We start from the raw sequence: 144,179 nt of genomic DNA on the forward strand, positions 1-144,179 counted from the left end.
GGCACAGAGAGGAAACAAATTTTCACTGAGATTCTGGAAAATCTGCTGGAGAAACTCACAGGGTCCTTAAACATTTCCTCGGGAAGGGGAGTAAAGCCAAGGGCTCTCTAGGCTGCTCAGGGCTCATTCTCCTGGCCCCAAGTACATCTGCCTTAATCTGTCTCTTGCATTGGGCTCGTAGGCTCTGAATGTTCTCAGCAGCATGGTCATCAGAGGCCACGGTACCTGGGTGCTTCTCAGAGCCTTCCCGTCGGAAGCTGAGCCCCCGCCCTTCTGCCCTACCAGTGCTGGCACTTGCCCGAGCCACAGGGCGATGTGTTCCCCCAGAAGCTAGCTCTTCGTGGCTCAAGCCCAGGCCCTGCTTCTCCACAGAGCCCTGCTCACACCTGCTCTCTACTTCAGTCAGTCCTCTGCCAACACTTGCTTAGTTCTTGACCTCACTTCTCTTGCTTGGTTGGTTGGCTCTTGGCTCCTTTCCCCCCAGCCCCCACCCCCCACCAGGGGCCTGACCCTTCCTATCCTTATCATTTCCCACTTGTCTCTAGATCTCATGTCCCGCCATGTACAAGATAAGATGCTGGTGATACAAAAATGAATACGATTCAGCCCTTACTGCGAAGCACCTAAGGATAGGGGAGAGTTGCCAGAACCAATCTTGAATAGAGGGTTGGAACGTTCATTTCTACCCCCAGACCTCCTGGGAGGTAAGAACGGCTGGAGATTAAGTTCAACCACCAGTGGACAGTGATTTAGTCAGTCGTGCTTGTGTAATGAAGGCTCCATAAAAACCCAAAAGGAGAGAGTTCAGGGAGTTTCCATGTTGCTGGACATGGGGAGAGTTGGGTAGCGTGTTATGCTTGGAGAAGACAGGGAAGCTCCACGCCCTTCCCCCAAACCTTGCCCTACGCACCTCTTCCACCAGGCTGTTCCTGAGTCCAGTGAGTAAAAAGTTTCTCTGAGTTCTGTGAGCCGCTCTAGCAAATGAATGGAACCCGAGGAGGGGCTTGGAGGAACGTCCAATCTGTGGCTGGTGGGTCAGAAGCACAGTGGTAATTGGCATCTGAAGGGAGCGTAGTCATATAGGACTGAGCCGTTCACCTGTGGGGTCTGATGCTGTCTCCGGGAAGACAGTGTCAGAATTGAGTTAAATTGTAGGATGCCCAGCTGGTGTCCAAGAATTGCTTGCTTTTGCTTCCTCCTGCATTGGAATTTGGGCATAGAACTCCATTAGTATGTCTTAGAGTATTTGTTTAAAACACATCATCTTACTTTATAATGTTATTTAACCATATTATGCACATACCTTGACTCTCAATTGGATTATGAACTTCTGAAGGAAAGTGGACCATGTTACACTTCGCACGTGCTGTGGTTTCTAACATAGATGCTGGGCCCAAATGAAGAGTGCTCATAATTACCCGTGAAAGGAATAAGGAGACAATGTACTTGTTAGGAGAATAAATAGACAGTAAATGCTGTGTTGTCTGCACTTTTACCAACGGGAAATCTCCAGGAGTGGGCATTTTTTATATTCTCTCTTGCAAATCACTGAGCACAGTCATTGAAATTCAACTACAGGGCCAGCACATTTGAAAGAGGTCTGATCAAAATGCAAAGTCCATGTATGCTGTCTCCAGTGACTTCAGCTAAGTAAAAATAAGCCTAGAGGGGAAAATAAACCTTTTCCCGAAACGTCACACAGGGAGAAAGTAGAAAGTTTCCCAAGTTTCTGAGAAATGGCTAGTAGCTCCAAAGTGGAGTTTGATTAGGAATGCGGGAAGCCAAAGGTGGTTGTGAGCAATCATGGGCAATTGGGAAGCCCAGGTACCTGAAGCAGGCTTGGAGAGCGAGTGATAGAAATGCAAATCTGCAAATCTAATGCTGCTCCCGGATCCCCTGTGACATAGAAACACCTGGAGGCAGAATCAATTTCTCACCGCTAAATGATGCCTGCCTTTTCTACAGGTTGAAAGCACAGAGGTAGGTAACTTTCAAAGTTCTCAAAAAATGACAGGTAAATGGCTTAAAAATCATTGCTTTTGCCAAACCATTCTCCCTGGCCGCTTTCCTCCCCTGGAGACGGTTTACTGTTTCCACCCACCCTTCCTGTCCAGGCTACAGTTTTGCAAGCCCAGCTACTAACTGGTTTGTGATGGAGTCCTGGCTCAGGAGGGAGGGGGCTGCCAAGAGATCTAGGGCCAGTGGGGGGCAGACCTGAGTGTGGCTCACAGCATGAGGACCCAGGGACCTCTGGGAGGAGCATGAAAAAGCAGAGAAAGGGCATCAAGGATAAATTGCATCTGCTTCAGAATTTTGCTGAAGGCCTGCTCTGCATACACACTGTGTGTGTGAGGGTATGCATGCGTGCGTGCGTGTATTATTGATCCAATGGCTGTTTTCTGTTTACTTGTTTGTTTTTTTCCCTGCATTGGGGACTAAAGCATATTAAGGGAATGCTGTGCAAAACTGCTAAGACTGGAACTTTGCTGGGAACTCTGGGACGGCTGCCTCCAGGAGATGATTAGAGACAGGTAAACTATTCACAAAGACAGGGCTGCGCCTCTCAGGTCCAAGCTTGGAAAGCCTGGGGGTAGAAGGGCTCTCCAGCTCTCTGTCTCACTGCAGATGGGCTCCTAGCCTCAGCCTAGATTTGCGCTGAGCTGACCATTCCGAAAATCTGGGAAACTGGGAGTAGGGAGTGGATACAAAGAAAAAGGTACCCCACTCTTTCAGTGTGGCTGCATGTAGTGACTGCCTTCCAAAAAGGATGGCGTGGGGTTGGGGGGAAGAAAGCAGCTTCCCAGTGGGGAAAACTGATAACACTGCCTATGGGAGGGGGGTAGTCGCGGTGACCAGCCAGGAGGAGTCGCAGTGACCGTATAAACCCTCGATTTGATGTGAGGAGGATGGAGGATGGCACTTTACTTCTGTGATCTTCCTCCCCCAAACCATTAATCCTAGTCTAATCATAAAGGAAACATCAGACAAACCCCAGTAGAGGAACAGCATACGAAGTACGTATCCAGTATTCCTCAAAACTGTCAACAGCATCAAAAATAAGGAAAGTCTGAGAAACTATCTCAGCTTAGAGGGACTTAAGGAGACATGATGCCTAAATGTAATGATATCCTGAAGCAAAAAAAAGTATATTAGGCAAAAACTAGGAAAATCTGAATAAAATATGGGCTTTAATTAAGAAAAATGTGCCATTATTGATCCATTAACTGTAGCAAATGTACCACACTAATATAAGGGGTTAATAATAGTGGAAACTGGTTACGAGATATAGGGAAACTCTCAGGACAACCTTGGCAATTTTTCTGTGAATCTAAAACTGTTCTAAAAACATTAAGTTTATTTAAAAAATTAATGTCCACATGAGAAGATGCTCAACATTCTTAGTCATTAAGGAAATGCAAATCAAAACCAGAATGAGATGTGACTTCACATCCAGTAGGATGGCTATGATCAAAGAGACAGACAATAACAAATGTTGTTAAGAGTATTGAGAAATTGGAAGCTACACATGTTGATGGTGAGAATGTGAGCTAAGGCAGCTACCAGGACAGTTTATGGGGAAAGAATATTCTTTTCAACAAATGGTGCTGGAAGAATATGTAAAAGAATAAATCTAGACCCTTAACCTCACTCCACGTACAAAAATTAACTCAAAGTGGATCAAAGACCTGCACATAAGAGCTGAAATTATAAAACTTAGAAGAAGAAAACATAGGTGTAAATTCTCCATGACCTTGGTTTAGGGAATGGTTTCTTAGATATGACATCAAAACCACAATCAAAGAAGAGGATGTGTGACGTGGGGGGAGCAAGAATGAACTGGAACCCATGGGGTGAGCTGGAACCCACATCTGTCCCTCACTGTCTCCAGACCAACTTCCATGATGAAGATGTGGGAAAAGCAGATGCCCTTCACATGGAGCTTAGTCGCCTGCTGATTTAGAGCAGCCGAAGGAAGATGTGGAGGAGTGACAGGATGGGCAGCTGCCCCTACAAGCAAGGAGAGTCAGCAGTTTGGTGACCCCATGTTTGATCTGCAGCAGTGCTCTAGCCCTGTACCAACCTTCCTAGTGCTAGAAAAAAAGGTGTGGGGAGCACTGCTTTACTTCTGGCTTCCAGATCTTCTGCACAATATCTGTTATGGCTCAGGCTAACCCAGAATTAGGCAGGTAAGGAAATTCTGGGGAATAAAAATCTAAGTAGACACAGTTCTAATCTACCATAGGACTTTAGCATCCTCCCAAAGAGCTCTTCACCACCACCGAACCCCAGTTTCAGGAGCCCGCAATATCTTATCTGTGCATCCTCTCTTTTGAAGCTCTGTTTCTGCCACTGTACTTACAGTTCTGCCTTGCAGTTATTACTCTACATGCTCATTGGCTTAGTGATTTATTAAATATCTCCCCACTACCTGTCCATCAGCTCTCTAGAAGCAAGGACTTTGTCTTACTTCTGGATCTTCAGGATCTAATATTTCATGGTGATGAAGATGTTGATGAACAGTCATAATGGTAATCATTTATATAGCTTATATCATGTGCTAGGACCACTGTAGTGGTTTATGTGTATGAGTTTTTGCTTATTGAACATGGAGCTCAGTACCTGGCAGAGAGCAGGTGCTCTGCCTCTGACCTGGACTCCAATGGGATGCCCATCGGGATCTCTCGGGCTCAGTTCGGTTGCCTAAAGACACGTGGGAGTGGATGAAAAGGGATAGCCTAGTGGTTATCCCTTATTTTGAGGGGGAAAAACTCACTAGAAAGTGACTTGGAGTTTTTGCAAAACCCTTTTGCTGACCCGAAGGGGCTATTATTCTAAAGAAGATTTTGTCATTACCCACCTCTGAGAACATTTGGCCCTCAAAAGCACTGCTGTTGGGAGCATAATCCCCTCTTGGGGGCTCTCTGCTGTCTGGCGAGCCCCTCTGACCCCCCCAGACGGCTTCTGGGCTGCTTAGTCTCATCTGCCTGGTGACCAGAGCCCATTGTCCACCACTCACTAACTCTGCAGGAATGCACTTCAGCTTCAGGACATTGGGGATGGCCATCTTCAGTGTGGAATGTTTTTGAATCTTTAAAAGTTGCCTACTTTAAAGACTCGTTGCTCATATATCACTGATAGGCATCTGTTATTTGTGGTTATATCACTTTATTGATCCCCATGTCCCATGGGCAAGCTGAATGACTTAAGCAGGAGTACTATCATAGAGGAGCACCAACACCTTTCAGAAGAGTCTGGGGTCCGATGTGTTTCTGTTTCTCTAGATTGTTCCTCTTGATTTATAGTTGAAGCTGTTTTTGGAAAAAGGAAACACGCTGCAAGTTGAAATTATCTTAAAAGTTAAGAAAACAGGGGCACTACCTGGGTGGCTCAGTCGGTTAAGCGTCTGCCTTCGGCTCGGGTCATGATCTCGGGGTCCTGGGATCGAGCCCCGCGTCGGGCTCTCCGCTCAGCAGGGAGTCTGCTTCTCCCTCTCACTCTCCCTATGTACGCGCTTTCTCTCTCTCTCTCAAATAAATAAATAAAATCTTAAAAAAAAAAAGTTAAGAAAACAGGTTTAATAAAAGGAGATACCCCACAGCCCGCCAAAATGGATGGTAGCACGTTCATGAGTGAAGGAACTTCTCCTGGGGTGGAAGTCTAAGAAGACTCACATGCTGCTGGTGTGAGTGTAGACTGGGGTGGGCTTTCTGGAGAGCAGTCTATCCATACTTGTTCAAATGAACTATACACCTACCTTATACCCAGCAGTTCTACTCCTGGTATTGACCCCACAGTCATTCTCCTATGGACAGTAGGGGGCCATGCACAAGGATGTTCACTGCAGCAGTGTTTAAGGTGGCTGGGAGCGGAAGGCAAGGCGAATGGGTAAAATGAGGTGATACCCTCTGCGGGTAACCATGTAGCACTTAGAGCAATGGGTCAGAGTATACACAGCAACATAAATGGACCTTAAAAATCGGGTGATGAATGAAAATTATAAGAAACAGAATGAGAGCTCTAATATAATATCATTTCCATAAATTAAAAATGCATGCACCCAACAATACACATTTTATATGAACAACAACAAAAAAGATAGTGTTGCCACGGGAACAGAGCAGAGTGTCTCTCTCTTGACACTGCTGACGTCTGGGGCTGGAGGATTCTTCACTTTGCAAGGCTGCCTTGTACCTTGTAGGATGCGTAGCAGCTTCCCCAGCCTCCCCACTGGATGCCAGTAGTACCTCCTCCCCAGTTGTTTCTAGACATTTCCAAATGCCTCCTGGTGGGGAAAACCGCCCTGGCTGAGAACCACTGGTACAGGAAGCAAGGATAAAAGGGAAGGAATAAAAGTATATATGCTGGAGGTGGGCCTTATGGGAAAAGTCAATAAACAAAAATGAAGAGGCAAAGAAGGCAATATTTAACCCAAAAGGTGACACTGTGCATGGCGGGCGTCAGAGCGGTTAGCACCTGCCCTGTCACACACCATAGAGGCCGCTGTCCATTCCACTGTGCATGTAGAAGGGACAAACTTGATCTTTGCTTCTTAGACTCTAAGCATGACTTCCTCCTGAGTACTACAAGGCTAGATTTGTTCTGGAAGATACAGCTACTTCTCTGAGGGGAGAGCAGCTGTGCCTTTGGAACAGTGGGCCATGAGCTGTCCTTCCTCGGCTCACTGAGGGCAAGGCCTCTTGTCTTCTGCTCTGCTCTGCCCTGTGGGTGGAGTCGAAGCGCCCCAAGACCTACACTCTTGATCTCCTTTCCTCTCTGCTGGACTTGCTGTAGGATACTGCAAGCTGAGGTGCAGCCAGGAGAGAGGCAGCTGAGGGGTGGTGGCCAGTCATGAGTACTTTGGGCAGAAAATGGTTTTGGAAGCTGCCCATGGCTCTGGAATTGACCTCACAGCAGAACTTAGAGAACATTGGTATTTCACCATGGGCAATTTTTCTAGGAAAGAAATGTCTCTAATTGTAGATAGGCCAGTGTGTGTGGGGGGAGGGGCGGGGGGGGAGGACTCTGATGCTCCTGTACAGCCTTCCTTTGCCATAAAATCCACTGGAAGAGTGCTTTAGTTCTTGTGAAATTTAAGGCTTACAAACATACGTCATAAAATTTAATCCATATGGGTGATCTTGATCTCGGGTTTTGTGGTTGGAGTAATGTTGAAGACACATTTGGGGACACAGCCACCCTTGATACACTTCTGGCAAAAGAGGCTACAGAACCCAAGCCCTTACTTGCCAATTCCAGGCCCTACAGCATTATAATAAGTGACATACCGTCCTTCTCCTTCACTCTCTTCTCTTTTTCCCTTCCTCCTTCTCCTTCCCCACCCCCTGTTTCTCCTCTTATCTTTCTCTTTATCCTCTTTCCACAAAATGTTAAGAGCAAATTATAAGAGTATCTAAAATGAAGCAGAAAAAGTATAAATGACTAATTAATTAACCATAGAACCAAGAGGTCTTGATCAAGGTTCAAGTGTTAAATGACCAGGAACACTTTCTCATACTGACTGTTATGGGTTGAGTTGTATCCTCCAAAAATTCATATGTTGAAGTTCTAAGTGCTGGTACCTCCGAATGTGACCTTATAGGGAAATAGGGTCATTGCAGATGCAATTAGTTAAGATCAGTTCATACAGGAATAAGGGAGGCCCCTAAGGCAATATGCCTGGTGTCCTTATAAAAAGGGGAATTTTGGACCCATACACACAGAGAGAACATCCTGTGAACATGTGAAGGTAGGGATTGGAGCCATGTGTGTCTACACACCAAGGAAGGCAAAAGATTGCCAGCAAACCACCAGAAGCTAAGAGAGGAGCCTGGGACAGGTCCTTTCCTAGCACCTTCCAAGGGAGCATGGCCCTGCCAATACCTCTGGACTGCTGGCCTCGGGAACAGTGAGATAATAAATGATTGTTATTTTAAGCTGCTAAGTTTGCCCTAATTTGTTATGCAGCCATAGAATACTAATTCACACCCCAAATCTCCCCTCCCAGATGACCAGCCATATTCCAGCAGCAGGGTGGGGAGGGAGCTAGGCTAAGCAGGATAGGGTGGTCTGAGCCATTATAATTGGGGGCGTGAGCATATAAAACAAGGGGCTACCTCCTTTGATGGTGTTGTCTCTTGTTCCATCATTTGCTTTCACACTACTTTTAACATCTGTTCATTGTCATCATAACCATCATGTTAATGAAAAAATCCTTGGAAAAGATACTAGTTTTATAAGATACGCTTAAGAATAGCAATGATTTCCCAACTTTCTCTCTATCTTCAGTCGGTTCATACACTGTTTCTATCCCCAACACAAGCTGAGGATGGCTGTGTTCTTCTCCTGGGGGATGTCCTGGCCTCCGGCACTGCCTCCCACACTCCTGGGTGGCCTCGAACACCCAGGGCCTTCAGCCCTTCTTATGTCGCTGGGTCACAGTTTTAGTTCAGCTTACATCTTAGATATTTAAAGAGGATAGAGCCTCTTAATTTTCTATTTCTGATCTTCAAGAGCCCTATTCAGTTGTTTTGGGGAACAGGTCAGGAACTTAGTTTTATCATTTCATAATATCTCCTTCTCTTACTGTTCAAACAATCTGCTTTGGGAAATAGTTGAGTCTTTTAGATTTCCTCCTCTTTCCTTCCTCCTCCCCAAGTTAGTGTCTGGTTTTGTTAGGGGAGGGGAGAGTGGAATGGAGGAAGGCATATAAGTAGGTGTGTTGGGTTAGGTTCTCTGGGAGGGAGACCCTGAGACCCCAAGGTCCACATGCAGGAGGTTTACTGGGAAGTGCTCTTGGGAGCAGCCCCTGGGAGGAGCAAGGAAAGCAGGATGGAGAAGAGGGAAAAGTTGGCTGGCAGTTTGGGGGTAAAGTTCAATTCAGGAGGATTATATTAGGAAACCCCTTTGGTCACAAATCTGATGCATGTTCTCCAAGTCAGCTCTACCAATAAAACAGATTTAAAAAAAAAAAAAGGCTTTCATGTCTCATTTCTTAATTAGTTCTGAATTCAGGAGAAGACAGGAGGGTTTTTTATTCATCTGAAAATCCAGCCAGAGTGGTGAAGGTGAAGGTAATGATGACAGTAACAATGATGGCGATGGTGAGGGCCATTTAGAGCTCAGATGAGATTATTCAAAAATAGTTCTGTTAGGAGATGTATTTGTAGCCACTGCTTCATACCGATACCGGCTGCTTTCTTTGTGGTTTCAGTTTTGCAGCTCTATTAGTATCCTTTAAAGATTCACTCTTGGGGCACCTGGGTGGCTCGGTTGAACATCTGACTCTTGATTTCAGCTCAGGTCATGATCTCAGGGCCATGAGATTGAGCCCCACATCAATCTCTGCGCTCAACGGGGAGTCTGCTTGAGATTCTCCCTCTCTCTCTGCCCCTCTCCCCACTCACATGCATGCGCTCTTTCTTTCTCTCTCTTGAATAAATAAATCTTTAAAAACTAAAATTAAATTAAAAATCACTTTTGTGGGCACTTTGAGTACACACGGCCAACAGTGAACTCTTACTCCCACTCTGTATGCTTCTCTGTGGTTGGGAGGTCCCAAATCGTAGGTGTCAGCTCCCTGGAGTTCCAAGCACATGTGCTGGATGGAGTTCCCCAAGAGTGAAATGAAGACTCAGAAAAGGGAGCAAGTTCCAAGCAGCCATAAACTATGGCATCAAGCTGTGAACAGATTTTGTGGAGATGTTGGAAGGGCATTTGAACTGTTGACCTTCACTTCTACCCATGTCTACTCCTTAGCAATCAGGATTTCCTATTGAAAGAACACAGGAGTAGGAGTCCCCAGCTGTGAGAACTAGTCTAAGTTCTGCTAGTAACTGAAGGAAACTACAGAAATAAGAGATTAGCCCTGGAGTCAGGCTGCCTGGTGGTGACCTGCAGTAAGTTACTTCATCTCTAAGCACCAGTTCCTTCATCTGTAATGTGGAGATAATTTATAGTACTTGCCTCATGGTAGTTGGGAGAACAAGATGAGATAGACCGTGTAAAGTGTTTAGCACGATGTCCAGCACCTAGTAAATATTCACCCACCTAAGCTGTTATTAGATGAGTATGAAGAAGATGATTTAAACTCTTAGTACTTAATTATTCAATGGGAATAATAAGACCTGCACTATAGGTTGTAGAGAAAAATGAGATGAATAAAAGAACAAATGCTATGTAAAATATTGTTATTTATATTGAAATTAACATATGCTATTCAATCTTTTCTAACATAGGATGTGGATAAAACATGAACTTTTACTGTAATGACTGTGACTTTTTTTTTTAAGATTGCATTTATTTGGGAGAGAGAGAGAGATGGGGGGGTGGGGAGAAGCAGAGGGAGAGGGACAAGCAGACTCCGTGCTGAGCACAGAGTCCGACATGGGGCTCCATCTCATGACCCTGAGATCATAACCCGGGCTGAAATCAAGAGTCAGACGCCCAGCTGACGGAGCCACCCAGGCGTCCCGTGAATGTGACTTATTTTAACAGACATTAGCACAGATAGTTTGGTGTAATTTGTGTCAGTTTGTTTGTGCTTCCATCTGGGGGCAGTAAATTGTCTTAATCAGGGTGTGCAGCCTTGGATGGTCAGTGAACATCGTTTCTGAAGGGTCTCACTCCGGGGCAGCCACTGCTCACACCAGAACTTCAGCCATCGGCCTCTCAGGCAACACCCAGCTCTGCTAATTAGCATCCCGAATGCAAAAGTGAGTTTTAATGGTGAAAATAGTAGACTATCAATTATCATGAGAAATGTGACAAATGGACTTTGGTGTTAGGTAAGCTGAAAGGTATTTAAGATAGTGGGTTGGAGAGCCCCTCACACCCTCCCTTGCATGCATAGGGTGTGAGAATCCAGAGAAACCTTCAGCCTGCACAGCTATGGAATATACGGTAGGTCTGATCCCTAAGAGATCCCGTGTTCCAACCTTGGTTGTGGAAGTTGCTTCTTGTCTGATGCTGCCCAAGGGCTAACCAAAGCCTGCCTCTGGAGTATTGCTGGGTCTGTCTAGAGTATGTAGGTCCCTATAGGACAGAGAACTTGGACTTCGATGAGGTTATACAGCAGACAGTGTCCATAGGGTAGTGACTCATTTGCTCAATAGAATTTGTTAAATTTTAATACTGTATGTGGCAGGTTTGGTCTTAGACCCACTTTCTGTAAAATCTGACAGGGAGTTTTGGGGAAGTAGGTAAATTTTTCCCATCTCAAAGCCTTTCAGTTGCTATGATAAGCCACCAGAAAGAACCTAAATGTTGTGCATGACCAAATTGGATTAGTCAATTCATGACAATTTTTATGAATAATCCTTGTAGGGTAGAACAAGTGAGTTTATTCTTCTGCTAGTTACACTTCTAATGGCAGGGCTAATTGTTAATTAATGCCTCGTGACATGGTATGCATTGCTACAAGTACCACGGCGTGGCTCTCCTTTCACTTGGGGAATCCATGGTTCAGTAGGGACTTTCATGTGGGGTTTGAAACTGACAATCCTGGGCTCAAATCCTGGCTCCACTAGTGTTACCTAGGACAAATTACCTAACCTCTGTGAGCCTCAGACTTCTATTTTTTTGTGAAATGATAGCTATCTTTAATAGCTCACATCCATATATATTTCATTGCCTGATATTCCCAATAACCTTGTGAACTAGGCAGGGCAGTAACACACTGTTATATTCTTATTCCCCTTACATGGGAAAACTGAAGATCAGAGAATTTAAGTGACTTGCACATATTGGTAAGAGGTGGACCTAGGGAATGAGTTCAAGTCTTCTGACTCAAAATCCTGGTTTCCCTCCCAAATCAGAGCTAGAGGTAAAAATGGAAGCATGATTCAGAGATCTAAATATTAGTCATCTGAAGAGCATACTATATATTTGAGGTTAGTTATGTGGGGGGAGGCGTGTCATCTCTTCCCCCAAATCTAGATTACTTGGCCATGCTTGAGCTGTGCTCAGTTGAGCTTGTTAATAAAATGTAGTACTTAGAAATCTACAGGAGGTGAGAGAAGCCTTTTTTTTTGACCAACCCAGTTTGGAGTGGTCCACATTTCTTCTGAATTCTTGGCATTTTTTAAAAGTGTTTGTGCCACTTATTTGGAATCTAGCAGAGATGACTCTATAGTAGTAGTGATTTCATGGTGTATGTTTTATCACCCCAACCAGAGAAAGCATACCATACTAATCTCTTGGTCCTCGTGATGCAACACTGAATGACTAGGTACAAGGAGATTAACTCTGACGTCTGGGTCTGAATGCTGGTTTTACCGCTTACTCCTTACATTGTTACACGTCCCATTTTACTATTTGCAAGAGGCCACGATGAACCCTGCCCCAGCCTACTGCACAGGGTTGCTGTGCCGTGCAAGGGAGGATGGTTGTGGAGGTGAGGGCAGAGTGAGTGCTTCCAGTGTTGGCTACCACCATTAGTAGTACTTCCAGAAATAATTATTCTCCATGAACAGCTGTGGACTGGCCACTGTTTCCTTGTGTGTGATGGGTTTACAGGGATTTATTCCTGCTTTTTATTTTCCTTTTATAAGAACTTCCACGCTCTTAAAAATAGCCCCATTTAAGGAGGGAAGGGTCCAGGAGCAGATAAAAGTAAGAGAGGGGATTTGTAAGGACTGTGGCTAATAATTTTGGGTATTTTTACTTAAGGATACCTCATCCCATCAAATGGCTTTAACCAAAGGCTAGACAGATGCCCTCATGTCAACAAGCTTCCCAAATGAGACAGTATTTTCCTTGATGAGGCCCATTCAAAGGGTCATTCAAAGGGTTCACCTAGACTACGAATTTCTTTTACTTCTGCTATCCTGATAGGGCTAAAGTGAGACCAGAGGTCTCTTAGCCTTGAAATTTTCCAACTTTAGCTATTGTTTAACATTCTGAGTAACAGTGACGGTTTATTCGAGGCAGCAGATATCAGAGGTGGAAGAGGTTTTGGTGATCATCTACTTTAGACTTGGCCTAGCATGTTTATTCTCTAAGATGGTCTTCTCTGTACAGAAGCCTGAATAAAGGGTAAGTCATTTGGGGAAGAAAGATACCAATGGCAGATAAGAGGGATTCTATCTTAGAGCCAAAGGCCATGCTATTTCAAGATCTCCATGACTGGCCCAAAGGTCATGCTAGGCCCATGATGCCTGCATGTGGCTGGTGTAGCCAAGAATCCCTCCGGAGTATGCTAGCAGGAAGAACTCCATGCCTTCCCAGTGCTTCCCACCAGCTCTGCACATGGAATGAATGGCCTGGTGAGCAGGCACCAGTAGCTGAGGCTGAGAGTTCATCAGCCAACAAAACAAGTGTCTAAATCATTCAGTCTGTGGCAGATTTTTTTCAATTATATAAAGTCAGCCTATAGGTGATACCTACACTGCAAGTTTGGAAGTTGTCAATAGTTTCTTCATAAAATGAGTTCAAGCTATACAATGAAGGTATTTGAAAGAGCTGGCACAGGTTAGGGTTGGGGTTGTGGGAAAAAATGGAGAAATAGTAGGTTTTACAGTAGCGTTTTACAAATTTGCCTGGACATTAGAATCTTTAGGAGAACTTTAAAACATATAGATTATAGTAGATTGCAAAAAAAGGACTGCATTATTTCACTCCTCCTTTGGCAATGTGATTGTGCACCTCTTCCCATCAAGGGCTAGAGTCTCCTTCCATTCTTCTCCCTGGGAATCTGGGCTGGACCTATTATGGTTTTCTTCGGTCAGTAGGATACAGCATTGGAAGTATACCAATTCCATTCCCAGGCCACAAGGTGTCCAAACAAAGGCCATCCTAGACCATTCCCTCTGACAGGTGGATGCATGAGCCAGCCAAGACCAGAAGAACCACCCAGTTGAGACCAGTCCAAATTGACAACCAACAGAATTGTGACCCATAACATGGTTGTTTCTTTGTGTGTGTGTGTGTGTGTTTGAACATGGTTGTTTCTTTTAAGTCACTATGTTTTAGAGTGGTTTGTTATATAACAAAAGCTAACTGATACATAAATGTTTGGGGTCCACCCCTGTCAAATCCCAATGATCTATGATGAACCTAAGTATCAGCATACTTTAAAAGCTTTCTAGGTGATTCTAATGTATATCCAGAATTGAAAACCACTAGCCTAGTTAAAGGCACTTAGTGCTTCATGGGCTGGGTTTTAGGTGGGTCTTTCACTTAGACAAAAGGTTTACCTAATGGAACTCCTTTGCAGCTTGGGGGATATTTAAATTTAAAATGAATAAAAGAACTCTTTAACTCATTAACTTTAAAAAAATAATAAGCCAAGATATGACCTATAGCAAAATATAAATATCTTCAAAAATTTTTAACAGGAGATGTAAAGGACTTCAGATATAACCTATCCTAACCTTAACCTTGTTGGAGAAATTGAAGCCCAGAGAGTTTAAGGGACTTGCTGAATGCTACATAACTTATGGCAGGGCCTAAATTCCATATGAGATCCCTGGCTCCAAATGGGTTTGTTTGTTTTCATTCTTCCATATGGTGACACTAAAGTGATCCCCTTTTTGACTCACCACATGTAACCTCATATGGAATCTGTTCAAGGACAAGGTTGGGATAGGTCATCTCTAGTGTTTTAATGGGTTAAGAATAAGGCAGTCTTTACAGGGCATCCCTAGTCTTTTGTGGTTGATAACATGGTTGACAGATTGTTGATTATAAGATGTGCCTTGCATCCTGTGAGAGGTAATGAAGTTTCAATCTTACTAAGCCGAGCAACTTTATTGTTCTTTATGAAACTACAATGGGATGCAATAGGAGAAGGATGCTTAATCCTTTCCATGAAAAGAGAAAGAAGCCAACTGAGCCATGGTCAATGAATGAAAGCAGTTTATTTGACATTAATTGCAGAATTTACAGCACTACCATTTAATGATAGGAATAAAAATAGAAATAATCCAGTGTAAGCAATGTTGTGGACAAAACATCAGGGTGGGAAATGAGCAAAATTGAAAATGCAATTAACATTCAAAGAAATCTTCCAAAGGACTGGGAGCTTATCAAGGGGTGAGCAGCCCCTTGATAGTGGTGTGTGATCCTCATCCCCACCAGGATTTCAGGGCGGTCACTGAACATATACCCTGTTGACCATCCCTGGAACATCTTTCAGCACAGTCTGACTTAACATATCTGAGATGGGGTGAAATCTGTGTTATAATATGCTTTGGAAATACAGCTCGGGGTATAAAGAAAATAAGAATGTGGATTAACTAGTGTGTGGGTTTTCTCTTTCAAAACAGAAGGGAGTGGCAAATTTTAGGGGTGTGTTAGATTTTAAATATACTTGGTGATGTCAAAGGGATTGACTAAAAATAAAGTTTAAAGCTTTCCTCTGTGATCTTCTTGGAGATAATATCTGAAAAACCAAGGAAATAGAACAAGAGGTGTGCATATGACTCTTTGATCTCTTGTCATTTTGGAATCTGGATAGAGGCCTATGAAAGGTAGTTGGGTTTCTACTACAGGGCTGGGTTTCTGGAAGAGCTGACCTAGAAGCCACGTGCCAGAGCATGGGCTCTGAACGAGTATGGGGGAGTATAATTAACCACTCTAGAGCCATTTTCCCATGGCTTCATAAGTCTCTTCTTTACATTTTAAAACTTTAAATAGAGCTGGGGCAAATTCTTCTCTCTTTTCCTCTTCCTCCCTTCCCTCATCTTAGTCACCTTTAAAACCATAAGGCAACCAACAGATTGCAAGAAAGGATTCAAGCCCCACAGGCCAGCATGTGAAATTAAAATGTGTTTTAATACCCCAAATTGACACATTTGAGGTCAGGGCCTAAAGTGAGAAAATAGCCAGGACTCACTCAACCCTGAGAACAAAAACCCATGAAAGAAAAGCTATTAGAACTTGTTCTCACTCACTTTGGTGGAAGGATAGTTTCTCTACTAAGAATTCATTGACCAAGAAAGAATCTACTGTACCTGTACTAATAAAATGTTAATTTGGATAGAACTATTAGAATAGGAAAGATGGAAAAAAGCGGCCAGGCTCTTTCTCTGCAGTCCAGGAAAATCAAAGGATGGAGAAGAGAACATAATTGAAATGTTGGTCCATCTCTAGTGATCTTTGTCCATGAAACTGTTTGGCATCCTAGACTGGGGGAGAAAAGCCTGAACTGCCCTAGGATTGAGGGGGGGAAAATAAGATCTGGTGGTTGGAGATATGGATTAAAAGCAAAACCAGCACCAAGATTATGCCCACATCATCTCAGTCCCTGCCTGCCAAACTTAGATGTTCTTTATCATTTTTTTAGTGTGAAAGTTGTCTTCCTGTTTCAGGAATTCCAATTTGGCAGACGTCTTACAACCTTGCATGGTAAAAAGTTTGCTGGCACCATTTAGACATAAAATGACATAGCAAAGGAAGGAAATAATATTCTGCTTTCAAGGAAGTATCTGTTAATGGTAAGACTACCAACCCAATAGCTAGTCTTTGAATACTTCACCTCTCTTCCTAGGTAGCATAATCTGAAAAAACTTTCTTCCTAGGTAGTCATAATCCGAAAAAACCTTCACTTTCTTCCTAGGTAGTCATAATCTGAAAGTCACTTCACCTCCTTCCTAGGTAGTCATAATCTGAAAAAACTTTCCTAGAGAACAAACTGACTCTTAGGCTAAATGCCAAATTGAGTCGAAGCAAGGAAAATGGGGGAAACCCCAAGTTCTTTTTTTTAGTAGGACTTTCAAGAAGAGACAAAATAGGCATTACTAGGCCCTGTTCTTGGTTAACTAATAGCTGTGGTTCAGCCTGTCCAACATGAAAGATCAATAGCATGAGCGATGTGCATGGCCCCCTCCCTCAGAGAAGAGCAAGGCTCAGAGAGGCAGTGGGTCTCCTTTTCCCTCTGGTATCCTTCCCGATCAAAGAACTGGGAATAGCTAAAATACAGATTAGAAACAAGACGACAGAAAAACCTATTCATACTTTTCTTTGTTTTCTAAGTAATTGTCTATAAAAGTTATAGATGAAATAGCTAAACCAGGATGAAGAGGCAGAGTGGTAAGGGGGATTCTGGTTTGAAAGAGCCCCACTGGATTGTGGGGACCTGGATGCTTTGCCAGAGTCAAGATGGTAAAGCCAACCAGATGGTCCACCCATGGTCTTGGCTGGAAGAGCCCAGCTTGGGGAGAGATGAGTGCCTGGTGGTCCACCGAAGATTTGGAATTACTATTTTTTCTTCCTTGCCTTTCCTGTACAAATTGGGGTCTGCTTTCTGCTGGCATGTGCTCAAGGCCAAGGGATCTCAGAGAAGTGCTGGGGTCAAGAGAGAGAGAGAGGTTAGCAAGCTTGGGCCCAGCTCTCTTTAAAGTGACGCTCAGGGAGATCTCTTCCTAGTGCCCAAATCTACCTTCTGGCCCATGACCTTAATTTCCCAGGCTAGGCCCGTGTTCTCCCATGACAGCAGAAGCGAAATCCAGGCCAAGCTGAGGGAATTCCATAGTTCTTAGTGTCTCCAAGGAAAGGACATCCACTGGCACAAAGCATTGAGTAAAAACCCTTTAATAACAAAATAACATTCACGATGTAGCTACTTCAGTTATCTGGAAAACTCAGCTTACACTTGATTCAACATATCACTTTCCACAAAAGTTTTTTTTTTTTAAAAAAAAAGGACATAAAATGGCATAACAAAATATACCTTGAGTTTCATAAGACAAGTCTTCTTGGCAAATTCTAGTGAGCCAGACCCATGCGTTGCTTGTAATAAAAAGAGCTGGGCACGCTCATGTCTCAGACACTCCTCTGTTTACTTTGGATCGAAAATGCATTTGAACTTTGTAGGTATTACAGTATCTGCATCAGGAGGAATAGTTTGTGGGTTTGTGAATGTGAGGAGAACTTCACCGAAACAAATTATCTGTTTGGTTTATTGTGGAAGAACATACAAAGCTTTCTGGAAGATCGAACACTATTACAATCATTAACTGTCTTACAAAAGCCAACTTAAAATTCTGGTATCCATTCCCATCTTTGGCAAATTAATCAGGGGAAAAAATTAAAAATACTATATATTACAAAGCTTTCATGATCACAACCTACTTTATAAGGCCAAATAAAAAAAAATTTGTTTCTATTATTAATGAAAGTGCATTCCCCAAAATTCTCATTGACCGGTACTATGAATACTATACTGTCAGAGCTTTCTGATATTTTGCAGAGCAGACTGCTGCTTTCCCACCACTGTTTTCCAAACTGCACTCTCCTGTGCAGAAGAAGGGGTGCTGGGCAGTTGGTTTGGCTTTATGTCAAGCACATTGATGTGGGAAATTGGTATGAAACTTAAGAATGAGTTACAGACCCCAAATGTAAGAAAGAACAAATCTGCCCAATCCGCTGCAACTGTAAAATACTTTTTGAGATAGAGAGGCCTCAGATAATTGGGAAGTTTAAACCAAGTTGGTTTTCCAAACCTGGGGTTCAAAACTTCTTATGCTCCCTTTAGGATAGGCGAAATCTTGTTGGGTGGGAAACGGGGTCACCTCTGACTTTCAAGAGCATGAGGGGACTGCACAGGGGATGTTTTGGGGAATGGCCATCAATTTTTGCCTAAATCACTGGAACAGTTGGTGGGGTTATCCAGGAGAAGGGACAAGAAAGCCCAGAATAATTACTGATATTGGCGCCATTTGAGTTGCTATTTGAGAATTGACCTGTCCACCAAATACCGGAAGAAACTAAGCACAAGGTGGCCATTCCCAAGCAGAGATCTCGGAGAAGCTAGGGCCGGATGATTTCACATCTTCATATACATGGCCAGTTAGGTCTGAGATCATGAACATAAAGCCAAAGTGACTCCTTTTCGAGGAAATTAAAAATGCAGAGTTGAGCGGTTTTCTTCCATGCTTGTTTCCAAACCCCTCTCGAATACAGCGATACTGCTGGGCTCTGAGGATCCCAATTTGTGGAATGCACGTTGGTAACTCAAACTTGGAATGACCTTTCTCCTCAAATTTGAACTCGATTCAATTGGACTCATTTTGAAATCACAACAGACGTAAAGGTATTTTTTGAGGTGAGACATCTCCCAATAAAACCAATATTACCAATGTCTGAGGCTGACCTGTGTACATTTTCACAGTTTATACACGACTGTACCACAACGGCCAACAAACGCTCGGCACCCATGCATAAATAAAGTCCGTTGAACCAAAGGGGAAGATCTAGTTCCAAATGAAAAATGTTGCTATTAAGACCACAATGCATCACACTGCTAAAGTTTTAGCCTCATGCATAAAATTATAGCACTGATTGGCAGTTGCTAATTATAATACTACACTGTTAACACAGAACAATTAATTGTTCAGACCAAGTAGCACAAATGTAGAAAATAAATTTTTTTTTCAACAGAACAAATGAACACAGATTGTTTCTTCAGCAAAATATGAAACTGTAAACTTTGGGCTCATTCTGCAACTTTCCCCAATCCAGAATAAATAAAATCCAAAGGAGGGGGGGAGGAAAAGAACATACATTTTTTTTAAGCGCACCTTTTTGTCTATTACAAAAGCACAACCTAAAACGTATAAAGCTTTTTTTTCTTTTTTTCTTTTTTTAAATCACAGTTACCAAAAGAAACAGTGAATAATTTATTACATACGCTATAATAACATTACTCTAAACACTATTATCTATGAGGTATATCTGAGAAAATTCGGTAAGGATTTGCGCGGTCTGCATTGCCGACATGCCCAGGTTCATATTAAAGCTTTGGAACCGTGAAAAACTAGAAAAGGGACAAGAACGGGGGAAGCAGAAGGAGGAGACAGAGAGAAAGAACCTTTGGTATTAGTACAAATCTTGTTCTTTGCAGGGCTGCATTGCAAAGCACCACAGTACAGTAAGCCCACCAATTTACGGTATGGAGGCCCAGTTGAAGCTGAGGTATTCACAGGAAGGATTAAAAAAAGCACAGAGGTCCAGACTGGCTAAATCGTTGCTTTGGTTCAAGCAAGGCACTCGTCCCGTGGTTATGTCACACTTTGCAAGTGAAGCATGAGGCTGAGGGGGTTTGCTGAGGAGGGGTCTGCCAATCGGGGATGTTTTCTGTGTTCAGGCTGTAATCGCTCCCTCTAGGTTCCCTCTTGTGGAGGCTTGGTGGGGGGGGAAGGTGGGGTTTGTTTTGCTTCTAGGGGCGCATTCTGTTGCCCACCTAGCAGATCTTCTTTCTTATGTCTCCCAGGTATTCTGAAGATTCTATTTTTAATAGGAATTTGGGAAGAAAACCAAAGTCATTCGCTGTTTGGAAGGAAGGCCTTACAAGTTTGCCTTGTCTGGGGGGCGGGGGGAATGGAGCTTGGAGCTTGTCTGGACAAGACAGAACTTCCACCTATGTCTGTATTGGAAACTGCAGAAAGGGGTACGTGTCTCCTAGGCTGTCGATCTGGCTTCTAAATTCCTCTACTAGCTCGTCCTTTGATGCATGGGATGGTGTGTTGATTGGTCTTTTCCCTTCTTAGCTTCTTTTTCTAATGGTCTCTTAAAAAGCTCAAAGATGACTATAGTATGTGAAGTGAAAAATACTAGTGCTCAGTAAATACAGACTGGAGGTGGATCTTTGCATATGTCTAAAACCCATCTGGTCAAAAGCTGAGAATGATTCACTGGCTAACATACAAATCACTCTGATGAATGGATCTTAATAGTGATTTAATCATTTAATGGAATCAAAAGAAACTTACAGAAGACCAATTAATTTTATGAGTAAGAAGGGAAGAGAGAAGCAACTTTAAGTAATCATTTCTTAAAGTGGCCCATCCATTTCTCTGCAATTCTAGGGTCATCTTTCATTTACAACGAATAATCCTTAAGGACCCAAGGATGTAAGGCTTAAACTTCTCATAAATATAGAGCTGGCGTAGAAACAAAGTATCAACACCCACAAGTCAAGAGGAACAGGACAAAAGCTGAACAGCATCACTGTCCCATGTGCAGAGATCAAACTCCCTTTCTCTGATTAATATGACCTAAAAATATTCGTAATAATGAAACTCAACAGACCAAGAAGGAACTTTCTCTTCTCACTGAATTAAATGTTTATATATGCAACACTGTAATGCAGAGATTCAATGGTGGTCACACGGATCGAAGCATACTTCCAGGGTAAAAACCCCTCTATGGGCTTGAATATTTCACGACTGGCCACCTTTCCAAGCAACTGATCCTATGTGACTGTATGTTGAGCTTCTAACCAGACAGACTTGGAAATGCCCGTGGCTACTTCTACGGAGTGAAAATGTTAAGTGATAAGCCCCAGGCCCCACTCACTGCTAAAGGATGGCCAGCTTCCCCTCTGCCAGCATGTGGCCCATCTCATGCAGAGGTAGCTCTGAGCAATGGGTACAGCACTGGGGCTTGTCTGGGCTTTGCCTCTAAACAGTTGTTTGACTTGGATAACTGTTTCACTCCTCCGGGCCTCTGGGGGTTGGACTAAATGATTTCTAAGGTCCCTTCCAGCTTCCACTCCTTGATTAGAATCTCTATGGTTCAGTACATTAGAAATCTTTACTGTGATAGCTCCAAAGTGGGGACAGAGGTCATGGCTAAGACTGAAGGCCACTTCCAGCCAGTCTTCTTCACCAATTTGGAATTGGAATTTAAGGAGTCCCATTACAGCAGCATCTGAACTTGCATCCTGAACGTGTGCAGGGGACAGCGAACAAATGAGAGAAACACAGAAAATATCCCTTTCCACATTAGCAGCCCCCGTCACGTAGATAATTACTTTTGTGGGGTATCTGAGCTGTGGTTGTAAATAAATACCATATGTCAGAGAGAACAGTTAAAATTATAAAAGAGCACAAGCAAGATGCAGACCGCACAGAGAAAGAAATCTTTGGTATCTTTGGTGTCATCAACACGATTAAAATTACAAATGGAAAAAGTCAGTGAGGTAGCCTTCTTTGGTTCTCACTAGAAATAGAAAGTTTTTCCTTTTTTTCCGCTTTTTTTTTTTTCCCTTTTTTGTTTTGTTGTTTTACACACACACACAGAGTTCATTCTTGGAAGCAGCTAGTGTAAGGGTTCCTCTCTTTTTGCTGTTATGATCTTTGAAATTTTATTTTTTTTCCAGTTTCTGCAAAGAAGCCCCGACATCCGGGCTGGTGAAGCAGGGTCTCGACATGTGTTTTCTGAACACACAGGTTCGGGCTGAATAGTCTTTGCTCGTCCACAGACTTTGCTCTGTTGTTCTCACAGCAAACCAACTGCAGTGCTCTCTACTGTTTTAAATAAAAACTATAAACTATACAGTGCACCTTTCGTAGATGCTGAATAAGTTAAATAAATAAGTTACGATAGGAAGGCTCTGAGGGCCCCAATAATTAAAAGGTGACGTTTGCCTGGTACCAGGCGGGGCTGCAAACTTAAATTAAATAATTTAATAATCATTATTTAAACTATTTTCAAAGTTAATTCAAGAAGGAAAAATACCTTGACTTTTTTTTTTTTTTTTGGTAACCTGTACTTCTTCCCTGTCTGTAACAGAATTTCACTGCTTTATAAAGCAAACCATCTTTCAAGAGAATTCTAAAAGAAATTTTGCATCTCTGATGCACCACTGGTCTATGTTTCGATAAATAAGCATGAGGAGTAAAATCAACCTAAGATGACAAACTAATTACCAAAATCCTATACATTTGTGTGCTAGAAACTAATTTAAATAAATTAATTACATTAATGGTACATAGCCTGTTGGGTCATAACCCAAAGAGACAAGGGGAAAAAAAATGTTTCTGTTTGATGGTCTTCATTTTTTTTTTTTTTGATGGGCAAAATGTATAGCCACTTTCGATAGTCTAAATGAAAATAAAGCAGGAAATCATAACCTCTAAAACTTCCTCACGTTCATAAAGACCATTTCGATGTGACAAGCACAAAGAAAAAAAATCCCCGTTTCCCCCTCTAGCTGGTGCAGCCCCCACGACACCACATCCCATTGTCTCAACCCTGGAAACCAGAGCCCATTTTTCTCCTATGAGTTTGCACTTCGCTATTTTTTTCTTTTCTTTTTTTTTTTTTTTCTTTTTTCTTTCTTGTCCTTTTCCAGGTCTTTGGATTTAGCTGTAGTTATGAGAGATCCAGAATAAAGCTATTCAACCGAAGTCATCAACCATATGTGTCATTCTTACACAGATGATTAAACAAGAGCCAAGGTTTCTTGAAAGTTGAGTTTATCTTGGATGTGCCCAAATGAAAGTAATTCCAAGTGTACACCATGAAGATGCTGGGATACTTTTCTTTCCTGCACTTAATTTTCAGTGTTACAATAAAGAAAGCAATGTACATTGTAGAAGTCTCACATACATGTTAAGTGATCCCTTGAACTCATTTATTGTAACAGATGACAGTATATATGTATGGAAATGTCTGTGCACAATGTCTATGCACAGTCTGGACGCCCGTAAGTAATGTGTGTTGCTCTAAGGACAGCTATGAGGATACATGTCGAGAGATGCCTCTAAATCCATATACATCCACACTGACGGACTGTATAAGCTTTCGGCAAACTTATCTACCAAGGTGTATGCTCTGTGAAATGTCTGCTGCTGGAGATGGAGCAGAGTGGAAGGCTTCCATGGAATGAACAGACCTGTAGCGATGTGTTCTTTTCCTATACACATTTTCTCCACTAAAAAGGTCTTAGCTGGTTGACTCCAGTCAACCAGACTCAAAAACCTGTAAGGACAGCTTGGGCTCTAGCTTTAACCTGTCTCAGACTGTCAGAGTCCTTTTTGTATCTGAGAACAATGTGGGAGTCATGCAAAATAGCCCATCGGCCTCAATTATAGGCTTTGTGTCTACCTATATACGTAAGGCCTTATATTATTTTAATAATTATTTTGGTATTTTATAACACATTCTGAGACTTTCTAAAACAAAACCCCCCCCCCCCCCCCCCCGCCCTCTCGGGAAGAAACAAATCATGGACAGAAATGGCCATTGGGGACAGCCATATTTAAAGCCAATGTCATTAATTTATGAGACTTATACAACGAACCAACCCTTCTTCCTTTAGTAAGGATTTTGGGGCCTTATTTGAAAACTAGAATCTCCTGTTGTTTTAGAGGTGACTTGGTCTTAGCTAAATGTACAAAATTATTAAGCTATCCAGTCTTGCATGTGAATATTCGAAAGTTATAGACGCACCAGCTCTATCCCTTCCTTCTCTATCATTTCCTACTCACTCCTCCTGGTTAGGCTAACAAGTCCGAATCACCCAGCATCAGCAGCAACAACAAGAAAAAAATCACCTCTGATCTGTTAAGAATAATGACAGTTATTTCCATAGGACTTGTGTTTGGGCTTTGGGGTCAACCTTAACTACATGTATCACCTCTTTTTCTCAGCTTTTTAATATAGTTCATTCTTCGTCAACAACACTGGGACTCAGGCTGTTCTTTTTATATTTTTAAAAATTCCTACTATACAACCTGCAGAAAATCTGAGTTCACCATAAAGGTATATTGTCAGGACACTTCGGTAATGGTAATCAGACACTTCAATAATTCTACAAGCATTTTCAAAAGTGGGAAGGTGTCCCTGCCTGTACCAGGTGGTGGTGATTTTTTTTTTAATTTGTTCAATTTTAATTTACTGGCATTAAAAGATGTGTTCCCAGCACAGGTAAGATGAAATGACTGATCATCTAAAAGGTATTTATATTTAGCTTTCAAATACATTGTTTGAATTACAAAAATGCACATATATATGTATATATATGTATGTGTGTGTCAGATTTACCTTCCGAATTCTGATTTCATTTTAGCTAGAAATGAAAATTGGCTTAAATTTCCTAAGCCCACAATTGCCAAGAGCCTGTGGGAAAAGATGCAGAGGTGATGCTCTCATCTCTCCAGAGAAAGCGTCATGCTGAGTCCTTCATTCCTTTTTCTCTCCAGTACCTTTAAGTGGTATAACCTACCATTTTACATTTTGGGAAAGCCTTTGCATATCAGGGTTGAGTTTTATTGTTGTTGCTGTTTTCCTTTAAAAATGAAATAGACCGGCTCTTTTAAAAATCTTCCCCGAATGAAAGAATTATATCCCCAGTACCAAAATCACATTGAAAACAAAAATAAAGCAAGCCTATTTCCCTATAGGAATAGAGAAAAGTTATTTTTCCACTCAATAGCCTTTAGATTTCTGTTGCCTCAAGAATGTGAATTTTGGTTCAGAACTGTCCCTTCACGCTGTCCCCTTTGTTGCTAATGGCTGAGGCGTGTCTGGAATTTTTCTTGGATTGAAGAAACAGATCCTCAAGTATAACCCAAGTCCAAATGGTTATTTTCTCTGAAATTATTAACTTAAGTAAATTTTAAAAATGCTTGAGGAAACCCACTGGGTCAAATTTCATTACCTTTCAATTGGCAGGGTTTTTTTTTTTTTTCTTTCAGATTTTTCACAAATTGAAATTCTGTAGGGCTTACAATTTTGATAACATATATGAATACACACATGTATGTATTCATATGTGTTCATATATGTATGTAAATAGTTTTCTAAAAGCAAGCACCTCTCTCTGGTATGACATTATCCAGTAAGAGACATTTAACAAAAGTCCTTGGAAGGAAGTTCTTGCCTTTTTTACATTAGGACGTCCTCCTCGGGTCACCAGGACCACCGAGGGGGTGGATGTGGCTACAACAGGTTTTATCGGTATTGAAATCTCAGGCCACAAAGGCAGCCTCTTTTGGTTTTGACATCTTCAGAGGGTGCCCGAACCCAAATGGTGAGATTAGCGTGCCGAAGGATCACTAACCAAACCAAGCAGGCTTGCTCCCTCAATCCAATCTCCAGAACACTGGCCGCAAGTCACAAGGATCTCATGTAGAAATAGCCGGGCTGAAGTTCCTTTGCATCAACCCATAGGGAGCATTCCCCGGCTGAAGTATGCTCTTTTCTCAGTCGTTTGACAAAGGAGACAAGGGGTACGAGCAAGACACAAAAGGATACAGGGCAAAGTCCTGGGACATCCCGAGGTAGGATGAAATGCCAAAGCCACGGAGAGTCGCATTCCTTCACAGCTCTGTGGGTGCTGGCCCTGCAATGGGAGACCCCCATGGTGGGAGCCAGGAGGTGGCACCATGGACGACGGGGCTCTCGGGGGCAGGACGCTGGGATTCTCCCCAAATCCTGCTTTGTGTTTTCCCTCCAGGAGGGAGACAAGCCCCCAGTCGGTACCGCTGCCTCGTTCCAGCTCCGGTGTGGCTACTCACAGGCTTATGTACCTCGGGAATTAGCCCCCGGGGGACACCTGATCAGCCCATTGCGACAGGAGCTGGACTTCCCCTGTGAGAAGTCCCTTTGGTGGATCTGCTCCCTGAGGGGATCGGCAACACCCTGATGGGACAGGGTAGCTCCTGGAGGGCAGATTTCTGGGCTGGCCTCATTGCCACAGCTAGAGGGACTGGACCGCTGAGCCTTCCCAACAGTTACAGAAGACAAGCTCCCCACTGGTGGGCCAGGTCTCCTGCACAGACCTCACTCGCCACCTTGACGGTGGTTGAGGCCATTAGACTAGAGATGACCCCAAATACATATAAAACTCATTTGCACCACGAATCCATTTATCAACAGGTTAAATGTTGAAATGCTTGAATTTGACTTTCAACCTTTCCTGGGAATTTTCACAGAAATCTGAGTACTCCAAATCATCCACAGTGGAAAACGGACTCTGGGATGGCATGAGAAATGAGCGCGATTTGGAACTGAAAGCCTGATAGATGAAGCACTTGACCAAAACAAGACATGGATTTGGACAGCAAGAATTTGGGGTTATCACCAATGTCAAGTTGAATCTATATATGTATTCATATATTATATATATATCTCTTTCTTTAGAAATGCAACTTTACAGCTGATTTTTAAAAAGCTAATAGAAAAGTAGAAACTGGCAATTATTTTCACATGTTTCCCCCCACCCCCAAATGAAGCCGTTAGGATGTAGCAATCACATGAAAATGAGGCTGTTGATTCCTCTATAAACTCTTTGGTTCTGTGGTTCAGGAGACGCTGTGTCACCAAGACCGCTAACCCTGACCCTCACTCCCCTTCCCTCCCCTGATGCTGAGACTCTGAACATAGAAGGAACCAAGTCTACGGGATAAGCAAAGAACATTCAAGTGACATTATTCCCCATACTCTGAGGAGTAGAGAGAATAATACTTCAGTATCCCAACATCTTAAACTTGGAGTCCATGGAACCTTTTGAGAGATTCCATGTTGGGGCAGAAAGCCATAAAACAAAATTAAAGGGAAACAATAAAATCAAATCAATGACCCTTGCCTTTTGTTGCTCAGAAACAAAATTGATTACCTTTACACAGATCAATGACGCTATTAGTATTTTAGCCAGACAAGAGGAGATAATGAACTGAACAAAAGATGTGAGAAATCCTCATCTTTGGTATTGTAGCTGTTGAGGTTTCTGTTGCTCTGTTCCGTGTTCTTTTGAAAAACTGCATAGGCACAAATTAAAGACAATCTTCAACTTTAAGATTACCGCGTGAGTTGTCAAATGAGGCAGGAGCCGCCGAGGCTTTTCCTTCTATCTATTCCTGCCTCAACCCTTTCTTTAAAATCTGCTTCCAAAAAATGTCCCAAGAGGTCTGTTTAAACACAGTGTGTCTCGCTTTTTTGTTTTGTTTTGTTTTGTTTTTGTTTTTGTTTTTGTTTTTTTTCTGGCGTGCTTCCTTCTTGTTGGTGGTGATTTTCACTGATTTACGTATTTATTTATTTATTCATTTTAATGGAACAGTTTTGTTTGTTGCAGAAGTAGGTGCAGAAAAAGTTTCTTTGGTTTCGATTAAGTAATTCATAAAAAATTCAGTCTCAAGTGTCTGTAAAGAATCATTGCAGCGTTTGGCTTGCTTCGAACACCCCCATGGGGCCCACCTGGGGCCATTCACTGGTAAATATGCACATCGTGACCTTCGCAACCTCCCAGAGTTCTGTGGGCGCTCTTCTGCGTGCTGTGGGAAGGTGACAGCCAGGACCCAGAGCTGGCGTGGCAAAGCCACTCCCTGGGTGGCTTGGCTAGCCGGTCCGCTCAGCCCGATGGTGAGCCAAATGCAAGAGCTGAATGCCATTCGGAGTTGCAGAGGTTTTCTGATTTCTAAAAGTAATCACAGTATTTTTAGGCTAGAAAATGGCAAGTAATAAATGTCTTTGGTTTGCAGTATTCTGCTTCTTTGGTGTGCTGTGTTTTCTCCAGATTTACTCAGCTGTTTTGCAAGGATGATTCGACAATGGAAGAGATTGGGACTAGATGACCCTCATGAGTAACACGTATGGTGGTTTGAATTACTTCTTTTTTTTTTTCTTGCTAGAAAACACTGAAAAACGTCCCTACCGATGGGATGGATGAAGAAACAACTGAATCCGAAAGAATGAGAATGAATCATATGGTAGTTACAATGCACAATAGGAGGAGCCAGGTGACTAATAACTGAGAAGGATACATCGATGATCTAAAAAAAATCTAGATCTTTTAAAATGCTGCATTTGCTCCATGTACCGTAACAGTTAAATTGGCCTCCTGAGTGTGCGTCTGCATTATGTACAAACAGAATTTGTAGCAAACTGCAAAATGTGCTTGAAGCCATATTCCCAACGATTCCCTAATGACTTCACAATCAGCGTCTTGAAAATCCAGATGTGGTGAATCCAGAACCTTCCTTACTTCTCTGTTTATCTACGTTGTGCTTGATACATTGAGCTCAAGAGAACTGATTTTTTTTTTTTTTTTTGATGGATCCAAGACCACGTGAGATTTCCAGGAGGTAAGGAAAAGAAAATTGTAAACTGGATCAACTTAAAGCTTTCTAAACCATTCAATGAAACGATGCCTGAGTTGGAAAAACAGGTCCTTGGATTTTTTTTTTTTAATTTCTGTATTTAAAAGTTGTGCTCAGTAATTATTCTGATGTTTTTATGTTATGGCTGTGAGCTTTGGTGTACTGTGGTATGATGAGGCTAAGCACTTGGATGAGGTCATTCTTGTTGCTAGAAGAATCTCTCATGGTAGCATCTTGGTAGCCCAAACTCAGAATCCTTACACAGGCAAATTCCCACCATGACACGTGGGAACTCTGACTGCAACAGGGCCCAAAGTGGGACTGTTGACATCTGAAGGGATCCCAAGCTTGGCTGACACCACACTGAAATCAACTCGCTCCAGGAAGGCCCCTCATTTGGATTTCTGGGATGCTTAGCATGCTCAGAGGACGAGGTCCGGTTCAAAAAGATTAATTTTCAGCTTGCACTTGGACTCCATAGCCATTAAAAACAAAACAAAACAAGAACACCTGGCCTATGATTACAGCTAGAATAGAAGTTTCTTTTCAAGAGAATTGTGCTTTCAAATCACCAGTGAAGGGCCCCAGCTAAGAATCCGGTGTCTTTTTCCTTTGTGTTTTCTTTTGTGTCGGTTGTCCTCATCTGGAGGTGACCTGTGCCCAACCGAGAGTCCTTCCATCACGCTTTGGTACAAGTGCTGGAGGTGGACGAGGAGCCCGCTGTGCTCAGATCGTCCTGCCACTTCTCTAGGCTGCGGCGCCGGGCATTCATGAAGAAGTTGCTGACGGTCGTAAGCTCCAGGCCCAGCTGCTGGGAAATGGTGATCTGCATCTCTTTGGACGGCCGTTTGTTCTCCTTGAAGATGGCAAAGAGGGTTCGGCGTTGGAGGTCGGTGAACACCAGGCGGGATTTCTTCTGGGAATTGTTCCTGTCTTTGTTTGGTTCTTGCTCTTTGCGTTTGCACGCTTGAAGGGAAAGAGAAGAAGGAGCGAGTCAGTACGAGTGTGAGAAGCAGCCCCCCGAGAAAGTGAGCCTTGGAAAACATTGACAGAGTCATAGAAGGGGATGTAAACCGTTAAACTTTATTGTGCGAATTGCTCAGCTGTCAATAACCAGCCTTCCCAGTTCGGCTCCGGGTGATGGAAGGCACCAGTGAGTGGAGAAGGGAGGAAGGGTGAGAAAGGCCAGGCGGCTCTGCACCATCTGGTTTTAAACCAGTGGCAGCCCCCTGCCTCCCAGCACACCCTGAAAATTCTTCATCTCTGAAATCAGGCACCAGGAAGGGAGAGATGACTCTGGGTTCCCAGCGGGAGCCTGGGCAGGCAGTTCCTCTTTCATACTCAGCTTCTAGAAGTGTTTACAGCCGAGCTGAAATGACATTGTGGAGTCAAAACTTAAAAGTGCATCATTTTTTCCAAAATCAAAGCTTCTACCCATGTGATTCAAAAAATTGTTAACAGAATGAAATTAGAAGTGACAGGACGATGGTATCATCCCAACCCAAGTCCCCTTCTTCCAGACTTTTGAAAAATTAAGGAAAAAACGGAACAAAAACAAAACAAGGAGGGAAAGGCCGGAAGAAGCTGGTTGAGCCCACTCCAGCTTGGGTAGTCTGAAGCCAGTACAAGAGGACGAGGGCTGGGGGTGGCAGGAGCAGCCCGAACTAGGGGGGACTTTAATTTATGCACCACTACCTCTGCCTTACCCTGCAAGTTCCCAGAAGGCAGGGAGCAGGTCTGTGTAATATTCCCAACTGGCCTGTTTGGGAGCCGTGGACATAATGGAATACTTGGGATGCCGAGGTCACGTGATGCCTGGACTATTTCTGGGGGTCTGTACACTTCACAGACCGATTTGGGTCTCAGAAAAGAGACTCGTAGGGTGAAATAACACGGGGCATACAAATCAGGAATGGAAACATGAGAACCCCTGTTCAAGTCACTGGAAAGGAAGCCCAGCTCCCCCAGGGGCGTTGTGCAGCATCGACAGAGCTAACACGGGAAAGGCAAGGAGGGAGCAGAGACGCTCCTTCCCGAATCAAACCCTACTGGACATTCTGGGCCCAGGTTGGACATTCCTTTGTACTGGACTGACACTCCCTCCGAGTGAGCAGTTTGGGTGCTGCCTGGATGTCTTCCCACACTTCTCAAAGCCCCGGTTTGCCAGTTTCCCGTCTGAGCCGTGGGTCAGGGCGTGACCTTCTGCAGGGAGCATCTTGTGCAGGGGAGCTGTTACCCTTGGAGTATTGGGGGGGGGAGATAGCCTTCCAACTGATGGGTCTTACAATTTAACCTGAGGACCAGCATGCAGAGAGAAGATCTTGTGGATGCCGAACTGCCCCCCACCTAACTGGCTGTCCTCCCTGGTGGGTGCTCTCTGCCATAAAGGAGTCACTCCTGAAATACAGAAAAAGTGAGGACACTTTGCTTTGCTAAATGTTTTCTCCCTGATCTTTTCCTTCTTCCTTTTTAAAAGTAAAAGGAATCACAGTACCTTTGAAAATGAAATACACACACCCATCCCCATACTCATACGCCGATGAAAGCAATTTGTTTCCACCTGAAAACCCATTCTCTTGGAGGGTCGGACTTTCTCAGAGAAGGCGTGCTTCCAGGGCGACGGAAGCTCAGGCAGAAAGGCCGAGATGCTCCACACCTGTTCACTCCTCACGGTGCGTCCCACTAAAGGCGGTCTCCTTGCTCATCCCTGCGAGGATCTTCCATTTCTGTTGGATTCTGTACACTTACCACACCCTTATCTTCAGACTCTCTCTCTCGTCTGATCTCCTGTCTTCCTCAACAGTGCTTCTCAACTTTAAAAGGGCACAGGGATCCCTGGAGACTCTGGGGCAGGCAGCCTGGGCAGGGCCTGAGAACCTGCACTTCTAATGAGCTCCCAGGTGATACCAGTGCTGCTGGTCCATATGCCTCAGCTGACTCCCAAGCATACACCTGACTTCCAAATTCTCCGAGGAGCACTTTGATGGAAAGGAGAGCTCTGGAACCAGGCAAGCCTGCATTCACAGCCCGGCTCCTTTTCCTACAGGGCCTTGGGACCTCGGCAGATCGCTTCACCCCTCGGAGCCCGTGTTCCCCACACAATGGAAGTAACGGTGCTGACCTGCAGAGGTACAAGAGAGCATGGACAAGCGCTCCCTTCCCTCTCTCTGCATTTCCCCAGGAATCCTGAGGTAGATAAGCCGGCAGAATTGTTTTCATTTTAAAATGAAATAAATTGAGACCTAGATTGGGTAAGTCATCGACCTTGGAATGAGGTCCCATTCCAAGTCTGCTGTGGACCCAGGGTAAGAAGAATCCAGTCCTTCCCTCTCTCCATCTTCCCTCCTTCCTTCTTTCCTTTCTTAAGATTACTTATTTACTTGAGAGAGAGAGTGAGAGAGAGCACGAGTGGGGGGCGGGGAGAGGGAGAAGCAGGCTTTACGCTGAGCAGGGAGCCCGATGCGAGGCTTGATCCCAGAACCCAGGGATCATGACCTGAGCCGAAGGCATACGCTTAACCGACTGAGCCACCCAGGCGCCCCTCTCTCCATCTTTCTCATCTATAGAAACGGCATCCACGCTGTTGTCACATCTGAGGGGATCTGTTTGCAGGGCAGCCTCTAGGGCTTCACCCCCAGAGATTCTGGTTTTTTACAAACCTCCTTGGGCCCTCCTGAGACGTGGGAACCAGCATGCTTGCCTACATTGTCACTTCAGGTCCCAGACTATTGTCCCCACCGCAGCCTCCTGGGACACCTGGTGCCAAGCCTTCATCAGGAGGATTCTGTGTAAACAGTGGTGCATGGTAATCTCCTGATAACAAAATCTGGGCCAATATCCTCTACAAACATTGGCTTGCCTCCTGCCTTGTTTTCTCTTTTGGTCTTCCCTGGGAAGCCTGGTGTCCCAGGTGCGTGACCTCAACCGTGAGTGTGGGAGGGTGTAGAGAGGAAGGGGGACAACAGGAATGAGTAGGTTCTGTGAGGCAGATAGAGGCCGCGGTCATCCTGGAACCATACTTCCCCTTGACACCTGGTCCCTGCAAGGCACCTGCCCATCTCGCACCACAACTGCATCCTCATCACTGAGTCATAGAACGCAAGGGCTCTGGGCTGGCCCGGGGCTGTCACTGTTCACGTGGGGAGCCAGAGGCCCAGCGAGGTGAGCCGGAGCAGAAGCCGAAGGCTGAACCCCATCAGAACTTTCTTCCCAAGACGTCTGGGAGCGGAATGTGGGGTAGAGATGTAGATTCTCATCTTACAGTCGGTGAAGGCTCGGGGACTACTTACGTAGGGTGATACAACCAGCACTGAAGTGAGGACAGGCCTAGAGACCCCTTCCCAGCCTCCCTAGTGCCCGGGGAGCCCGCGAAGTAAAAGGAAGCCAACGCCGGGTCAGACTCCTCGGCACCCCCTGCTCTGGCCCTGAAGCTTCTCACGCTGGGGGGTTTTGTCCCGTGAGTTCAGGTCCCGGTTAGACAACCTCTTCTGTTTGGGCTGGACCACTCCCACTTGTTTCTGGAGAATTCAGGCCGACTGTTTGCTACAGAATTAGTGCTGGACGGTCCTTTGGGCTCCTGCCTAATGGCCTCAATTGACAGGAAAGGAAAATGTCTCATAGAAATGAGCTCTACTCCTAAGACTTGAAACGAAAGACTCTATAATTTTGCTTTTCTTGAGCAACTGACAGAAGGAGAAGGCTGAGGTGGATGAGGGCCTGGCAGTTCCCACCGACCCAAGTGCAAAGCCCAGCTCTGTGACCTGGGTGTGGTCACTGGGCCTCCCCGTGCCTTCCTTTCCCCAGTGGTCACTGCACGGGGCTCAGCTGCCCAGGGCCTTCCCACCTTGGGGATGGATTTGCCTTCATGGGCCTCTCCCTCTGTTTAGTACCATTTCACTTATTGTCCCAAACCAAAGGCAGATGCTGTCTTTCTCAGTGACACCTGTTCATCTCTCCTCAGGCAGGGAAGAAGAATGGAAATTTTGGCTGTTACCTGCAAGCTTAATATACACAACTGTGTTAATATACACAATACATTCTACCTGGAAAGTCCCACACTGGGCAGGTGCCTCTTTTGGGGATACTTCTCCCACCTACCTAGTGGAGAGTGGAATCAGGAGTTTCTTTTCCCTCCCAGACAAGACACTTCAGGGTTTGAGCTCTGGGACCACCACCTTGCAAGGATCCTAGGGGGCGCTCATGAGTTATGTGCTGGCGGAAGGTGGCCCGGGCACGCACTGAGTGTGAGTTAGCAGGGCAAGCATGGCCAGAGTTGGTCTCCAGGGGGGTGCAAACATCGGCCTCCCCTGGCTTGTCCTCTTATTCTGATCTTTCAGACTGGATTTGTAAACCCCTGTCTCTCCAGTTTCTTCTCAGCGTGTTGTTTCTTTTTTCATGAGCTTTCAGGCCTGTCCCTGTCCTCCAGGAATCCAGCAGCTCTTCCCACCTCTGCCCAGCCCTCGCTTTCCCTCTCCACTCCACCCCACTCAGCACCTCCCCGCTCCTCCCTCCAGCTTCCTGTGTAGGCCAGCTTGGCCCTGGAGTCCTGCAGAAATGGACTTGTCCTTGCCACCCTGCTCCCTGGAAACCACAAGCACACGGGCCAGAGAGGTCCTTGCAGAGACAGCTGGGAAGGTGAGCTGCCGAGCTCCTGGAGGGGAGGCGATGCTTGGGGCCAGGCAAGGGGGAGCCCATTCCAAAGGGGAATCCGCAAGAAGCACCAATCTCAGGTGTAGGCAGAGAAGGATCTATCTGTGTGTTTTCCAAGACCCCTGGCAGGCCCGCTGCCCCCACCCCACCCCAGGCTCCCCTCACGCCTGCTTTAGCTTCATCAGATGGGTGGAAGACCTAACCCCTGCCAGAAGGACTGCCCTTCTTCTCCTGGGGAACAGAGTCCTTTTAAATTCTCCGCAGCAGCGGTCCCACCCCTTCGTGTGAATGAGGACAGGCTCCTAGAGCAGGCTTTGAGGGGGGAGCAGAGGCTTACAGAAAGCAGGTGCCCCCAAGGGGGCAGAGCAGCCCCGCAGAGGGAACTGAGGCCGACTAATTGCAAAATTGGCCCCAATTCTTCCCTTCCCAATATCTATACCCCCTGCAATGTGACTCTATAGCTCCTCCCAGCACGAGATGGCATTTGCTTGCCTTTGCGGGGGTGCTGGGCCGGCCAGATGATTTGCTTTAGCCAAACGAATGTGGCAGAAGTGACGGCATGGCAGTTCTGAGCCCAGGCCTCAAGGAGCCATGTGCTTTGTTCATGCTCTTGGAACTCTGCCTGGCGGCCACGTGACAAGCCCACACCAGCCTGGGTCAGCCGGGCCTGGTGGCCCTGCAGCCGACGGCAGGTGCGGAGACCACCCACGCGGGAGAGGCAGAGCCGCCCAGATGACCCACAGACTCTGGAGCAAAAGTAAATGTTTCTGGCTTCATGCTATGGGTTTTGTGGTTCTGTGTTATGTAGCATCGCTGTGGTGATAGATACAGAAGCAGAGAAAAACCTTTGCCTTCCTGCCCGGGGAAAGTCAAATGTCGGACAGGAAGTCTCCACTTGAAACTGAGACCTGGTTATCAACTGCATGACCTTGAGCCTCAGTTCCCTCATTTACCTCATCTATAAAATGGGGATACTAATGCCCACCACTCCGGACATCACGAGGCCAACTGTGGGGCGCCTGGGTGGCTCAGTTGGTTAAACATCTGCCTTCGGCTCAGGTCATGATCCTGGGGTCCTGGGATTGAGCCCCACTTTGGGCTCCCTGCTCGGCGGGGGAGGCTGCTTCTCCCTCTGCTCCTCCCCCCCAGCTTGTGCTTGCTCTCTCTCTCTCACTCTGCTCTCTCTCTCTCAAATAAATAAAATTTTAAAAAAAGAGGCCAGCTGTAGCACTTGGCACGCAATAGGTGCTTAGTAAATGTAAATATTCTTTTCCCCTTCATAGAAAAAGAAGAAAAAAGGTTTATAAGAAGGTAAGGTTAGGGGTGCCTGGGTGGCGCAGTCAGTTAAGCATTCAACTCTTGATTTCGGTTCAGCTCATGATCTCAGGGTCGTGAGATCGAGCCCTGTGTCGGGCTCTGCCCTCAGTGCAGAATCTGCTTAAGACTCTTTCTCCCTCTGCCCCTCCCCACCCCATGCTCTCTCTCTCTTAAAAATAAATAAATCTCTAAAAAATAAGAAGGTAAGGTTAGGAATTCATAATTTGAAATGGTTTTCCAAGACTCACTCAATGGTAGATGAACTGCCCAGGGGGCTCATGGCAAATAAAAGGTTAAGGAGATTTGTTTTCATTGTGAAGTTGTCTCATAGTCAATTCCCAGCCTCGCAGAAAAGGTAAGACCGTGATGCGTTTTCATATATGTGTCAGAGATCCTAATAGGCTTGGGACCACTGGTGTTTCCTAACATCACTAATTTATGTCCAAATACATTCTACATATGATGGGTATTGTTAGCTCCTAATAAATAATGCAGAAGGGCCATATTCTCCTTGCATTCAGTAAATACTTTCCCTGAATAGTTCAATGTGATCTTGCCAGGGCACAGGGTGGGGGTGTGGGAGGCAGTCATGGGGGTGTGCCCTTGTCAGTGGTCACTTGACCTCCAAGGATATGGGTTTGGAAAATATGCTAAGGAGAATCAATGCTATCTTTCAGTTGGAGAGCCTGAAGCTGCCTGCTCACAAGGGCTTTTGCAAGGTGGGAGAGTGACTCTCTCTAGCAAGGAAGGCACACACACACCAGGGCTGGTGCTGTGCTGGAAAGATCAACTGGGTTGTACTGGAAAAACCAACTACAAACATAAATTCATATGTGTAGCTCCAACCCTGTTCCAAGAAACCTATGGGTTTTTCTTTTTAAGTGTTTATCTGAATTCCAGTTAGTTAATATACAGCATAATATTAGTTTCAGGTGTACAGCATAGTGATCCAACACTTCCATGCATCACCCTGTGCTCATCATGACCAGAGCACTCCTTCATCCCCATCACCTCTTTAACCCACCCCCCACCCACCTCCCCTCTGGTAACCATCTCTGTAGTTAAGAGTCTGTTTCTTGGTGTGCCCCTCTCTCTTTTTGTCCCTTTGCTCCTTTGTTTTGTTTCTTAAATTGCACATATGAGTGAAATCAGATGCATGAAAAGATGCTCAACATCACTCGGCATCAGGGAAATGCAAATCAAAACCACAGTGAGAGATCACCTCACACCTGTCAGGATGGCTAAAATCGACAACACAAGGAACAAGTGTTGGCGGGGATGTGGAGAAAGGGGAGCCCTCCTGCACTGTTGGTGGGAATGCAAGCTGGTGCAGCCACTCTGGAAAACGGTATGGAGGGTCCTCACAAATTTGAAAATAAAACTACCCTACGATCCAGCCATTGCACTACTGGGTATTTACCCAAAGGATACAACAGTACTCATTCAGAAGGACACACAGCCCAATGCTTATAGCAGAATTACCTACAACAGCTACACGGAAGCAGCCCAAGTGTCCACTAACTGATGAATGGATCAAGAAGATGTGGTGTATATATACAATGGAACGCTACTCAGCCATAAAAAAGGAATGAAGTGTTGCCATTTGCAATGACATGGATGGTGCTAGAGAGTATTATGCTAAGTGAGATAAGTCAGTCAGAGAAACCTATGGGGTGCAGGTAAGAAGAAGGAAATAAACTCCCTTTACTTCCCTGCTCTGCAGAGGTGACCCTTTGGTACTGACGGGAGAGCAAGCCCATGGAAGAGGTGCCGGTGTCCAGGAGGGTCCCCTGCCTTTAGAGCTAATCTGCATATCTAGGAGCTTTGAAAACAGTAACAGGATCCCCTGCACTCAAATAGGGAAGCAAGGATAGAGGCGTTACATACTCTGATAGTACATATTTAATGTTCTGAAAGCCATCAGTGCTGCTAAGTCTTAGCAGTGCAGGCTTCTCAGGCCGCGAAGGACTAGGTGCTGGCACGTGACTACAGGGACAGGGAGGGGAGGGGTGTGACGCACCAGCCTGAGGGCTCCAGCTCTGCGCGTTGGCCGCTGGGGGCCAGGGGTGGCAGGGGCACTGACTGATCACTACCCGTGAGGGGGGAGGCCTTGATGGAAGGGGAGGGGCTGCAGGGACACGAACTTTTCAAATCATTGAATTATCTTGTGCTGTCTAAAATTTGGAAACTATACATCATTTGCAGTTAAATGCGTTGCAGTTTTCCCTGCCTCCCTCTGCTTCCTGACCTCGGTCCAGATTACTATGGAGCCAGCAGTACGGTGAACTTGGCCCCTGAGAGCTAAACTCTAACTTCACTCCGGTTTCTGCAAATGTCCCTGGCCCGAATCAGATGGGAAACTTAATGGCTTTGTCTCCAGGTTGGGAGGTGGCTTTCTTCACGGATCAGCAGCCAAGCCACTCAGGCAGCGGAACCAGTGACATCCAGACCCACATCCATTTGAGAGGCCAAGAGCAGAGACAGGGAGGACGCACCTTGCAAATGGACTTGGAGTCATTCTCGGTTGTTGGGTTTTATCCTTCCTTCATTCCCTTCGAACTGTGAGTGCAGACAAAACCCTGGTGAGAAAATCCTCTAAACCATTTGGCAAATTTTCCTGGACAGCCCGGGCACTCCAGGTTGAAGGACTATGTGGCAGGGAGAGAGCTTCTGTCTGGCTTCTTAGAGCAAATATGGGCTGGGGATGGGGAGGTAGGGGGAAAGAGGAGAGAGAGAAAGGAGAGAGGAGGGAGAAGAATCGAGAGAGCATGGGGGCCGTGCACACATGAGCACACGCAGATGCCCCTCATTCAGGAGACTCTCTGGAAGGGGTCATGTCCAGAGTGCAGAGATGTCAGCAGCCCCAGGAAGTTTGGGGTTGCCCCTGTGTGCCTGAGCCACACCTCAGGCTTCACTTCTGACGTGGGGCAAATTTCTGCTCATCTGGGTATCCCTGCAGTACCCTCTTCTCATCTGGAAATGTGGATGAGAAATGATAAATGTCTGCTGCTCCTCTATATCCTGCCCCTGCCTTGGCTCGGGGGTTGGGAGGGTTATAGTGACAAATGTTAGAGCAACTCCCCGATGTCCATTTATTGTCAAATGAAAGGCAGCCCGCCAGCCCCCATTCTCAGTTCCCACGCCTCAAAGACATTCCCTGAAGAAAACAGGTTTTATTTCCTGTCTTTATTTTTACCTTCAATACAAAGGCACTGAAGGGGACTTAGGAAATGGGGGTCCTTGGGTGCCTGACCACTTTTGTAGGTAAAGCTAGACCCAGAAAAAGGCCCAGGTGGCCCCAGAAGGTGAATCTTCCAAAGGCGGGCACCTGCCCTGGGCACCTCCCGCACCTCTAGCTGCCCGTCCCTAGCAGGTTCTGCTGCCCATAGCTCAAGCGTGCACACCCAGTGCGCATGTGCCTTCAGCCCCTGCTTCCCTTTCAGCAGAAGCTCTGAGTGCAGAAGGGACAAGTTTCTAATAGCAGATGTTCCAGGGCAACTGGTAAAACCCCCAGGTCCCAGAACGGCAGGACGTTAGAGACCATGGGGTCCCATCCTTTACCCTGGATAGAGGAGTCTGAGGCTCTTAGAGGTGCCATGTGTAGCCCAAGACCACAGCTACTCTGTGCAGAGCCCCGAGAACCCAGATTCTCTCACTTCTACTCCAGTAGGACTTTTATTCCCATCTGGTTATTAGAATAAGTCTTTTGGGGACACTCGGCCTTTGAAATGACAATTTCTGGTTATTCATTCTGCTGATGATGAAGTCTGGCAAAGAAAGATCTTTCATCCTGTGGCATGGCTGCTTTCCTACAAGCTATCTAGGAAGTCGTGAGTTGCTAAGACAAATATTTCATTCTGGATAGAAACGTCTGGCTTAAAATGGCTAAGGGAGCCAGTGTAGCCGCCCCTAACTTCCCACTAAAATCATCTCAAAAACCTAGAGTAGGAGATAAAGCTCCCCAAACTGAAAGCCAGGACTGCAGTCAACCTGTGTGAGGCCATCTCTGAGGAATTTTCACCTCAACACAAGGCCAATGGAACTCGGTTAAAAAATAAGATCTGAACTGAAAAAAAAAAAAAAATACCTGCTTCCTCCAGCTGTTTGGAAATTCAAATTAAGCAGCCAGCCTATGTCTTGGTAGGTATCTTCTGAAACGGCCAGAGTGCTTTCCACTCCCTACCACCTGAGAACTGCAACCCTCAGAAAACAGATAGAAAAAAAAAATTGGGGGTGGGGGTTGGAAGAGAACACCAGCAGTGGTAGATCACAGCGTGGAAGGCTGAGTTTCTGAAAAGTGCTCTAGGCGAACATAGGACAAGAGGAGGTGTGCAGGATATGGGGACTGGGGTGCAGGGTATGGGGACTGATGCACATACGCCATTTGACTGGCTTACCAGCAACCGGAGCTGAATCCATGTCAGTCCAGCAGGGCCAAATGAAAAGAAACCTGGTCAGATGTTAGGAGCTGGGTTAGGTGTATCAGTTAGCAATTTAGTGCGGGTCTCAGAGGGTGAGTGCACGGACCCCCCAGAAAGGAAGTCATCAGGAAAACACACACCGTTTCTGTTAACCACATCAGGGCTGACTGGATTTTTCTCATTTGAGAATGAATCAGAGGAAATTCTTCAGAAAATATCTTACAGAAACTTAAAGAATATTTTAGACAATCATGTGGTATTTCAGTATGATGCAAAAGGAGATGATTTCTATAAAACAGAAACAGAAAATGATAAAACAGAACTCTGTAAGTAACAGTATGTAATAAAAAACAGTAAGACGAGATGAGAAAGATAAAAACTTGTCGAAGAATGAGAAATACACAGCATTGGAGGAAACCCAGGGCAACACTGACCGTGCAGTTGTAATGCTACAGTTTCTGTCGTGCGGGTGGTCTCGGCTGTAGGGAGTTATTCTCAGGCACATACTGACTCAGAAATGTGTGTCTACAGACTCTTTATGAAAAGAAAAATAACAGAAGACATACTCTAGCTTACTGGGTATACAATCAGAATTAAAAGCTCAAGAATGTTATATCATCCTAAAAAAAGAACTGGCTATCAGCCCCATGTGGCTAGGAATACCCCTGAACTCAACCCAAACATCCAAAGGAGTATCATTACATTAACAAACATTGCCTCTTTGAAAAGGCTAAAGCAATGAATCTGCAGGCAGGCAGAATGGTTGATGCCTCCTTTTGCGACAGGATCTCAGTAATGTTTACAAACAAATAATTTCATTAATGTTTCTCATCATTATGTGAAGTACATAGTTTGAAAAAAAATGCTTCTGGAGAAGTATCTCCCTCTTGCAGAGTGAAACACCAGATTCATAAGTCCAGTTAAAAATGATTTCATATATGTCAAACAGATGAAAAAGAAAACAACTATGCCTACAACAAGAAAAAAAACCAGAAGGAAATGCTTCAAAGTGTTCAGGTAAGGCCCGAGAGCACCACTATTATCCAATATTGTGCTGAGAAAGGGGTCAATGCAATGAAAATAAGAAAAGACAAATAAGTGAAAATTTAGACAGGAATGAAACTAGTTGGTAAAATGACAAAAGTCTACATAATTTGAGTGCTCATTATTTGATAGGCATTATTTGATAGGTATTAACTCATTTAATTTTTACAATCAACCTCTGAGGTAGTTTGCAACTAATGATACTGAGTCCCAGAAGATTAAGCAAATTACTTAAGGTTACAGAGTAAGTAATGGAGCTGGGATGCAAAGTCAGGTGGTCTGATTCCAGACTCCTTGCACCTAACAGCTACCCTATACTGCTTCTCCATGCAGAAACAGAACACTAATTATAAGTTAATATGATTTTTTTTTAAAACCTAGAAAACACAAGAGCCTCAATACTGAAATTACTAGAACCAATAAGATAATTCAGAAAGGTGGTCAGTTACAAGATGAACATACAAAAACCAATATTGACTGTATATACATAGAAAAGCCAAGATAATAAATAGATAAACTATTAAAACTAATATGAGAATTTAGCAAGGTTCCTAGACTCAGTATCAGTAGACAAAAATCCTCTATAACACAATAAACAGAAGATGAAAAAATACCACTTATAATAGGATCAAAATATCAAGTATATAGAAATAAATCTAACAATATGTATGCAATATTTTGACAGAGAAAACTATAAACTTTGTTGGAGAAATTAAAGAATATCTAAATAAAGGTATTGGAATACTCGATATTATAAAGAGTTTAATTCTCTCCATGTTGATCTATAGATCCAATCAAATCTCTAATGAAAGTCCCAGCAGATTTCTCTCCATTCCTCCTTTTCTTCTTTCTTGCCTTTCAGTTTTTGGGATTTGACAAGCTGATTCTAAAATCTTTATGAGAATGCAAAAAAATCAAAGAATAGTCAAGATATTCTTGATAAGAAGAAAAAGATAGGAAGACTTGTTGTATCAACCATCAAGACCTTTAATAAGACGATCATGGTGTAGTACTGGGATAAGGACAAATAACTAGACCAGAAGAAAGAAGACAAAGCCCACAAACAGACCCACACACACATACGGACACTTGATTTAATAACACAATCTAATGACACTCGATTTAATGACAAGTGCCATTTAATGACAATCGCATTGCAGAACATGAAGAAAGTGTGTTCTTTCTAATAATGGAGCTGGGGTAACTGGATAGGCATTGGCAGGGCTTAATTCTTAACCCCTACCTTCACGCTGCACACAAAAAAATAAGTTCTGCATGGATCACAGACCTTCATATTAATGGCAAAACAATAAAGCTTATAGAAGGTAATATAGGGTCCTATTTTCATAATCATGGGAAAGATTCCTTAAGACTCAAAAAGTACTAACCCAATGGAAAAAGATTTACAAATTAGAGCACATGAAAATTAAGAACTCTGCGTATCAAAAGACATGAATAAGAGAGTAAAAGGGAAAAAAGAGAGAGAGAGGGAGAGTAAACAGAGAGCCATGGATATTTGCAACACATACATAAGACAGACAAAGGGCCCAAATCTAGAATACATAAAATCTCTTGGAAAGCAATAAGAAATGCCAGATATCTCAATATGAAAACAGGCAAAGACTTGAACAGGCCCTCACAGAAGAAGAAATCCAAATTTCCAATAATTATAGAAAAAGACACAATTTTTCGTCATCCAGAAATTACAAATTAAAAACAACATTACACATCCATCAAAATGGCTTAAATGTAAAAGTCTCTAAATACTAAGTGCTGGCAAAGCTATGAGAACTCTCCTATGCTGCTGGTGGGAGTGTAAACTGGTACAACGGTTTCGGAAACTATTTGGCAGTATCTGATAAGGTTGACTATATGCACGCTCCATGACCCAGAAATTCTGCCTCCTACATAGACTTTCTTGTTGAAGATGCAATCATGTACTGGCACTCTCCCTTGGCTGTCACCATTGTAGTGCATGCCAGCCCAACTCCCAACCGCCAGCACCTTTATCTCTTTGCCTAATGGCTTTCTCTGGTTGCTAGACCCTGCTCTGTCCATAGGCAGGTCATGGCAGAAGGGCTGGGGAATCAATGCCCCCGTCCCAGGAGCTTCTCCCAATCTGTGAAAGATGAGTGCTGCCAGATAAATACCCCAACACCCTTGTTTTCCAGGTGTAAGAACTCTGAGGCATGTTTTCTATGAGCACACAGAGAGTTACTCAGTAGGATTAAGCTCCAGTTGCCGGCTGTGGGAATGTGCTTGATAAAACAACGCTTACTGTTTTTCTTTCCTTCTTGGTCTTACTTCTCCTCTCCCCTACCAGTGCTTTCTGGGATCATGTTTCAAATAAATGACCTGTACTAGAATCCTTGGTTCAGAGTCTGCTTCTGGGGGAACCCAAATGAAGAAAACCCTACAGAAATATATGTCATGTACATTAGGATAGATGTCTGAGAATGTTCAGAGCAGCTGTTTGTAATAAAACTAGAAACAATCCAAGCGCCCATCAACAGAAGAATGGATAAATTATGGCATATTAATTTAATGGAATACTATATAGCTTTGAAAAAGAAAGAACTACTACTACTACTACCACTATTACTACATGCAACGACACGTAACAACATGAAGAGAGTGCTGAAGAAAAGAAGCCAGACCAAAAGAAATACACACCAAGTGAATTTATTTTTATGAAGTTTAAAAACCTGGCAAAACTAGTCATCAGGGATACATATTTGAGTGTTAAGAACTATAAGACAAAGCCAAGAGATGATTATCATAAAAGGCAGGTCATTACTTAAACTTTATGATTGAGGGACGGGTTTTTGACAAGGAAAGGAAATATGGAGGACTTCTGGAGAGCTGGTAATATTGAATTTGCTTTAAAATAATTCATTAAGCAATCCATTTATGTTTCATGCACTCCTGGTATACATGTTTTCTTTTATAATAATACATTTTAAAAAGCTATAGCTTTTCTGTACACCAGAAATAACCTATTAGAAAATGCAACAGAAAAAGAAATTCACAATAATACAAGTACCTAGGAATAATTATTAGCAAAAAAATGGAAAGACCAAAGCTAAAACTTTTCTTAATGAAAATATAAACAAAAATTTGGATAAGTGAACTCTATGCCTTATCTATAATCGAAAAGGTCAATATATAAATTCAAGCTGATTCTATAATTCCCGGAAGAATGAAAGTGCAAGAAAGGCTAAGAAAATGCAGAAACAAAAGATGAAGAGGTAAAACATGCTTTACCAGACCTCGAGACATTACAAAGCAAAAATAATTTAAATAGTGTGATGTTGACATGGGAATTAATAGATCAATAGAAGAGAATAGAGTTCAGAAACAGACCCAAGTATATAAATGAATTTAATACATGATAAAGAGAATACTGTATTTCAAAGCCTAAGAAAGGGATGAATTGTTCAGAAACTAGTGATGGATTAAGTGGTTATCCATTCAAGGAAGAAAACAGATACAAACCTCACATCATTTACAAAAAGAAATTCCTGACAAATGAAAGAGTAGATTAAAGCTAACAGCATACTTAATGGTAAGAAACTTGAAGCTTTTCCACTAAGATCAGGTACGAGGGAGGAGACTAGGCAAGTAGGAGACAAGGAGACAAGGGAGGAGACATGGAGACAAAGGCGCCACTCCTTTTCAACATGATACTGGAAGTCCTTGCTAATGCAATAAGGCAGGAAAAGGAACTAAATGGTACACAGATTGTGAAGGAGGACATAAAACTTTGTTTACAGATAACATGTTCATCTATGCAGAAAATCCAAAGGAATCAAAACAAAAAACCAAAAAACAAACCCAAAAAAACAAAAACTCCTGGAACTAATAGCAATTAGAACAAGGCTGCAGGATGCAGGTTAATACACAAAAGTCAATTGCTTTCTCATATACCAATAATGAGTAAGTAGAATTTGAAATTAAGAACATAATACCATTTATATTAGCATCCAAAAGAGTTGAAATACTTAGGTATAAATTTATCTATCTATCTATCTATCATCTATCTATCTATCTATCTACATACAAGATCTATGAGAAAAAGCACAAACTCTGATGAACAAAATCTAAGAACCAAATAAATGGACAGGTATTTCATGTTCATGGGTAGGAGGACTCAGTACTGTCTAGAGGTCAGTTCTTCCCAACTTGATCTATAGATTCAGTGCAATCCCAATAAATCCCAGCAGTTTTATTTTATGGATATTGACAAAATGATTCTAAAGTTTATACAGAGAAGCAAAAGACCCAGAAGAGCCAACACCATTTTGAAGGAGAACAAAGTTGGAGGGCAGACACTACATGACCTCAAGACTTCCTATAAAGCTACAGTAATCCAAACAGTGTGGTGTTGGTGAAAGAATGATCAGTGGGACAGAATAGACAGCCCCAAAATGGACCCCTATAATTATAGTCAACTGATAGAATGGAGCAAAGATAGTCTCTTCAACAAATGGGCTGGAACATCTGGATATCCACATGCAAAAAAAGAATGCAGACACAGACATAACACCCTGCCCAAAAAATGACTCAAAATGGATCAGAGACCTAGATGTAAAACACAAAGCTATAAAACTAGAAAGTAATGAAGGAGAAAACCTAGATGACCTTGAGTGTGGTGATACCTTTTAAGAGATGACACCAAGGACAAAATCCATGAAAGAAATAATTGATAAGCTGGACTTCATGAAAATTAAAAATTTCTGCTCTGCAAAAGATAACATTAAGAGAATTAGAAGAAAAGCCACAAATTGGGAGAAAATATTTGCTAAAGACACATCTCATAAAGAATTGTTATCCAAAGTATACAAAGAACTCTTAAAACTCCACAAAAACAAAAACAAAAAAACCCTCAATAATAAGAAAAGAAACACCCCAATTAAAAAAAAGTGGGCCAAAGACCTTAACAGATACCTCACCAAAGAAGATACACAGATGGCAAATGGCAAATAAGCATATGAAAAGATGCCCCATATGTCAGCAGGGAAATATGCAAATTAAAACAATAATCTGATGCCACTACACACCCATTAGAGTAACCAAAATTCTAACGTCAGTCCAGAGCACCGACATCAAATGCTCGCAAGGATGTGGAATAACAGCAACTCTCATATGTTGCTGGTAGGAATGCAAAAATAGTAGTCATTTTGGAAGACACTAAACATACTCTTACCATATGATTCAATAATTGTGCTCCTTGGTATTTACCCAAAAGAGTTGACAACCACATCCACACAAACATTTGCACACAGATGTTTAGGGCAGTTTTCTTCATAACTGCCAAAACCAAGAAACAGCCAAGATGTCCTTCAGCAGGTGAATGGATAAATAAACTGTGGTACACCCAGACAGTGGAATATTTATTATTCAGCACTAAAAAGAAATGAACTATCAAGCCATGAAAAGACATGGAGGACTCTTACATGCTTATTACTCAGTGAAAGAAGCCAATCTGAAAGGCTACATACTGTATGATTCCAACTATCTGACATTCTGGAAAAGGAAAAACTACGGAGACAATACAAAGATCAGTGATTGGGGCACCTGGGTGGCTCAGTTGTTAAGCGTCTGCCTTCGGCTCAGGTCATGATCCCAGGGTCCTGGAATCGAGCCCCGCATCGGGCTCCCTGCTCAGCAGGAAGTCTGCTGCTCCCTCTCCCACTCCCCCTGCTTGTGTTCCCCCTCTCACGGTGTCTCTCTCTGCCAAATAAATAGATAAAGTCTTAAAAAAAAAAAAAAAAATCAGTGATTGCCTGGGGGTGGGGGGAGAGGAAGAAATAAATAGGCATTGCACAGAGGATTTTTAGGGCAGCGAAAATACTCTGTATGATAATAATGGATACGTGTCATTATACATTTGTCCAAATCCATAGAATGTACAACACCAAAAGTGAACACTAAGGTAAACTATGAGCTTGGGTGATTTTGATATGTCAATTCAGGTTCATTCTAGTAAAAAAAAAAAAGTGTACTATTCTGGTAGGGGATATTGATATGTGCGGGAGGCTGTCATGTGTGGGGCAGGAGGTATATGGGAAATCTCTGTAGCTTCCTCTTCATTATGTTGTAAACCTAAAACTTACAGAAAAAATAAAGTCTTAAAAAATAAAGAGCCAAATGTTTAAAAATTACCCAAGAGGCAAAATGCATAAAGTAAAACAACACAAAAGGGTTAATTTGATTGCATGAAAGTTAAAAGAAACCTTATTAAACTTCAAAACAACAAAAGTGTGAGAGAAAATGTTTGCAGTGTATAAAAGAAAGGAGTATTAGCATTCAGAATCAAAGAAGTACAAAAAAAGAAAAATGAAAGAAAAATAAATCAGCAAAAAAAATGGGCAAAGGATATGAACAGAACATTTTCAGAAAAGGAAATACATATAACTAGTAGGTCTGTGAAAATGTTCAGGCTCACTAGAAAGAAATCATGAAAATGTAAATTAAAACAACACAAAATGTCATTTTTTACCCATCAACTATGCAAAAAAAAAAAAAAAAAACAAGGGAAGATGGGTGTATTCTCTTTATAATGTATTAAATTCATTTATATACTTGGGTCTGTTTCTGAACTCTATTCTGTTCTATTGATCTATTAATTCCCATGTCAACATCACACTATTTAATAGGTGAAATAGGTGGGGGAAATAGGTGCTTTCCCACATTGCTGAGTTTAGTCATCTCTATCAGAATTCAAACATGCGCTTCTCCACAACCCAGCAGTCCACTTCTCAGTGTCTTTCCCAGGGAATACTCGCTCACATACCCAGGGAGGCGTGCACAGGGCTGTCCATTCAACATTGCCCAACAATACAGCAAATAGCAAAATGTGATAAACAGTCCAACTGTCCGTCTGTACAGGAATGGCTAATGAAATGAGAACAGCCATGCCATGGGCTACAATGCAGCAGATCTGGGTTGGGTGACTCTCAGTTATATATAGAAACTAGGTGGTCTGACCACCGAATGAAAGCGGCAAGCTTCAGAATGATGTGTACTGTGCAGTGGGACTCGTGCTAAAGCAGAACAATGTGCAAACCTCTGAGATCAGCATTTCTGTGAGTACCAACCTCAGTAAATAAATGCATTGGAAGCACCTGGATTGGCAGACACCATTGCATCTATGAGTGTCACTACTGGGAAGTGATAAAAAGAGGCAGAAGGGCACCTGGGTGGCAAAGTCAGTTGAGCCTCTGACTCTTGGTTTCGGCTCAAGTCATGAACTTAAGGTTATGAGATTAAGCCCTATGCTGGGCTCCCCACTCAGCCCGGGGTCTGCTTGAGGTTCTCTCTCTCCTTCTCCATCTGCCACTGCCCCTGCTTGTGCGCTCTCTCTCTCTCTAAAATAGATAAATTAATTTTAAAAAGAAAAGAGCATGGAGTCTGCTTGAGGTTCCCTCTCTCCCTCTGCTATGCCCCCTGCTCGCGCATTCACACGTTCTCTCTCTCTAAAATTAATTAATTAATTAAAAAAAGAGAGTCTGGGATTACAGGAGATGGGCAAAGGAGACTTCATCCTGATCATTATGGTTTTGAGTTTTTACATGGAGAATGTTTTAATGCATTACCTAAGAAACTAAAAAATACATTTAATAAAAGCAAAGTATTAATATGGTTGCCTTTGAGTGGCGAAACATTTTTGTTTTTCTATTTTTTCTATTTTCTAATTTTTAAGATTAAGCAAGTATTACAATATAAATGACCATCTATTTTTAAAAATTGTGCTAAAATACACATAACAAAATTTACCACCTTAACCACTTTTAAGTGTACAGTTCATTAGTGTCCAATATATTCACATTATTGTGCATGCAATTGCCAAAACTTTTTCATCTTATAAGATGGGAAACTCTGTATCTATTAAACAACAACCTCCCATTCCTCCTCTCCCCAGCCCCTGGCAACTACCGTTTCTCTTACTGTTTTTATGAGTTTGATGACTCTAGATACCTCATATAAATGAAGTCACACAGTATCTGTCTTTTTGTGACTGGCTTATTTCACTTAGTATAATGTCCTCACGGTTCATCCATGTTGGAGCATGTGTCAGAATTTCCCTCCTTTTTAAGGCTGAATAATATCCCATTTTATGTATATACCACATCTTGTTTATCTATTCATCTGGTTTTTTTTTTAAGATTTTATTTATTTATTTGAAAGAGAGAGAGATCACAGGTAGGTGGGAGGGGCAGAGGGAGAAGCAGACCTCCCTCAGCAGGGAGCCTGATGTGGGGCTTGATCCCAGGACCCTGAGATCATGACCTGAGCCGAAGGCAGACGCTTAACGGACTGAGCCACCCAGGCACCCTATCTATTCATCTGTTGATGGACATTTGGTTGTATCCACCTTTTGACTACTGTGAATAATGCTGTTATGAACATGGGTGTACAAATATCTCTTAGAGACCCTGCCTCAACTCTTTCAGGTATGGAGCCAGAATTGGTATTGCTGGGTCATATGGTAATTTTATTTTTAGTTTCTTTAAGGACCTGCCATATTTTTTTCATAGAGGCTGTATCATTTTACATTCCCACCAACAGTGCACAAGGTTTCCAATTTCTCCACTCTAATGCTTGTTATTTTCTGATAGCTGCCATCCTAATGGGTATGAGGTCAAATAAACTTTTAATGAAAAGAACTGGCATCAGAACTCTGCGTGGGAAGCAACCTTCCAGAGTGTAGGTGGTGCCTGGCCACACATCTCCAAGAACTGAAGAGAATTTGCTTGCCTTTGAGAAAGGCGGTTTTCTCTGGGCACTATCCTGTCCTTACCTCAGGTTCCAGAAGAGGTTCAAATGATGCTCACCTCCCACCAAGAAGCTCTGCCCCCACTGCATCCTCCTTAAGCCCTTCTCTTCCCCTCTAGAAGACCAGTCCTCACTGCAGGCTTTTTCCCTCCCTCCCTGCATCCAAGGGCAGGCACGGGGTGCAGTTGTAACTAGACCCCATCAGAGCCGCTCAAGATGTGCCTGTGGATCAGAACTAATGGCATTAGGCGATCACTCAGGGAATAGAGCTGCAATTACCCCTTGGATGCGTTCTCCAAGATGACCACATGCAGAACACCAAGAGGGAGAGAAAATGAATCACCAAGTGAATTAACTGGAAGCTGCTCTAATTAGTGTTATAATTTTTCGTGAAAACACTAATGAATATGAAATAATGTGGCCATGAAACCACCAGGACAATTAATGCTTGGGAGTAATTTGGGGTCAGGAAAGGATTCTAGAGACTGTTTAAATAGACTCGTGTGTTGAGAATTCAGAGGCCCATGGCTTCGAAATCTTATATTAGGGAAAAAAGTTGCTACTTCAGAAAAACCAACAGCAGGGTATCTGTGAGATTTCTTTCTTTTCTTGTTAAGGCTCCTGGCTTTGGGAGTAAAGATGATGGTGTGAACCAAAACAGGAGCTCGTCAGGGAGTTAGATGAGAGCCCAAGTGAATGCACAAAGAATGATTTGGGGAACATAACAAGGATGCAGGGTCCAGACATACTGAAAGCAGAAAAGATGTTAAAGAAGAAACCATTCTCAGCACGCTTAGCCTCATAACCACCTGGGTGTCTGAGAAAATAACTTTGTGATATGACCCCCGGCCTGTGATCATGATGAGGAAATAAGACGGTTGAGCCTTGTTGGCTGGGCTGCAATTTTCACATGTAAAGTCATAAAATTCTATCAAATGCAGAGTTTGTGTTCAGAATGTAACCCACCGAAATGGACTTTATCCCAACATAAGTTAGTAAGGATTCAGTGAGAACCTACTACATGCATAGTTGACTTCTGTGTGCTAAGCACAAGCTTGCAAAGTGTCCATAATTGTTGAGTCTTAAAAGGACACGGGGGTGAGGGAGTAGGGGTGGCGTGAGAGTCAACAGTACTGCTACGCGTCTGATCAGTTTGAACAGAGCGTATCCTGAGACCAGTGTGGTGTCTGGCAATCCCTCTCATCACAGATTCCACCAGTGAAGATGATGCAGATGTTATGCTGAAGAACAGATGTGTCCCTGTGAAACGGGGTGTCATCTGTTGTGTGGAGCAAGTAAGGGTTCAGTACACCAGGTGCAGCGCTAAGCATTTGTGGTTAGCCTACATACCAACCAGCTGATGTCTGACAGCAGCCTTACCCCCCCATAATACAGAGACAGTAACTGAGTCTCCCTAAGGTGAATTACTCCCCTGAGGTCACATAGCTAACTAGTAACTGGTGCAGCTGGCACACAAATTAGATCTGTCTCTAGCCCCAAAGTTCATGCTCTCAATGACCACACCAAGCAACACTCTTAACGTACACAAATGACAGGAGAGTTGTTGACTCAGGTCAAATATCCTACTGATATACAGAGAACTTACAAAAGGTGATATTAATCAAGAGTAATAATGATACAGCTGAATTAGCAAGCATTCATGATGTACTAGTTGTTCTAAGCATCTATATGCATTAGCTCTTTGAAGGCTCACAGTAACCTAATGATGTACTTATAATCTGAGGCATAGAGATTGCTGTGGGCTGAATATTTGTGGCCCCCAAATTCATATGTTGAAATCCTAACCCCCAAAGGTGATGGTATTAGTAGGTGGGGTCTTTGAGAGGTGCTTAAGTCATAAAGATGGAGCCCTCCCCAACGGGGTTAGTGCCTTTATGAAAGAGGCTCCAGAGAGATTCCCAGTCCTTTCCTCCACATGAGGACACAATGAGAGGTCTGTGGCCCAGAGGAGGGTCCTCATCCTACCATGCTGGCACTCCCCCCCACCCCCCAATCTCAGACGTCCAGCCTCCAGAACTGTGAGCAACAAATTTCTGTTGTTTATAAACTACCCTGTTGGTGGTATTTTGTTGTAACAGCCCGAATAGACTAAGACGAGATAAGGATAAACCTGAAGACCCTGAAAGAGTCTAATGAAGCCTGAAATGTTTAAAGGCTAATTAACAGTGCAACAAAAAGCAGTTCTTTGGGGCTACTTTTTTTCAAAGATTTTATTTATTTGAGAGAGAGACAGAACGAGCAGTGTCTCCCCTGAGCAGGAAGCCCGACGTGGGGCTCGATGCCAGGACCCTGGGATCATGACCTGAGTGGAAGGCAGATGGCCTTTCTCCTGTTTCTTGCTTCCAAAGATACAAAACATTGAAAATCACACCTTTTCCACTGGGGATGAACCCTCAGACAACTCACCCTATTTGCTTTCAAACCCAGTCTGGAATTCTACCCTCTTGGCTGTGCAAATAAGATTGCATAGGAAGCTAGTTGCCTTGAGCTGGAGTGTGAGCTTATACATAGGAGTCCCCGGACTCCAGCTAATCCATGAAAGAAGTTATGAATTTTGTTCACAATGCTCAGGATTCTGAATAAATCAGCCTGCCAAACCACAGGCACAAAAATGCAAGGACATTTTGGAATTACAAAGTTCAGTAACCGGGGACAGCTTATTATAATAACAGGAGACTACATCTGCCTAATAAGGGTGTCATTTTTTTCACATCTATGGGAAGTCTACGCACTGGGTATTGATTCATAGGATGCCGTTTCATATGTACACAGAACGAATCTGGCCAAACAAAGTTATCTGCCCAATGGAACTCAAAAATATTTCTCAATTTAATTTTAAACAGACCTTGATGTGAAGGAAATTTAATTAGGTAAGTAATATAGAACACAATGAAATGTCCGTCAAAATCGCTTCCAAAGGTTTAAAATGTTTTCCTTTTCAGACAATGTAGTTAGAGCAGCTGAGATATCTATGTAAGTACAATATCTTGAAAAGTGGGGCTCAGAAATCAATGGGATCACCTCTCTGAATTAAGTATGCACAAATGAGAGCAACTGAGATCCATATAAATCAGCTGAAGTAGCCCTCTGTGTACCAGACCATTAGGGGACAGGCAGAGAAGAAGGAAGATGCAAATAAACACATTATCTGGGGCATACTCACTAATGGAAGGCATCTCTTAACACCCGCATTAAGAATCAAGACAAAACTGTCCAGTATTTTTTTTTTTAAGATTTTATTTATTTATTTGAGAGAGAGAGAAAGCACATGAGAGGGGGGAGGGTCAGAGGGAGAAGCAGACTCCCTGACAAGCAGGGAGCCTGATGCGGGACTCGATCCAGGGACTCCAAGATCATGACCTGAGCCGAAGGCAGTTGCTTAACCAACTGAGCCACCCAGGCGCCCTAAAACTGTCCAGTATTTTTAACATTGTTTATGTCTTAAAAAATAATGCCCCCCAAAACAAAGAAAAACAAACCTTAGACATTGTCAGAATCACAAATGAGCATATCTTTTGATCTTTTGTATATCATCTCCAAATTGCTTCCATATTCATTGGCAAACTCTAAGCAAATTGTTTGCATTGTTTGGATTTTGTTGGCACAGAATAACAGAGATCTGAATTGAATGCCTTAACTTCTGTAGGCATCAGATATTTGGTGATTATTTCAGTGGAAAAAAAAAAGGAAAAATAGAAAATAAAGCCTTATTTAGAAATACATGTAGAGCTGCATGTGGTCAGCTGGAGGGAACCTCCTATTAGGATACTAGAGCTGTGTGACCCTGGGGATCATTTGGCACTCTGTATTTACTGGGTGCCAACTACATGTTAGGCCCTGCACTAGCGCTAAAGGGAAGACGAAGGAAAGCAAAGCTCAGGAGGCCTGCCTGCTATGATCTAGAAAAGCAGGTCAGGTATGTCCACAAACAGACACAGTACAAAGAAATATGGCTCCCATCAAGTTGGCCATAGGTTTGTTACTTGTATAAAATACAAAATAACAAAGTATATTGAAATATGTCCATATTTATTTTCTATTTATTGCCAAATTTCTTATCCTATCCTATCCCTACCATAGGAATGGCTTCTTGAAAAATTAAAAGTGAGCTAAAATATATGGTATTAAGTAGACTGCAGAATAAAACATTCCAAATCACCCTTCCCTATACCCATGCTCCTTGCCATGTAACCTTGTAGCACCTCCCACTCTGTCTCTGGGCTCAACCATGTGACATGCTCTCACCAATGGTATGTTGCAGAGTATGTTATTGCTTGTACTTTCCCCTTTGCCATTGCATGCAACGGACATGCTCAGGCCACTACGGTGGCCCCAGAAAAGTGTGGGAAACATGTGGAGCACAGCCACCCATAGACACATGATAAAGCCAGCTGAACAAAAGATGCATGAGCAAGTCTAGCAGGGACCAGCCTAGATCAACCGAATCCCACAAATTTGTGAGGAAAAAAAAACGTTTATTGTTGAAAGTTGAGTCGGGGATGGTTTGTTACTTGGCATTATTACAGCAATAGGTAACTGATACATAGCATATAATAGAATTTCAGTAAAATCTTTTTTTTTTTTTTTAAAGATTTTATTTATTTATTTGACAGAGAGATAGACAGAAGAGCACAAGCAGAAGGAGTGGCAGAGGGAGAGGGAGAGGGAGAAGCAGGCTCTGCACTGAGCAGGGAACCCGATGCGGGACTCGATCCCAGGACCCTGAGATCATGACCTGAGCCGAAGGCAGACGCTTAACCATCTGAGCCACCCAGGCGCCCAGAATTTCAGTAAAATCTGATTTATTTCCTTTCTCTCCCCCTCTCTAACATCCAAAGTCACCTCTCTGTTGGGTCACCACTCTAAGTAAGTGATTCTGTGGGGAAGTCCTGAAGACAGCCCAGCAGCCTGTTACCTGACAACTACTTTATCCAGATCATCTCTAATACTTACATCTGTTCTCCAAGGTGGACGTATTATTCCCATTTTATAAAGGAGGAAACTGAGACTCAGAGCAGTTAGTTTAGAGCTAGTAAATGGCAGAATTAGAAGCAAAGACCATTCATTCTACCGCACTAACCTGCTGCTACTTCTATAAGATCGGCTGGGTGAAGGGGTGGTGAGAAAGGAATTTTCAGTGCCTCCAACCCCTTCCCAACAGCCCAGGAGAGAAAGATCTGGGTTGTGTAGATACTGTTCCCAGGACCTGCTGTTGACTCTCACTCTTCTTAGCTTGGGGCTCCTCCCTAACCTCAGATAGGGATATGCCTATCCCAGGGAATTTCAGAGCTCTAAGGAGGCAGAACACTTGGGCTTCTGAGTTGGTATGGCTTTTAGCAGAAAAGTCCACCTATTTCTCCTGTTGATTTTCCTCCCTTCCCCCCTCCAATCCAATCACCTACCTACTCCCCACTTGGCCCTTATTAATTGAATTTCCAGCATCTGCCTATGGAAGCCCAAGTCCAAAGCACTAGGTGGAAAACTGGTCGTGGAGGGCTGAGCTCAGCAGTTCTGCTTCTGCTGGGTCCAACGTGATTCCTTTAGGTGAATGGCAGAGGAGAAGGCTGAGGTCCCAGGCATAAGAGAAAAAAGCAGTGTGTGGTCTTTGGTGCCAGCCCATGGTGTCCAAGCCAGAGAGAGGGTGGCCCCTACTGGGGGGTCTGAGGCTCTTCAGACAGGCCCCAGAGCTGCCTCCTGCTCTGTTCAACCTGCCTATCTCTGGAAAACTGGTTGGTCTATGCAAGGCACATGAATGACAGTCACTTAAGTCAATTGCTTACTGAGAATACCTAATTATCATGCAGCCCCAAAATGCATGTAATTAAAGGCATCAGGAAAGAAAAAGTCTGGGATGTTTTAATGTTAACACTAAATTCTGTTTATATATGCTTGGTCTTCTTAGTTTGTTACTCATGTAATCTGGATATCAAAACATAACTGTAAAAAACATAAAACATCTCAAGGCAATAAATAAGTTCCACATAAGATGGATGGCAAATTCTCTTAGTTTCAATTTCTCACTAAAGTTGAGATAACCATAAAATCTCTTTTCGTTCAATCCTATGTGGATATTATAAAGGTAAATGAGGATTTACCCACTTATATCTTAAAAATCCAGTAAAATGAAAGGTTAAAAAAATTAGTTAATTTTTTCCCAGTCTAAACTACTTAGTTCAGTACTGTATAGGCAGAACTGGTATATCCGAAAGTTTTTGAACTACTGGGTTGCAAAGATCTCAGGTAATTTTGTTTATGTACACATTTGCCAGAAGATAAGGAAATGAGAAAGGAAAAGAATAAACTTGAGAATATAAAAATGTCGACCTCTGGCTTTCTTTATAGGTAAATTTAAGCCAATAATCTAAGAATTTGCAGTATATGGAGTAATGGCCATTTAAACGCAAATTTAGTTTACTGGTAACTAAAATGACTTAAAGGAGGACACCAGTCCCTCTGATTCGCTGATGTGTTTGCAGGCATCAGTGGTCTAAAATGTTCGTCTTTGTGTGAAGTACAACAGCCTTTGTTATTATCTGACCATCAAGAGCACTGTTTTCTCCATATTAAGCTTCTCTCTCATTTCAGGTTGACATAGGAATCTATTTTTGGGTATGTAAGCAAGAATTTCTGTCAACGACCAAAACATGTATAGAAAAGAATATTCCTTTTTGAAGAGCAGAGCCTAGAAAAGAATGCCAGATATAAGTCAACATGCACCTATTCCTTGCAAGAGTGAAATTAGGGGGAATCCATAAAGACAGGCAGGAGTCCATCAAAGGTCTCACTTGAAAAAACTGCCTACTATGGGGTCAGCTGTGGACCAGGAGCTGTGGGATATAATATATAATATTATAATAGCTCCTCTCCAGAGTTGTAGGGAGACATAGGAGAGGTCTAGAGAGTGGTGTAAGACCACAGCTAAGAAGCTGCTCTGTAGTTTGGAATGGAGGATTGCAGCCAGAGTTCAAGAAAGAAAGAGAAAAGAATGGGTTAGAGTAGGATGGGAACATCCAAAGAAGGAAGAACTCAGGTGGCCAAGAAGGGATCTAGAGAGAGACAGGAAATAAGGCATTCTGGGTAGGGGGAAAGAGTGTACAAAAAGACATGGTCATGGCAAAGAAGACAATGTATGAGCAGAATAGCAAGGAAGACTACCTGATTGGAGCAGGTTACCTTGGGGGACTAGTGTCAACTGGTAAAATGGGTTCCTATTCTAGTGTCTAGTCATTGTCATTTTACCTCCTTCACCTCATTGATGATAATCTGAAGCTTTGGATAAGATTTAACCCCACTTCAAGATTCCCTTTAAAACTCACACATATCTACAGTATCTTAGCTTAGGAGGAAAATGACATTGATGAGAACTTGATATTGTGAAATATGAAATACTGCCCCAAAATGATGCACCAACACTGATGATTCTTTTTCAAATGCCATCTACTTGGGACACCTGGGTGGCTCAGTCACTAAGCGTCTGCCTTCAGCTTAGGTCATGAGGATTGAGTCCCACATCGGGCTCCTTGCTCAGCGAGGAGCCTGCTTCTCCCTCTGCCTGACACTCCCCCTGCTTGTGCGCGCTCTCTCTAACAAATAAATAAATAAAATCTAAAAAAATTGTTTTAAAAATGCCATCTACTAACTTGGGGAAGTAAAATAGGAAGAAACAGTGTCATACAAAAGAGAAGTATTTATTAATTTATTCACAGATACTTATTGGCTGCCTATTGTATAATATATCCAAACTTTGCTCTTGTGGAACTTAGAATCTTTGGCAGGAAGATACTGACAAATTAGCAGGTGATACCTGTTTATGTTCTATATGCAATGGGAGGGGTTGTCCAAGGGCATCCCAATTTAGGAGACTAGAGAAGACTTCCTAGAGGCAAGGACATCTACGCCAAGATCTGAAATTGAGTTCAAGTTAGTTGAATGAGGAAAAAAGCGTTCTGGGCTAAATGAACAGCCTGATGTATTTGGTGAGCTGGCAGGGGTACAGCATGGCTGGAGCAAAGGGAAGGGGTAGCGATGTGAGATGAGGCGAACGTGAGCAGGGGTCAATCCATACAGACTGGCACACACTGCTTAGGGGTCTGGACCTTCATCCATTGGTCACAGGAAGCTAACAGAGAGTTTTAAATAATGGTGTAATGTGATATTTGGGTTCCGGAAAAATCACTCTGGCTTAATTGGAAAATGGATAGGAGAAGTCAAGACTGGAGGTAGGGAGACCAGTCAGGAGGCTGTTGAAGTTGGGATGGCTCCAACTAGGGCAGCAGTACAAGGAATGGAGAGACATAGACAGATATTTAGGAGGTAAAATCCATATGGCTAGTATGGTTGACTCAAGGAGAAAGAGGAAAAGGAAAGAGTCTGAATTGATTTCCCAGCTTACGGTGTGTATGAAGGGGTATTACTGAAAGAGAGAGGGAATAAAAAAAGAGCCTCACATATGGTGGTAGTGGTGAGGGGATCAGAGTGAAGCAAGAACATGAGTTCACTTTGAGGTAAACCAAATTTGAGGGCATTCAGGCAAAGATGTTCAGATGAGGAAGGAAATAAGAACCTGGAATGAGGAGAGACATCAGGGCTGGGGAGAGACCAAGAAGTCCTCAGCATAGAGAGATGGTAACCAAATGGATGAGATCTTCCAGGGTGAGTATGCTGAGCATAAAAATTAAATAGCCTCGGCCAGAATGCTGAGCTAGATGGACAAAGCAAGAGGAGCCTAGAAAGGAGACTGACGAGGAGTGGCCAGAATACTAACAAAAGAAGAAGAGAGTATACTATTACTTCAGAAGTCAAGAGAAGAAGGGGTTTCAAGGTGCGGGTGGTCAGCGGTGTGTCAAATGCTGAGGAGATGAGAAATAAGAACCGAGAAGCATCCATTGGATTTGCCTACAAAAACCTCAACAGTGACACCGGTAAGAGCTGGTTTAGTAAACAGGACCTGCAGAGGGCTGGGTCTGAAGGGGAAAGTAAGAAACAGGCACAGAGTTAAGGCAACTCCAGAAGTGAAGAGAGGGAAGAGATGAAGTTAGAACAGGTGTTGGGGGGTGCATTTTTTAAAAAAAAGATAAGAGAAACTGGAGCATAAAAATGTGGATGGGAAAAAGGTAATGGAGATGGAGAGGTTAAAAGCACAGGGAAGGCTGGGGTCCTGAGAAGGCAGGAGAGGCAAGGGCCCAGAATCAGGTTGAGAAACTGGCCTTCATCAGAAAAGCAGATTCTTCCTTTTCAGAAGAATGAAAGAGAAAGGAAGAAAGGTTGTACATTGAGATGAATAAAGAGTCCACTCTTGTGCCTTGTACATGAACTGAAGTGAACTCTGGTGTACATTCGGAGACAACTGAATCCAAGATTTAAAAAAAAAAATCTCTTAGATTTGGGAATCTGTCATACTGTTTAGGAAAAGCAAGAAGTTCTTTACTCCACCCATTTTTTAGTATTTGGAATCAAAGAAGACTAAGAGAAGTCCTGTTCATATTGCAGTCTTGTTGAAATAACTTTTGAAAAGCACACAATTCACTAGAAAAGAGATGCATTTAAGTACAAGCCCTTGCAGAGTGTACTGCCTTATTTTTTTTTGTACTGCCTTATTTTAATAAGATGCACTGATAAATATAAAATAGACTTAAGAAAGGCTTTGCTTACCGTCAAATACGTGTTTTACTGGGAAAGGTTTTGATGGTGTAACCCAACAACTACTAAGAAATGCATGTCTGCAAATTCAAAGATTATATAGCTTGAAGAAACTGCTTTACTCAGTGTTTATCAAATAGATTTAAAACCAGTTCTTAGATCTGATTTAAATATGTTCCTGCTCATTTCTAGGGCAAAATTTTAGGCATTTAGACAAAGAGAATTATTTTTTTAATATTCGCAGTGAATGCCCTCTCACATTTGTTTTGTTTTGGGCTGTATTTTCCTTCTTTTCATCCAAGAGCCACTTGGAATTTAAAGATGAATTGTCACAGGGAAGACCATCTCATCTATCATATTCTTGACTTTCTTTTTAAAGTGGACACACTTGTCTGTTCCTGTGCCCTATCTCCCTGAGAACCACTTTAGCAATAAATTAGGCTTGAACTAAAATTCCTTGAAATTAAGCAAAAGTTTTACATACTAATTAGCTTTGAGAGGGGCTCCTGGGTGGCTCAGTTGGTTGAATGTCTGGCTCTTCTTTTTGGCTCAGGTCATGATCTCAGGGTTGTGGGATCGAGCCCTGCAACAGGATCCATGCTCAGCCTGGAGTCTACTTGAGAATCTCTCCCTTTCCCTCCTCCTCTGCCCCTTCCCCCTTTCTAAAATACAATAAATAAAGTCCCTTATTAGCTTTGGGAAGTCAAGGGCCATTTTACTAGAAACCCAAAGAGATATGAGTTGTGCACACCAAAAGAACCCACCTGTCTCTTTTCTCTGGAATAAAAACACAAATGAAGCAGAGCAACTGACTAAAAATGGCCAGAGTCAGGGGTCTGTGCCTAATGTTAGCTCTCACCCTGGCTAGGCCTGTCTGACTCCACTGTGTGGCCTGAAGGAAGTGACTCAACCCTTGACCTGCAGAAGTGGTGCAGAGGTTCTAAAAGAGAGCCCATCAAAGATGACTCTCAAGAAATCAAACCTAGCTTCAAGATTTATTGGAGGTAGTAATGTCCCTTAGTTGGCTCTCCCTGCAACATTACTGCTGATACAGTGTGAGAATATTGTTTAATATAATGAAAACTACGTTTTCAAAAATCAGCATGTAGGTGGGGTGAGGTTGGGGGAAGCAGGCTGTAAACCTTGAAAGGAAATCCAAATCTAAAATATCGTGTTGAGAGTGGCAACCAGCATCTGCACGAGACAGTAAAGTGGAGTAAAACAGTTTAATCCCTCAGCCCCCCAACAGAGGTAATGCTCTTCCTTTTCTGAAGGAAAGGGTCGTTTAGCATCTTTTGTCCTCTCACTCGGCATCGCCTCCTCTCCCTCTATTATCGTTGACCTCACACAGAGAACCGAAGCCATGGGGCGCCAGAGAAAATCTGAGGCCCTGTTATGTCTGGGGCTCTGAGATCTAGAGAGCTGGAGCTACTGATCAGGGTCCTGCCCAGATTTAACCCAAGGAGAGGGCCCATCTTCCTTCTCTGGGTTGAGATGGAAACTAGCTCAGACCGCAGTCCAAGCGCGTAGGCTCTGGGGCGCTCCGTGGCGCTGTTCGTGGTGCTGAAGCCCGCGGTTGAGCGCGGAGCAGCAACCCACCCACGGGGGCTAGGCAGCCAGGGGCTCGGGGCCGAGATCGATGTGAGGCGAGTCTGGAAACAGCTGCCGCCCACAGAGCTACAGCCAGCTCCACAGTTTGGCTCCAAATCTAGCTCACTGGCTCACTTCTTTGCAATTGCAAACCGGCTGGTTCCCTTTTTCTCGTCCCGGGGGATTTCGCAGGGCCCACCGCTGGCTCGCTGATTTGGCATATCTCTTTCCTGATGTCCTCCCTTGCCAATACTAATTCTCTCCCACCCCCTCTCCTTTGTACAATATGTTACCTTTGCAGAACACCTTACAGCCCTCACAGCTCTCACTGGCACCATCAACTGAGCCGTTTCTCCTACACACACAGCCATTCTTCTTCTCTCCCACAGATATTTTTTGCTTTCTCCACCCCTCCTCTCCCAAGCAGGAGGAGACTATTGCCTCAACATGCAGGGTGGGCAAATCACCTCACCCATCACAGCAGACCCACTGATTTCTCTTTGCCGATGAATTCGGAGAGGCAGAGGCTAGAGTCCCAAAGGACAAGGAAAAAGTCCCTCAAGAAAATGTGGGTAGTGGCCTGAAGACTGGGGGCTGGGGACGCATACTAGGAGCAAAGTAAAGGAAGGGGCTTGGGCCTCGTGGGAGGTGCAAGGCTTATTGCAGTTAGAAGACTCCCGGCAGGTGGCACTCTAGCTCAAGGTGCTCTCCACAGAAGCCCTGACTATGCTGGGGCTCCACCTCAAACCTAAACAACTCCCCACCGCACCCCAGCCATGTTTGCAGGTCTGTTTTCCTCTTGATCCAAGCACTTATCCAGACTATATTCCTGCTAATAAGCACCATTTGCACAATTCTACTTACTGTAATGCACAATGAACAAAACATAAATAGAAAAGAGAGGGCTAGTGGGAGGATTTTTTTTTTTTTCCTGGGGTGATTGATGGTGCTCAGATCAGAACTGTTTAATCATCAATAACATGATTCAGCAATTGGGAAATGTAAACAAATTGTGCAACTGCTTGCTGCTTGCAGGTCAAAGCCCTGAAGGGGCCTACAGCACTGGGCCAAGCTTGGGGAGGGCAATGCCAGCAGAATGCCCCCTGCCTCCCACCAGGGCAGAGCTGGCTATGCCTACAGCCTGACTGGTGTGACCTTTGGCTTTTGCAGCACACACACGATTGGGCTGGGGTTAATGGCACTTTGCAGGGAGCTCCAATTGAGTAAACAAAAAATGCCTTGCCCTGTTCTAATGGAGCACATTATTATGAGACCTAAGCCTTCATCCAGGCCCCCGCAGCTGCTCTGCAGGTCAGTGCTACCAATAAAGCAATTAGCCAATGAGAAAACTCTTCTTCCCCGAGGGGGACTGTGAGGGTTTTGTTGCAGTTGCTGTGCTTTGCTTTGGGTTTTTAAACAGGCAATCCAAGTTGATCTGAGCCTCTTACATCAGACTCCAGGATGAGGACAGTGAAATTGTGTGTTTGCTGAGTGTGATATTTTAAGGGACTGGACCCTTGCTCAACATAGCCTGGAGAGCTCACTGCTTCCTGTTCAATTAACCTGAACCATAGCTGAACTCTGCCCTTTGAACTCACTCAGCAGATAAATACATTAGCTCACCTAAGGAATCATTAATATTTTTCAATCACAGAAAACAAACATGAATGTCCGAACATAACCCAAGAGATAGCCAATTAGGAATAATGCATGTACCATGTTGAAAAAAATCACAAATGGATGTTATTTACAGAACAAAAAGGGTCAAGGAAGGAATGAAATAGATAATGCCAACAATTCTGGAAACAAAGAGGACTTTCATTTTCATATCTGCAAACATGAGGGATACTGAGGAATATTTAGCAATTCCTATTCCATCTATACTGCTCTTTAAATAAATAATTAAAAAAAGTTGTCCTTTCTGTTGGCCTGGTTTCTACCTACTTCCATCAGAACACAAAACTCCAGGCCCCCTCTCTTCTGGAATGACTTCCGTGTCCATGCTCAAATATATATACAAAATGTTGCATTTCTGGGGACAGTTCTAGTCTATTCCTGATTTGCCACAAATGAACCAAAATAATTTTTATGGAAGTATTAACTGCTTTTAAGTACCAGCTTGAATGAACCAAGCTAGTGGCTTGATTGAAATAATTTTATAGTAGAAAATGATGTTCCTGAGACTTTGCTACTCTCGGATATAAACAGATTTTCTTTTGTAAAAAAAAAGGAGAGAGAGAGAGATGCTAAATACATCTATTTTGTTCTTAACCCTGTGTCATCGTAGAATGAGAAAAACATCTCCAACCGAGTCATTACACATTTCAGTTTGATTCAATTTCACTTCCCACAATTCTGCCTCCTGACCCCTCCCCTCCTACCCCCCTTTTCATTTTTGTTTGGTTTGGAGTGTGGGCTTAATGCCCAGCTATCCTAGATGAGAACACTTAAAGGAATATCACAAGCACGAAGGGTAAATCTATTGAACGAGGGTCTTTAACTATGTGGTTTCCTTAAAGGGAAAGGTTGGATCAATAGGATCAATATGAAAGGTTTCCCTGGCCCTGCATAAAAGGGTAAGGGCTTCTCTTTTCACTGGTTTAACTTTACACTCTGACAAATGCAAATCAATGGATCTGTGTTTACAACAGATTCCCTAACAGACTCAACTTGGGTAAAGCCCAGAGCCTCGCCCTGGGGGTGGGGAGTCGGGGCTTGCTCCAGGAGGATGCTCTAAGGCAAAGCTTCACGCTCAAGGCCCTGCGGGTAGAGTAGGGAGTGAGCTGCCAATAGCTACCAATCACTGTTAAAGAAGGGGCTTGTTGGCCCACTGAGGTCCTGATGCTGCTGCCTGTGGAACACCAAATAGGTCCCTCCAAGGATGTCTCAACCCAAAGACAAAGCCAGTCTGGTGAGCCAGTCAACGTTGTTTCCTCCCTGTATAGATTTGCGAGGTTAACTATACAGAGGAGGCAGGAATGAAATATCTAAAATTGGAGCAGGCCTTTCTTAGGTGGTAACTGGCTCTCTTAGCAATCGCAAGGCAAACCACTAAACCTGTGGGTTCTTTTCCTCTTAATTTTACCTTTCCCTTTAAAAATGTGATGCTTTCCAGAGATTACATGACTTCAAGTCAATACCAGTTACAGAGAAATTATTTTTCTTCCTGCAGGAGAAAGTATATGTATATTTGATTACACGAACCAAAGTCTGATGATTAAATTACATTGGAGGTGTGCTTCCAACCCAAACAAAGTCTGCATTCTACAGAAGAGTAATGGATCTTCGAATGGCGACAGAGGCACTAAGGTGGAATGCAGAGCCTCCCTTCCCTCTGGGGCAATTTGTGTGGGGACACTTTTCATAAAAAATGTGCACAACTTCTAGGAATCCTGCTCCCCAAGTAAGACTAACTCTATATGCATGTCAACAGCCTGCCTTAGTGCTTTGCCCATCCTGCACCTTGTCAGGCACCAGATGGGCTGAATTACCCAATAAGTTTCCCTTCCTCCCCTCTCCCTGCACCTACAAGAACCTATGCACATTTTCCAGAGTTGTTGCCTTGAGTGAGACTTGGAAAACAAAAAGCCTTTCCCAAAGGCAATGAAGTGGGGTGGGGGGACAGAGTGGGTGAAGAGGGTTGCTGATGGGCCTCCAGCCCGTCTCGAGCAGGCTCTGTACATGATAGCCTAAATGATCCCGTTAGACTTCTTCATAATGTTCTCTCCCCACCAAGAAAAGTATCCCCTGGTGAAAGTGGCTTTCCCCAGGTCAGGGAAGAAAAAAAAAAAAAAAAAAAGTGTTTCTGAGATGGTCAGGGGTGAGGGTAATGCAGAGAGTCTGTAGATAAAGTTTAAGGCCCAGGGTGCCTGTATACTCACCCTTTTCCCCAGAGCCCTTTATCCAGGCAATTATTTCTATTTATTCCTTTCTCATTTCCCTTCCTTTGGCAAGAACCCAGAAATTAAATCTCTCTCCTTCTCCTTTGAGGTTTTCATTCCTCCAGGGATGCCCCTACATGATACCACTCTTCCTGAAAACAGTTTCTGCCAACATCAGCCACCAGCTGTAGTGTGGTGGGGCTCAGTACTTTCTTCCTTCAGCCTCTTTCCTCTGATATTCCTTTAGAAACAGATACTAAAGACCAGAAAACCAAGAGGTGAAGACAGAAGGAGAGGCAGGCTCTCCTTCCCTCAGGGTTCAGGTTTGGAGCTTGGGAAGGTAAACCTGCCCAAAGCCCTGTTACCTCTAGACCTGGCTCTAGAAGGAAGTAAAACATTTCTCCTCTTGGATACAAAATCTGGGGAGTCAGTTTCTCCTCTGCCCTACCCTCACCATTCACCAGAATCCCTGCCCTATTTTGGGATTCTAAGATGGGTATGGAGGAGAGTCTCAGCTCACTCACCCCTCCCAGAACCTAGGAGCTCTTGGGGGAGGGGGTGGGGGAGGGGGGGCAGTTGTCTTCCTGACCTGAAGGACACCACCCACTCTCCTTGGTTTCTCTTATCTGATCACCTGACCCAGGTAACTGTAGTTTTCAGGAGGGCAGTTGGGCATATTCTGAATTGAAATCAAGCTGTACCAAAGATCTCTTCTTTAAGAAGTCCACTGGTGGGGGGGCATCTGGGTGGCTCAGATGGTTGGGCGTCTGCCTTTGGCTCAGGTCATGATCCCAGGGTCCTGGGATCAAGCCCCGCATCGGGCTCCTTGCTCAGCGGGAAGCCTGCTTCTCCCCCTCCCTCTGCTTCTCCCCCTGCTCATGTTCTCTCTCTCTCTCTCTCTGTATCTCTGTGTCTCGAATGAATAAATAAAAAAATCTTAAAGAAAAATAAGTCCACTGGTGGGAAGATGAACCCCATCTCTGGGAATGACAGAAAGAAATACCAGTTCACCCTTTGGCACACCTCGAAGCAGAACCATGAAAGATTTTTCTTCTTTCTCTTCTTCCTTTTTCTCATTTTATTCTTGGAGAAGGAAGGAAAACACTTCTTTCCTTCCAGATTGAGACCTCCTCTTGAAGGAAATGCTTAGTTTTCACCAGTTGGAAGATTTAGAATTTCAAAAAGCCAGAACAATTTAATTCCCATCCCACCCCCACTACCACTCCAGCTCTTTCATGCTTTTCAGTAAAATTCACCTTATTGTTCCTTCTGGAAGAATAAGCCACCATTTGGCAAGGGGAGCCACTGGGGGCATGGTGTGGACTTCTCCCCCAGGGGAAGGAAGGAAGAGCTGAAGAGTCCTTTCTTTTCCAGTCAATGCAGATGCTTCAGAGAAAACCTCCCATCCAGGGTCTCAGAGCATAAGTTCTCTCCAGCAGGTGGGAAGGGGTGGGGTGGGGTTCCCCAGTCTGATTTTCTTACCTTCCCACCCCAGCCCCTATAGGAAACAAGATTCTTCCCTGGTTGACCCAATTAGCCCAGAGCAGACCGTTCTGAGGGATGAAGCCCAGGCCTTTGTCACTGGGGCGGCATTTAATTGCCCACCTAATGCCTCAGTGTAGAAAGTCGGTGAATGCGAACACTTTCGTGTGAATGATTCCTTTTAATGAAAACAAGGAAAGATTCGAGGGGATCCGAGGGTCCGGAAGCTGCGCGGTTATCATGGCAACTTGAGAGATGTTTCCAAGTTGGGTTTGGTCGTTCCCGCATATCGAAAGGTGGGTCAAATTTCCTGGACGGTTTAGAAGGAGGAAAGTTGCCCCGGGCCCTGTTTGACCAGACGAGGACCATGGGGACCCGGGAGCGACGGTCCCCCGAGAACGAGAGAGCTGGGAGGACTCCGGCGCCGCGCGGTGCAGCCCTTCGCGGTTTCGCGGACTCAGCCCGCCGCAGAGCCCTCCGCGGGGAACGCAGGACGCGGTGCGCGCGCGCGCGCGGGGACCACGGAGATGGCTAGCAGCTCTGCTACCCGAGAAAGCCTTAGGAAGGGGCCGGCCGGGGCCGCGCGGGGAGAATCCGCGGTTTGACCGGTGGGCCCGCCGGGAGCAGGCAAAGCGGCGCGGCGGGAACGCCGGGGAGACGGGGCGCTGGGGAGCGGGGGCGCTGGCGAGCGCTCTGCTGGGAAGGGCGCGCCGTCGGGCTTACTGGAAACGCGCCGGATCAGGTTCCAGATCAATGAGATCTGGGTCCACACGTTTACGTTATTGTTGCCAGCATTAATGCTCTTTTAATCTTCTAAACATTATCAGCATCGATCTCCCTCCATATACACATTTGTTTGAAAAAGTGACATAACCACACGGTGGAAAGCCTGGAATAAAAATAAATGCACAGCCGCTCGCGTCGAGGGCGCCTGGCGGCCTGGGCTACTTCTCGCGCTCGGCTTCACCACCTTTCCTTGCGTTCTGTCTTCTCCGCCCGCTCCCGCTCACCCTGATGCGTGTTAGGAAGGTGTTTTCCAGGCACCCGGGACTTGACCAAACAAGGACAGTAGCGAGCTTTTCAATTATTAATCCGACCAGCCAGCAGGCGAAAGTATCTCGTGTTCGGTACGGACGTGGGTTGCGTTCGGTCTCTGGGGCTCGGATCCCGCCCTAAACTGCGGGGAGACAGGGGCTGAGCTGGGCCTGGAGCCGGACCGGCGGGAGGGGCGGTGGGTGTGAAGTTCCGACAATGAGGTCCCCGCCTCTCCGCTTGGAAAGATGCCAGTCGGCCAGCGTAGCCCACGACTTTCCTGGTGCCGAAGGAGAAACGCAGGCCTGTGGTGCCCCTGGCAGGAGCCGCTGCGCACCGTCCCGGGCAGGCTCTGCCGCCGCGGGCGTCAGGTGGCCCAGGCAACCTCTTGGCAGGTTGGTGAAAGGCCACGGCTGTCTGAACAGTTGCCTCCAGACTGGCCGCTGGGAGTTGCTGTCTGAAGAGGGCCGTATGTCTGTCCACGGCCGGGACACGTGGCAGGTTCCCAGCAGGCCGCCCCGGGAGCCCGGGTCACGGGAGGCGCAAACCGTGGCAGGCGATACCGTCAGAGGCTCCGCTCTGGCTGCTGGGCGCTGGAGGGAACCACTCCCGCCACGGAGGCCCTGATTTTCCTCCGTGAGCCGCCCGTCCGGGTTTTGCCTGGGTTTTTTTTTTCAGTCCCTCCTTTCTCGCGTCCGTGCTTGGTTCAGAGGCTTCTTGGGCTCAAAGTCGGGGAGTGTTAGTGTTTAAACTCGCGGGAGTTTGTCCTCGCCCGCCTGGTGCCGGGAAATACAAACTGCCCTGCGGGAGCGCGCGCTGAGAGCCGCCGAATGCGCGGTTGCAACTCCTTGCTGCCTTGGCCACCCTTTCCCAACGAAATCGTGCTCTTGGGGTCCGTTTCTCTGAAATCTAGTGCTGGGGCGATCTGGGTTTCCCCGACGTCTTGTCCCTGACCCTTTGAAATGCCACCCTGAGCTGTGGATACACCCAAGCAGGGGGCGCAGAGGAGAGAGACCTGGGGGAGGCAAGTGGGGGAGGAGAGGAAGGACCTGCTTCTGGGGCGCCTAAGGGTGAGGTCTGCAGGAGCGGGTCCAAATCAGACATCTTGATTCCGAGGTCCTTCAGATCCCTGTCTGCTTGGGCCTCTGGCAAGACCCAGAGGGGTCCAAATTGAGAAAGAGAAAGGGAAACTAAAAGGAGACGAAGGGAGAGAAAAGAGGCCTGGTTGGGGCGAGCAGAGGTGCCCAGGCGGCTGTTGGAGGCCCTGGCCTGGCAGTCAGGCCCAGCTGCCCTGCGGAGCCATGGGCTTGTTGAACCCCCCGAGCCCTACCGTGTGGGCCCTCAACAGCGTCCCTGCAGGGATTCCGATTGATACTCCTGGTGGGGAAGGCCTCTGCTTTTCTTCTCCATTTGCTCCTGTCCCCTAGCGCTCCTGAGCACATAATACCTACTTACCAGTCCTAGCTTCTGCATCAGTGTCTGAAGAGACTGATCTACTGACCCCAAACTGAAAAGCCTCCTATGTAATAATAACCACTCAACACACTTGTAGTTGCTGATAAAATGGCCAGATAAAAAGGCTAAAGCTCTTGTCCCTTTTCAACTCGGGGTAATAAAACAGACACACATTTGAATGCTTGAGCAAAGCGGGGTCCTCAGCAGGAATTTCCCACTCGCTGAAGGGGGCTTTCAGTCTCCTGTGGAGGTGGCTTCAGCACTCCTCCTCGGGAAAGCCTCCATGCTTCCCGGGGCCAGCCCCTAAGGATTGCCCCCCTACCCTGACTTTCCTGGGGTGGGGTGGTGGGTCTGGGGACCCCCATGTATGCCACACTCTCCCTTATCCCAGCAATGCTTGGGGCTGAGTTGGGCTAACACGTAAAGCATTACGTGCCATATCACTTTCTGACACACATAGGCACAAGGTTCGTTCGTTCGTTCGTTCGTTCGTTCGTTCCTTCCTTCCTTCCTTCCTTCCCTCCAGCTCTGTCCTTTGCAGGACAGGCATGAGGGGGCGGCAGTGCTCTGAGATGGTCTGGAATAGACTAGCTGTCATCCTGCCTTTAATGTACCCTCTACTCCAGCTGCCAAGTTCCTTCTGGCCACCTGTGCCCAGGAAGCCAGCCGATGCTAGAGCTTACCTGAGAGGGACTGGGGGCGTTTTGGGGGGCCAAGACAAAGGGGTACCACACTGTTCAGAAGTGTCAGTAAGCCTCCAGTTTCTCACCGCTGCCCTCTATCCACTGCTTAATCTTTCCTAGGAACCAGGAGCAAATAAGAGAAAATTGTAGTGGAGAATGAAGTGTAAGCTAAAGGAGAAAGATTACTAAATGCACACCAAAGTATTGGGAGTCCATTGATTTGGGGAAGCTTTTGGGGGAATAGTTTTCTTTACCTTTTCAGATCAATACTGAGAGGCGATAACTGCCTGGAGATCGGAGGCGGAGGCGGTCAGAGTGGCAACGCCCCCTCCCCAAGCCTGGGTGAACACGCCCCCAGCCCGGTCCGGCGTCGGTAGAGTGCACCCCATAAGCCAGGCTCAGCGGTGCGAGGAAAGCCCCAGGGAGCGGGAGAGGAAGCCTGAGCTTGCCGCTCCGGAAGCGCGTTGTGTATAGCTCCGAACTGTGCCGGCCGCACACAACGCACATCCCACTTTCCGCACCAATGTAAATCACTGCCACTACGGATTGTCCCCTCGGTGGCCCGCGGATCCAGAGAGATGGCCCCAGTCCAAGAGAAACTGCCCATCCAGACTTGCAGTAGGGTACTGTGTGTCCTCCCCAGTGGGGCGCCTGGACACTTCGGCCCTCTGGACCCACGGCTAGGTCCTGGGGGCTGCGCAATTGCCACGCGCACCGCGCTGGGTCTGCGCGCACAAAAGCGCGCAACTGTGTGCCAGTCGCAGCCGCTGCTGCGTCTTTCTCTCTCGCTCCCGCCGCCCACACAGGAGGTATCTGTGCTCCTAGAACAATAGAGGGCTGTACCTCGCGGCTCGGCCGCTAGAGGAGGCACAAAGAACCAAGCCCGCTCCAGAACAATGTAACCAGCGCGTCGACCCGTCCCCTCCCGCGGGCCGCCTGCCCTCCCCGCCGCCGCGCTACGCGCACAATCAGCGTCCGCTTAATGCAAAGGCGGAGCCTGTAGCCCGTGGCCAAGATGCATTAACTAACCTGCATCTTAATTTTTCAACACCTCTCCTCACGAGCGCCCAGCCTCTCTCCGAGCCCAGCCAAACCTCGGGAAATCCCAGCAAAAGCTGGGAGCCGGGCAAAGGTGGCCGGCGAGTTAGTCAGGGAGCTCTCCATTCTTAGTTTTTCCTCCCCCATCCTCCTAGAGGTGAACGTGTTAGTCCTAACCTTCGTCTTTGCACCCTCCCCTCTCTGTAGGCAGCGACACGGGAACTGGCCCAAGCCGGCTCTTTCGGTCAGAAACTCCCCGCGCCAACGCCAAGGCCGGAGATGAGCCTGGAAAGCGCTGTTGTATCCTAGCCACCCGTTCCCCGAGCGGTCAAGATTGTGACTCCTGCTAATAACTAACAAGTTTGCCTGATATGATGGGTAGGAAAAGAACGGAGAATTTTTTTTTTTCCTTTCTCAAGAGCAAAGCCCCTCAACTGCCTCCATATAGGGAAACCAGGCAGCCTGGAAAACTGAAATGTATTGTCTAAGCAAGAGTTCAAGTGCACAGGGCTTTGAAAAGGGCCAATCCCGGGTCTCTGTGAGTCCTGTAAAGAGAAAGCTCCTAGTGGACATCGCGCACCCCGTCCCTTGTCCCACAACTAGGGAAGGTCAGAAAGAGGGGTAAAATTGTCACACTCAGGGGAAGGTGAATGAAATGTGGTGGAGGGGGGTCGGTCAATGAAAGCTTGGAGTCAAGGAGGGAGGAAGAGAGGTAAGAAGATGCAAAAGAAAAAGAACAGAAAAGGAAGAAGGGAGAAGGAAATGACAGAAGAAGAAATAAAGTCGAGAGAAAATAGGAAGTGCGGAGCGGAGAGGAGGAAAGAACCGAGGCTAGGCGCGCTGACCTGGGGCCACAAGCCCCCCGGAGCCCTCTCCACAGCAGCCGGGCTCCAGGAGACCCTCTGTGCTTACCTGCCAGGCGTAAGGCGGACATGCGCTGGAACTCGGGCTCCTGCAGCCACTTCCACATCCTGCGAAAGGTCTCCCTGCCAGATTTGAGTTTACTCCACGGTTTTGGGTTCCGGAGCAGGTCGGAGAGAGTCCCCTGAGACCGGCACAGCACCCTCTGCGCGAAGATCGCCTGTGGGATGCTGTAGCGCTTCAGCTCGGCGGTGATGCGCTGGGCCACCTCTTTGGTGTTGATCTCCTCCAGCTGGCCCGATGTAGCCACCTGCGAGCCAGACGAGGACGAGGGTGGCCGCTCACGGCTGGGCGCCAGCACCGGCCCGTGGGACTGAGCATGGCCCGGGTGGTGCAGGCCATTGAGGTGCGACATCATGGCCGCGGGCGGGGTGCCCAGGCCGCGGGACAGGTGCTGCTCACCGCGGGTCAGCATGGCAGTGTGGTGCGCGTCGAAGTTAGGGCTGAGCATTTTGTCGTGGCCCGGCGGCCCGTAGTTGGGCAGGCTCTGCTGCGCGTTGTGGAGGCCGCCCAGCCCGTTGCCCAGCGGCGTGGCGGCCAGCGGGGACAGGCTCTGGCTCATGCCGGGCATCTCCTTGTAGGGGCTGTAAAGGTTGTTCATGGCCGGGAGCCCGCGCTCGTCGCGCATGAGGGTGAAGCTGCCGCTGACGTTGCCCGACAGGCGCTGGGGGTGGTGGTGGTGGTGGTGGTGCGGGTGGTGGTGCGGGTGCGGGTGGTGGAACTTGTCCGACACGGTGGAGATGGGCGGCAGCGGCTGGAGCGGCGTCAGCGTGGTGTAGGTGTTGCTCATGCCCATGCCGGGCGGGGACGAGTCGCAAGACATGCTCATGGCGTGATGGAGCGGGATGGAGAGCTCGGGCCGGTAGTCGCTGCCGTCCAGGATCGAGGCCATGCTAGTGACCATGGCCGAGCGCGACGCCGCCGCCGCTGCCGCTGCCGCCGTCCCCAGCTCCTGGTGCGCCGTTGGCGGGGGCGGAGGGCCCCGCAGCGAGCCAGCAGCGCCGCGGCCCGCGTGGTGGGGGCTGGGGCTGGCCAGCAGCTCCTGCTCATGGCTTGGGCCCCCGCCGCCGCCCCCGCCGCCCCCGCCACCGCCCCCGCCGCTGCCGCCGCCGGCTGGCCCGTGCAAAGTGCCCAGACTTTCCATTGTCAGCTCCGGGTTCATGGCGCAGCCTTCTAGGTCTTTGGTGAGGCATCGATAGGCGGTGTAGGCAGCCTTCATTCAGTCCATCGGGGCCCGGGGGCGGCGGGGGCGGCGGGGGCAGCCGGCGGGCTGGCAAGGCGCGCGTGGCGGAGCTCGGTCGCGGAAGCGGGGGAGGGCGCGGGAGTGCGTGAGTGTGTGGAGGGGGAGCGTGCGTGCGGGTGTGCGCCCCGGGCTGCGGGCGGGCAGGCGGGCGCGCCCGGGGTGGGGGCGGGGTGGGGGCGGACCGGGCGTGCGAGCGGGAGAGGGGAGGGGGCGGGGAGGGAGGGAGGGATCACCGGGCCCCACCGCTCGGGCCGGCGCGCTGCCTCGCCATGTCCGAGCCCGCTCCGGCGCCGACGTCTTCTGTTTGGGTGAGCGGGAGCTGTCCAGAAGGGCTCTGCCGCTCGCCGGGGCAGCCAACCTAGCCTCCCGGACCCGGGGCGGGGCAGCGCCCGATGGGCGCCGCAAACAGCCACTCCGAGTGCGCCGCTGCCCTGGGGGGCGGGCCTCCTGAGTGCGACTGCCAATGGCTGATGAGGGGGCGGGGCCATGCGTTTCAGGTTTGGCTGACGGCTCTGTGCCTTTTTTTCCTCCTTTGCCACTAGACTCAAACGTCAAGGAGAGGGAGGGAGGGGAAGAGGGGGTAGTGGGGAGAGAGAGGCGAGAGTGCGAGCGAGGGAGAGAAATTATGTTAAAGATGCCGCTCTGTGTCCCTCTTGAGCAGCTGCGATCTGTAGAAAAGGGCATTGCTTTAGTTCCCTTTGCCTCACCCCACAGCTTTTCTGGAGGCTAGCAAGCCAGTCTGTACTGTGAAAAAACAAACCCAAGTCTCCTAGCAAGCCACTTCCCAAGCGTCTCTATATGAGAGCCAGTAGTTTACCCTTTTAAAATGCAGGCGCTTATGTATTCTAATGCAGGGTAAATTCCTGAGACCGAGGCATGCATAATCTACCAGGCGAAAGGAATCCTAGGACCCTCGCTGCCTTGGAGCTGCGGCCGGCGACGCAACCCCACAGGCGGCGCGGGCCACCGTAATCCAAGCAAAGTTAACACAATAACATCATTTAATTACCCGGCGAGCCCATAAATCTCCCAGTTATGAGGCTTCAGAAGGGCCCTGTTAGATTGCAAAACAAAACTAGAACTCTAGGAGCTGCGGTTTCAAGGTGACCAAATGCTCCCCCCACTAGCGACTTGTAAGGAAGGGTGGTGGGTAGGGGGCGGCAAGATTGTTGCCAAAGCCTATAGTGAGCAAACTTCTCCTGGGAGCAGGGAGTACGTAAACCGTCCGGGACGACACCCGCGGATTTCTCGTCTACCGCGCGCGCGCGTGCATACACACACACACAGACACACACACACACACACACACACTCGAGTCCCGAGAAAGGAACGCCCCAGGTTGCGGCTGTGGGTAGATGACACGGACCCTCGGCCGACATCTGTATATCCAAAACTTGTTTCTGAAAAGACCAGAACCCTGGCGAGTTTCAGAACGCTCGCAAGCCGCAGCTTTAAAAAGTGCACCTTCGTTTACCCAGAATTTCCGTTGTTTGGTAATCCTAGATCGGGGACTGGAGGTGGAGCGGCGGAGAAAGGAGGTGGAGATTTCCGAGGCCTGGGTGGGGGTGGAGGGGTGGCTGAAGACAGGGAGCTACCCGGCATTGAAACCCTTAAAAGTAACAGATTCTTCCAAAGCAGGTTGCGCTCTGTTTGCCTCCGAAGATTCAAGCTAGCTGAGGTTGCGCAGATGTTGCCTTTGTTTAAAGAGACAGTAATTAAGGACAGGGTGGACATAAGTTTGAGAAGCGTGACCTATTTTCTTTTGATCAGCTGTCAAAAGAAGAGCAGGGGGTCTCCTTAAGACAGCCCCCTCCAACCACTTCCAGCTGTTAAGGAAAACTTGATAAGAAAACAAGGACACGCAGCCTGGAATACTGTATGTGCCTTCCTGGTGCTAGAGAAAGGTTTGATTCATTTGGAAAATAGTTCTTAGTCTTGGTGACCTTTTGCGGCTGCCCTCCTTTCCCTTCTAGCTACAGAGCAAAAAAAAAAAAAAAAAAAAAAAAAAAATCCACCCCCTCCCACACCATCCTGTCACATGAATGTACAGTGACGTTATTCATAGATCAACTTCATTGAGCTCTGGCCAATACCTTGCCAATTATTCTTTCAAGTAGATTCTTTTTTGTGATATCAGAGCCTGGGTAAGAAAGTGGACATTCCTCTACTTTGCTAGGCATACTTTTCTAGCTGCTCACATTTTTAATGTCACAAAATTAGACAGGTAAAATAACTGAATTTTCTCTGTCTTTCCTCTCCCCCTCAACCCTCTCCTACTGACTCTCTTTTCACTCCCCACCTTATATATGGCAGCTGGATACTTGGGATAATTTGAAACAGTTAATGTTTGAAAAACTTACCAGTTGAACAAAAGTTCACAAGAGCACAAGCCTCCTGTTGGTCTAGGAGTGCTCAGAGACTGAAAGAGGGGGAGAGAGCAGCAAGGCTGGGGAAAGAGTCTGATATGCCCCAATGCTGAACACAGCCTTCCCTGCCTCGGCTTCAGACTTAAAGAGTGGCCAGGGACCCCAGGCTGGGACACTGAGTAGGCTCTGCCTCCATACAGAAGCCTGAGTATATAGATGGCCATTAAAATAATTTTTCAAAATGATAAACTCGTTTACCAGGCTACCAAGATAAATCTGCTCCTGGGAATTGCATTTTGGTGTGCCTTGGAGCAGTCACGTGCTAGAGAGTTGAAAGGTGAGTTGCATATTCTTGCTGCCTTGCTCCCTCCCTCTCTCCCTCCTCCCTCTCTCCCACCATCCCTCCCCCTTCCCTCGATCAATATTGGCGATCTCAGGGAAATCATGAAATCGTATTGGCTTCTTTGTGTATAATTTCAATGGGCTAGATTAAAGCAGATTTTTCATGTTGTTTTTCTTAATGATGGTTTGAGGTTTTGTATGTCAACCTAAAACCCATTTAAAAAGGAAATTAATGTGCGTTTTTAGTCAGCATCCTAATTTTTACTAAATTAGTCTTGCATGCCCTTTCCCTTTCTTTCTAAAAAGGAAAAAATATTTTCTGCTTGAAGAAGATAATTTTAAGAATATCAATATTAATAAGATTTTCAAATATGTTTCAAAATATCTTTGATGTTTCTTGCTCTAAGAAAATAAAAGGAAGAGCTGCTTTCTAACTGCCCCTTGTTTACACACGTACTCTAACCTTCAGAAGTTGTGTAACTCAGCATTTGATTCACAAATAGACTGTACAGAAATATGGTAGCAGGCGTGCTAGTTCACGACTGTTAGAATCTGGACAAACAGTTGCACCAGCCATTATATCAGGATCAGGATATCAATTTCTTAACGTACCACATCCGCAGGTCTGATTTTCTTCAAAATCAGACACTTAAATGGGTCAAAAGAAGTCTGTAAATAAAATGCAGCTTTGACAACAAATGTAAGCTACTGCATTATAAAAGAAAAAAAAAACTTGAGTTAGGAATTGTAGAAATAGACTGGAGATTTTTACTGCCAGAGCTTTTCATATGTGTTTTCACATTCAAAAAAAATTTTTTTAGGCTCTGAGAGGGAGAGAAAGGTGAGCATTCAATTAAAACAGAGACCCTATAAATTATTCACGAAAAAAAAAATACATAGACCACAAGTAAACCCAGTCGGATAAGGGGCCCAACAGCTTTGTTTCCACTAAACAACAGTAACCACAGCCCAAATCCCAAGAAGAGGGGGGCTGCTTATTTCTACCCAAATGTTCAAAATCCTGATGAAGGTTTTGTGTTGAGAGAACACATTTGTGCTACAACTAGGTTTATCAGAGCAATACAAAAAGACATAATGGTGGGTTGATTTGGACTATTTTATTTTTGTCCTTCCCCAAACCATCTGGCGCGGGAGTGTAGGGGTATTGATCAGGATCTGTGAGCTGCAGACCCCATGCCAATCCATAGCGTTTCTGGCAATCAGTGTCGCCCATGAATTGCAGCTGTCTGTGTGGCTCCCCGAAAAGAAATCTTCAGAAAAGTCCCCCCCTTATCAAACACTTCATCCGTTCAGGGGTAAGTCAATATCATTTCTTTGTCATTCCGTGGGCGAGGATTATGCAGGAGAAAGTTTTTGTTGTCGGTCGTAGCTGCTGCTTAGCCTTTTTTTTTTTTTTTTTTTTTTTAAGGAAGGAGAGCAATTTTCTAGCCATTGAATGGTAATGGTTTTCCAGAAAGGCCTCAAGCGTTTGTGTGAATCGTACAACAAATGCTGTTTCAATATTGTGGGGGAATTTTAAGGGGAGGGGGGGAATTCTTATGTTGCTATACACAAATAATAATAGTGATAATAGAGGGTTCCTTTTAACGACGGAGAAATTTCTCCCCCCCTTTTTTTTCGGAGCCTCTAGTGATGAAGACACCGCAAGTCTCTGTGATTACCCTTGCAGATGGACGGTGGGTGCTTGTGGCGGAAAAAGAGCCTTCGGAATCCTGGCTCTGTTTGATATCTCCATTAGCTTCAATTTTATTCTGCTTGAAAGCTCAGGGTGGTTGAGCACAAGGAGAAGAAAACTAGAACCGAAGCCCAGCACCACTAACCCTCTTCTGCCTCTCAGGTCAGAAATTCTCTGACACTTCGCAGATTCCAGTCGAATCTAGGAAAGTTGTTGTCGTTTAAGTGTTTTAGGTGGTGAGGCCAAATGGGTCCTTTTTCGTGAACTCTCTTCTCCTCCGCGTCAATCTGGTTAAAACCCGAAACGCCAGTTTAGTTATGAGCTGTCAGGGACTGCCCTTAACTTTTTGGTTGACCCTCTCCGCCGGGGCGGAGGAACATTTGGAGTGTGTTAGTGTTCTTCTCACCCTCAGCTGGCCTCTTAGGAAAAGAAAAATGGAGCTGCGAGAGCCCTGCCGGCTGGGGGAGCGTCCACTCACAGCCCCAAGGCCGGTGCCCGAATTCGCAGGTGCGGAGCAGGGCTGCGGGGCGAACGCAGCCAGGTGGCTGGGCTGGAGCGAAACCCACCGCAGCCTCAGTAGTCCGGGCGCGGGCAGTGGGCGGGCTTGGGGGCGGGGAGAAGGAGGAGGAGACCCCGAGCCGGAAGAGCATTAGCACCTGCTCCTGGGGCGACAAGTCCGGAGAGGCAGCGGCAGAATCCCCAGCTCCGCAGAGCTAAGTTGCAAGCGCGTCCTCCTGCTTAGTTTTAAAGAAAGCCAGGATTAGGTCGGCGGACCTTGATCATTCCCCCTCCGTTCCCATAGATTGGAAAGTGTTGGAGTTTTTGTGCCCTCAGGGATGGACACACACACATACACACACTTCTGTCCCTCTCCTTTCCAGTTCTGGCTTGGTTCCCCGACCCCCTCGCGGGAGGAGTTTGGGCGGAAATAAGAGCCTGGGCCTCTGATACGGACTGGAGGGGACTGTCGCCGTGGTTGAGTGCTGGGATTGCAGACCTTGCCCAGGACATTTCCTTCCCCACCACAGAAACTTCTCTGGGGCCACCCTCTGGTTCTGTTTCTCTGTGGGAGAAATAATTTGACTGCTGGGGAAAATGAAATTCAAAAACGTGAAGGGGAATTTGAGGATTTGAAACTGCAGAGATCAGAGGGCTTCTTTTTTGATGGGGGGGGACGGTGGGGAGGCGGGGGGGGGGGGGGGGCTGGAGCACGACTCTCACAGGAATACAGCCTTTTCTGTAAAAGAACGTTGCACTTTTAGAAGGCAACTTGTTAGCCTGAGAACGTAGATGAGTTTTGTCCCCGCCGGCCTTTAGTACCTGTCCCATTATTTCTCTCCACCAAAGCCCTGGAGCGTCGGTTTTGAGCCACGTGAATCTGCAGTCGCATTTTCTTTTAACAGTGGGTTTCCAAAAGTACAATTCATGTATGCTTAAAATAAAGTTTTCCTCTCCTACAGTTGTCACCCCACAAAAGAAAAACTGGCGTGAGGTCCTTTTGTTCAGGTCAAGTTGTGCGTGAAATCTTTTTGTTGTCCTTTCAAAGGGAAGGCAAAAGTTGCAGTTGATTGTAAAAAGGACAAATTTAACTCTCTGAAAGTGGAGCTGTTTTCAAGTTGCCCTGAGACACTAAGCACGGGCATCGCTTTTTATTTATTACCTTCTTAAAATGATCATTTATTTGCTCTGGACGTAACCACTTTTGATTGAGGATTCAACATTGTTTAGGCATTAATACAAATACCTAGCATTTTTACGCTCTGAAAAATGGGAGAGTTTAAAAATCTTTTTCTGTAATTTCAATTGTTTCGCTACGATGTAATTAAAAAGAGTACAGAGTACCGAAAAAAAGAGTTGGCCAGCTTTTAAACTTAAGAAATATTATTTCCGATTTCTAAAGATAATGTTTCTATTTGAAAACTAACAAAAGCAATCGAGGGGTTTAAAATACTTATGCGAGTCAGGCGATTTCTTTTAAAAAAATCACATGGTATATATTTTTTTGATTCGTGTATATTAGCTCCCAAAGTAATTAAATCACTGAGTCTGCGCTGATCTTTGACGATAACACTATCAAAAGTAATACAGCACATTCAGATTATTTTAGGAGCATTTTATCTTGGAAAATCGCTTCGGTGCCACTCTTTTGGAATTTTGAATTGTTTCGCTTCCAAGCGTGCAAGAAAAAGCAACTCTGGCCGACCACAGGGTTCACAGGCGGCGATTTAGTAATTGTGGGGGCCGTGGTCGTTCGAGGAGCCGGACGCGGTCCCCGCGGGCCACTCGGACCAGCGCCGGGGCCGGGCCTGGCCAGACACAGGTGGTTTGGCTGCTTCTGGAGAACCCAGGCTCCGAGGGCGTCCGGCCGCCCGGGCCGGGAGAGACGATGCGGCGGCGCTCCCGACTCGGGAGAGACTCGGGAGACCTGTTGGCCGCGGAGAAGCGGTGCTCCGGCGGCGCAGAGACGGGCGTCGAGGCCGCGGGCGCGGGGTGGCTGCGAGCGGCTCCCCGGGCCGGCCGTGCCCTGGTGCGGCTCTCGGCCCACCCTCGCCAGCCCCGCGGAGCCGGGCGGCCTCCGGCCCCGAGGCGAGCCGCTTCTCGGGGAGGGGGTTGCGCGGCCCCGCGGCTCGGGAGGCGGAGGGAGTGGGCCAGGATTGATGTCTAAATCAATGCCGTTTCTAGGCGCTTCTCTCCGCTCCTCTCCATCTTACTCAAAGGCAAATCGCCTCCCGAGGGTGATTTCCTCTCCCTTCTCGAAGTCAGCGTGAGGAGAGTGGAAAGCGCAGCCCCACGCGAGGCACTGCGGGGCAGGAGGATCTGGAATAAGCCCCCCAGTGGAGCTCCTCAGCGGAGCGCCCTGCTGGTCCCCAGGCTACCCGCGCTTACGCCCTACACCGAGTTCCTGCTTCCTCACGCCGAGCCGCTCTCCCAGCGGCGGCACAGGGCGAGGCCTGTCCCCTGGCTGCCCTCCCGGCTCCCAACTGGGCCCCCAATTTGATGGGATCTGGTAGGGGAGACCCCTAGTCTCCGACGCCAAGCCGGGCCCTGCTCAGGCAGGCCTGGCTGCTTCTGATTTAATTATTCACTGATGAATTAGACAGCTGCAATTGTCGTGAAAAATCAGCGGTCACTATTGATTCCGGGAGCGAGTGGGGGTGGGGAGACCGCGGGGTGCGGGGAAGAGAGGGGAGTCGGCCCCGGCCCTCGGGTGCCTTCGACCGGGCGCCCTGGCCTGGCTCCCCGCCCGGGCCCGGGTCGCGCTCGCGGCAGGGTCGGGCCACCGGGACTCGGGCTCCTCTCCTCGAGCTAGGCCCGGCGGGGCCGGGACCCGGGCCAGGCTTGGATCCCTCCTCCGGCCTGCTCTCGCCCCCTCGGGAGGAGACCGAGGGAGGCGAAGACACCGGGCCGGGGCTGGAGAGATGCTCCCCCGAGGCCTGCCGGGCCACCCCCAGCAGGCTTCCCAGGCCTGGCGCGGCTCCCCGGCCCGGCGCCCGCGTTCTGGCGGCGGAAGGGCGGACCACGGGCGCTTCCGGTCCCCGCGCTCCGGGCGCTGGTTTTGTACGCCCGCCGCCGGGCTCCAGGCCCGGCCCCGCGAGGCGCAGAGGCTCGCAGGGCCGCGCCTTCCCCCGCGCGCCGGCCGACCGGCCCGGGACGGCGTGTCCGAGCACATGCCGTCCTCCTCGTGGGCAGGGCGAGCGGCCGTCGGTCGATAATGGTGAGTTCCCGCCGCCGGAGCAACAAGTCTCGGTGTCCTCGAGGCGAGAGCCAGGAGCCCCGAGGGCAGTGCAGGCGGCTTCCGTCTCCTTTGCTCAGGAACTGGGTCAGGAGTGTTGTCCTGAGGAGCATTAGCCGTGTTCTCCGAGCCGCGAGCCGACACAACTGTGTGCAGAGTACATGCTAAAGAAGCCATTATGGTTCTATCGACACAAAAATGTAGAAGGATTTGATGGATTCAGATAGTGTAGGAAAAGCTCCCCTCCCCCATCTATATCGGAAAAGCCCTGGGAGCCGGGGGTGGGGGTGGGGGGGGTAGTCTTTTGGTCTATACAGTTTATGTTCTCCTCCTCGGTCGTCTTAAAGCCGTGTGGTTTACATTACAATTTGAAATTGCTTTTTACACTACATTTTAGAGGGATCACAAATTATACAGGAAATTAATAGGCTATGTAAAGCAAGAATAATACGACGTTTAACACTCCTCATCCCCAATGTTTCATTTTTCTCTTTCTCTCTTCTTAAAACTACTTTTAAGTGTTTACTATCTACTTTTGTTGGTGAAATGTGTTCTTCAGACTTTATCCGGGAAAGAGTTGAGTTCTGGCTCCCTGGAGATCAGATATAGAGTCAAAAAGGCACTACATTGCCTGCTTCATAATCCATGGGGCTGAGTATAGGTCACTGAACACAAAATGGCCTTTCCTCTCTTGCTTACTGAGATGGTTTAATGGATTTTGTAATGGTTTCCAACTATCAGCCGGGGGAGACCTGGTTTTGGGGCTTTGTGTTCACATAAACCAAATACAATGCACTATGTTAATATGCACTTTGCCTTATCAACGGAAATTGGTAACAAGGGAGTGGAATTTCTTAGGGCAATTCTGAAACATCATGTTTCAATACACCATGTTTCAAACATGGCTTGTAAGTATAAATGTGAAAAGTCTTCAGAATTTTCCATTTTGTTGATTCTAGGCTTGAAAGATTTCTGAAAATCCTTTGAATAATATTCTGTAGCCATTGACTACTAAACTATGATTGAATTTGAAAGCAGTTTTCAGTATTAATCCTCCCCGCTCCTTTTTTTTAAATCAGGGGATTTTGTGGAGGAAGGGATGAGTAATGGTTGATTTCAGCTTTCAGTGGAGTAGAGGTGGGGCGAATGGAAACATTTTTAAGAATTCACAAACCAAGTAAGGTTAAATAGAGTCATCTGATTAAAACAAAGATTTTTGTGTTATGAAGGGACACAGTTTTTGCCTTTGCAGATGCTGTTCCTTCAAGTCCCTGAACCGTTTCCACCCACATTGCCCCCCCCCACTGCTAATGTCACCTCCTATCTGAAGTTTCAGTTGCCTTTTTAAAGACTTTTTTGAAGCTATTTCTAAATCTAATTTCTTTTGAATAAAATTATTTCACTTTTTTCATTTTTCATACTCATACTTAGTTTTTCTCCCTAGCTCTTATTTTAAACTCCTCTTTTGAGAGCTTTTACTTAATCAAATTGCTTATTACTTAAGTGGTATTACTCATAGTGGTAACTGACACCCTGAGATATTATGGCAGACTTTGAGAAATGAAGTCTAACCCTAGTTTAGTTAAAAACAATTTTTTTTTGTATTTGATTCCTGCATTAAGAAGAACTTGCTTTGGTTGAATATCATAACTTAAATATTGGAAATAAATGGGGTAGCAACCGGATGCAGAATAAGGGGGAGTTTTCGAAAACTGTAAGTGTTATACAGAAAATTACGATGGTGATTAATTGCTTCATTAATTTATTTGTTCATTTAAGAAATATTTACTGAATGCCTACTATGTGCCTATTAGAGTTTTTTGGTTATAAGCAAAAGAAGCCACCTTAAACCAACTTAAGTAGAAAAGAACTTCCATGGCAAAACCCAGGTAGCTCACAGAAAGAATAGGAATGCAGGAGATTCAAGCTTGAAAAAGAAGGAATGACCAGGGGAGACTAGGAGCTGGAGGAGTCCACGCAGTAGCCTGGCTAGGAAACCTCTGCCGATACTGCTGTCTCTGTCACTGCCTCCAGGAGTAACTTCTCTGCTACCTCTCTGTGTTTTTATGTTGCCTCCACAAGAGCCAGTTGGGGGCTGTCCTAACTACCAGAAGGTGAGAAGCGGGTCACTGCATTCTACCTATACTGCATACTGTAGGGAGTTACTTAAATAAGAAGGGTGTTTGGATCACGGGCAGCAAAAACCAGAAAACAAGCAAAAAGCACCCAGAAATATGTTACCACATAGGTGCTGGAGATGAAACAATGAACAAGTTAGATGTGGACCCTGCTCTCATGAATCCTCTATTTTAGTGGAATATTTTATTTTATATTTCAAAATATTTATATTTATAATATTTAATATGAAATAATAGAATATTTAAAATATTTATACTTTAGGGCGCCTGGGTGGCTCAGATGATTAAGCATCTGCCTTTGGCTCAGGTCATGATCCCAGCGTCCTGGGATCGAGTCCCGCATCGGGCTCCCTGCTCCTTGGGAGTCTGCTTCTCCCTCTGCCTCTCTCTCTCTCTCTGTCTCTCATGAATAAATAAATAAAATCTAAAAAAAAAAAAAAATTTTATACTTTAAAATGTTTTGTAGTTGTACAAATCTTTATATTCCTTGTATAGAGGAGAAAAAACCCCAATTATTCAGATCCCATCTCAAAGTAATGGACTCAATTTCCTTCTATTTTTTTTTTTTTTTTTTTTCCTTCTTGTTGTCTTTTGGATATGGTTGGATGTTGGTCAGGGCAAGTCAGAAAATACTGATGTGGGAAGTGCTGTGTCTAGTCCACTACCCTCAGTCTCAAGGTCAAGGATGTGGTGGAAACAAACTCTGGATCTGGAGGAGGAGCCCTGCATTCCAGTCACATTTCTATTATTGTCTCCTGTGTGACTTTGAGCTCCTTTCTGTAGATGCTCTCTGAGGTTCTTTCCATGCTTCAAGTCTGATTTGATATGGATCCCCTTTTATCAAAATGAGGTCTTTATGATGGTTGGGTTAATTATCTGAGGGCTTTCTTTTAGATATCCTAAATCCGAATCCAAGTAGTTATGGGGCTTATAGCCTTAAAAAGCTATTTTTTAAAAGATTTTATTTATCTGAGAGTGAGAAGAGAGAGCGAGAGCATTAGGTGGGGGGGGGGGGGAGGCGCAAAGGGAGAGGGAGAAGCAGACTCCCCGCTGAGCAGGGAGCCCAACATGGGGCTCAATCCCAGGACCCTTGGAGATCCTGACCTGAGCCAGAGGCAGACTCTTAACCAACTGAGCCACCCAGGTGCCCCTTAAAAAGCTATTTCTGATGGGATAAATTTGTAATGATTAACTTCATATTCCAAAAAGCTTTTCAGATTCTCATTTTCAAAAATGAATTTTCTTTTATTTCTAATTCTAAGTGATCTAGTTCAGTGAATGGGCTTGTTGCTTTTCAGTTTCAGATTACATTCTGAGTTTTTGGTTCGTATTTGTAACTAATTTTCAGACCAAGAAAGGCAGAAGGAATAGAAGACAGGATGAGAGAACTGAAACTGTCATGATTTAAAGTTATTAGGGAGTCTAGAATTGCTTCAGAGTTATGTCATATTTTGGATATTTACTACAAATTTTTGACAGGTATTGCTTTTGAAGAGAATTTTAAGTTTTATGTGAAAAAATTACTTGATGGGGCAAAATCCTTATTTAAACCCTATTTCTTCAAGGTGGAACCATGGTGATATTTACTATATCATCAAAGTGTCCTGACTGGAAAGATGTGGGAACAGTTTCAAGGGTCATGTTTAACATTAGGTTTGTTACACAATATAAGCAAACAGTGGCCACCCTGGATATTTTGTGTTCTTGGTATTCTGAAAAAAACTGCGTGTCAATCAAATGAACCCATATTAAACCAGGGTCACTTGCCTTGTACATGAGCCCTGTGTATGACCCATTGTATTTCATTTTATATTTTAATTTAAAAAATTTTAGAAGATTTATTTATTTTAGAGAGAGATCAAGTGAGCAAGTGGGAAGAGGGACAGAGGGAGAAAATCTTCAAGCCGACTCCCCACTGAGTGCGGAGCCCCACCTAGGCTCAATCTCCTGACCCTGAGATCATGACCTGAGCCTAAATCAAGAGTCAGCTGCTTAGCAGATTGAGCCACCCAGGTGCCCCTTTAATTTTTGTTTTCTTAGAGTAATCTCTATACCCAACATGGGACTCGATCTCATAATCCCAAAATCAAGAGTTGCATGCATGCTCCACTGACTGAGCCAGGCAGGCCTCCCCTGTATGACCCATTTTAAAAGTGAGTAATTCCTTGGGAAACCAGTCATTTAAAAACATATATACTTAAGATATTGATTTCTGCATATTGGGGTTGGGTGGGTGGAGTCAAGTTGGCTGTGGGAAGAGTTACATATAGGAGTTTGTTGATCCATAATGGGGTAAGATTTTTTCCTTTGCTAATTCCCTCCTTCCTTATGACATTTCAAAATCCTACTCCTCCTTTAATACTCTGTAAACTTTCTGGGTGAGATCATTAGTAGGAAATGGCTTTTATGTTGCAACCCTAGTACATATATATGCACATTTCAGGAATGAGATACTTTAAAAAAAAAAGATTTTATTTACTTGAGAGAGAGAGAGAGAGAAAGAGAGTGTGGGCGTGCACAAGACGGGGAGGGGTAGAGGGAGAGGGAGAAGCAGACTCCCTGCTGAGCAGGGAGCCTCCAGACTGCACCCCAGGACCCTGAGATCATGACCTGTGCCAAAGGCAGATGCCCAACCCACTGAGCCACCCAGGCACCCCTGAGATACATCTTTTTTTTTTTTTTTTAAATGCCTTATTGTAGCCAAACCTATATTTGAAATTAATTACTAAAATGTAGAGCCCGGTCTGATGGTTCAGAGATGTGTTGTTTTCTTCTCTGTATAGCATTTGTTTTTCTTACTGCTCATTCAGTACCTGTCAACTAAAGCTTGGCATTATTATTTGTGTATGGAGTTCATTGACTGTTTTAGATGGTAAGCACTTGAGGATGCCATCCGGAAGGGAAATCTCCAGTGGTATGCCATAGGGCTCTTGATCCTATCTTGTTAAATGTTTTTATTAAAGTCTTTACTGAAGGTCAAATTTGTAGGTGACACAGAGCTCACAGCCATAGCTAATATATTGAAAGGTGAAATCAAGATTCAAAGTGAAATGTGAATGTTGGAATGAAAACCAACATGACGTAATTTAACAAAGACCAGTAGAAAACCCCTTTACTGAAACTGAAAAATATAAATCAAAGGAGATGTATAGATTAACATACTATAAATGCAAAACAATCCAAAAGTGTTATGCTGCATACAAAAAAAACTAATGTAATTTTAGGCTGCATTAATAGGAACATGATATATAGCTTACAAGGAAGCGAACAGATTCCCTGCATTCTGGGCTGGAGATTTATCTAGCTCTGGCTACCTCATTTTATTATACACATTGATAAGTGAGAGATTAGCATGGGCTGTCAGGATGTAAGGGAAGAAGAAACTATACTTTATGTGGAAGAGTTAGAGCAAATGTTTAGCCTAGAGAAGAGGCAAATGATGTGGTATGTGATTGCCACTTCAAATATTTGCCTAGCTGTCACGTGACAGAGGGGCTACATAGAGCAGTGTTTCCTGCTCCCCAGGGCAGAGTTAGGACTAAAGGGTAAAAGTGACAGAAGATCTGACTTTGATCCTCATACTTAAGGTTTTCCAAGAGTGCAGTGAGTTGCCCCATGAAGGAGTGAATTCTTCACCCATAGGAGTATTTTGCAAAGGCTGAGTGACTGTCTGAATAGGATGCTATTAGTAGGGATCAGCTGAATTAGGTGACAGTTTGAAATAAATGATCTCTCTGGTTGAATTCCAGAATTTGCTGAATTGAATATAAAAAAAATATTTTGAAAGTGATTTTATATAGATGATTTAAAGAGATAGAGTAATATTAATATTCAAATTTGTAAGAACTTTGCATGTACATGGTAAGCATTTTCTATCTCAAGGCACTATAAACCCATTCCCCTTTTTATCAAAAATACAACTTTATTTTTATCTGCATTTTTAAAATCCAAAATCAGCTCTGAAAACCAGAAGTTTTTTGAATCTCATGTTGAAATAACCTTAACTGAACTGATGTGAGACTATTCAGTGTTTATCCCCCTTAGCCTGAACATTCACACATACTCAGCAGAAATAATTATTGTGTTTGATTACAGGGTGCTGTCCCAGACTCTGCTGGGGGTTATATAATATACGATTTTTACCATGAACACCTTTCAAATATCTGAAACATTTTCAATTTTAAATCTATCTCCAAAGGATTTGGCTAAGGGATTGTTATTATTAGCTCTCCTACAATCAGATAGGTCTTGTTTTCTCAGGGTAACGAATCCATTGGCCAGAAATCTACATAAGCTACATTACTTCCCCACACTAGAATGATTCTCAATAACTATTATCTAGTCCCTAAAACTTGTCACAGGAGGAATTTGCTGTATGAGCCAAATTTATATAATGAAACAAATTAAGTTGCTCTGCCATTTCCATATTTATTTTTTGAAGAGGTCAGTGGCAGAAATTTTCAGTGTCAAGGGTCTCCTCTCAAAGCATATTTGATATTACTTTAGGCTGGCTCTGGGTGACAATATCACACTTTTCTGGTCTAGGTGGAGGATATAGTAGGATCAGTTAATTAATGGCCTTCATTTTGCATCTTTTCTGTAACTATTACTCATCTGTAGACATTTATGGAACACCTACTCCAGTCTAACCCTAAGCTAGTCAACAGTGTTACAAAGATGAATGAGATGAAGATAGTAGCCCTAATATGCTCACACACTCATTTGATCCTCAAAACCAATCTGTAGGATAAGCAGGGCAGATATTACTGTTCTCATTTTAAAGATGAAAAAAATGGGAGGGTCAGGGAAGTTGAGTGACTTGCTTAGGATCACACATTTAGTAAGTGGTAGAACAGGACTTGAATCTAAGGTTTTAATCCAGTCTACTTATTTATTTATTTTTGGCCATATAGATCTTTTATTTATTTATTTATTTTTATTTTTTTCAATTTTTAATTAACATATAATGTATTATTTGTTTCAGGGGTACAGGTCTGTGATTCATCAGTCTTACACAATTCCCAGCACTCACCATAGCACATACCCTCCCCAATGTCCATCACCCAGCCACCCCATCCCTTCCATCCCCCTCCACTCCAGCAACCCTCAGTTTGTTTTCTGAGATTAAGAGTGTCTTATGGTTTGTCTCCCTCTCTGGTTTCGTCTTGTTTCATTTTTCCCTCCCTTCCTCTATGACTCTCTGTCTTGTTTCTCAAATTCCGCCTATCAGTGAGATCATATGATAATTATCTTTCTCTGATTGACTTATTTCACTTAGCATAATACCCTCTAGTTCCATCCACATCATTGCAAATGGCACAATTTCATCTTTTTGATGGCTGCATAATATTCCATTGTATATATATACCATATCTTCTTTATCCATTCATCTGTTGATGGACATCTAGGCTCTTTCTATAGTTTGGCTATTGTGGACATTGCTGCTTATAAACTTTGGGGTGCACGTGCCCATTCAGATCACTACTTTTGTATCTTTGAGGTAAATACCCAGTACTGCAATTGCTGGGTTGTAGGATAGCTCTATTTTCAACTTTTCATAGACATTTACTTTTACTTGGCTGCTCAGAATTTATAGCCACCTTTTGTTTGGAAAATGCTTTGTGAAATGAGTTATTATGGAAGATGGGTCTCCACTTTTTCCTATGAAAGCCAGAATGCCAACTCTCCCTTCATCATCATCCTGTGGTAGTTGGGACTCAGAAATATCAACTAAGCTCAGCCAATTAAATACACTTCTCTGGCGGGAAGACACCAAAGAACAAAAGAATGGATACAGCCTAGAATTCATGCTGTTGAAGCTGGTGTAGCAGTGGCAGCTTATCAACCAGGTTGGTTCTTTGGCTTTGACTCCTTGTACTTAAACTTCATTGATTTCAGACCATTTTCTGGATTTGGTTCTCATCCCCTTTGTTCTAGCCTATGAGCTGTCTGATTTCCTTTCACTAAATTTGTCTGCAAATTTAGCCCAAGTCAGTTTCTGTTGTTTCCAACCAGGAATTTTGACTAGATGAGATCCATCTTATAGAAGAGGTGATGAAAATTGGTCCTATTTTGGACGTATTTTGAAAAGGAACTTGACAATTTGTTGAGGGATTGGATGTGGAATGTGAGAGAAAGCAAATAAGGATGACTTCATCATTTCTGGTCTGAGTAATTGAAGGAATCAGCTTGCCATTGGTTCCAGTTTTTTATTAACTACAAACCACCCCTACAATAGTGGACTAAAACAACAACCATTTCTGTTGTCTTTTAAAAATGTTATTGGCTTGGGCTTTTTACAGGATAATTGTTGGGGGTTTTGAAAGGGAGAGCTTCCTGAGGGTGAACATTTCAGGAGAACCAGGAAGAAATTCCATGGCTTTTTATGACTGAGCCTCAGAATCACTTAGTGTCACTTCCCCCATGTTCTATGGCTAGAATTATGCACAGGCTTGTCCGGATTCAAAGCGGTGGGGACATTGAGGTATCAAAGAACTTAGAGGCTTGATTTAAAACTATCATGCCATTTATTAGAGAGTTCTAAGAGAGCTTTCTTTTTCTTAGAAGCCCCTAGAGGAAGACAAGGAGAGGAACAAGTTGAGATGGGAGATCACGTGCTTGAATATGTTAAGTGTTGATGTCTATTAGGTGTTCAAGAGGAGATATTCGGTAGGCATTTGGATGTGAGTCAGGAGTGCAGGTAAGAAATTGAGGCTAAAGTTATACATTTAAGAGTTGTATGTGTATGAATGGTTTGTAAAGCCATGGGACTGGTTGAGATAGATCATCTAGAGATGTAGCTTTGGAATGTTTTGAAATCAGGGAATGTGATGCCTCCAGCTTTGTTGTTCTTGCTCAGAATTGCTTTGGCCACTCAGGGTCTTTTGTGGTTCTGAATGAATTTTAGGATTCTTTTTTCTATTTCAGTAAAAAATGCCATTGGGATTTTGATGGAAACCGTTGAATCTATAGATCACTTTGGGAAGTATGGATATTTTAACAATATCAGTTCTTCCGTTGCCTGAACATGGGATGTCCTTCTGTTTATCTGTGACTTTAAAAATTTCTTTTGTCATTGTTTTGTAGTTTTTAGTGTACAAGTCTTTCACCTCTCCTGTTAAGCTTATTCCTAACTCTTTTATTTTTTTCAATGCTATTGTAAGTGAAATTGTTTTCTTAATTTCCTTTTCAGATAGGTTGTTAATTTTTGTATGTTGATACTGTATTTTGTTACTTTACTGAATTTGCTTAATCTAACAGTTTTTGTGGAGTCTTTAGGGTTTTCTATGTACAAGATCATGTCATCTGCAAGCAGATAGTTTTACTTCTTCCTTTCTGATTGGGATGGCTTTTATTTCTTTTTCTTGCCTAATCAAGACTAAGACATCTGGTACTATTTTGAATAGGAGAAGTGAGAGTGGGCATTCTTGCCTTGTTCTGGATCTTAGAGGAAAGCTTACAACTTTTCATTGTTGAGTGTGATGTTAGCTATGAGCTTTTCATAAATGGACTTTATTGTATTGAGGTAAGCTACTTCTGTACCTAATTTGTTGAGAGTTTTTACCACGAAAGGGTGTCGAATATTGTCAAATGCTTTTTCTGCATCCATTGCAATGACTATGCGATTTTTAGCCTTTGTTCTATTAGTGTGGTATATTACATTGATTGATTTGCATGTGTTGAACTATCCTTGAATCCCAGGGATAAACTCTACTTGGTCATGATGTATGATTCTTTTCATATGCTTTTGCATTCAGTTTACCAGTATTTTGTTGAGAATTTTTACATCAGTGTTTATCAGGATATTGACCTATAGTTTTCTTTTCTTGTGTAATCTTTTTTTGGCTTTGGTGTAAGTTTGAAGCTGTCCTCATAGAATGAATTTGAAAGTGTTTCTTCTAATTTTGGAAGACTTTAGGAAGGATTCATGTTAATTCTTTAAATGTGTCATAGAATTCACCCATGAAACCATCTGGTCCTGGGCTTTTCTGTGTTGGAGGTTTTTTGATTACTTTTTTAATCTCTTTATTTGTTTTTGGTATGTTCAGACTTTCTGTTTTTTCTTGATTCAGTTTTGGTAGGTTGTATGTGTTTAGGAATTTCTCCATTTCCTCTAGATTGTCCAATTTGTTGGCATATACTTGTTCATAATAGTCCCTTATGACCTTTTTATTTCTGTGGGATCAGTTATAATGTCTCCTCTTTATTTCTGACTTTATTTGAGTCTTCTCTCCCTCTCTCTTTTTTTAAAAGGTTTTATTTATTTGAGAGAGACAGAGCACAAGCAGGGGGAGCAGCAGAGGGAGAGGGAGAGGCAGGCTCCCCACTGAGCAAGGAGCCTGATGTGGGGCTCAATCCCAGGACCCTGGGATCATGGCCTGAGCCGAAGGCAAATGCTTGACCGACTGAGCCACCCAGGTGGCACTCATCAATTTTTAAAAATGTTTTTCTATTTTTCAATTCATTTATTTCTGCTCTACTATTTATTATTTTCTTCTTTCTCCTAATTTGGGGCGCTTTGTTTGTTCTTTTTCTGGTTCTTGAGGTGTAAAAGTAGGTTGTTTATTTGAAATCTTTCTTCTTTTTCAATATAGGGTGTTTATTGCTATGAACTTCCCTTTTAGTACTGCTTTTGTTGCATCTTATAAGTTTTGGTATGTTGTGTTTTCATTTTTATTGAGATATTTTGAGCTGTTTTCTAATTTCCTTTTTTATTTCTTCTTAGACCCAATAGTTATTTGAGTGTGTTGTTTAATTTCCATGTGTTTGTGAATTTTCCTATATTCTTTCTCTTGTTGACATCTAGTGTCAATCCATAGTAATTGGAAAAGATACCTTGAATTTACTCTATTTTCTTAAATTTGTTAAGACTTATTTTATGACCTAGCATGTGATCTATCCTGGAGAATGTTCCATATGCACTTGAATGAATATTCAGCTGCTGTGGGGTGGAATGTTCTTTATATGTCTGTTAGGCCCATTTGATCTGCAGTGTTGTTCAGTTCTATTGTTTCTTCACTGATTTTCTGTCTGGAAGGTCTATCTGTTTTAGAGAGTGGGTATAGAAGTCTCCTATTATTGTAATGCTGTGCATATCTCTGTCCAGATCTGCCAGTGTTTCCTTTATACATTTATATTTAGGTGGTTTGATGTATATATATTTATAATTGTTATATCTTCCTATTGAATTGATCCTTTAATCACTATTTAATTGTTTTTTTATTATTATATAATAGCCTTCTTGTTGTGTTCACCCTTTTATCTTACATATGGCTTTTGTCTCTTGTGACAGTTTTTGACTTAAAGTCTATTTTGTCTTATATAAGTATAACCACCCTGCTCTCTTTTCATTTCAATTTGCATGGAATATCTTTCTCCACTCTTGCATTTTCAGCTTATATGTGTTCTTAAGTCTAAAGTGAGTCACTTGTAGACAGCATATAGTTGGGTCTTATATATTTTATCAATTCAGCTACTCTGTGTCTTTTGATTGGGGAGTTTAGTCCATTTACATTTAAGGTAGTTATTGATAGGTAAGGACTTAGTATGGCTCTTTTGTTAGTTTTTTGTAGTCCTTCTGTTCTCTTGTCTTTCTTTATGGTTTGATAATTTTTCTGGTGATATGCCTTGATTCCTTTTTCTTTATCTTTTGTGTATCTAATGTATCTTTTTTTGCTGGTTACCATGGGGTTCATATTGACCATTTTATAGTTAAAGCAGTCTGTTTTAAGCTGATAACAATTTCAATCACATACAAAAACTCTTCACTTTACCCCCCCATTTACACTTTATGTAATCAATATCAGATTTTACTTCTTTCTGTGTTGTGTTGAATTGACAAATTTCTGTGGTTATAGTTATTTTTACTACATTTACCTTTTAATTTGTATAACCAGTGTTAAAAGTGATTTACATGCCACTACTGCAGTATTAGAATATTCTCTTTGTCTTTATATTTACCGTTAGTAGTGAGATTTTTGCTTTCATATGCTGTCATTTTGTTGTTTAACGTCTTTTTGTTCAACTTGAAGAACTCTCTTTAGCCTTTCTTGTAAGGCCCATCTAGTGGAGATGAACTCCCTTAGTTTTTGTTTGTCTCCTACATTCTTTTTTTTTATTGTCTATAAGAAACTGACTTTATTTTTTTATTTTATTTTATTATTATTTTTTAATTTAAATTCAATTAATAGCATATAATGTATTATTTGTTTCATGGGTACAGGTCTGTGATTCATCAGTCTTATATAATACCCAGTGCTCATCCTACATTCTTAAAGGATAATTTTTCTGGGTACAATATTCTGGGTTGGCAGATTTTTCTTCTTTCAGTACCTTGAATATATCATCCCATTCTCTCCTGGTTTGCAAGGTTTCTGCTGAGCAATATGCTTTATAGGGTGGGGAGAGTTTCTCTTGCATGTAACAAGTTATTTTTTTCTTGTGGCTCTCAAAATTCTATTTTTCTTTGACTTTTTTTTTTTTTAAGATTTTATTAGAGAGAGCAAGAGGGCATGAGTGGGGGGCGAGGGACAGAAGGAGAGGGAGAAGCAGACTCCCCAATGAGCAGTGAGCCCAACTCGGGACTTGATCCCAGACCCCAAGATCATGACCTGAGCCAAAGGCAGATGCTTAACTGACTGATCCACCCAGGCGCCCCTCCTTTAAACATTTTTAAGCTATTTTAGTTCTTTTGTCTTCTCATACACATTTTAGGGTAATCTTATTTATATCCACAAAAAATCTTCCTGAAGTTTTAATAGGAATTGTGTTAAACTTTTATATAAATTCAGGAATAATTAAAAAAAATAAATTCAGGAATAATAGACATCTTTATTATGCTGACTCTTCTAATCCATGAACATAGTATATCACTCAATTTATTTATATTTTATTTGATTTATTTCATCTCAATGTGTAGTTTTCTGCAGTTCTATACACATTTTGTTATATTTTCCCTAAGAGTTTCATTCTGGCGGGTGATTGTAAGTTGTATTTTTAGTTTTGGTATCCATGTGTTCATTGCTATCTCTAGACATATGATTATTTTTTGTGTTTATTTTGTCTCCTCCAACCTTGCTGAGCTTACTTATTAGTTTTTTTCTTTAAATGGGAGGAGTCCTTAGGATTTTCTATGTAGACATTCATTGTCATCTGCAAATAAGGACGATTTTATGTCTTCCTTTATGATCTCTGGAAGTTTTATTTCTTTTCTTGCTTTATAGTACTGGCTAGAACTTCTAGTACTATGTTAAATGAGAGTGGTGAGAATGGACATCCTTGCCTTGTTCCTAAACTTGAAGGGGAACACATTTAGCCTTTCTTCATTTAGTATAACATTATTTGTAGGTGCTCTTTATAAAGTTGAGGAAGTTCTCCTATATTCCTGTTTTGATAAGAGTTTTATCATGAATGGGTGTTGAATTTTATCAAATAATTTTAGGCATTGATTGATATGATCATGTAATTTTTCTTCTTTTGTTTGTTAATAAGGTGGGTTACATTGTTTGATTTTCTAATATTGAATAGGCTTGAATCTCTGGAATAAACATCATTTGGTCATTGTGATGATTAGTTATAGGTGTCATTATATGTGTCAACTTTACTGGACTAAAGGATACCCAGATAGCTGACAAAACACTATTTCTGAGTATGTCTGTAAGAGTGTTTCTAGAAGAGATTAGAATTTGAATTGGGTGAACTGAGTAAATAGTCTTCCTCAATATACGTAAGCATCATCCAATCCATTAAGGGCCCAAATAGAAGAAGGAAAAAAAAAAAGTAGAGGAAGGGCAAATACTTGTTTAAAATAAAACAAAGAAAGAGGGAAAAAGAAACATAACACAGGCGGAACAAATAGTAAACAAATAATAAGATGGATGATACAAGTAATGTCAGTAATTGCTTTAGATGTAAATGGACTTAATGCTTTAGCTAAAAGACAGCCATTATAAGACTGGATAAAAACCATAACCATATTAAGTGCTACTCATAAGAGATATACCTTAAACATAAAGATAGGAAGATTGAAAGAAAAAGGAGGGGAAAATATATATTTAATATTCAACAAAATAGACTTTAGGGAAGAAATACTATAATATTTCACATCAGCAAGGTTTTATGAAGACAAAAGGGCCAATCCAGTAGAAACATAAAACAATATTGGAAAACTGTAACATTCTCTGTCAATAGTTGATAGTATAGACAGATAAAAAAAAAAAAATCAGAAGGCAACAATGTTCACATCTCACATTTATCTTTTTGTCAAATAGGACTAAAGTACCCAATTTATTTCATGGGGTTTTAGATCTTGTTGTATTGGGATAAATCAGAAGACTAGGTAGAGACTTGAACCTAGAATCCTAGGTTCTAGTCCTGCCTCTGTTACTGACTTTCTGACATTGTCACTTATCCTAAGTGTTTTCATCTATAAAATAAGAGGGTTATACTCCTTTCTAGTTTTCTGCATTAGGAAGAAAGATGTCAATTGTTCCCATTTCGCAAGTGAGGTATTGTAAGATTGTAAGATACAGAGAGGCTAAGTCACTTGTCCAAGGGCACACAGTTTATTGGTCAGGGACAGGACTAGAAATAGGTCTCCTGCTTCCTGGGCATCTCTCTCTCTCTCTCTGTCTCTCCCGCTCCCCTTTGATTTATTTATTAACTTGACCAACGTAAATTAGTGCAGAATATGCTTGACAGAAAAGTGACCATCTACATGGTATGATCTGAAGGACTGATGGTTTCTGAACTTTTTGCTGAAAAAAAATGACTCTTTCTTTGGCTTGCCAATGGCATTTGAAATGTCCATCTTTTTTCATTTCTTTAAGTTCAAACACCGAAGCAGTACGCTGAGAAGGCACATAAAATCAAGACTTCAGCACTAATGCTTCCATCGTATTGTTCTGGAATAGAGCCACAACTCAGGAAATGGAACACAGCAAGGATGTGAGTCATGGCTGCTGGGATGGAAATCAGTGTCCTCAGTCAGGTAGGAGCGAATCGTACGGGTCTCTCAGTGTGGTGTCAATGTAGATCATTCATGTGAAGAAACATTTTATAAAGAAATGAATTTTTAAAATTCGGCAGTATGTTCTTTTGTGAAATGGAAACCTGTCATTCAAACACTCAATGCAACTCAGTAATGGTAATTGGTAATTATTACATAATTATTACAACTGTTTACATGAGAGCAAGAGGCTACTCATGCCTTGCCCTCAGTCCTGTGGCGAGGAATCAATGCTGAACAGTTCCTGGCCTGGCTTCTGGAGCGCTCGTTTATATGGGGGAAATTACAAGTTTCACAAAGGAGGCTAGGTTCTGGAAATTAATGTGTACTCGGAAGGCCTAGGGAGGGAGTGAGATCTGAGGTAGCTCTGGGAAAGAGAGCCGTTTGGCTGAATACATGGGGAGTGGGGTGCTAACATAGATAAAGAAAAGGGGACGAAGGATAAGGAAAAAAGTTAGCCTTACTCACAGGAAGAGAATACAGGGTTTAGGGCCGTTTAAAGATGAGATTAAATGGGATGGATTGGATTGATGGAGTTTTTCCAAATCATTTTGATCTGGCATTTGTTTGAGTGTTTTTTGAATTTTGGTCATTGTGTTTCCTCATAATATATATGCCAGCATTGAAGTGGTTCAGTGACCCGAGGAGCCGGATTCATGGAATTGCTTTAAGAAGACAGATAGACAGGTTTCTCACCATGCAGCTATTTGGCCACAGTCAGGTCCCACTTAAGAATATTACCCGGATTTGAGATAATCCTCAGAGGATTTTGGTTCCATTAAAAATTTTGAGCACAGGATAGATGTAATCCTTGATTCCTCATTTAATAAAATGTAAAGATAAATCGGTGCACACACAGCAGCACCCTGAAATAAGAGATGATTAGAAATAACTCGATTGGAATGCATTCAGACAGAAATATATTTAAAATCATGGGGTGGCCTTTCAGGTGGTTTGGGAAATTTCCCCAAACCACCTGAAAATCTGATGCAAAAAATAAAACAAAACAAAACAAAACAAAACCTCTTTTCCATAGAGTATTACAGAAGTATTTGCCCTGATTCCTGTCTTGCAAGTTAGGGGAAGACCATAAGTACCAATTGACAAACACTGTGCTAGTGGTTTTGAAGGTAAATGAAATGAAAGAGCAGGACCCTGTTTTTTGTTAAGAAGATAAAGCCTCTGGGAAGATGTAAAATATTACCTGTTAGCTGTATTATTGTAATCATAACTGCTAGTGTTTTTATAGCATGTTATAATTTCAAAATAGTTTTGCAAGCATCCTTGCATTTGATACTCGCTGTATATTGAGTGTTTACTATGTTTCAGATATCACAAAATATTTGATTAAATGACTTCCATAGGTTATTTGACCTTAATGACCTAGTCTTCTAACCCTTTTTCATGTGAATTTTCTGACACTAAGTGTCTTTAATGTACTATCTTTTAATCAAGTCTATTTCAGTCTTCATATCTATAGTCCAGCATTTTGTGTTGGAAGAAGCAAGTTACTTTGCAACAGGTTTTTTTTTTTTTTAAGATTTAATTTTTATGTAATTTGTACATCCAACGTGGGGCTTGAATTCTCAACCCCGAGATCAAGAGTTGCACGTTCCACCAACTGGGCCAGCCAGGCGCCCCTGCAACATTTAAAAATAACTCGTATAGCCTCATAGACTCAGAATAAGACCTGGAGGGACAATTACTCACCCAGATTTTGAGAGGGCACATTGATTTGATTAAATGAACCCACTTAAGTAGATAAGAGCCAAAATAAGCCACTTCTGCTCAAGGTTCCAGTGCAGTCTGTGTAGGCCACGTGGAGATGTATGTGGGCATGCCTCTCTCAGATGGAGTACTTGGAAATAAACTTTGAGACAGAGCTTCTTGCAGAAAGTTTATTGCAAATGTATTCAGGAGGGATATCTATACGGTAGGGGGGAAGGCAGGATTGGGCAGAGGGAGGCACTGACCTGTAGTTCTGTGGCAACAGGGACCTCAGCTGATTCTGCAGGGAGCTCTGGACCTGGGATGGCCCTTTGGAGCTGTATTAAGGCATTGGGATCGGACCTTTGTATCCCTTCATAAGCCTGTCATTGGTCATCGCTAGTCCCCTAGCAGGGACCATCATCCCTGTTGAGGCAGGTCCCTGCAGCTGGGATTCCTAGTGAGGAACTCAGCTGTGAGTTGCCATCATGCAGTATTCTGAGCAGCTGGGACACGAGTGTGTCAGTCCTGAAGTGAGGCTCTGGGTGGAGCACCTTAATGTGCACCACGGTCCATCCCCTGGGCCGCTCAACTCCACTTCCTTTTTATAATAAACTCACCCTATCTGGGAATATCTTTCATTGAATTTTGGTTGGTCTTGTTTCCTTGGAACTTAAAAACGAAGGTTCAGTAGGAAATAACACAGCTTTTGTGTCTGCAGTTGATCTCAAGGCTGTAACTGATGCTTCTTACCATTCATTCTAGATTCTTCTCGGCCCTGGCTAGCTCCTCTGCTGGTGTAGGTGGCTGATCTCCCAGAGAAGCCTGAGCCCCTGGTTACTATGCCCCTGGTTACTGTGCCCCTCTCAAGTTATGGCTCCTGTTCTTATCCATTTGCCATTCCATGGTAAGCATGGAAGCATCAAGAGATTCCCACATTTGCCTCGATTGCCAAACACATTCTTCACTGCTTCCACTATGGAGCTTAAGCGAAGCTCCTCACGTGGGCGAGGGGCAACTTCCCTTGCCAGTATGGTTGACTTCTTTGCTAGCCTGCAGGCCTTCTGGCATGAAAATCCTGAAGTAACTGGGTGTCAGCTATAGCTTGAAGGTCAAAGGGACTCTTACTCTGTCCCCAGGTAGAGGTATTCCTCCTTGGAAAATTAGGACCTTTAGACACACAGAGCCTAAACTTGCATGGATAACAAGCATAAATACCCCACGTGGGTTACTGGTGGCAGGGGTGATAAACAGTTGTACCTTTTGGTTCTTGGCTCTATGTATTCTACCTAATGGGAACATGGAACCATGTACTGGTCACTTAGAGTATATGTTGGGTTCTGGAGGATAGTGAGCTTTCCCCATAGGGTATCATCCCCAAGGTGGCCCCTCAGCTATGTCATTAGGAAGCCATTCCACTGCTCTTTCAGGCTAGAGGCTTCTCAGTACTACAGTATGTGAAAAGGCCAGTGGTTTTCATGGTCATATGCCCCTAACCACAGTACCTCTGCTGCAAAGTGGGTAACTTGGTCTGAGGTAGTTTTTTTGTGGAATTCCATGTTGGGGGATCGAACACTCTTTTGTTTTTCCAGATGAATCAAACATTTTATTTAATTATAGCAAGCAAGGAAGTGCTCCCTTATTCTCTGCTTAAATGCCATACTTAGGCAAAAATATTCAGGCGTATATTGAAAACACCACTCTGAAAATTTCCAGAACATTATTTGCCACTCAGTACCCAAGCTGCTGAGATTTAAAATCACATTTGGCAGTGCACCACAGGATTCTAAGTAAACAGGACTTCACCCATATCACGTTGAATTTCCTGATTATCTTGTCATGTTGTCTTTCATCCATCAGAACAATTAGTTCAGCTTCCTTAACTGCATAACCTAAACCTGATGGTTCCTGATGTAAAAGGCTGAGTCCCTCCCAAACACTCTTATAAAAATCTTTGGATAGTTATACTGTTCGGGGCTGTGGGAAGGAAAGGCAGACCCATAGCTGGAATAGGGATCTTTCCTAGCTGAGATGAATGATAGCATTTTCCAGGATAGAAGAGGTCCAATGTGGTTGACTTACCACCAACTGACTGGTTGATCTCTTTGAGGGATGGTGCCATAGGTTGGGTATTTGGTAATATTTGGGGCTGGCACTTGATAACTGGGAGCCTGTGCCATTGGACTCATTCATAGACTTCATCCCTGCAATCATGGCTGCTATGTTTATTCATGCATTCAGCACCGGGGTGACTGGTAACAAAGATAGGCCAATTCACTGTCAACTTGGTTGTTTAATCTCTTCCATCAGAGATGCTCTCTGGTGGGAATTAACATGCAATACAAAGATCTTCAGTGTTCATGCCCACTCTCATAGGTCAACCAAATGCCTCTTCTCAAACATTCTTTTCCCCAAGCTTCCAGATTATCCCCAACCAGGCCCCTGACTAACTGGTTAGGCCATTGTCCAGGAGTTAATGTATAATTTAACTTCCAACCATTTACTTTCTGCACAAATAGAAGACATGTGCATCACTTGAAGCTTTGCCTTCTGGGAAGAGTGCTGTCCTTTGGGCTCCCCCTGAGTGGGCTGTAGTGAAGCAGCAGGCTAAGCCTCTTCCCTCCTATGTCTTTAGGGCCTGAGAGTCTCCATGTGGCTGTAGGAGAGGGGCTGGCGCACCAGTCCTGAAGGACCTGTGGGTTACTGCCACTTGCTTACGCAGCCTTACATGTGCTCTTGGAAGCTGCTTATGCCTGATCCCTGTTGGAGAACTTTCATTTTTAACCAGTTCTTATTCTTTTTTTAAACTCAAAAAGATGATGGTACCATGCCATCTAGGAGGGTTCAAAGATCTAATAAGTTCTGTATTTCCTGGCTTACGGATTAAGTAATAACTTGCAAGAATAAATGCTGGTACCAAGTGCCCATAGTTGAGCTGCATCTAGGAAATTTGGCCAAGGACTAAAAGGAATTTCAGAGAGAGCCAAAATACTTCCAGTGTCCAAACAGCTAGGGCTGGCTGAAGCTAACTTATGAAGGAGGCAGAGTTTGTTTTTTCTTTTTATACAGTTTTGTACTCAAATGTTTTTGTAGTAAAAATTGGAACGTACTTGGGTTTTGGTGTTTAAACAACCCAGATTAAGATCTTAGCTCTATTATCTTCCAGCTGTGTGATCTCAGGCAGACCATTATTATTTTTCAGAAGTTTATTTATTTGTTTATTTTAGTGATCTCTACACCCAACATGGGGCTAGAACTCATGACCCCAAGATCAAGAGTCACACGCTCTACTCATTGAGCCAGCCAGGTACCCCTCTGAGGAAAATTGTTTAATCTTTTTGAAACTCAGTTTGCTAGCTAAAGATTATAATTAGTAGTATGTACCTCATAGGGTTGTTGTGAGGATTAAGTGAGATCTTCTTTGCCTGGCCTGTAGGAGTTGCCCTTTCACTGCTGAGTAAATGATTAGATAAATGGTTGCTTTGAGCTGGTGTGTGCACAGTGCCCTGTGCAGTACCCGTTATGAAGGACAGGTGAAGGGGAAGAGGAAAAAGGATCAAGAGGAGCTGGGGTTGCCTCAGACGTCAGTCTCTGCAATCTGGGAGGTGGCAGGTACTTAGAATGTTCAGGTTCTCTGACCATCTAGAACTGTCACCCTAAATTCACTGAGAAATTATAGGGGAGGCCTGGGGGCTTATACAGAGGGCGTGAGAATGATGGGCAAGGCCATTGTAAGGGGTGATCCTGGGGACATATTTATATTCCTTGAAACTCCTCCTCTTCTCAATCCTCTGTTTTGCTTTTGAGGTCCCACCCCTCTTCAGCCTACTACCTAGTTTGCTTAAGCTCTTCTCCTCATCCTCTTTTTTTTTTTTTAAGATTTTATTTATTTATTTGAGCGGGGAGCATGAGTGGGGGTGCAAAGAGAGAAGGAGAAGCAGACTCCCACTGAGCAAGGAGCCCCAGAGGCAGATGCGAGGCCAGATCCCAGGACCCCGGGATCATGACCTGAGTTGAAGGCAGGTGCTTACCCAACTGAGCCATCCAGGCACCCCGCCCCATCCATTTTCTTCCTGCACCTTTTCCAGCGTGTTTCCCCTGTTTGGATTGTCTTCCACTTCTCACTTCATCTCCTCCATGCAACCTTCTGGGGTGAATCCCTTCTCCTTGTTACTTTGAACCAAATGGGCAGGTCCCAGTTAGCACAGGATGGATCTCTGCCCACCTCATTTGTGTATTTCTTATTTGTCTGTGGAGAGTTACATTTCTGGAGAGCGGCCATCACAGTGCTCAAAACAAAAACAAAACAAAAAAAACACAACACTGGCTCAATACCTATCTGTTGGGTAATTATCATGTGTCTCTTTAGACCTTCCAGCAAATAAACATGGAAGTCCCTGTGTCGAGAACCCTGATTCATTTTCAGTGTGCTTTGGAGACATCATGTTACCTCCCTGAGCCTCAGTTTCATAAGTTGAGAGTATTGGGTTTGATCACTAAGGTCTTTTCCAGTAGGACAAGTACGTGATTCTAGGAAGTAGGAGGGCAATAACTTATATGCTACCAGATCTTTGCATGGCTGGCTCTGTGTCATTCAGGTCCCCTAGTCTTATGGCCCCAGCTTTTAATTTCTGGTGGTGATAAGTTCAAGGAAGAAACTGCCAGCCTTCCTCCCATCCTTCCTTCCTTTTTTCTTTCCTTCCTTGTTTATTTATTGTCTGTCTCTGCTGACTAAAATGTGAGCTGCAGGAGTTCAGGGCCCATGTTTTATTCAGTTGTTTCCCTAGCATCAATAACGGTGCCTGGTGCGTAGTAGGTGCTCTGTAAATATTTGTTCAATGAATGAACAAGGTTGGATAAATCCAACTGTACTTGGACCGTGAATAGCCAGACTCCTTGCCACTAGCCGAGTTCTAATAGTTCCTCCCGTATTCCATCTAGAACTACACAGCAGTTGGGCTGGGTAAGTGGGTTTCCTCATTGCCTGCATGTCTCAGGGCAGGAAGTACCACCGCTCCTTTAGTTGCTTAGCCATTATGCTTGTCATGCTGTTCCTTTTGCCTCTTCTATCATGCAGTGGCTTCTTACAGCCTGGGTTTTAGGAACCACACATGATGGCAGCTCCAGCCTTGTGAATATGATTTGAGGATTTGTTTTAATTTATGAGTTCTTTGGACCAGTCCTTTCTCCCTTTTGATGCAAGTCTGGAACCATCATTCGGTAAATCCCGTTGATACTTTTTCATCTCCCACTGGCTGGTTCATTACCCTGTCTGGTTTATATGGTCTCCCCATAGATTGTCAGCTCATTTGTATGGTGGTTTGTTCTATCTACAGTGCTTCATTGTTTTCAAAATAAAACAGTGTTCACCAGCGAGCAGGGCTGCAGATCTTGCTTGGCTGAGATTCTGGAGATGAAACAGCTCCACAGATGAATGCTTGCTTGAGGCCCAGGGCTAGTGGAATTTAGTGCCTTTCTGAAACTGAATGTTTTGGGTAGGGTGGTGATCTGGAACAGCTGGGACCTCTAGGATGGAAACAAAAGTCAATCTTAGTTGAATTGTAGAGCAAGGGCAAGGGGAGGGTGGAAAGAAGGATGAATATGTACCAGGGACTGTGTTGTGCACAATTATCTGTTAGTCCCCTGGCAAAACAGGAGAACACCAGTGCTCGTTGATTCAAATACCTACAGTGAATAGGCTGAGCTAGTGACTCAACACAAACCTGGCAGACATGAAAGGCCATGACTTTTTTCACTCTACCGTGCAGTGCTCAGAACAGTGCCTGATACATCAGGGAATCTTCATTGAATGAATGAATGAATGTTGACCAAGCTTGGTTTTACTTCTTTGCAATTTCCATTTTGATGCCCTCTTTTCCATCCTACTCCAGAACTGCTGGCCACTTAGCCCCTCTCCCTAACTTTGGTGCTCCCTGTGGGTCTGCTAGTCTCTTAACTCGCTGTTCCATTCTTTACCTTGCAAACTGAGCTCTCCACCCATCCAGACCTTCCAGTCTTGCTCCTGCTGTTTTCAGGACCTTTGCTAGGAGTTTGGTAAAATTACACGTGCCTCAGTGTTTATGGTGCTCGTTATGCCCCTTTCAGGCTCCTTCTTGAAGACTTACTTTAGTGCAAGATAGATCTCTAATAGCAGCTGTTTTGGGAACAGTTGCAGGTAGGTAGAGGGGACAGATTTTGGGTGGGAGGGAATTTGAATGTCTTTCAAGTTGTCATAGGCCTTCTGCTCCTTCTACTTGTGCTGATGAAGCAGAATTGAGAGAGAAACCTAGGTGCAAGGAGAATGTGTGGCTGGGAGATAGAACAGGGGATTGAAGGATGTTCCAGATATGAGGAAGGAACTGTCAGCTGGGAGACCAAGACCTTTAAGTTTCTAATGCTGGAGAATGAAAACAAAATCTCTTCTCCAGACTTCTTCCCTAGATTTTAATGAATAGGATGGGGGATTTTGTTTTCCTACCTTTTAAGAAAATGTGACTCTGTATATAACAATCTATATTGAACGATCCATCATAAATAGGGAGATTTAGGAGCAGAGCTTTGAAGCCTTAAAGACCCCCAAAAGACTGCATCAGTGGTACTCACCTCACTCCGATGCCCCACCTTCCAGGGTTGCCTGCTTACTGAAGCCCAGCCCCATGACCTGAGAAGTCTAGAAGTTTAGAGGGCAGCCCCGTTGATTGTTTTCAGGTAGTAGGGTTAGGAAATCCTCTTCCTACTTGTGACTTCCATCCTTTAGCCTGTGTGTGGCCCTGGGGAGGGAACAGATTCAGTCCTCTGCCAGGCACAGCTCCAGCCCTCAGAGGGTTGATTATGTATGCAGCTCTGCTCTGCAGAGGGAAAGCACAAAAGGCAGGGTAGAATTGAAGTCACAGAAGCAGTACTTTCTAGCTGATTGTCCTCTGCCCCACATTCCCAGACACCGAAATGTGGGTAAAAGCTACAAACGTGGGTCACAGTTTTTCAGTTGACTGCAGGACAGATTCTCTGCCGCTGGGCCTCTGCATCTTCATTTGGAATTTCTATCTCTATGTCAGTGATTCTAAGCACCAGAGAAATAATCCCTGCTTTCTCAATCTCTCTCTCTCTGTGTGATGAGGAGTAGGGTGGGGTAAGATGTTAGAAGGGAAGAATCCCAGAGATCTCGGTTATTCTATAATTGATAAAGAAGGAAGACCCTTCTGAAATTTTTGCACAGTTCTCAAGTAAAGTCACTGCACATACCGTAGCCATAATCACTGAATTTGATTAATCATTCAACTTTGAAATGCTCTCCCTTTGGACATGGCATCATTCATGTTTAGTTGGTGTTTACTGAGTGTCTACTGAGTGGATAATCCAATTTCTGCTTCTACATGAAATGTATTATTTCAGCCAGGTTTGAAATTGACCAGGAAAGAAAAGTCAGTGATACTAGTCAAATCGTCATAATTGTAGCCCCCATTTATGGAGTGCCTACTCATTAGATAGATGCTGTATGATTTATGTAACCCCTGCCCGGCCACCCCTCGTCGTGACATCCTTGCCAAATGGCTATTGTCAGAGGTTCTGCCACCAGTATCTGACAGAGCAGGGGCTGCAGTCCAGGCTCTTCTGACTACATAGCCTCGGGTCTCTCCCGGGAGTCACCTTGCTTCCCCAGAGAGATGGGGGCAGGAGCCAGTCACAAGGCAACAACAGCAACTTTGTGCTGAAGACACCGTGAGATTAGTCCAGTCCACACAGCTTCACTGAGCATGCAGACATCTTGTAGGGTGAGTTTAGTCTAGGCAGACATCTCGGAGGAGGTGTCTCCTTGGCAAATCATACAAGGAAGGGAGAAGTCAGATTCATGGGGAAATCAACTTGGGCTTGCCTTGGTTTTGGTTTGCTTGGGGATCCAACGTAACTGACAAATGGAAAAGCTACTCTCCCTTCTCTCCCTCCCTTTTTCCTTCAGTAAGGAGAAAGTCTAACTTAAAGGCAGGGATCTTCTCCCTCTGGCTCTTTTTGCCTGTGCTGAGGTAAGAAAACCCATCTCCCTATTCATCTTCTTCTTCCCTCTCCCCTCAGACTGGAGTTCCCATCCTGTACTTTGTGGTTTTCACTTAACAAATGTTAATGAGATGGCATTGTAATCACCGGATTTTATAAATATCTCATCCACAAATTGGACCACAAAACCCAAATGAGCCAGCTGAGCATCTATATTCCATGAGCCTGTGTTTTCCCCACAGTCTTAACCAAAGGATATAAAACGTGTTCTTGCTTTGAAGCTGTTCAGGCCCATGGGTGTTCAATGCTGAGGACAACCGCTGTTTGCCCAGCCTTAACTCAAGTGTCTTGTTGGGTACGAGCCTTTCACAGAGTCCTGGGTGATGTAAGGGATTTAGGCTTGATCAATTATACCCTTTTCAAGTTAACGCTAGAAAAATGAGAAATTGATTTTTTTGACGAAACAATATTTTAGAAATTCAGGATATAAAAATGGGATTTGACCTCTCTTATCAAGTCAGCTATCATCATGATGATTACAGTCTACAATTATGCCATATTTTGTATGTCACGGCCTAACGTGATCAGCTTGTCAGATTTGTTCGGGGAGAGGGTAGAGCAATGATAAAGCATCCAGCTGTGACTGCTTTGTGGTGTGAAGGGGAGAACCTGGAAGATCCATCTTGTTCAGCAAATTTGCTGGAGTGAGCATCCTCAGACATGGGCATCAGAATCTAACAATCCTGCTTAATCTCTCTGCAGAGATCTAATAGGCAAAAGCTATATTGAATGATTTTTCTGGTGTTTCATATTTGTACCTGATATTTCTTATTTTAATGCCTCTATTATTATATCTAAATCATAACCAAACAATAAGTGAAGAAATAATGTATATTCGAGTCTGTTTACTCACTGATACGTTAAACAACATTTTGAAGGTAGGATTGAACTTGACGCACTTTTGTATCCTCAGTACTTAGCACACTGCTTGGCCCACAGGAAGGATTTAATTCATATTCATTGAATATTTGTAAATAATATTCAGCCTTAGAGCTGTCTGAGAAAGAGTCCCCAGGCTTCTCCCCTGCAGTAATATAGGAGAAATCTCAGTTCTTTAAAATTTGCCTGTAAAAATGGTGTTTGCTTTGGGTAAGTGATTGTTTGCAAGGTGGTTAGTTAATCCAAACATTTGAGTGGCCTGGTGAGTGAAACAAAAAATAAATATAATGGAAGGAGAACATGAAAGATTTTGTTAAAACAACTACCACCATCACCACCTCCCTTCACATATGGGAACCTGAATGACTGTAACTTTAACTTTCTTACTGTTCATTTCCAGGTACTTCTGTATTTTTCAATACCATTTATTTAATCACTATTTAAAATGTCATTATAATCATATACTGAATTCTTGGATCTGCTTTCAGAATTTCTTTTTTCTTTCTTTTTTTTTTTAAGATTTTATTTATTTGTTTGATAGGGAGAGACACAGCGAGAGAGGGAACACAAGCAGGGGGGAGTGGGAGAGGGAGAAGCAGGCTCTCCCCTGAGCAGGGAGACCTAGGCGGGGCTCGATCCCAGGACCCTGGGATCATGACCTGAGCCAAAGGCAGACGCTCAACGACTGAGCCACCCAGGCGCCCCTGCTTTCAGAATTTCTGTTCCAGAACAGAATATATTGACTTTTTTGTCTACTCATTCACTAATAATACACTTTTAATTATAGTAACTCTTTTATATGTTTTAACATCTGCCAAGGCTAGTCATTCATTATTAATTGTTTTTCAATATTTTTTTGGGTTATTTTTGTATAGCTATTTTTTAGGCTGAACTTAATAGACATTTTGTCATGTTAAGTTGTTTTTTGCTTGCTCTCTGCCTTCTGTTCCCAAAATCTGGTTGGAATTTTTATTGGAACTGTGTTAAATTTATTTATTAATTTGCGGGAAAATTGACCGATTCATGAAGTTCCATCTCTCCATTTGCTGTTCCATCTCCCAGTATAGAGGCCACACCGTAGCCGGGAAACACCCGGACTAAGAGTCAAGGCCTGTGGATTCTAGTCTCTGCCCAGTTGTAACTGTGTGCCTGTTGATGTTGTTTTCTTGTCTCAGATGTTGAAAAACATAAATACATTTACATATCTGCAAATTTAATATTTACATTTTTAAAATGATTTGTTATCCTTTGTTTGATAGAATGTGGATAGCCTCTCCTTAATTCTAGGATTTTGTGTCAGATAAAAAATGAGATTATAACTCAATATCTAGAAGACTTCTAAGTCTGGTTAGAGAATAGGAAGTTATAAGAGACCATTCTTTCCACCTTAAAAAGGAGAATAAGCTGGATAAGCTACAAAATCATAACTTTAAAAACTCATCAGACACAATAGCAACCCAAGTATCCATGGAGGGGTGAACAGATAAACAAAATGTGGTACCTACATACAATGAAATATTCAGCCTTAAAAAGAAAGGGAATTCTGACACATGACAACCTGGGTGAACCGTGAGGACAGTATGCCAAGTGAAATAAGCTAGTTACAGAAGGACGTAGATCATTGGCTCTGTTCGCATGAGATGTCCAGAGTAGTCAAATTCATAGTCAGAAAGTAGACTTGTTGTTGTCAGGGGCTGGGGAGAAAGAGAATGAGGAGCCATCGTTTAATGGGTACAGAGTTTCAGTTTGGGAAGATGGAAAAGTTCTGGAGATGGATGGTGGTGCTGGTGCCACAATGATGTGAATGTACTTGATGCCACTGAAATATACACTTAAAAATGAGTAAAATGGTAAATTTTATGTTATGTATATTTTATTTATTTATTTTTTAAAGATTATATTTATTTATTTGAGAGAGAGAGAGAGCATGAGCAGAGGGAGGGGGAGAGGGAGAGGTAGAAGTAGACTCCCCACTGAGCAGGGAGCCCGATGCGGAACTTGATCTCAGGACCCTGGGCTCATGATTTGAGCCAAAAGCAGATGCCTAACCGACTGAGACACCCAGGCGCCCCTGTTATATATATTTTATCACAATCAAAAAGAAACCCATGATAACTGAGGACAGAAGAAACTTGAAGGAAATATAATTCAGAAGTATTAAGCTAATGAAGTAAATAAGCTATTTCTGGGTGGGATGATCTGGGCAGTGGGAGGGAGAAGAACATGCCAGAGGCAGGGATAAGAAGCCAGCTGAGCTTCAGATAACTTAAAAAAATTAAGTCTTTTATGGATCTTTAATTGACATATAATACATTTCAAATATTTAGAGCGTAAAATTGGATACATTTTGACATCATTATACACCTGTGAAACTATCACCACAATCAAAATAATGAACATACTACCTCCAAAAGTTTCTTTGTGTCCCCTCTGTAATCCTTCCTTCTCAACCCTCTCCTGCCCCCCACCCTCCTATCCAGGCAACCAATGATCTGCTTTTTGTCACTATAGAGTAATTTGTATTTTCAAGAATTTTATATAAATGGAATCATGCAGTATGAGCTCTTTTAGGCTTGGCTTCTTTCACTCAGCATAATTATGTTAAGATTCATTTATATTCTTGAGTGTATCACTAATTCGTTTCTTTTTATTGTGGAGTAGTATTCCATTGTGTGGCTACTCTCCACAATTTTTTACCTCTTCATCTGCTAATGGACATTTGGTTGTTTCCAGGTTTTGGCTGCTACAAATAGAGCTGCCATAAATATTTGTGTACAAGTCTTTACATGGACATACGCTTTCTTTTCTTGGGTAAATACAAAGGAGTAGACTAACTAGATCATAGAGCAGATAGATGTCTAACTTTTAAAGAAACCACCAGATCATTTTCCAAAGTGGTTGTACCATTTTAGATTTCCAACAGTGGGGTATGAGAGCTCTAGTTTCTCCATGTCCTCACCAGCACTTGATAGAGTAAGTCTTTTTAATTTTAGCCATTTAAATGAGTATGTAGTGGCATTTCATGTTTTAATTTGCATTCACTAATGACTGGTGATGGTGAGCATCTTTTCCTGTGCACATTTGCCATTCAAATCTTCTGATGAAATTTTAGTGGCCCCATGTAGGTTGGCATGACCAGTTAGTATCTCAAGGAACTACAGCCACAGATCAAGTTTGTATCAACCCATAAATGCTTTATAGTGGGCTTCCCTGAGTGCTTGGAGGTAGTATACTCTACCAGTTTTCTAGGGCTCTCATAACAAAGTACCACAAGCTGGGTGACTTAAACAACAGAATACAAAATAGAAATGATCTTAGATTCGTGCAAAAACACACCAAAAAATGCTCCATTATATGTGTAATTGAGATAACAGAAAGAGAGGGGAGAGAGAATGGGACAGAGGAAATATTTGAGGAAATAAGGGCCAAGACTTTTTAAAAATTGTTAAAAGACACTAACCTACAGATCAAGGATCTCCAAGAACTCCAATTCAAAGGAAACCCATTCTAGACACATGTTAGTCAAGCTTCTGGAAAACAAAGATTAAATAATAATAATAATCTTAAAAGCAGAGAAAAAAGAGTATATCACACATAGGTGAAAAACAGTGAGAAAATGGGCCAACTTCTTGTCTGAAATAGCGGGCTACAGAAAACAATGAAAGAATAACTTTCAAATACTGAAAGATAAAACAAAAGCTGTCCATCTGGAAACCTATTATCTTGTGACAATATCCTTGAAAAATTAAGGTAAAATAAGACATTTTTCAGACAGACTAAGACTGAGAATTAATTTTCAGCAGATCTGCACTATAAGAAATGCCAGAGGAAGTCCTCCAGGCTAAAGGGACATGATACTAAATGGAATCCTGGATCTTCAAGAAGATCGAAGACAACCAGAAAAAATAATTATCTGGATAAATATAAAATACCTTTTAAAAATTATTAGATAGGTAGACACACCTATATGTATCTCTCTCTCTCTCTCTCTGTGTTTGCATTTCTTTAAAAGAATATAGACTGCTTAAAGCAAAACAATAACAGTATATCCTGGGGTAATTAAACATTTGTTGAAGTAAAATATATGAGAGTAGGAGCACAAGGGTTAGGTAAAGGAACAACTGGGTTATCCTGTTTTAATCTTACAATGTTAATGAAGCTATGTTAATATTATTTGAGATTAGATCTTAATAAGTTACAGATGCATATTACAATTTCTAGCACAATGACTAAAAAAACAGTACTAAGAAATATAGCTAAACAGACTGCAGGGGGTATAAAATGAATTACTAAAAATACTTGATTAATACAATAAAAAAAATTAAAAAAAAAATACTTGATTAACTTCAGGCCTGGAAAGGAAGAACAGAAAATAAACAATAGAAGAAACAAAGAGAGAATAAATACCAAGATGGAGAACTAAAATAGATGCATATATATGCATTAAATGTAAATTATCTGAATACCCCAGGTATAGGGCAGTGGTTATCAGGCTGAATAAAACACACACACACACACATACACACACACACTCTCTCTCTTTCTCCCTCCCTCCCTCCCTCTCTCTCTCTATATATATAAATATATAAAATAGAGGGTGGAAAAACATATACCATCCACATTCTAAGCATAAGTAAGTTGGTGTGCTTAGTATCATAAAAAGTGACTTCAAAGCAAGAGTCTTACCAGAGATAAAGAAGAATACATTATGATGATAAAGGGATCAGTTCATCAAGATTTAATATTCCTAAGTGTGCATACATCTAAGAGAGGTTCAATATTATGACACAAAATTGATCTTCCTAAACGGAAAAATAGACAAAACTACACTCATAGTTGGTGATTTTATACCTTCTCAATTGACAGGAAAAGTAGACCGAAAATTAGTGACCCTGAGCTTCTGGATCTCTGGCTTGGTGTAATTAATTTTGGAAAATTCTTGGTCATTATTACTTCAAATATTTCTTCTCTCTTTCTTGTCCTGGTATTCTAATTCTCCTGGTATTCTTCTTCTCCTGGTATTCCAATTATGCATATGTTGCACCTTTTGATATTGTCCCACAGTTTTTGGATGTTGGGTTTTGTTTTGTTTTCCATTCTTTTTTTCTCTTTGTATTTCAGTTTGGGAAGTTTCCATTGACATATCTTCAAGCTCACTGATTCTTCCCTTGGCTATGTCCAGTTTACTGATGAACCCATCACAGCATTCTTTATTTGTTACAGTGTTTTTGGTTTCTGGCATATCTTTTGATTCTTTCTTTTGCTTCCATCTCTACCTGTCACCCATTTGTTCTTGAATGTTGTCTTCTTTTCCATTAGAACTCTTAACAAGATCATCATTGTTATTTAAAATTCCTGTCTGATGCTTTGACATCTCTGCTACATCTGAGTCTGGTTCTGATGGTGGTTTATTCAGACTTTGTTTCTTTTTTCATTTTTGGTTTGCTTTGTAATTTTTTCTTGAAAGCTATGCATATTATTTTGGGTACCAGGAACTGAGATAAATGGGCCTTTAGTGTGAGGATTTATGTTAACCTGACTATGATTTGGGCTGTGTTTTTATATTTGCCATAGTTCCAGGTGCCAGAAGGTTCAGCTTCTTTTAGTGTCTTTGCTTTTGTGTCCTCTTGACTTTCAGTGTCCCTAAATACTCCTCATCAGTGAGAATCTATGGCTTGCAGCTCTTTCATTACACTGGCATTCTCTTGGTGTGGTGGTAAGGTAGGGGAAGGAGGAACATTTTCTAGTCTAAATCTCAGTCTTTTAGTGGGCCTGTGTCTCAGGGCTGTGACCGACACAGCTGTTTCTTCAGGGGTATTCCTTTTTCTTTTGGCCCCTTACTCCCCTACCTGGATGCAGCACTTCCAATCTATTTTTTTGAAGCTCTGACCCATGTTGATTGCATTTTCCCCTTTTAGGTGAGACAGGAAGGTGGTCGCGGGCTGGAATGGGAGGAATTCCCTTCCTTCAGCTGGTATAGGGCTCTGGCAAAATCTTTTCCCTGGAAGGTGGACCTTTTTTATAGATAAGGCTCTAGGTGGGTGTATTTAAAATGATTACCCTTCCTTTCCCCCTTCTAGAGTTGTAGGATCCATTTTATATGAATTCTAAGAGCAGGGAGAGTAATCTATGGGGATAGAAATCAGGATGCATTTGCCTCTGGGGTGGGAGAATTGACTGAAAGGGGATAAATGGAAATTTCAGGATTCATTGAAATATTTTATATGTTGTTTTGGGTGTCAAAAGTCATGGGACTGAACACTTACAATTTGTGTCCTTTGTTATTATAAATTATACTTGAGTAAGAAAAAAAGAAAACTAGCCGATAGATATAGAAGAGCACAGTAATGTTAGCAAAGTGTGTGTAGTAACCGTGGGGATACTGATGAATGGAGATCCTAGCACAAGCCGAGGTGAATAGTTTGGGAGAGGCAAGTTGGTGTTAATGCTTCGCTTTGTGAGCTTGCATCAGTCCCTTCACTTACCCGGGTTTCAGTTTCCTCCTCTATGAAAAGAAGAGGCTAGACCAGATGATCAGTAAGTAGGGTGATCTTATATATTGTCCACATCATGACATTCTTGAGAGGGAGATGCAGCTCTCTTAATAATGATGCCAGGAGAAGAATCATAAAACCACTCCTTTCCTAGGCTGTGGGGATGAACATCATCTTCTCAATAAGCGTTTCTAAAATGCCACCATGGGAGATGGCAGCCTGGATATCAACAGGAGTGGGGATCTAGGAGCTGAATTTCATGAGTTCTCATGGGTTCTGTTTGATCTGATGACATGTTGGGACCTGTCAACACAGCTGCTGGTAGGGCAGGAGAGGGGTTTCAGAAAGGCCTCCAGCACTTCCGGTCAGCGGACTACTGTCTTCCATGCCTGTGGAATAATAATGACTTTCTAGTAGTAAGACATTGACATTTCTAGGCTAAAAACTATTGTTAAAATGAAGCTGATTTCTCAATAGGATAAAAAATGGGTCTTGCTTTCACCTGCTCTGATGATATGAAAATCATGGGTCTCCTTTACAGATTACCCCCCTTTTTTCAATCTTCAAAGGCAGTTGATTAACCTCTATTTATTTGTTTTTTTTTTTTTAAAGATTTATTTATTTATTTGAGAGAGACAGAGAGTGAGATGGGGGAGGGGCAGAGGGAGAAAAAGAGAATCCCAAGTAGACTCCCCGTTGAGTGTGCGGGGCTCAATTCCACGACCTTGAGATCATGACCTGAGCTGAAATCAAGAGTCAGACGCTCAACCGCCTGAGCCACCCAGGCATCCTGATTAACCTCTATTTATAAAACTCATAGAGTTTTTAAGGTATTAGTGTCATCTCTGTGCTGCCAAAGCTTTGAGGGGACTAAGAAGTTTCTAAGTGACTAGGATTCTAGCCATTCTGAAATATAATAATGTCATATTGATGGAATTCACTTTACCAAGAGACATCTGACTGGAATCCTCTCCTAGAAAGAATCTAGTGGGTAGTACAGACTCTAATATGGAGACTAGGAGATATCTAGGAGGTGACTGGAAAATGCTCCAGAAGTTAGTGAACCTCCCTAAGATTCTAGGGAGTAGGATTTAGACAAAACAAGGTACTATGCTCAGTTAGGTGGGACTGAGACCCTTATTAATAAATAAGTTTATTTATAAATGAATCCAGTCTCCAAGATAGTGAGAGCAGCCAGCAGCCTTCCAATTTGTATGCTGCTAAATAGGAACTTTTTGTCGCCACACGTGCCGCAGTGGATGTGTCCTGTGCTGAGAATCAGAAGGGGAGATTCTAGTCCCAGGTCTGCCCTGGGAAAGTCAGATTGCCTGATGGCTAAGTGTATGGACTTCATTAGCATGACCTTGGGAGTTAGTCAACAGCTTAAAGATGGTATAGAGGAAAATGAGATAATGTTTTAAAGTCCTTTAGTGTACTGCCTGGTACATCATTCCATAAATTCCACTACTAGAATTCTGCATGGTGCCTCAGATTCTGCATGGTGCCTCTACAGTTCTTAACCCTTTTTGTGCTGCTGGATCTCTCTGACAGTAGAGTGAAGCCTATTGACCTTGTCTCATAATTTTAGAAAGGCAATTGTATTACATATGACTATCAAAGTAGCAAAAACAAAATTTTTGATACAGTAATATCTATTTCTTAGATTAACGCATTAAATAAGATTTAGTGGTGGCTGTAATACCTATTTATTTCAAAGTAGTGATGAACATTTGATATTTTAAAATACCTGCTGAAAGTTGATATGCAAATATCTGGAATTTCTGTTGGTGACCAGGGCACAGGTATTGCTAATATCATTGTGATTTGTTGCTTACTTTCATAATTGAATGAAATTTGTTAATTTTAGTTGGAGGTTAATCAAAATAGAGATGTAATTTCTTTCCCATCCAGATTCAGGGACCTCTTGAATTCTTTGTAGAGTGAGTGACTGTTTCCCACGACTTAAGAGTTCTAATGCTAAAATTGGGACAGGCCCATGCAAACTGGGATAGTTGGTCACTTAGTGAACCCCAGTTTAAGCATCCCTGCTCTGGAAGCTCCATGGTAAGATGTACATTTCTTTCTCAAAGGCAACCTATTACCCCACTATTACTTTTTCATCTATCAGGAGGAATTAGAATTGGCTTCAGTAACCTGACTTACTAAGGATATAGTTCCTTTAAATCTACTTTGCTTTAATTTTTTAAACACTTACTTGATTTTAATTTTCAGTGGACTCCATTGTGTGTTTATTGTTGCTGTTGGAAGCTGGCAAGTTCGTTACTAATTACAGCATAACAGTGGTTGTTTCAAATCTAAGCCAGTGCCTTTTGATTAGAGAAGTCAGAAAGCCAAGTCCAGCAGAGGCGTGCACACAGAAAAGCCAAATAGGGCCACGGCAGTGAGGGGTGGAAGAGGTGGATGCCCACAGGGATGCCGGGAGGCACTTTGTTTCTCATGTCCCCGTGCTTTTTTTTTTAGCACGGTCATGCAAAGGGGCCCAGTCCTGAATAAGAGTCAAGGGACTTAGGCTCCAGGCTTGCACCTGTCATTCACTAGCTGTGTGACTTAGTAGAAGTCAGTTCACTCCTCTGAGGCCCTGAAATTCCTTCCAGTGTCAATATCCTCTGGTTGTCAATCTGAGAAGCCATACTTTTAGTGCCCATTCACCTGGGAAGTATCATCCCTCAGCATTCTGTTACTAGATGGAGGAAAGGAAGTATACAAGAGGTACATGTCCCTCCTCACTCCCCACTTTGAGCCAGGTCTAACACGCCATTAGTCATGGTTCATGGAGCTGCTGGCTCCTGGTCTGTAGGCTCCCCACAAGGAACGCCATGGAGTATTCATGGAGCACCATTGGTATTCAGCCCAAGGGGGTTATTTGGGACAGCTCTCTGTGGAGATTGATATTCCTGTGTATGGCTGTAAAAATGAATGGGCCTACTGGTTTTTCCTGTTTAGCTTCTACTGGCTGAATATTTTAGCTGATGAATAAAGACACCTCACTCTGGCTCCCAATGCTTCATCTAGTCATGGCGGTCACTTATAGATAGGGCCGAGCCACATGGAAGGCTTCCATATCCTGTGAGGGTTGTTTTTAATTGTATTCTGATAGGAATCATGGGTTTTTTGGTGGGAGGGGAAAGAAACAAAGCAATCAAACATTTTTTTTTCAGCTCCCCAAAATAAATGTTTATTGGAGAAAATTTAGACAATTACAAAAAGGCACCAAAATATCACCATGCTGTGATAACCACTGTTAAGTAAGATGCTGGTATCTATCCTTCCATGTATAGATGTGAGAGAAAAGCCATATGGAATATCTGAAGGGATTTCTGAATGTATCTACTCATGAAAACTATCTCTACTATCCAGTGAGCTTCATTCTGAAATTAAGTAGTATGTCCTGACTCCTCAGAGCTCTTTAGAAGAAAAGAATAGGGTGGGAAATGCAAGCCTTTTTGGAGGAGCTAGGATCTGTAGCTGGATACCAAGAAGTTCAATTGGGATGATTTCTATTTGCACACCGTCTTTTGGTGATATCTATTTGTAAAAGTGTAAAGTCTAGGGGCGCCTGGGTGACTCCGTCAGTTACGCGTCTGACTTTGGCTCAGGTCATGATCCCAGGGTCCTGGGATTGAGCCCAGTATCGGGCTCCCTGCTCAGCAGAGAGTCTCCTTGTCCCTCTCCCTCTGCTCCTCCTCCCCAACTCATGCTCTCTCTCTCTCTCTCAAATAAATAAATAAAATCTTTAAAATAAAATAAAAGTGTAAAGTCTAAGGTACTGTATTAATTTGAGTAAGCTAGGTTATGTTTTGGTAATAAATTAACCCCCAGATCTCAGTGGTTTAACAACAGAAGTTGACTTGCCTCACTTGAACACTTTTGGGAATGCAAAATCATGACTAGGTTTCTGAAGATGTCATTTTTCTTTGAGGCTGTCAGGAATCTATCTGACCACTCTGGCTTCCTGTCTCCCTTTCTGTGGCCACTTTCTCCCTCCACAGAGGGACTAAGTCTATTTTTCTTTCTTCATCACAGTGCTGTTGCCTATATGGTCCCTTGAGCTTCTTCTCTGTGCCCCCAGACTGCCAGCTGAGGGGGCCAGGCTCCTAGTTCCCAGCACCTAGGCTTATTTTCATAATTCTCTCCTTACATGGGCTGGGGCTTGGGGGTGCTATGGACTTACCCAGTCATGTCCCAAGTGCCTGGCTCGAGGAGCCCCATTGCAAATCTGAGATTATTATGGCTTGTGCATCTCAAGAGCAATCCCTGGTTTGAAAACAAGGTAAAGTCGTGGAATTGGAATGAGGACACCAAGCTGGGAGCTGAGCAGGAGGGGGACTGTGGGGAGTTACCATGTGAGGAAGGTCTGTGTGGTCAGAAGGAAAGCAAATGAGAAGGACTTCCCTGAAGCAGCATGCTGAGACCATTTAAAGGGGTTGCCAGAGAGGTAAATCTACCCACAGTGGGGAAATAGTCTAGCATGCAGCAAAGGGAATAGAGAGAATTACAAAGATTAAAGAGAATGACAAAGTTCTCTGGTCTCTTGTCCCTGGTTGGTAGTTCATAATTCTCTTCTTTAGAGAGTATCCAGGTCAACCCAACCCTCTCCCTTTTATACCAAGGACTTACTGAACTTAACTCTTCCATCATTACTTGTCCCTGCTCTAGTGTTTGCTCTATTCATTACATGGAAGATACCCTCCCTTAGTTAAGGCTGGATCAGAGAGTGAGAACAGACTGGCCATGTGTGTTCCCTTGCACTGGCGGAGCATTTCCTGGTCAGGCCATCCAAGTTCGGGGCTTGGGGGGCAATGTCTCCCAGTTGGGAATGCTCAGTTTCCTACAGGAAAAACCATTTGGGCCATTTCTTTCTTTCTTTTTTTTTTTTTTTTAAAGATTTTATTATTTATTTGACAGAGAGAGACACAGCAAGAGAGGGAACACAAGCAGGGGGAGAGGGAGAGGGAGAAGCAGACTCCCCGCAGAGCAGGGAGCCCGATGCGGGGCTCGATCCCAGGACCCTGGGATCATGACCTGAGCCGAAGGCAGATGCTTAACGACTGAGCCACCCAGGCGCCCCTGGGCCATTTCTTTTTAGAAGCCTTCACATTCATGTAATTTTGTCTCATAAGAATGCAGGCTCCAAGTAGTCATTCTGGTCCTGACATACTTTAAGGCAGAAAACTTTCTTGTGCTGTAAATGTTCCATTTTGAAGGATGTAATTCTTCCAAAAGGACAAAACAAATCTATGTGTTCAGTTTCTGATTTTCTATTTAACTCTGATTTTTCTCTCCTTTAAGTCACTCCATCACCCTCCTTTATATCCTCTATGCTTTGTGAATGATAGTTTCCATTTCTGAGAAAAATGTCTCCACCTAAATTTTCACCTTAGTTCCCAACAGGCTTTGTTTGCTGATTAGGTCACAAAGGTTTCTGGAGGCGAAATCAGACATATTAGTGTTTGTGACTAAAGTTGTTTAGATCTATATCTATATTTCTATGGTATCTGCTGCAAGATGAGAATGAGTTAAATTGATCTCTGAGTGTTGAACAACTGTGTCTACTGAAACATTTCAGACATTTCTTCCGAACTTATCACTTCATGTCATAGGTTGGTCAACTTTTGTATTTTCACCATACACGTTTTTTACTTTCAATGTGGTTGCATGCACCCCAGCTGGAAAATTCACTTAACACTAGATCAGTATCTCTGGCACTGAGCATCTCTTGGGTGTTGGAATGAGTTCTTGTATACAAGTAACATCTTTAGTATTTGTTGATTTTGGAGGTGATGTTTGATTTGTTTCTGAATCCATTGTTGGAAGCACATCCATTTACTGTCTATAGACTGGAGAACTTTATAAATGTAATTTGGGAACATAGCTTCCACACCCAATAATGCTGTTGGGCTTTTACTGTGTGGGTTTGTTACCTTTAAAGGGGAAAAATGACACCTGAAGCACATCTGAGTCTGCATCACTGAATTGTGTTCCATGGCCCCTTCTCTATGGGTCCTCGAATGACTTGGTGGTCGGGGTTATAATGTAAATGGATGTAGTGGGTTGAGCTGTGGCCTCCAAAAGATGTGTCCACCTGGAATGTGACCTTATTTGTAATACAGGTCTTTGCAGATGTCATTAAGGTAAAGATCTTGAGATGAGATCACTCTGGATTATGGTGGGCCCCAAATCCAATGGCAAGCCCTTAGAAGAGAAGAGAAGGGGAAACAGATATAGACACACAGAGAAGGCCCTGTGAAGATGGAGGCAGATTGGAGTTATGTACCTATAAGCCAAGGAACACCGGGCTTGCCAGCAGCCACCAGCAGTTAGGAGAGAGACCAAATGATTCTCCCTCAGAACTTCAAGAGGGAATCAACCTTGCTGATAGCTTGATTTCAGACTTCTGGCCTTAAGAACTGTGAAAGAATAGATTTCTGTTGCTTTAAGCCATTGAGACTGTGGTAATTTATTATGACAGCCGTAGGAAATGAATACAATGGAGGTTGTCAAATGAAATATTTTACATAAAGAACATGTTACTTAAAGCATGGGTTGGCAAACCATAGCCCCATGGGCCAAATCTGGCTGCTGCCTATTTTATAAATAAAGTTTTATTGGAACACAGCCATACTCATTCATTTATGTATCATAAATGCTTTTTTGAGATAAAAGCACCAGTGCTTTTATGTTATGATGTCAGAGTTGAGTAGTTGTGACAGAGACTGTAAGACCTACAGTGATTAATACATTTACTGATATATTTTTTGTGCAAATACAGATTTACTTAAGAGAGGGACAGCAATGGGGAAATAGGGAATTCTGTAGTGATTTCTTCAGCCACCCTTAATATATCTGCTTTGAAAATCTATATGTTCATATTTCAATTTGCTTAAAGTCACATCTCTCCTATAGAAGTGGAGATATTGATTAAAAGAAAGTACAACAAAAACAACAGATCTATAGGATTTGTGTAGCCTCAAGGTAGATTGTTAGTTCATCCTCCTCATTTTGGGTTCTTGGACTTAATGTGAATTGTAAGCATTATTAGGTTGGTAGGATTGAGTAAGCAATAAACATCCTCTTGGAATAAGGAAAAGAGCTATCTATCATTGTATTGAAGGTTTGTCTTTCCCAGATAGTCCTGGTGCTTTTTATTTGATTAGCAATGAGGAGCCATTGGATGAGCTTTCTCTCTAAATGTGTGAAGTTCTCCCATCTCCTAAACAGGAGAAGTAGTAACTGAGTTGATGTAGCACACACCAGTAGCTTATTTATTTATGTTAATATAGTACATTAATAGGCATTACCTCTCTGGAGGAAGTCATCCTCAATGATGATGCATGCTTTTCTCCTAACCTTTTTGCCTTTTCTAAGCTTTTTAAAGTTTTCTAGGGAAATAAAGATTGAGAAAGTTGGTCATTGACCTTACATTGAACATTTCTGACTGCCTTTGAAAAAGACTCCTCTTGCAAAATTTTTTCATGTCTCTTGAAAATCTATGTCAAGGGATTATTCCAGGAAATAATCATGGATGTTCAAACATTGTTACAAAGATGTTCATCAAAGCACAGTTTACAGTGATGAATAATGGCAAAGAACCTAAACTTAAATTTGAAACAATAGAAAATGGGTTAAATAAATGCTTCCGTCCTGTGAGCTTATCAAAGAATATTTAATGACAGGGAAAGATGCTCTTGATATATTTTTAAGTGGGGAAAAGGCAGAAAACACACAGGATGCATGGTGTAGAAGAAGCACACAGGTGAAACAGGTGAACATTTTGGGTGTTTTTTAAAACTATTTTTGCTTATCTCTATTTCCTAATGGTTTTTCAAAGAATATTTTTATAATAATAAGAAAAAAGAGTTAAGATGAGCGGACTGTCCTACCAAATATTTCATTGAGAGTTAAGAATGTTGGTTGATAGGGGCGCCTGGGTGGCTCAGTCGTTGAGTGTCTGCCTTCGGCTCAGGTCGTGATCCCGGGGTCCTGGGATCGAGCCCCGCATTGGGCTCCCTGCTCCGCAGGAAGCCTGCTTCTCCCTCTGCCTCTGCCCCTGCTTGTGTTCCCTCTCTCGCTGTCTCTCTCCCTCTCTCTGTCAAATAAATAAATAAAATATTTAAAAAAAAAAAAATGTTGGTTGATAGAAAAATAACTTTCTTCTCCTTTTGCTTCCCAGAAAAACTGATAAAGTATTTAAATTGTTGCTTGCTAGGAGAGTACATTTGGACAAGGGACTTTCTCCCCTGAGCCTTGATTTCTTCATCTGGAAACGAGAGCTTTGAATTCACTGAATCCGGAAGTTCCTGGTCACCTATGACTTTCTGAGTGGCATGACGCACTGGTCAGACCAGCCTATTCATCAAGCTAGCTCACTCACTAAGAAAAGTGCACTCAAAATGGGGGACAGGTCCGTTGTTGAGGCAGGTATCAGCCACCCCAGGCCTTCAGACCCTGCGCAAGGCCCACTGGGTAGGGAGCCCGCGCTCTTGCTTACACTGACCCAGAAAGCCTACTTCCTTGACGGGCTTGGGAGCGTTGGGTCAGACTGGTCCTTTTATGAGTGGGGTTTCCTTAATACTCTTTGTCTTGATCAAGCTGTGGCAATGCATTTTCTTAGGGAAAAAAAATTCTACTTTTAAAATTTAATTTGTACTAAGCGGCCCCAGGCAAAGAGAGCCTGCAATAAACTTGGTGTCAATTTCATGTTTTGTCCAAATTTGTGAAGTGCTTTGTTTTAGAAAAACTTACCATTTCCTTGTTGGGGTGGGTAATCATCAGACCGGCAAGGAGTTTTCAGAAAATATAAGCCTTAAGTATTACATTTGGCCTTTACCATTTTTATTGCGTTCACTTCAATGGGGCCATTCTTTTTTCTCTCTGCCCCTCTCTCTGTCCTTACCTGCATCCCAACATTCCCTGGCACTGCCCAGGATGAAAGATATTCCCTTGTAATGTGTTGAACTGTAAGTTCCTTCAGGATAGGCATTGTGATTTTGTATCCTGTTCTTATCCTGCCCAGTGTTGTACATAGTGACCAGTAAGGGCTTTTGGTGTGAATTAAAGAGCATTGCAGCAGGCTCTTCCAGATGGGACCCTGTTTCCTAAAGGCAGGGTCTTTCTAATGATGTGATATTTTTAACCCTATGCAAGTTCTTGTTTTGCTTGAAATTATAACCAGACAAGTACAAGAACAGGATGCACTTTGGTGCATGAATATGCTGGGACATTCTTGATGTTGGAGCATGGTTATTGAGAAAAACAATCCCTAGGACTGTTCATTCATTCAGTCAACACATATCTTTCACGGTGCTATCTGAGGCAGCTCAGTCAGAGCAGAGTGAGGACTTTTGGTGTCTGTGGTGTAGGCATCAAGATGGGAAGGGAGATAAAAAAGAGAAGTGACACATTGACTCTGGTGTATCCATCCATCCATCCATCCATCCAACAGAGATGAATTGCTAGCCTACTAAGTGCCCAGCACTGTTATCGGCACTGGGAGCATAGTGTGATTAAGACAAGCAAAGTTACGTACTTTGTAGAAGGTAGAGCTTATAATAAGTGGGAGATGCAGACAATGGAGTAATTAAATACTATCATTTCAAACAAGGAAAGAAAATACTGGGGCTCCTAGGTGGCTCAGTTGGTTGAGCATCTGACCCTTGGTTTTGGCTCAGGTCATGATCTCAGGGTCGTGGGATTGAGCCCCGAGTCAGGCTCTTTGCTCAGTGTGCAGTCTGCTGGAGATTCTCTCCCTCCCTCTCCCTCCCTCTCCCTCTACTCCTCCCCCTGCTCATGCATGCTCTCTCTCTCAAATAAATAAAATCTTAAAAAAAAGCAAGGAAAGAAAATGCTATCAAGAAAAATAAAACCATGTAAAGGGATGGAGGCTGATGGAGGCACTGAGGGACGGCTCTGTGAGAGGGTGGCCTGAAGAGAGACTGGAATGGGATGAAGAGGCAAGAGAGAACACTGGACTGAGCATCAGATTGTGATCTCATTTTAACTCCACCACTGACTGTGCGACATGGACCAACTCCTCAGTGTCCCTCTCTCACCTGATTATTGATGAGATAAAGTGACGTGTGTGACTGTACATTCAAGATGAATGTATTATTATTAATAATGTTTAAGTCCTGTTGTGTGATTTGCATCAAGGACCTATGGAAGGTTGATGTGTGGGGGCACTTTTACTATTTGCTGCTCATTCATGGCTGGAGACAGTCAAGCCCAGCCTTCCTGGAGTGGTCCAAATCTCTGAGGAGAATTCCTCAAAACACAGGGAATGAAAAAAGGGAGGGTGCACTTAATCTGTGCATTGGATGGAGAGTGTTAGTGTGGGGGTGGGGGTGGGGGGTCTTCCAGATAGGACAGAGACACCCAGCCGTGTTTCCCAATGCACAGTAGAAGAGTTTATTCAAAAACAATGCATTCAGTACTGTGTTTGGCACATGAGGCAATGAGGCAGGCATGGTCACATGGAACAGGTGCATCTGGGGAGACGTTGAAGCAGATCATTGTGTTTTCTTCACACGCTACAGTCACAAGATACACACGATTACCTCTACAAAAGAAAATCATCCTTGTTTACCAAGAAGGTGGAAGGTATTTACATGTTCCTCAGTCCAGCAGTGCTGGCTCCTTTCAGGTCTCCGTGGCCCTGTCCATCTGGCACCTTGTTTCTCAGGGCAGCTGAGGCTGCCCGTCAAAGGAGATAGGAGTCTGATCCGAAGGGCCGCAGCTTCTCCCCAAGAGCAAGGGTGCTTCTGATGTAGTTGAGAAGGAGTGAAGTCTTCAATGCCAGTCTCTCAGCATAAAATGACGTTTTCCAAAATAAATGCATCAGGTGTGTGAGGGGAGGGCTCTATGTTATGACAATATAAGAAGCATTTTTCCCTGACGCATGCTTCTTGCTCTTTTCTTTAATAACTTACATTCACTGTTCTCCCACCTTTTGGTTTCATCATCACTCTGAAAAGAGCTTTGTTCCTCCTTCTACAGTGGTATAACATTCTTTAAAAAGATGCTGAAATGAAACTGTGAAACCAAGTAGGTCAAGTGAGAGAAGATATCACAAACATTCTTTTGTCTTGATTTCTGATTTATGCTTTACAATGGATTGTCAGCTTCCCATCTAAAGAATGGAGGCAGCATGGTGTGCTGGAGTAGAATCAGTGGTTGGGAGACCCGGACTCTAACTGCAGTTAACTAGCTGGGCAGCTAAATCACTTCCTACTTTCTGGACCTCAGCTGTCTCATCTCCTTGTTGAAGATGTTGATCTGGAATCTAGACCTGAGATAATGTCTAGACCTGTGAAGTTCTGTTCTGCACGTAGTTGACTCTCCTATGTGAGTACACGATGCTGCATGGTTATGTTTCAGTATTTTTGTTCTGTGTCCTGGGAGAATTTCAGCGCTGATTGCTGATGCTTGGTGATTGGATCTCAACTCATCAACAAACCCCTCCCCAGGGCTCTTGGCTGTAAGGCTGCTTTTCACATAATAAGGGCTTAGATTTGGATTTTGAAGTGTAGTTAAAGGGTGTTTAGACATGGAGACCAATTATTCTAAGTCTTGCAGAATGATCTAGATTCCAGATTTCAGAGGGAAACCTCCCCTTTCCTTTTTGTAAGTACTTCAGTGACTTTATTCCACATCTGCACATTGATCAAACCTCTCTCCCGTCATCTACCATTTTTTCTAACCTACTTCCCTAGCTAAAAATATTGTGGGAGTGACTGGTTCCTCAAGGCTGGTTTTGCTGTGAATTTGTTCATAATAAAATGGGGCCTACTGTCAAGTCCTTTCTGCTTGTAGCTATGGACTTATCTCTTTGGTGTCCAGAAAAAAGCCAGGGGATGAAGGTATATTTTTTGCCAAGGCTACAGGCAATTTGTTGAGTATAGAAAAACATCTGAACGTATACCTGATTTATTTACAACAAAATGTAGCTTATTCAGTATAGAGAAGCAAGCTCATTTCAATGACTGCTAAAGAGTACAGAAAACAGAAGGCTACTCTGGCCTTTTAAACTTAAGATAGACAATGTTCCAGTTGAGTTTCAAACATTTGTAGTCTAGAAATGCCTTACAGACCCTGAAGGATATTTTACTACAGTAAGGAAAGTAGATTTTCCCTGTTATGATCTAATTTTGATTTACTACATACAGAATGAAAGCCTATGTCCACTTATCATGTTTGAGGAATTAAATACATTCTTTTTCGAGTGTTGCCTTCCAAAGGATTGAATCAAATCCACCTAAGAATGATTTCCATCAGAAAAATCTTTAATTTGCAAACAAAGCTTGTTTTGTGGTTCACCAGAGTGTCTGATTTCTAAACACTCTGTGAAGTAGGGCATTCACTTACAGCTAGTGGGAGGAAGAAGGAAAGCTGTGGTACTATTGCTCAATGCCCAGGGGACTACAGTGGCCAAACGTTTGTTGGTAGGTTTTCTCAGGGTCCAGCCTTACGCTAGCATAGCTAAGGGCGGGCATCACACGATGTCTTCCTCTACAAAGTTTATCCAGTGGTGTTCCTAACTGTGGTCTTTATTGCCCATTAGAAACTTTTTGTGGGCAAAAAAAGCCCAGCTGAGTGCATACTCAAGCCTTGGGCATGAGACTTAGCAGATTTCCCTTAATGGGGTAGAGACATTTGAACCATGGAGCCTCTCCCGGTGTGGTGGGACTAGGTAAGCCTACTGGATGTTTGTTCTTCCCCTGCTCCTATGCAGGCACTGATTTCTGGGTGCTGTGTCAGAGAATGAGGAGCAAGTGGACAGGGAAAATTAGAGATTTGGGGAAACAGGCAATAGACCATAGGATATGAGAAAAGATCAGCCAAACATGGTTTCAACTGGCAGTTAAATTAAAGGATGTTTACCTGGAAGCTCAACCATGGCGGGTAGTCTCCCAGAGGACTGAGTGGTCTGTTGAGAGGTTCCTAAGAGTCACATGGCTAGGAAATATTTTGCACACCTTAGAGTCCTTAGCCTCAAGGACCCAATAATATACTAAAAATTAGTAGATCTAACCAAAGTAGAAATGCCTCCTTGCAGGGAGGGGGCACTTGGGAGTTTCTCCAAAGCTGCTGCGAGCCTCCCCTGTTTGGTTCTGTCTGACTCCGAAGATGCCCAGGCAGGGCTGTGCTGGAGCCAGCCCATAGTGGCTCCTGAAAACCTGTTGTTACATATTCACCTGGTTGACAGCAAGTGAGGAGCTTGAAACTGTCTATGTTGAGAGTATTTATACCATGGGAATTGGCAAGTGCTACACATTAGGGCTCCTCCTTCTCCAGAGTCAGTTGTTAAATATTTAGCAGCACACCAAAGAGCTACAATTGTCTCAGAGTCCCACAGAAAGATAATCAAAGGAGCCCTTTAGTGTCTCTGATGAGTAAAGGCTTTGCATGCGCACAGCTGTCAAAAGGAGCCTGGCCAAAACGTCACCAGCGCGGTGGCACCTTACCCAACAGAGGCTGATACATGGCAGCCAGTGATAGCTGCTTCAGTTAGTCTTAGAATTTTAACTTCTTGAATTTCCTTTTTTGATTGGTTTCGTTTTAACGTGAGGATCTTTGCATTTTGGGCGTTACCTATAGGTTGAGAAATCAGACCCCTTTAGGAATATTTTAGGCTCTGGGAATGACATCCAAGTAGAATCTGAATGAATCATTTAACTTCCCTGTTTCTCAATCTGTCTATTTGTAAAGATGAATGACCTGAGATCTGCCTCTTCGTTTGAAATATCAAAAGTGAAATATAAAGAGCTGGCCTTGGGGTAAAGTATATTAAAGCTATGTCCCTCACTTCAACTGTCTTCAGGCTTGTATCCATTCTGACTAAATTAACCAGTTACTATTTGCTTACAAATTAGTGACAGGTCAGTTCAGCCAAAACAGTTGAATAGTTGAGTCACTAAGACTGTGTCTATTATCGCCATGTATTATGATAACTTCAAGGAACAGATGTGATACTAATTGCATGAGGAGTGATAAGCATTCAGCTACTTTGGTCAAAATGGTATATATGACTTTGCTATACATTATTTGTTTCCAAATGCTGGCAACATCAGAATCACCTGGGAATCTTTGTAAGCTTAGCTTATCCCAAGACATTCTGAGTCAAAGGTCTGGGGTGGGGCGCAAGAGTTGTGTTTTAAAGAGCTCCTCATGTCATACAGCTTTGTTTGCTGGTGGATCAGCAGCATAATCCAGGTCCTAACCCCATAACCCCATTGTAATCTTAGATTGGAGTCAGTTTTTCTGTGACAGGCTCTTCACTGTGATTCCACTGTAATTAACAACATGAGAATGGGTTTCATTGAGGGAAAAAAGCATCTATTAAAACACATATCTTCAATGGTAAGTCAACACAATAAAAACAAATTTTAGGAAATACTGTGTAATACAATAATTACATTCTAAAATGTTTCCCATTTCAAATGTTGTATCTATGTGGCAAAGCAATCAGAGTGTGAGAGAGGCATATTTAGTCATTTTGGTCCTTGGTGTCAGTTCATCCGTGGCCTTGATTAATTGGGCCACAGAGCCCAGATAGGTCAGTCAGGTGGCCCAGGGGGGTCTCTGGCACCTGTGCTGCTCCATCTGGGTTTTTCAGCCACATATACACAGTCCCAACAATCTTTGTAAGCAAAAGGACAGTTCTGCATATTCAGAGAGAAGTAGAGGCTTAACAGATACTTTTGCCTGGCACATTTAAACAATTAGAGGAAAAGGACTTAAGGATCCAGATTTATACAGAAAATTGTTTGGTCTGTTATTTTGCACATGAAGACTCAGCTCAACATTATTCGTTATTATTTGCACATCTTCTCAGCATATTGAACTAATGCAGTAATGCAAAGTCTGCTGTTGAAATTACTTACAATGTGGAAGGCATTGACAAAAGGTATTCCTTACCTTAACAGGCCCCAGCTGAAAATAAGACAAATGGAGCAATACAACAAGTGGGTTTTTTTTTTTTTTAGGTTAAATAAACTGAATAAAAAATTTAAAAAGAAGTACATAACTATTCTCAGTATTCAATTTTAAGTTGTGCATACATATTGCTAAAACAATGTTTTATAAGGTGAATACTGAATTACTGGATATGATTCCAGCTGTCAAATGTGAACTGTTAGTAACTAAATTGTGATTTACCAGAATCATGACTTACCAAGTGGGTTTTCTCTCATTTCAGGGGAGAATGTAGGTTATTACCAATGGACTGTTGTATGCCTAGGCAATCATCTCCTTTACTGTTTTACATTGACAAATAAATATTTTTTGGGGGCAGGGAAGAGAATAAATTTTCCTCCTTTACAGTCTGGACTTACTTTCTGTGCCATGGGGACCCCAGACTAAAATACTTTCTTTTTGGGCCCATCTTCATTTAATGCTGATGAGGAGGAGATGAGAAGTCATACTTTTTCTACTGATTATCTATGCAATCTTGGGAAAATCACTTAGCCTCTCTGTTTCTCCTTTGTAGCATCTCCTTTGTAGCATCAAGGATTAGGACTAGAGAAGCTGAAAGGCTCTTCCATTTGTGGTATCCTGTGGTTCTACAATTCGTCCCTGCTCCCTCTGGCCTCAGGTCAACCTTTCTTTGCCGTCTGAGAGTGTCTAATAACTACTGTGTAGCCCAAAGTCAGAGGAAATGCTCTTCCCTTCCTTAGCTTCCCCACCAAATTAGGTTAATCATGGCACTCACATTCGTAGATAACTGGAGGCCCCGGGCACAAGGAGGCTGGAGGAACCTCTCCCCTTACACGTCCTGGCTGGCAGCCCCATGGTCACGTGCCCGACATCAAGGTCACAGGCAAATGGTACAGCACTCACAGCACTTTTCAATGGTCAAGGACACTTGAGATGCAGAAGCAAAGGCAGAGGAACTGTAAATGTTTTAATAATCAAATATGGGAAAGATTTCTGGGTGTGTGGGGAATTCTTGATACCTCATTTTAGCTCTCTATCCCCTGGTTTAAATGTCTGCACATGACTCTCAGAACAACCAATGAAAACTGGTTGAGGGACTGGCATTAAGCTGGTCACTAAATGTTTGTGGGCTTTTTTCTTCTCTGCAACTGACTTGGTCATTTGTGTTGGTATCATACGTAGATGGCCTTGAGGGCTTAATGGTGGAATTTATTCCAATAGCTGAGGGTGAATTCTGCTGTGAGGATCCCAGACAAAAGGATGCACTTAGCCTAGAACCAATAAAGCAAGGGCAATGCACAAGCCAGGGGTTTGTATCTGAGCTGAACCAGAAAGGGGGATGCAATAGTCCTGTCTGCGTGTTTCACTGCTCTTGACCGCATAGCCCCGGAGTTCTGGTTACTTACACTACTGCCTTTCGAATCAGGACTCAGGGGACCCGCCGACTCTTTTGGTCACGACAGTGGTCATATAGATTTGATCTTTGAAACCGTCTTTAAAAACCAAAAGAGATTGTGAATGATCAGCTAGAGGCTGAGTTTCTCTATGCTGGAACTACAGGTCAAGGGCACAACAAACAAAAGAAGCAACAGTAAAAGCTGCCATATACTGAGTGCTTACTACAAGCTGAAAACGGGGATAGAAGCTTTACCCACATCCAGAGTCTCATTTTTCAAACAGGAGGAAGATAGGCTGTGCAGAAAGAATTTATAAGGTATGAGAATTGTGGTTAACCACTATGGCAGGGCTTGGGGCTTTCTTCAGAGATTTTTTAAGAAAAGGGAAAGGTGGTCTTTTGGATCAGTTCCAGGATGTCCTGCCTGGCAACAGGATAAGCCTGATCTCTAAGCCCTCTGGTTCTGGGAAACAAACCTGTTTCTTCAGTATTCTGAGTTCTTGTGAAAGCGACAGATGAAATGGTGTTGGGAGATGGAAAAATCCTCTCACTCTGATGTTAAGATGGAGCCAAGAGTGATGTGAGATGTAAAATGTCTTCCTGAACTTGAAAAGACAAAAAAAAAAAAACCCAAACCAAAAACAAAACAAAAACAAAAACAAAGCAAAAACAAAAAACAAACGAACAAAAAACCCCAAACCAAAAACGGCATTACGATGAGGTCTACTTTAAAAGGTCTACCATAGAACAATGAACTGTTTTTAGGGATTTTGGTCTTTTGCTCTTTTAACCTGCCTGGTTCAACGTGTCTACATATTTATATTTAGTGAAATCTAATGGGCACATTGGGATTAAAACTCCAGAGTCAGTATCTGGCCCATGTAACATTGGCATTAATATCACTTAGCTGTAACCAAATGAACTAAGTGCTTAGGAAGAGCCAACTAAACACTTCTGTCAGTTATCAATCTCGCAGTGACCCTAACAGAGCACAGCATGAGCACTGGAGTACTGTCCTCTTTAAAGTGACAGGAAACAAGCATGAGGTGGTTTTGATGCCCATCAAATTATACCAGTAAATTTAAAAATGTTTTTTTACTGTCTCACCTTCTAATTATTTCAAGTATTGAGCTGTGTTTGTGTTTCCCATTCCGAAACATCTATTCCTATTTCTTCCTGTCTGTTTGGATTGCCATTCATATAGCATTGTAAGATGTGTCACAATTGGTAACACATTTGAACCCATACGGTTTTTCTTTCACTAGTTAATATCTGGATCAATGTAAGCTGCTCTGATGAGCTTTCTGAAAAACATGAGAATAAGACAGCTCCCCTTTAGGACCAGGAGGCAGATGAGCATAAGAACTATGTCTTTCCTTATTGCATTTGGTTTAACTCTGGGCATGATGATACCTTCCCAAAGAGGGACAGTGAGCTGATTACTGAACTACAGCAATTATTTTAAACAGCATTTGTAACATTACAAGCAATCTAGGCTGAGATTTCTGGAAAAGAACAAGCTACCCCACCCAGATGTATTACAAATGTGCTTGACTGGCATTTGGAAAGAAGAAAGAAACTCTTATTAAAATTTAACGTCAACTTGGCCAGACTTTGGGCTGAACTGGAAGAACAAAGTGCTGCTCAGTGAAAACCCAGGGGTGGGAGTGATGTGATTTCTACTTCTGAGGCTGATATAATAAAAAAAGAAAATAGCCAACTAATTACTTCATGCCAGGTCTACACAGCTCAAATTCCAAGGGTTATTTTGTACCAAGTCTTCCTATTACCCAATGGTTTTTCCTTATGAAATGCTTAATTTTTAGGTATACAGATTTTATTTCATTTTTAGATGTACAGATTTAGATATACGGATTTCAGTGGAAAAAGGGACTATCCAGTGTCTATAATTGTCTTGAAGAGAACAAATGGTTCTGAGCGGTGCTGGTGGATACAATGATACTGAAGATGACCTCCCCTCAGCCCTAGTCACAGGGGGCCTGTCCTGGTCAACTTCAGATCTTCTATTTTGCTCTAACCCTCCTGGTTTTCAAAGACTCTGAATGGGCACCATGGTTACAACACTTTAGGGTATACGGGGATTCCATAACAACTTCTAAGCGTTCTTCTTCCTTTTCCTCTATATGTTCCAGGCTCTTAAGCTGACTCATTGCCTCTATATTCTGAGAGAATTCCCAGCCCAGTGCTTGGGTTGAGATTGTGGGAGGCATTAAACTCAGGCTGGAATACTCTTGCAGATGTGGCAATAGAATGATTTGCCATAATAGCACTCATGTCAAAAGATGCAATGCCACCCGTGACAAAAATTTTCTTTGTGATTAGTGAAAGATGCACTGCAGTATATGCCACTCACCACAGAGGGACCGTTCTGCTGTAGAATGACTGCGTGGACCAGTGAGAACTTCGTAAGAGGCATTTCTTATAAAAGAAATCCTAAGGGGACCCATCATGATTTGGTCAGTTTGTCATGAAACATCAAAGTTACCCAGAGCCTTGAACACATCAGACGAGTACAGATGCAACACATACAAGCAAAGCTAATTTAATATGATTCCTAGCAAATTATTAAACTCCACAGTGGTGGGGCAGGGGGTTGTAGGGAAAGAGATCGAGAACGACAGGGAGAAAAGAGAGAGTGAGAGATGAGATATGCCAACGATTTTTGTTTGTTTGTTTCCGTTTTGAAGAGTCTGATCCCACCCAGGCAAAACTGAAATCCTGCCCAAACTGGCCAGAGGCCTGTGACTATGAGGACTGTATCTCAAAGCTGCGGGAACTACAGACAGGGAGAGACATCTTTCCTTTTAAATGGCAGACAATCTTTATAAGGAATTCTCTAGGGTTCTATTCTGAAGACTATTCCATTTGATTTGGGGCACTTTTTAAATGGCCATTTGGCACTTTCTGTTCAGAGTCTTAGGCACAGTGTGACAGAGTCAGCTTGGTGAGCCCTTCCCCATGCATTCGGTACAGCAGCTGGAACTCGGCAGGCAGCTGGTGTGACTCCTGCCACTTGGTGGTAAATTTGGTTCCTTTTTTGTCATAGTAATGGTATGGAAGATCTTCCCTTGTGTTGGGGTCAAATCCAAAAGGCCAAAATCCATACAAGTGGATCTCTTCACATATTGCTGATGCAAGGGTGTACATAAGAATACCTGTGCTCAGCCGTTTGGGTGACAAATGTTTGTTTTTCCAGTACCTGCGGAATAATAAGTACATGTGGATTCAGAGGCCAGTGTTGGTTTCAATCAGATAAGGTCACCGTGACTGGGCCGGGAGGTGGATTTGTATATGGAACTTAAAGAGTACTTGCCTTTTTCTCCTCCCCCGCAAATAGTACTGGCTTTGAATCTATCTTTTAGACCACAGAACAACTCAGGGCACTGTTGGGAACATAACTCGTGAGACCCAGGGCAAAACGCAAATGTGGGCCCTTCCTTCAAAACTCACTGATAGTTTCAAGAGGGTGATAGCGGAGCATTAAACCAGGCACTGGAGCCTTCTGAGCACAGCTTCCGGGTGACCATATGGGCTGTGCATGGTCGATGCCAGCCTGCCTCTCGGCTGTCCTAAGGAGTGGTGGCTCTGGCTGGGTGGTGGCACCACAGAAGGCCAGCAGGGAGAATGACCCTGCTTCTCATACACAAAGGGCCCTTGGAAGTAGGGAGGAGGTCGTTTAATCTACGGGCACCTCCTGTGTCACTTTCTTACCCACATCTAGAGATTAAATCCTTCTTCTTTGGTCTGGAGAGAGTGTGGGGACTTATTTTTCTGTACCTTCTTGTAAAAGGTCATACTCCCTGTTCCACTGGTGTCTAGCTAAGGGGTCCTGAGCCCTCCTTTAGCATGGCAGGGCCTAAGAAAAGTATTTAAACATTTTCTGAATTAAAAAATGCTAAATTATGGCTGTTTTTCCTTCATATTTGGACAATAATTTGAAGCCTTCCTACCTATACTACCACATATTTGAGACTGCAGGGAGTGTGTGTGTGTGTATGTGTGTGTGTGTGTGTGTGTGTGTGTTTGTGTATCATTGGCTATGCAGCAAAATTAAACTCTTCATGAATCAGGTTTCTACGGACTACATTTCCTTAGAGTTTTCATTGGACCAATGTGTTTGGTTCAAGCTTGAGTGGCTGTGAAGCATCACGGCATCACGACTAACTCCATGGCCCTTTAGAAAAACTGGGGCAGGGTAGGCCACACAGGCCAGTTTCCTGAAGTTTCAAAGCACGTGTAGTTCCTTCTTTACTACACATAGATCTTTCCCCATTCCAGTTGAAATTTAAAAGTTTAGTCTTGGTTTTCTTACCTAAGGAGTTAGAATGACTTCTGACAATTCTTTTGGCATGGCTGAACTTAAATAAAGCAAGAGGGAAGCAAAATAAGGAGGTCAAAGACCACAGGAGGACAGGTTAGCTGGAAGCCTGGCTTCTAATTCTGTTTTTGCCCATTTTGGGCAGTGACACTGCGTAAATAACTCCTTTTCTTTGTACCTCAGTTGACTCATCTTTAAACTTAGGAGTTGGGCTACATTACCCCTCAAAAAGATGACCATACATCCTAAGAAACTAGGATAGTTCCAAATTTTGTTTGTTATCCTGCTGTCATTGTTAATAGCACCTTCTTTCTCTCAAAGACAAAGCTCCAGTTTGGGCTATACATTATGGTCCTAACCCTACCTGTTAGATACATACCACTTTATTAGATGGTGATTCCTCCTTCTATGAGAGGTCAACTAAACAGATCTTAAGTTTGGGAGACTTTAGAGGACTACCAGTCCTCCCAGAACCCACTTTAACTTGTAGGATGATCTGGGCAGTATGTTAGGGCATGGAGGCTACTTGCATAAGGGAAATTAGAGTTGAGGCAGTTTCCCCAGATGATTTAAAGAAAAATGAATCTTACAATTAATTTTGCTTTATAAAATGCCCTGGACTAGTGGCTCCCAATTCTGACTACATATTAGAATCATCTGGGGAGTTATTAAGAAAAACAGGTACCTGGGCCCCTCCCTTCCCACCTCCAGATAAATTACATTAGAATCCCTTAAAGTAGAGCCCAGGCAACAGTATTTTTTAAAGTTCTCCAGGTGATTCTAATGTATAGCCAGAATTAAGACTCATCAGAATAGGTGAAAATATTGCATTTCTGGTCAATCTCTCTATCAAATTATAAGGGATAACAACAAGCTAATAAAATACCCTTCACATGTTTTGGCACTAAAATCCCAAATGATAAAGGCCAATTATACAATTTATGATTTACCTAGGTGGTTTTCTAATCTTGGACATCGACAAAACTCCCAAATATCAAATAAAAAGGGACATTTTAAGTCAATTGCATCTTTTTAGAAAACTGCTTGGTTTGTCTAATTCCGCCATTGGCATTATGGGGACCTAGCCATCCATTTAAAGAAAATTCTTGATTTTTGGTGATTTCCATGACTGCCTGTTAGGCTTATCACCAAGGAAGGAGACAGGGAATAGAGAGGGGAGGCTGATGAAACACCAATCCCCCCATTTGGCACTCTGTTACCAGCAGGGGGTAGAAGATTGAACTTCTTACCTAGAATGCTTCATTCTTTCATTACAAAAACATAAGAGTTTGCCCTAAAGTGCTAAGCTAACCACAAGAAGTAACTAATCGGATACCTCCCACCCCCAAGAGATTACAATATTGATCTGCCATCTGGTGGGGTAAGACTTAAAGGCAATAAAATATACCCACCTGTTGACATGTTGCATTATATTTCCAGGCCAAGCCAATTGGACCTTTAACTGACCTCTGTGTTCAACAAAAAAGTCAACTAATGTCCTGGTAACAGTTGCTGAAGTGTGGAAGAAAAATGCAGGGATCCAAAGAATGGCCCCATCGAGCTTTTTTAAACTGAGGAAAAAGTTGTTACGGTCCTGAATGGTCAAGAGATTGTTGTAATATTTTTCCAGAATGCTGGGATTGAAGGTGGTAAGGTTGGTTTTCCTTCCAACATCTCTTTGGAAAGCCTCCGTAGGGGCGAAATTGCAACGGAAAACAAAATCTGACTTATCTATTTCTTGTCCACACCGGCTCCCTGTCAGGATCCCACTATTTCCAACCACAGCACAAATATTAAAGTGCTTATTCACAATGGGTGACACATCTGGAAGCAGTGATCGGAAGTTATTGCTAATAGAGAAAACATATTTATGGCTGGAGTAATCATAGTGCATCAGTTGTCCGATCCGAACACTATTCTTGGTCAAAGAAAAATTTTTTATTACATCGACATGCTGAAGAATTTCTTGCCTAAAATGAAAAGAAATTCATTAAATGCATCCCATTCAAAAGAATTGATTTTCCATCTTATGTCTTACGCTGCCATTTCATTCAGACAAGCATCATAGGAACATTGTATCAAAAAAAGATTATACATTCATAATAATTGTGGTTGTTGGGGGAAGGACTGCTTCAGAATCTACAGACTAATTTCTCAGTCAAGTTCTGTATGTGCTAATTTCTCAGTCAAGTTCTGGATGTAATCCTTCAAGGCTTATAAATGTTGTAACTCACAGTTTTAGCTGCCATTCTTTGGTTTTCTGTTCTACATGAAAAGTGTATTTGATCAAGGGGAGGCATAGGCCGAACTATGTCAGAAAATACAGGGAGACAATTTACACAGGCTCCAAAGAGCTCACATTAATGCACAAACATTGGTGACTTAGAGTTTGTAACTAGGGACTACTTGTTTGCTATTGGACTGCAGTGTTCAAGGAATATCAAATATCACTGGTGTCCAAATAAGAGCCAAATAGATAAGAGTCAGTATAGTACCATCTATTATTAAAATATGGAAATGGTAGTATCAGTGAGTGTAGTTGAATATTTAATAGAAATGAGATGATAATCTCATTAAGGTCCTTTGAATAATGAAATGGGAGTATTTTTCTACTTGATTATATAGAAACACAATTTAGTTGGAGTAACTTAATCCTTAGAAAAAGAGGCTATGGTAAACCCTGCAAATGTGTGTATATTGTAAGAATTCAGAGGATAAACAAGGCAAGGGTGATACTCAGCACTAATTTTAGGTTACTTTCATGTTGAGCTTTAAGTAAAATTAAGCATTTCTTCTTAAAACTTCAGCTATTTAAAATATTTAAGAAAGACCAGTAACATGTTACTTCGCTATTAATTCTAAGAAATCACATTGTGAATTTCCAGTGTCTTTTGCCTAAAAAATAGCAGGATTGAAAATAGATGTTGTGTATATCATCACTTTACCTGGAATTTTATTTTAAAAAATTACTTCATTTGTCAAAGTATAAAGCAACATAATCTAAAACTTCCAAAGTTACCAATGCTGTTCTTTACAAACTATTCTTTACCTGTTATAAAAGAAAATTTAAAATGATACTGGGAAAATTAATTAAAGACTACTTAATAAGTGGATTGAAAGGAGGGAAGTTTTGAGAAAAAAATACTGTTCTGACTGGTCATTTGGGTCACATGGCCTAGTGTGGGAAGGAAACTTTTATTCAGTTAGGAACATATTTTGGGGAAGGTATAATGCATACTACCATTAAATATTTCTGGGTTGTCTATAAAATTAATATTGGACTAAAAACCCAATAGTTTAAAAGAAAGGCACTTCTGTGGTTTTCATATTAATCAATTTTTGTCATGGAGTAATTTCTAATTAAACAGTTTTAAAAATTTTAATACTAATCACATGACTATTTCAGCTTTTCAAGTAAACAACATTTTCATGACACCATAGATACCTAGTGACTTTGTTTTAATTCCGTCATTAGCTTAAAATAAAGAGTGTGGTAACTAGAAATGCTGAGACCAAACACAACCCTGTAAATGAGTGGTAAAATGAGTATGTGTAAAATAAGTATTCACACCCCTAATGAATACACTAGATGGCTCACATTCCATTTAGCAGCATAATAATCCCACCAAGAAGGAAGGAGTAATGACTTATCTGGGGTTGCTAAGAGTAGACCAGAATCACTCAAGATAATAAATTTGAATAAATCTCATCCTTCTTCCCCAACACACGCACACACACACACACCCCCCATACGTACATACACATAAACTCCCTCACGTATAAACAAGGCTGTTACAAGACAACCTATAAAAATGATGTTGGGTAGCTTTTACAGTATGTTAAAGGCTGTAAAGGTTTAATGAAAAAAAAATAGGTGAAACCAAAACAAAACCATACTTAAATACCTGCATATATTTGGGCCAAGATTTTCACTAGTAATTGATAGGGGCGGATTATAGTATTTGCTGTGTATTTCAGGGTGAGACAATTCTATTTTATTTCATTTAAAAATTTTTTTTCCTCAGAGGGAGAATGAAATGCATTATCGCATGGTCTTGATGCAATTAACTTTTTAAATTATTTATTTATTTATTTATTTATTTATTTATTTATTTATTTTTAGTAGATGGCTTTGGCAGTGTTACCCATGCATGTTAACTATAAATCATTGTGCTCAATTAAGCCCAAGTTAGGGTGGATATTGGAAATACCTTTTTCTCTTCCATTCAGTTGGTCTTCTTGATGTTTTCTTTTTATGGGAGTGCACTACATACATAAGAAAGGGTTACCAATCAGCCTTTGTGCAGTCAGGCCGAGAAGACAATGCAAATAACACCTGAGGGTGGGGGATAGATTTTCGTTGTTTTGGATCATTTTGTTTTGTTTTGTTTTGTTTTTTGAACTCCAGAATTCAAAAACACCTTTCAGACCTTTTCCCCCTATCCTACCTTTGATGTAAAAACGCTGTCCGATTAAATGTCCACTTAGAAGGTTTCTCTTGGAGTTCGTGGGTCAGAGAATTCGTAATGGGCACAAATGACGGATCTAGAAACTTCAGCGCAAACTGTGACCTGGAGAGGAGCATGAGTACACAGACAAAAGTGCTGGCCTCAGCTGGGGGAAGCCAAGGTAGCCATTAAAGCCCAGGCGACTTGGGGGGAGGGGGCACCTGGCGCACGCACTGGCTCCATCCCGCCTGAGCCTCTCTCATTTGGTCCACTCTCCGCTCCCACACACACCCAGAGGGAAAAAGAAAACTAGGGAAATCCGCCTCCATTGTCCATCCCTCCCGGTGCGGGAGAGACCATAAAATGGCCGTCTCGCGGAGAGCAGGGGCGGGAGCCCGGCGCACTGCTGGAGCCTGATGCGCCGTGAGGACCAGGGAGTCAGCACCGCGGACAGCGGCCGCGCCTCCGCTAGTCCGACCCGCGACGCCCCGGCTGTCCGGGTGAATTGATTTTTGGAGAAAGGGCAGAGGAAACCGGAGACCCAGGGGAAAACTGGGGGTGGCTCCTCCCTTAACCTCTTACTTCCCGAGCCTAGTCTGGCTTTACTCCCTGTCCCCTGACTGGGGACCCCCGGAGGCCACAGGCCAGCTCCACTCTTCTGCCCGCGGAGGGGTGGAGGGGGGGGCTTCTCTAGGTTCCGCACCTCCGGCCCGCTTGGACCACAGGTTGCAGATTGTATTTGACACCTGCCCCTCAGGAGGTCCTCCTGGGAGAGCTCCTAAATGTCACTGGTAGAGGCAGGGGTTCTCGATGAGTTGCGCCAAGCTGCGTCTGGCTCTTTCCCAGTCCAGCCCCTCGCCCGGAGGTGAATTGGACCTGGGGCGAGGGTAGGCGGCCCTTAAGAGGCTCGCTTCCCGCAGAGGGCGGAGGAATTGCAGAAATCCCGGAAAGGGGTGGGGGTGGCAGCGGGGGAAAGGATCGAGGTAAAATACCCCAGGGGCTTCAGGAGAACAGACCCGCGGCATCATTTGATGGGGTGGGGCGTGGGGGAGAGGAGTGAGGACAGCGCAAGGGGAGTCCAGCGCCTGCGCCATTAAATCGGCCCTGGACCGCCGGGAGTCCGGCCGCGGAGTCTGCGGACGCTGCACCGGGAAGGCGCTCACCTCACGCACGCCCATCTCCCGGTTCAGCGCCCCCTCCTCCCCCTCCCCCCCCACCTCGCCTCTCCCTACATCATCATTCTCCTTAAACCCTCCCCCCATTTTTGAAATGGGGGAAGGGATGCCGAGGAAGAATACGAGAAATGCAATCACATCGATTAGGACAACGGCTTTTAGGGGCTTTGGGTTAAAAAAAATAAAGGAGAGGGGGAAGGGAGAATCAGAGAGAGGAGTGGAAGGACCACGCAATTATCTTGCCCAAAGTGTCTCAGAGAAGCCAAAACACCACCCTGTTATCCCCCCCCCCCAAATAAACCAGATACCCGAGGGCGCTCAAATAGAGGCCCGCACTCACCGGAATCCCGCGTGGAACATGTACATTCGGGGCGCCCCTGGGTTGGCGTACTTGGGAGTGGTGAAGATGTTCTCCTTTTTCAGGGACACGTAGCTGATGAGCGATAAAATCAGCAGGGCGACGCTGAGCATGACCAGTCCCAGCACACTGGCGACCCGGGCCATTTTGCAATTTCTCATCCCGGGCTGGGCTGGGATCAGGGGAAGCAGGGAAATCGGTCCATTGAGCGACCAGCAGCTCGCTGGCGTGTCAGTGTGTGTGAGTGTGTGTGTGTTCGCGCGCGCGTGTCAGCGTGTGTGGCGGGGGAGGGGGACCGGGCAGGGGAGCCGCGGAGGCCCGGGGGGGTGGGGAAGGGCAGGAGCCCTAGAGAGAAGCCGACCCCCAAGGCAGGGCCGAGCGGGGCCAGGAGGCTGGGCAGGAAGATGGAGGGTCTGCGCGGCGGCGTGGCGAAGGAGCGCGCCGCGCTGTGCGTCCCCGGCCGCCTGCTCAGGCTCCCCCGCGCGTTTCCAGCGAGGCTGCCATCTCCTCCGCCGCCTGTAAGATAAATGTGATTGGAATAATGTTACAGTTCGATCTAAGCACAGGATTTAATTAATGAACTCTAATCTCCCAAATAAGCAGGGGGAGGGGCAGAGAGAGAGGAGGGAAGAGGGGTGGCAGAGGGAGGGAATTGAGGCTGGAAGGCTGCAGCCCACGTCCACGGCTTCCCCGGGTGAGGGTTCGCGCGAGGAGGTGCCCGTGGCGAGACAGAAGCCCAAACTTGGTTCAACCGACCGTTCATTACTTTATAAATATATTACAGGATAGGGTGATAAACAACTGGACTTGCTGTCGTGGAGGTTATACACCAGCTGCGAGCTTCTCCTAGAGGCAGAGTGGTTTTAGGAAGACAGACATTTAAAAGCTCCTCTCCTCATCACTGAGGCACCGCCCTGGGCCCCACAGGGTAGCACGTGCCCCAGCAAGCCAGCACCCCAGTCAAGAAGCCCTAACAGCTGCTGGGCCAGCCTGCCTTATGAGCGCTTAAAACCTCCCTAGAATTTTCCAGAATCTCTCCCCTATCCACTTCCTATGCCCACCACATACCTTGTTTCTCTCTAAAGGGTGGGCAGTCTAGCACAGTTGTGAGGTGAGCTGTGAGTGTGGAGGGCCTGGCTTCTCCTTCCCTGTCCTTGTCCAAGCACACAAGTGGTCAACTGGGCAGTGCCCCTGAGTTGACCAGGCCTGGAGCAATTCTCCCTCATTTAACTCTACACTGCCCAATTTCCTGACCCATCCCTAGGGCCAGGTCTTGGGGATGGGCCACTAACTTGGCCCTGTGTGGCCCAGAAGCTGAAGGCATTATAAACTTCATAAATACACAGAACTCTCTCTCTCTTTTTCTTTTTTTAAAGACTTTATTTATTTATTTGACAGAGAGAGACACAGCGAGAGAGGGAACACAAGCAGGGGGAGTGGGAGAGGGAGAAGCAGGCTTCCCGCGGAGCAGGGAGCCCGATGCGGGGCTTGATCCCAGGACCCTGGGACCATGACCTGAGCTGAAGGCAGATGCTTAACGACTGAGCCACCCAGGTGCCCCCAGAACTCTCTTTTGAAGGAGCCTGAGAACAAGGTAAGAGAGGCTGCCTCTGAGGGTGGAAGGAAAGCTCACTGTCTAACACTTTGTATTGCTTGACCTTCAGTTTGTTTCAGAATATTCATATGTTGCCTGTTTTAACACCCATTGGAAATAAAAATTAATCCATTTTCAGTCAGGCTGCTGGATTCTCAGAGGCAACCCTCATGTTTCTTGAGTTCTGTTCTTTGCAATTAGCTTGTGGCTTCTTCCACCCTAGTCTTACCCTTGGCCTGGTCCTCCCAATACTGGTCCATAAGCACTAATGAAAGAAGCTGGAGGTGAGACATTGGCCTCTGAGAACTTTTCCAATAAAGAAAACTCATACTTTCCAAGGTGGTTATGATTTATTTCTCTCCTGAACTTCTTGTCTATGGACTTCAGTGGACCTGATGTTATGGTCTTTCTGTGGACCTCGAATTCCTCAAAGGGGTGAACTGCTGGACTGTGAACTTCTATAAAGCCAGGGCCATATCTTCTTCCTTGCTGTTTGCCCATACTGTCCAGCAGCTGTCCCATGTAGGGGGCACGCTTAATAAATGTTTGAGAACTGAATGAGGTCCCTTGTGAAAAACATCTGTCCGGTGGTGGGCAGCGGCATGCAGAATGCAAATGTCTGTTTCCAATGAATGACAAAGGGAGTTGTTCATTTTGCACCCACTGAAGGCATTTAATACCAAAATCTAAAAATGTGGGCCAGAATGCCTGGGTGGCTTAGTCGGTGAAGCATCCAACTTTTGATTTGGCTCACGTCGTGATCTTGGGGTTGTCAGATCGAGCCCCACATTGGGCTCCATGCTAGGCATGGAGCCTGCTTGGGATTCTCTCTCTCCCTCTCTCTCTCTGCTCCCCTGCCCCCAACACCTGCATGCTCTTTCTCTCTCTCAAAAAAAAAAAAAAATTAAAATGTGGGCCAAGCGGACACAGATAATCTTTTTCTCATAGGACTTGTATTATTTAAAAAATGTTAGAAAAGGCTTGCATATCTGTATATGATGATTACTCGAATCCTATTTGTTGAATAATTGCTATCGTTTGTTTTATTTTTTATTTTATTATTTATTTATTTATTTATTTATTTTTTATAGTTTCTTTTAAAGAGAAGATCATATGAATATAGTGTAAAATGCCGAAAGGAGTAAGATCTTCCCTTGGAGAGCTGTCTAGGAATTCCACATATTGGAAAAACTCTTCTTGAACACGAAATCAGGGAACATGCCATGGAGCTCAGAGTAATGGTTACACGTTCAGGCTCTGGAGCCAGCAGACCTGACTTCAAAAGCTGACTCTGGCATCCACAGCTATGTGACCTGGGATAAGTTATCAGCCTCTTTGTGTTCCAAGCTCCTCAGCTGCAGAATCAGAATAAAAACCTTCCAGGAGTTGGGGAAAGATTACACAAGGCGTGCAAAGGCCTTGGCACAGCTCCGGGTCCGTATTAAGCTGTTAATAAATATGAGCTAAACAGCTTGGGCAAGCTTTCAGTATCTTTCTCTGACCCCATAAATGACCCACTACAAATGCATGGGAAGGGATGTACTTGGTGAGGCATTTTCCTACAGAAAATGGCAGAGATCAGGAAGCTCTTTGGTTCTCTTTTTAAAAGAACATAATAGGCTTTCCTGGGACTTATGATACAGACTCATTCTGCCTGGTTTTAAAAGTTGATATATTGCTTATGTTTAGCATACCTTTGTGAACCTTCTAAAGACAGTCCTAGTAGGATGATTCCCTTATTGCATATGGGTCACTGAAGGTCATATGATGTAAAGGAACCAAATTAGCTAAAAAATAAACCAGCAGGCAGGAAGCCTGTGCCAGGCCTAAAGGTGGAAATGGCAATTACCAGAGGGAAAAATCCTGGGGAGGGTGCTTCACGGAGCAACTGCCGTACTGGGTATGGGGTTTTTCAAGCCTGGCTTGATAGCTACTTAGTAAATTAAAAAATAATTAGGACATTTCTGCAGAATATCACTTAACAAATTTCATTAGAAATGGAACCTGTATGAGAGACTAGGAGAGTGTAAACAAGAAATACAGAAATGAAAGACCCCTCTGAATGAGGTTTTCTGGGGGAGCTGTTCATCTGGACACAAGTACTTTCCTCTGCCACCTCCATGACTGCCTGTCTTTTGCAAACATGGCTCTGTGCCCCTGTCTAGTTCCGCACCAACTCATACCTACCAAGAGTAGATACCAGGCATTTTGGATGGGAAAGCTGGGAAGGATGATGTCTTTCCTTAGAGCTTCATTCAGGGGCGCCTGGGTGGCGCCATCGACTGAGCGTCTGACTCTTGGTTTCAGCTCAGGGTCATGATCTCGATCTCACGACCGAGCCTCATGTCGGGCTCCGTGCTCAGCCCAGAGTCTGCTCAAGATTCTCTCCCTCTCCCTCTGCCCTGCCCGCTTGTGCTCTCTCTCTCTCTCTCAAAATAAATAAATAAGTCTTAAAAAAAAAAGAAAGAGCTTCACTCATTTATTTGT

At 43.6% G+C, this 144,179-nt stretch overlaps 2 protein-coding genes across 2 annotated transcripts; both read right to left on the minus strand.

Moving 5' to 3' along the window:
* Positions 1-19,587: 19,587 nt before the first annotated feature.
* ONECUT2 (one cut homeobox 2) lies at positions 19,588-72,993 on the minus strand. Its single transcript, XM_032422774.1, has 2 exons — positions 71,766-72,993; positions 19,588-29,789 (listed from the first exon to the last, which is right to left on the minus strand). Exons 1-2 carry the CDS (start codon positions 72,991-72,993, stop codon positions 29,503-29,505), a joined length of 1,515 nt encoding a protein of 504 aa, XP_032278665.1. The 3' UTR covers positions 19,588-29,502.
* Positions 72,994-132,583: 59,590 nt separating this feature from the next.
* On the minus strand, positions 132,584-140,801 carry ST8SIA3 (ST8 alpha-N-acetyl-neuraminide alpha-2,8-sialyltransferase 3). Its single transcript, XM_032422704.1, has 4 exons — positions 140,081-140,801; positions 138,566-138,688; positions 135,530-136,087; positions 132,584-132,998 (listed from the first exon to the last, which is right to left on the minus strand). The coding sequence occupies exons 1-4, from the start codon at positions 140,257-140,259 to the stop codon at positions 132,716-132,718; spliced, it is 1,143 nt and encodes a 380-aa protein (XP_032278595.1). The 5' UTR covers positions 140,260-140,801; the 3' UTR covers positions 132,584-132,715.
* Between the last annotated feature and the right edge of the window lie 3,378 nt (positions 140,802-144,179).

The sequence above is a fragment of the Phoca vitulina genome, unplaced genomic scaffold (assembly GCF_004348235.1).
Source record: "Phoca vitulina isolate PV1807 unplaced genomic scaffold, GSC_HSeal_1.0 scaffold27, whole genome shotgun sequence".
In the NCBI taxonomy this organism is placed as follows: domain Eukaryota; kingdom Metazoa; phylum Chordata; class Mammalia; order Carnivora; family Phocidae; genus Phoca; species Phoca vitulina.

Coding starts and splice junctions, on each gene's coding strand:
- ONECUT2 (XM_032422774.1), bottom strand. CDS start 72,993: ATGAAGGCTGCCTACACCGCCTATCGATGCCTCACCAAAGACCTAGAA. Junction 29,790..71,765: donor GTCCGCCTTACGCCTGGCAG/GTAAGCACAGAG, acceptor TTTCCCTTCAAG/CGTGCAAACGCAAAGAGCAA.
- ST8SIA3 (XM_032422704.1), bottom strand. CDS start 140,259: ATGAGAAATTGCAAAATGGCCCGGGTCGCCAGTGTGCTGGGACTGGTC. Junction 138,689..140,080: donor ATGTTCCACGCGGGATTCCG/GTGAGTGCGGGC, acceptor GCTCCTCTCCAG/GTCACAGTTTGCGCTGAAGT. Junction 132,999..135,529: donor ATAATGCAACATGTCAACAG/GTGGGTATATTT, acceptor ATTATTCCGCAG/GTACTGGAAAAACAAACATT.